The 144,179-nt window shown below is 39.1% G+C and overlaps 3 protein-coding genes and 1 long non-coding RNA gene across 6 annotated transcripts in view; 2 read left to right on the forward strand and 2 right to left on the reverse strand.

Annotated features, from left to right (window-relative positions):
• LOC128368301 (transcription elongation factor 1 homolog) overlaps positions 1–1,155 on the forward strand; it is a 2,925-nt gene extending 1,770 nt beyond the window's left edge. Inside the window, exon 4 of the mRNA XM_053329095.1 lies at positions 530–1,155. Coding sequence (XP_053185070.1) covers positions 530–594 — 65 coding nt within the window. The 3' untranslated portion in view covers positions 595–1,155. The remainder of the gene's footprint in view (positions 1–529) is intronic.
• Positions 1,156–15,552: 14,397 nt separating this feature from the next.
• Positions 15,553–64,937, reverse strand: LOC128368202 (phospholipid phosphatase-related protein type 5-like). Its single transcript, XM_053328979.1, has 8 exons — positions 64,703–64,937; positions 60,274–60,384; positions 43,079–43,267; positions 18,929–19,049; positions 18,232–18,482; positions 17,038–17,214; positions 16,051–16,197; positions 15,553–15,691 (listed from the first exon to the last, which is right to left on the reverse strand). The coding sequence occupies exons 2-8, from the start codon at positions 60,382–60,384 to the stop codon at positions 15,659–15,661; spliced, it is 1,029 nt and encodes a 342-aa protein (XP_053184954.1). The 5' UTR covers positions 64,703–64,937; the 3' UTR covers positions 15,553–15,658.
• Positions 64,938–72,182: 7,245 nt separating this feature from the next.
• palm3 (paralemmin 3) lies at positions 72,183–108,337 on the forward strand. 3 transcript variants are annotated; one of them, XM_053330938.1, is made up of 8 exons: positions 72,183–72,690; positions 94,042–94,077; positions 94,580–94,660; positions 101,670–101,782; positions 102,616–102,688; positions 104,428–104,458; positions 104,981–105,034; positions 106,163–108,337. In XM_053330938.1, exons 3-8 carry the CDS (start codon positions 94,625–94,627, stop codon positions 107,167–107,169), a joined length of 1,314 nt encoding a protein of 437 aa, XP_053186913.1. In that variant the 5' UTR covers positions 72,183–72,690; positions 94,042–94,077; positions 94,580–94,624; the 3' UTR covers positions 107,170–108,337. The 3 variants fall into 3 exon arrangements, with proteins under 3 accessions (XP_053186913.1, XP_053186911.1, XP_053186912.1); XM_053330936.1 differs by having other exon boundaries at positions 72,183–72,681; positions 94,032–94,077; XM_053330937.1 differs by lacking the exon at positions 72,183–72,690 and adding an exon at positions 91,663–91,934 and having other exon boundaries at positions 94,032–94,077.
• Positions 108,338–142,120: 33,783 nt separating this feature from the next.
• Positions 142,121–144,179, reverse strand: part of LOC128378773 (uncharacterized) — a 4,445-nt gene continuing 2,386 nt past the window's right edge. The window contains exon 4 of the long non-coding RNA XR_008323371.1: positions 142,121–142,186. This is a non-coding gene — a long non-coding RNA (uncharacterized LOC128378773). The remainder of the gene's footprint in view (positions 142,187–144,179) is intronic.

The following is a 144,179-nucleotide window of genomic DNA, read 5'->3' on the forward strand; positions in this document are numbered from 1 at the left end:
TCTTGGCAAGTCACCAAGGTAGTGTTCAGGTTTGGGAAAACCTAAAGTACATTGGCTAAGGAAAGATTACACACACCAAATACCATCCTTGAAACAGAGATGTTACAATCATTCCCCATTTACCATTACCACCCACTGTCAGTGTAAGTGGACCTTGAGTTAGGATACTTTTTTTCAAAACTACACCTCCCATGAGGATTTGGCATGCCTTCATTGTCAGAGACTCATGGGAGGTATCACTGTTTGATGCCAGCAAAATATCTAGTTGGTGTGATTCTAGTTTCAGCATTTTAAGAACAACAGATGAAGAAATGCATTGTTTTATGGAGGCTAGTAGTAGTATGGAAAGGGAGAAAGATTCTAAGTACAGTAATTGCCTGTTCTTTCTGCTCATATATGATGTATAGATTCAGAATGTGTTTACTGTATATATAATAACAAAGGATACTTCACAGAGAAGAGGTCTCATTTTATTTACCTTTCAGCCATGGCAACAAAATCTTTTTATCCTTAATCTGTTGCTCCTCAGATCTGTCAGAGCCAGTTGACGTGTACAGTGATTGGATAGACGCCTGTGAATCAGCCAATCAGTAGCCTTTGTGGAATGGATGCTTTTCAGGAAGAGGATGGGGATGTGTCTAGTGCAACTGAGCTCATTAGGAGCATCCTGGTTAGAGGACATTTGTGAAACTTTTTTTTTTTACTGGTTTCTTTATGGTCACTTGGAAATTACAGATGTGTAAGCAGCTGTCTCCCTTTCAATGTAAGGTTCTCAGCACCAATGGGCTCTCCTGTTGTCTTCTACCCTTTCTGTGTAAGGTTCTAATCACAATTCGTCTACCCCCACTTATCGTCATACATTGAGCAGAGCTTTCTGCTTTCCAATACATGTTTTGTTTTTTTAAATTTGTGATGGGTCTCAAAGATCCTTTAGATACAATTTAGACAAGCATTTAAATAGTTGTTTATTTTGAAGATTAGAAAATAAGTTCCTGATTTTTATTTTTGCTTTTAATGGATTGATATTGTTAGCTGAACAATGTAATTTTATACATCATGCTGTAGTGTGCGCAAATCCCATCCTGTCATTATAATGTGAAATCAACAAAAAATAAAACCTCTTTGGCTGTAGACATAAACAGCTTGAAAACAAAACCATCAGTAGGTGCATTTAAAGGTTGAAATAACTCTCTGACACTAGCATCAGTTTGAGAGGAAATGCTCCAGATTTGTTCCACTGCCAGATCTTCCCCACAAAGTGGGAATAAAGTTTCTTAACACAGCTCAGGCCAGCGGGAATGGTGTGATAATTTACTGTCACTAGACCTGAATGCAGCTTAAGTCTTTTTGTGTTTTGGATGTTTGCAGCACTAGATGTTGATCACCTTCAGTCAAGCATGATTCACAGTGATAATTACCCACAGCTCTCCTCATCCTCATAAAGACAAGTTTTGTCGCAGCACTAGGTCATTCCACTGGAGAGAGGAACGGAAATGTACATGGTTTTTGGTTAGCTGCTTAGTTCACACATTCAAGAATCGTTCTTTATGCATTGAGTTTTTCTGTTGATTGTTCATTTTTGGCTTACATGTTCACAAAATTTAAAATTTCATGAAATACAAATAATGTAATTAAGCACATCTGTACAGAACAGTGTAATCTAATCCTGGAATAAATCTGTAATATTGAGTGTTTATTTTCCTATGCAACAGCCAACTGTGTTGAATAGCATGAAAGCAAGCCTTTTTTACACATAAGGGTTTGATGAGTGCGTTCTTGGAAATAAAAGAGCAATAAGACTTGACATCACCAGTAAGTGTTGGTTGGTTTTCATTTTATTTTATAATTACATAGATGTACTTAATTCTATTAAATTGATGTAAGTATTGCTGTTTTTGTGATTAAGATGTTGTTATCCGACCTTGATTTGAATTAGCTAGTAGCTTATGATAGTTTATTTAGTTTCAAAGGAAATAGGTAACCTAATATGATTCAATCTTAAACAATGTGAACATCCTGTATGGTACCACCAGCTGGTAAAAAAAAATGTTTCCTCCTAGCAAAAACAGAACAGTTGAGCTTTAGATGGAGATAAGAAATCAGGGTAAAGACAATGGAACAGCACTCTTATTCACAGACACTTGAAATTCATAACTCAACAAATAAGCATGAATAACTGCTGTTTTGTTCACTGTAATACAGATTCAATAGTAAAAGGAAAAAGAACAGCTCAACTTTAGACTGGGGTTTTATTTGGCTCCATCTTAATAACATCAAAAAAGTGCTCCAGTTTTAATTTATCATTCTACACAGGTGTTGTCAACCCTGAACAGCATACTTTTTGACCATCAGAGAACCCACTACAATGGAATACCCTCAGCTAGTGGTTGCTTAGATAGCGAACCGCAAGAACATATTTATAGTTAAAATAAATAAAAATCACAGCACTTAAATTCCATGTTTAACAAAAAGTCAGCATAGCTTCAGATCTGCGCTCCTGTGGCATCAGTGACCGTGACACATTTCTGGGAGTCCAGTATCCATTCATCCCCACAGAGCACAGGATGTAGCAGATCACAAATGAAAGAAGACACAGTGTAGCGAGGCTGTGCACCAGGCAGGGCTGAGTGATAATAGATGAGATGTGGAGTGCCTGCCTGGGCTCTCCACCCAGAGAGAGTGTGTCCGTGCATGCGCGCACTGCACTGTGTATTGTGTTTGATGATGGACCTCAGCTGGAGAGGTATTGACGACGCCTTGTGAAACATGCTGGAGGATGATTACAATGGAGAATGATTATCACTTAGTCTCTCCTCTGTCTCTGCATGTCCCCTCCCACTCCCTGCCCTTCTCTTCTATTTCTCGCCATTTCTCTTGTCTCCTCTCCTATTCAGCACGTGAGGTCAAGTGTCGCTCCGTCTCCGTTGTCAAGGCTGCCAATCACCCACACAGTGAGTGCGAGGCAACTGTTGCCAAGGAAACAGAGCGATTCCGTTGCTAGGCACCTGGAGCTGTGCTCACAATAGTCATTTTGTTGCTTAGCACACACAAATACACACAACCACAGAAACGGCATTGCCCAATCAACAAGTTTACACAACGTCAGAGTGAAATTTGTATTAATTATAATTGCACACTGCTAATAAATAAGAGATTTGCTTACGCAGTGGTAAGAAATCAAGTAACAGTCAGTGATAAAAGTAGTGTAATTTATCATGCACATTTGCAAACAGATGCTAATATTTGCTGAATTTGCGATGAAATGTTGATTTTCTAATTTATAATACTTTACAATAATGCAAACGTACCAAAAATGTACTCCAGTGTGTTTTATTCCAACACCTTTTCTACCTGATTAATCAGCATGCCCCAACGTCCAAGAATTCTTCGGGCCCACACCTCAACTTGATCAATAAAAGACATAAACATCCATCAGTCTGACTAAAAGTAGTTACCCATAAAATAAATCAATCCCTTATTTCCCCACTGGCAAGTGGACTCAGTGAACCTAGCTGCAATCTGTGTGTACTCTTATACAGGGATGTATCTGTATGCTTGTTTTCATGAGCTCCATCAATCCCCTATATCCCTACTGGCATGTAGATCTTGTGAACTCTCATACAGTTTATGTGTGTGTGTGTGTATGTGTGTGTGTGTGTGTGTGTGTGTGTGTGTGTGTGTGTGTGTGTGTGTGTGTGTGTGTGTGTGTGTGTGTGTGTGTGTGTGTGTGTGTGTGTGTGTGTGTGGGTCTGAGTCTCCATCATGACAGCCAGTCAGCTGAGCCGCATGCTGAAATGTCAGCCACGGGTGCAAGCCTTGACATGTCCTCATGTGTTACTGTCTCCTGTTGCTGCTACAGGCATCAAACTTTCACACATTTTTAGCATGAGATGGGGAGTCAAAAATAGTGTGGAGTGCAAAAGTAGTGCAGTATAGGTGATGGCTATTCATTGGTATAATATACCATCCAATGGCATCACAGTCATTTACATCCCACAAAAGGCAATTTTTGGCACTAAATTTAGCAAATGTCAGACATCCGTTCAGTAAGAGGAAAACTTTCAGCGAAGAGTGTGAAGGGCTATGAAAGACACTCATCAATTGATAAGATTATAGGCTCACTTTTGTGCACGACTGACTGACAAGGGTATGTAATCAAGCAGGTTTGGAATTAATGTCTGAGTCTGAAGACTTTTGTGTTAAGCCCCCTGAACTAATGCCTGTGGGGTTTTAGGTTAGCGGTCTTCCTCACCAGCGCCTCTGCAGGAGATGCTGAATCTAGCCAGCCACACAAACTCATTTCCTCCACAGGTGTAAAGAGTGACATGGTTGATAAACCTGCGATGATAAAAACCTTTTCAGTGGCGGGATTTGATTTGGGCAACTGGCTAGCCCTGATTGCATTCTATTTAAAAACCTCTCTGATTGAACAAAATAAGCGTTTCCCATAAAAAGTCACCTCTGGGTGCTTAATTAAAAAATCTGCCCCCCCTTCGCCACCATGTCTGTGTCACTTCCTCAGTTTGGCTATACATTTATATCTGTCTGCCTAGTCTCTACAATTTGAATCTACTGAATAGAGTTCTGCTTTTGGTCCAGTGTAGATGATAAAGCTTCCACTCGACTACGCGTATTCTCAAGCAATAACATCCACATCTGTATTATCAACCCAAGAATACCCGTGGTCGAGACCGGAGCAAAGAGGCCCACCTCCTCCTCTTCATTCCTTTCTCTCTCCTCTTCTTAGCTCTGGAGCTCATTCTCCTCTTCTGTGTGCCTCCCTTCAGCTGAATAAGATTGCAGCGTGGAAGAACGAGGTCTGTATGGAAGGCAAACCTTTAAGGACAGCACCTAGGATAAGAGAGACAAAAGAGATCATATTTATCCTTGAAATACAATGCAGCAGTATTGCTCAGAGGCTACAATACATATTTTATGCAGGCTACAAGTCATATCTTGAGTACATTGTTAGACTAATAACCTGACTGTAATCTGTACGCAATAGCCACGCACATATGTATACACACACAAACGTACAAGCAGCCTGCTATGCATCTTTACCTGCACCAAGTAAACAGATTACACTGCCAACAGCTAGTCCCTTTGCTCTCCTTGGTATCAAGCAACCATTTAGCCAAGCGCTGAGGGAGAGGGCAGGCTCACCAATTATCAAATAGGTGTCAGTGTGTGTACACTGAGGGGAGAGACTGATTACCAAACAGATGTTCAGCCCTTGCCTCCATCCCTTCCTTCCTCGTTACTGCCTGCCCTCTTTCCATTTTCCACTCTTTTTTCCCATCTATCTCCTCTCCTCTCCTCTCCTCTCTTCTTTCACACTGTTGGAAGACTCCCTGGTATGCCCTCCCCCCTTCCATCTCCCCACACCTCCCTCACCACACACTCTTTCTCTCCTCCTTGTTCCATCCCATGGAGAATAAGCCTGACTCTTCCCTATATCCACACTTGCCAATTAGAGCCACAGTAGTTGTCAATCAACAGCCGAAGAGGAGAGAGTCATTGGGAAGGGGGGGGGGTGGGGTGGGGGGCTGCAACAGCACCACCGGCAGCTCCCCCAGGAAAACTTTGGCTAGTTTACAAACATGACTGTCTCTCTCTTTTTCTTAACTCAACTTTTCCCCTTAACCTATCCTCTCTAATCATTGTGATCCAGCTGTCTTTTTGCCCTCCCTTGCCCTGTGTTTACCCTTCGTCTTTTCCTACTTTTTCATCCTCAGATCAGCTTGTTTGTCCACTCAGGCACACACATAAACAAAACATCATCCTCTTCTGTGTATCCCTTCACCTATCAAAGCTGCACAACATGAAACCCGACACTCCCAGAAAGTGAAAGTGCCAAAAAGTAGTTCGAGCCATCACGTCGAGGAGATCTTGACACTTGTCTCCCTCATTACCTATACTCCTCTAGTCCTCTCTCTTCATCTCTCCCCGCCTCCCGCCTCTTCCTCCATCCCAACTGTCCATGTCTGGGCTGCTGCTGATGACAACTCAAGTGGACGTGTCTTCTGTTCTCACCAAGAGCTGTGAAGAGATGTACGTAGGTGTCAGAGATCTGGTGTAAAAATACACCCTGCTGCCCTCTTCACTACACAGGACCGGTCTGTGTCTGCTCTGTGTCACTGGAGTGTCTCTGTCTAATTTGAAGACACGCTTCGGTGTAGTTTTAGCTGTGTGTGTGTGGGAGCTAAGCTATGATAGCATGAGTCTCACATGCAATGGGTGTGCCTGCAGCAGCAGTTTTAAGGGCATGGACCATCTTAAGGCCTTTTTTCACCTCAGTTTCATTTTTTTTAAGAATCCTGCATCCACATATTTATGATAAAACTTTCATTCCCAATAATTCTTCTACTGACTGTGCAATTACTTTATTTCAGGACGAAAGACATCTGGTTTGTATTCATAAGAGAATCAATTTCCGGAATTGACTTGATTGAAAGTGAACTGGCTCCAGCTGGAGGACCTAATGAAAGAAAATCGGTCTGTGTTTCATATTTATGTCTGTCATATTTATGCAACAGACGTATCAATCCTTTAATGCACCTGCTATTTCAGAAAGGATGCAAAATCACAAGTGGCTGTGCCAGAGGCAAAGACAAGACAGGCTTGAGATGGAGACTGAGCGGACGCTGGGCCGCTGCTTGAACATTACTGCTTAATTGCTTGGAACTAAAGGCGCTGTTATGAGGATGTTTATGCTTATGCCTGCAACAGCAAATCTTTCCAGCCATTTTGGCTACACTGTAGAGTCGAATAGTCACTACCCAGACAAAAAATAAATGACCCAGGGATGGCTATTGCTACAAATTCAGCCTAGGGTGCAAAATAAGAGACTTTCTCATTGCCCAAACTTTCAGTGACAAACTTAAGTGAAACACTTTGGTTTTCTTCATCTTTCAGGGCCTTAATGGCACCAGTTGGCCTACTAGCCCAGATAACCAGACAACCACACACCACTGTAAAACTGTAGATAGCCAGCACCTGTCCTCTACGTGACAGGCTTGGATATTAAGCTTTCTTTGTTTGTAAATACATCTGCTTCCACTGACAAGGAGAACCCAGTTCACTTCAGAGTGGCAGGCATGGATTGAGTCTTTAACCCTTTCCGGGGTGTGTGAAAGAGATTTCTAATCATCTTTTGTCTTTTATCTACCGGCGCTATACAGAAAAAAGACACGCTGACACGCTGCTGTTGGTTAAATTTTAAGCTGCATACAGGTGCAATTCTCATCAAGTGATTTGATAGGCACTTGGGAGTGATGCTGATGGGACCAACCTGTTTAGTTATCAAATCATTAAGCGTACCAACGGGAAATGGGTTGGGCGTTAATTTTCTGCCTCGCAGAACAACAAATCCGGCTCCTAAAGCTTTATTGTACAAGTCTTTCTTTTCCTGTTGAATGATCAAGAAATATCTTTAAATATCAGGACAGTCTAAAGTGATGGGAACCGGAGCAACGCCGCGCTGTGAACTGTGTCCAATACGTTGTTTGTGGCAAATAACACCGGGAAAAAAAATATACATTTAACTTACCGTTATGCCCATCCTTTTGCCAGCTCCGTATGCCATATATTGTATCCATGCTGAAGTGTGTGAGAATAGGCAATGCTGTGCAGGGAAACGCCCCCCCTCCCTCCCTGCCATTCCTTTCTCTCTCGTGCGCTTCTCCTCCAGCTTGTGGGGAATCACAACCACTCCTTGTTTTTTCCCTTCTCTCCGAGGGAGTGATGGAGCGATGGAGCCTAATGCAGCAGCATCAGCATCCCATGCAACTCCGCTGCAACCTCTCATCTCTCCTCTCCGCTCCTCTCATTTCCTTTCCTCTCCTCTCCTCTCCTCCTCTTCTGCTCCTCTCCTCTTTCTCTCTTGCCCATGCCCATTCAGCCCCTGCCGCTGAGGAGCATGCCCCATAGTGCAGCGGTTCCTAAGCTGGGGTGCGGGGGCCTCAACGGGGCGATAGTGCTGTAACTGGGACTAATGACAAAAAAGAGAAACATAATAAAATTGAGTGTTGGCTTTGGAAAATTAATGCAGGTTTCGTGACTCAGTTTTATTTTCGTGACTAAGTTCTAATAGTGCACTTTCTGAGGGATGTTTTATTACTTATAATTTATTTCTAGCAGGAGAATTAATTGCATCTTTTCCACTATGTCTTTGTTTCTTTCCATAAAAAAACCTTAAGGTATAATGCTTTATGTTGCATTTATTGTGACTCTAAGGTATTTTGTGACTCCTGCAGTCTCTCTGCAATATTCCTAATAATGGGAGTGGACAGAACTGAAAAACAATGCAAGTACTGTATGTGCAATAGCCATGCAATAAATCCATAAATAACCAAAACCTGCAACCTTTAGGAGGCTTAATGTGGAAATAGTATAATATTGACTCAATACTGTGTTCATTTTCAAAGTCACTGTTTGGGGTGCGTTGAATTGTGTATGTATTTCACACAAAAAGGGCAAGTTAGATATTTGCTCTTTTGTTTACAGTGAAGTAGGCCTACAATACAATATCGCACTTAAATGGTAACAATATTTAAATTAGTTCATTAAATAAAAGGACACGCAATTAGAACAGATTCAAAATAGGCATTGCAATATACTGCAGTCCAAATGAACAACAAGGTACTTTTGCATGCCTTAACAAATGTAACACTGTAAGCCTAAATAGGCAAATTTATTGACAGGATGTTGCATTGGATTGCATTTTCATAGCTAATCATGTTGTCTTCATCCTCATATGTAGTTTTTTGTTATCATTAATATTTGTATATTACTCTAACTCTAAAATACATTATAAGACATTTCATTTTTTCCAAAACCACAATGGAAAATCACTTGGAGGTGAATCAGATCCAGAAAAAGAGAAACATGTTAGATAAAGCCACTGTCAGTTAGGGCTGAAATCAAAGGGGACCTATAATGCTCAATTCCACCTCTCTATTTTTAGCGTGGAACTCCACTTGTTTAGCTTTGCGTGATTCACTGTTCAAAAATCCCATACTAGCCCTTTATGCATCCCCTCCATTCAGCATCTGTCTCTTAACAGGCAGTCGTAGCTCCTGTCTCTTTAAGGCCCCCGTCCCCATGAGCTCACTCTATTCTGATTGACCAGCATCCCTGCAGGAGGGCAGCGCATAGTTTGAGAGTGTTAAGTCATCACTGATGCAAACCCAACATTTCATGCTTTACTACTTAATGTTAAAAGCCTACTGGAGAGCTGTATTATGAAGAATTTACAGGAAAGAAAATATCTTCCTCACAGAATTGGTGAAGCTTCATTAGCAGTGCTAAAACCTGGTCAACGCAACAAGATATTGGCATATGTGGAACTCTTTGTTAAGTGGATTAGTTAGAAATAATGTAGAGAGGAATAGTACAAGCAGTAACAACCACAATGATGATATTGTTTGATGAAAAGCTGCAGACAACCAGCAGACCTCCAACAGGTAATCTACTCATTTTACTTTGTCATGCTGTGCAATGGAGACATGACTCAGCATGACTATCCCCCGAAATAATGGAAAAATGCCATGATGTTAGCAGAGCAGAGCAGAGCAGTGAACTCATAGATCTGTCACAAGCTGATGTCAGCTTGGTTTGAAAGTAGAAAAAAAGGTAACCAAGCATCCAGAACAATCTGTAGCCAGTGCTTTTTACTCACAGGGATTACTTCTACATATGTTTACCTCATTATTTGACAGTTTGGCCCCATTTAACATGAACATCTGACATTGCAACATTATATTTAAGTATATACATATATGTATACATATACATATAATGTATATATGTATATATATATTATAAATAGTATATATGTCCAGACTATTGTTCCCTGCAGGGTCACAACAGAGGTTTCTACAAGGCCTGTGGTGAGCATGTGTGTGTGTTCCTCTTTCTAATCCAGTCACCTAGGACCTCTGTATCTGGTTGATGGTCTTCTTTAGCAGAGATGCTGGATGTGATTGGTTCCCCTTCATAATCCTATGCTCATCTGGTGGCCTGTAAAGTAGCTGCCCCTTGAAACCCAAAAACGGTAACCCGTATTTGTGTGTGAGTGCTGGATATTCAGTAATGATCGTCACAAGTTTCAATAGCTAAACTTGCTTTTGTCAACTTTCTTTGCTACAACTTATCTTAATTCCTCCCCCCTGTCTCTTTTTACTCTCTTTATGTCAGAAACAGAACAGCAGACAGACAGCAAACATGTAAATTTGCCGTTTGAGATGCAGTAAGGCACTGGAGCCTTCAAAGCCATAAAAAACTGATAGCACATTTTCTCAAATAAGCAGCCATAGAGTCTTTCTCTCTTTCTATCTCTCACTCACACTAACACACACACACAAATGCAAGTACACACACTCACACACAGTGTTAATGGCTTCATAATTGTCAGAGGCAGACCATTGAGCATAATCAGGAGACTGCAGCAAGGCGAAGACCAATATTTGTAATTTACTATGACAGATAGTACATTTTTATTACCCAGGGGCTGCTGGTTTGTTTTTGGATGCGATAAACCACTCATCCACACACTTTTTTTTATCTCTCAGTTCACATACTCACTTACACTCATTCTTTTTCTTTCTTTCTTTCTTTCTTTCTTTCTTCTTCTTATTTCCTGCTCTCTCTTTCTCTCTCTAACACACATGCACACAGTGGTTCAGCTCCAGACAGTGTGACCTCAAGGGTCAGGAGTATTGTGCCAAGTTGAGTCAGGGAGCAAAGTTCAGCTCATGACAGGGAAGCACAGGCAGACATGCACACAAACACTTATATATTACCGTATAACATTAAAATGCATTAGATTAGTTTGGTTTGGGGTTGATTTCCATGAGTGTTTCTTTGCCATCCTAACAAATATTCTTTCTTATCAAATATGTTATTTCACTTTGAAAAAAACTCAGAACACATAAGTAAGTACCATGTGTGGTATGTCTATACAGTCCATCATTCATTCATTGATGTATGGCAGCACTTAAACTAACTGATGTTTATATGTAAATGACCAAACCAAGAACAAATAAAAAAACTGCAAATGTATTATCAATTGACTATAATGAACATTATATCACTAGGGGAATATCATTTATAATCAAAAGCTCATTTGCACACTATGCTCAAATTTAGGCTGAATTGTATGAATCATCAAACATGACTTTCTCATTCATCTCTGATGAAGCAAATTCGGTCTGTTCACTTGTCTGACATGATATATTATGAAATGTCTTGTTTTCCCAGCATGTAGCTTTGAGAGCGAATTACTTGCATCCAAAACACTGATTTAACAGTCACAAGCCATTAGAATAACACACGTAAATTATTAAATTGAGTGGTTTTGCACTCTGAGGCAGAACTTTAAAATGTCAGTGATTCATACTTTAATTGGAGTGGAAGGCTGCTCAGCAGTCAGTTTGTACGATTGGGACCAGGGGAAGCAGGCAATAAGGATGGAGAAACTGTGTGTGTCAGTGTTAACAAGAGAGATGAATAGGACACACAAATAGGAACAGAGAGAGAGAGCGAGAGAGAGAGAGAGAGGGGGGGGGGTGTTGGGGTGGGTGATGGGGGGTGGGGGGAAGCAGGTGCATCACTAATGGCTTTTTAAAAAGGTTACAGCGTAGAGCTCTTCTTTTCTAATGGGGCTCCGGCTGTGCTTGAGAAGCAATTTCCGGAAAAGATAATGTTGTCGAGAGAGTGTAGAGAGTTCTCGTTCTCTCTCTTTCTCTCTCTCTCTTTCTCTGTGTGTGTGTGTGTGTGTGTGTATGTGTGTGTGTGTGTCTTGTCGTTAACAAGACTGACAAACACAAACGCAAAGGAACACAAAGAGGGGGCGGGGAGAGATAGGGGGCAATTGAGAGTGGAGAGGAAGAGAGAGAGAGAGAGAGAGAGAGAGAGAGAGAGAGAGAGAGAGAGAGAGAGAGAGAGAGAGAGAGAGAGCCTGTGTCTACATTTCAAAGTAATTGTACCATTACATTACATTTATTAGCTTGATGATGAATGCCTAATGTGGGCCAGTGCAGGTCTCCAGTGAAAATCACTTATAAATGCTCTTTTCTGTTTTAGCATAAGTTTACATTCCTAATGTGCCCTTTGATTTCACAAACATTAAAACTGCTGAATTCTGAAAGCTTCTCTCCTGGTTTGTCTTCACGTTAGCACAGTACACACTGCCATCCTGTGTTCACATCACCTCACTGCAGCTTTTTCAATTGGGCCGGTTCCCACACTGCTGCAGGTTTCCATGGAGCAAATCCACAATCCATCCTGTCATATGTTAAAAGCTGTAATTGTACATTTTACAGACCTTTCCATCACTGAATTCTTTGCAAATATGTTACCTTGATTATAGACTAAGACAAATTATACCAAATTTCGCATTTGTACATTACCTCTAAGCAGAAGCTAATGGGCACTGAGGGGCACTACTTTCTGACTAGTGTGTCCCGGTTAAATACTTCATGGTGATTTTGCTCTGTTTACATTGGACAAGTGACAAAGATGTAATCAAAATGTCAGTATGCATACTGCTTGATTTTTTTTAAATGAGGCTGATGGACACCATTTTCCTACAGTGCATTACAAAAATGAAATTGAGCAGCAGCTGAAAGGCATTAAAACTAATTTTTTGTGGATGTGGTGAAAGCTCAGACTTGTTTTTTGAAGGTTAATTGGCAGTGGTATCTCAAAAACTAATTTTGTCATTGTCCTTCATATACCTAATGGAAATACATTACAAAATTAATGACTGATAGTCTCAGAGAAAAAAGTATGCCTGGAAAAAGTACAGTTTGATTTAATTATCATAAAACAAGCAACAAGAGATTTATATAATTAGCTAAATTTAATATTGGCCAAATACTGTATCCAAATATTAAAAATACACAAATTCAAAACTGTTAATGACTAGTACATCTGAATAAATGTATTTTTGTTAATAGGCTGTGGTATTCAAAGATGAAAAATTAATTGACATCTGTTGGTGTCTGTCTTGATAATTTCCTGCAAGTATATAACATTGATGTGAATAAAGTTTATTGTAAACCAACTGCAAAAATAGTGTGCTATAAAAGTTAGTATGCAGTAAATGTGCTGTATTCTGTTATTATGTATTACACAATAGTATGAAACTGGGACCATGCACCAATATTTTAGCCTTATAAAGCCCATAAGTACATATTTTCCCCTGAAGATATCTTGTCATGTCGCAGCAGGAAAAACACAGGTGTAAATAATAAAATTAGAAATGACTGAATTCCATTTGGCTGCTTTAGTTTCAGGGTTCTTGTACAGTGCATGCTGGCTCGCTGTCACTCTTATGGCTTACTGAAACACCTGAATAGAACAGAGCCATCAGCCATCGTTAATGTTTTTAGCAACACCTGAGGTCTATTGGTCTTAGACTGTGAGGAATTCAAACAACTCAAGTAAAAATGTAATCCAGGCAGCAATGTGTGGTAATCACAGTTTATTTTGGTAAATAAATACAAAACAGAGACATTTTAACATGAAAATAACATTATTTGGACATTATGGTGCTCGTTACCTCTTCAGTTACAAAAATTCAGACTGAAAAGTTTCACTGTAGGTAATCTCAGAGCTATAATGAGCACCTACTGCTATAACAGGCATCGTTAGGACACCTTAGCAGGGGTCCTTTGAAGGCCTGGAGCTACACACAAGCGCAAGTGTGTAATTATAGCAGCTACTTTAAACAGTTTAACTTAAGAAAACAGATTGCCAAATTAACAGTTATGGTGCCATACAGTGTGCTCATTAAAAACATACACACAGATCCCAATAAACACACACACATACACCCATGTGCCCACACCCCCCCCTACACACACACACACACACACACACACACACACACACACACACACACACACACACACACACACACACACACACACACACACACACACACACACACACGCGCTTAATAAAACCACAGCAATGTTTTAAATAACTCATTGCTTTCTCCCCCTATAGGAAGATAGGTTATACTATAGTATAACCTGCCTTCAGTGTCCTTTTGAGCTGAGCAGAACCAAAACAATTGTGAGCCACACTGGCTGTACGCTGTCAGATATTACACACTTTACACACTCCACCACGCTACATTCCTGCTTTAGATCAGGCGACTACTCATGTTCCTACAAGACAGCTTCAGGTAGCTTCACATTGTTTACACAACTGAAACATAATAAAATGCAGTATATACTGTGTAAAGAATCCTATATACTGTACAAAACTATACAAAGCTCAGGTCTTATCTCTGTGTTACACACTGGTCTGTACCATTGGTTTTATAGGATCAGTATGTGGAAAATTACGGTAGACTGAAGCGGGGAAAACTGGGAAAAACTGGACAGGAAAGATGTGCAAACATCAACAACTGATGCCATCAACACTCATAAAACATTAATTTTCGAAACACCAGCTGCATGTGAGTAACATCAGATTAGTGTCATGTAAAGCAAAGGGACTAATAGTAATTTAAAGTTAAAAAAAGGAAAAAAAAGGTATGAAAATGTTAAAGGGGGTAAGGGAAAGAAGAGAAAGTGCAAACTAACACTGACAAAGAACTCCACATGAGAAAAGGCAGTAAGTCAAATTATGAAACTTTCCAAATATTTCACAGTATGGACGTAGAACCTACAGAGATTAATAAACACACACCTGAATAGTAAGTAGATAAAAGATATTTGGAAATGGTGGAAATCCAGTACAGTTCATTTCAAGGTTGAATTGACTGATGCCTGAAAACAAATGTGGTATCACAAGCACAGCTCTAGTGTGTATAAATCTCCCTTCTATCACTTCACACACAATACACAACAGGAGATCACACCCACTTCCCCTAAACAAATAGGATACAACACAGTTTACTGAACACTGAATTGGTTCATCTGTGCGATAATTTACAAAAGTGCTTTCCTCTTTGACAATGTCTCTTTTTAGTTTTGAGGACAGAAAAAAATCTGTACCATAGCATTCATCGGTACCTGCATTTTTATTATGTAAAGGTCTCTGTCGTCAAACTTTTCCTTTGTTTTTTTCCCCATTTTATTGTCCTGAGTGTTACAAAATGGTCTTTTTGAGGATGATCCACTGGTTATTGGGCTTTTCTTCCAGAAACTTTGCTGAGTTTCATGATTTGAACAAGTGTCTTTTTTTATCAAGTCATCACCAGCCAACAGTCTTGAGAACCACTGTTGAGTCTTTATGAAAAACAGCAGAACAAGGAAATAGGACACAGTATTGCTTCAACAGCTCTGGCTTTGGCGAGTCTTTCATCCGAGTCTTTCATACCCGAAAGAAAAGGGAGGCCAACTTGGAGGACAAACAGGACAGAACAGGACAGATAAAGGACATGTCTCCATCTCCTATTGGTCCTAAGCGGATGACAGCTTTCAGCTTGGCACGCCATGTGTGCGTGTTGTCTGTTCTGTCTCCTGTGATTGGTGGACCTTCAGACCTGGGTGGATTTGACTCGTCGGAGAGGATGTCGTCCTTCTGGGTGGGCAGGGCAGGGCTTGGGCAATTCAGAGGGCAGGTCTAGACTGCGCTGGTGAGGCAACGCCGTGAGGGGAGGAGCACATCGGGAGGGGTGGGGGACGGGATTGGCTGATGGTCATGTGATCTCAGAATACGGTAGCCCTGGAGCCTAACAGGAGGGAAGAGGACCAAGAGAAGATTAGGAGACACAGAGAGGGAGGAAAGTAAGAACATGGAATGATGGAGTTAAAATCTGAAAGAATAGAACCTATCATCTAAAATTTCATTGAGCCAGTGAGAAGTCAAAATGCAAAATGCCTTGACAAGAGAAAGGGTGTACACAACAGAGATATCAGACAGACAGAAGCATTTAGGAAACATCCATATGCAGTGAAGCAACCGAGGTTATCAATGAGGACATAAGGGTGAAAGACAGTACAATACACAATTAAAAAATAAGCTTTGGCCTATTGATTCTACTGTAATCGATTAATTTGTTCTTCTGTACGTCTGTATCCCACCCCTTACCTGAAGGCCACTTAACTTTTCGAGTGGACTCTCCACGCGGGGCAGGCTGAGCATAGGGATCCCGATGGGGGGCTCTGGGCGCTGTGGAGGTGGTAGAGTATGCCCTGCTAGTTGGGTCTGCTGGAAATTGTTGATCACACATGACACCTGATGGAGAGTGAGAGACGTAAGGTAAAAGAAAAAGAGGGGAAAGATTTGCTTCACTGCACATGCACACGCACAGATTATTCTTCTGGTGTGTGAAATGTTCCACATGAGCTTGGAAACAGATACTGAAGGGGACATTGAGATAAAAGACAGAGAATACAAGCATGAATAATAGATGGATCCATGGAAAGAAAGCTATAGTGTTAGGATGAAACACAGGCGTCACTTTCATCTTAATGGGAACATACAGTATGCATTTTCTCAGGTCACACAGGTTCACCTCATGGTTTTAGACATTTGACTATGTAATATTTCATTTTATTCAACATCAAAAGAGCAGAAAATCACAAACGGCACAGTATGTTTTCCTTTCAAAGTTAACACTGCTCCTAGAAGTGTTTTATGCGATGATGTGGTGGCAGTGAGTCATGTGAGTTTTAAGACCAAATGACACTGTTTGAATGTGCCTTCAGTTCTAAACATTAATATCATAGATGTAAAAGTGGGTGTAGGTCTCTGAGTGAGAGTGCATGTCACACACACAGGCAATAATGCTCTCTAGCCTCCACCTCCCCTTTATCATCAGTCCATCCTCCCACCATCTCACCTGCACCCACATTATGCCAACACCTCTCTCTCTCTTCATTCTTCCTTGATATAATCCTTCCATCCCTTTCTCTCTTCATTATTATAACATTTCTTCCTTTACCTCAACCCTCTTTAACCCTTCTACCACTACCTCCTCTTCTCTTTCCTCCTCCTCTATTGCCTCGGCTTTCCCTTCTTCCTTTTTTGATCCCTGAAATTCCACCTTCCTTCTTCTCCTCCTCTCCCTCTTACCAGAAAAGCAGCAATGGCGCCCCCGGCAACAAACCCAGCCAGGACGTCGTTCCAATGGTTTCTGTGTTCAGTCACCCTAACAACTCCCACCAGCACGGCCAGAGACAGTAGCACCAGGCACAGGGTGGGCTTGGTAAGACGGGTCCCCTTGGTCCGGAAAACCAGGGTCACGTACATCTGGAAAACAGAAATACACTTGAAATTACAAAATATGGCATGTTATTTGGTGAGCTGAACCAGGTGTTGAATCATGAAATATCCCAGCCAGCTTGGATATTTCAGGTCATACTGTAGCCTGGAAAGTTTAATAGGTTGTAAATAAACCACAAGAGGGCGCAATTTGCAAGGTTAGAGCAACAGTGTGTTTTGATGAGGCACAAAAGAGAACATCATAAAACACTCAAGTAAATAGATGGATGAATTTTCATATTTTATGCATTACTTAATTACTTTAGAGGTCCATACAGTAGCAGAGAAATTAAAAACTTTGTTAGTTATGTATATAGCCAAATGCAGCACTGACATTTGAAAGAATTGGCAGACATGGCATATGCGATGGACAATTGACAATTTTCAATCATATTTTGTGTGGTAAGTGTACATTGAATTGAATTCATTAAATAATAAAGGATTGTTTTGTCGTTAATAGTACATGACTTAATCAATTTACAACACAGACATAATTTAACAGTTTTGTCCTCTCATGGTTTTAGAATCCAGTAACACAACAAACATTTTTCTCTTTTCACAGACATGTTGGTACTAATTTCTAACAAGGCACCCTTTATAAAGCGTTAAGTTGTAACTTATTGTTTGAATAATGGTTAATACATAATTTACTAATGCTGTTATAAAACATCCATAAGAAAAATGTGTGAATTGCCAGGTTATGTGTTGTGCTCTAACCAGCCACGGGGACTTTGACCAAAATTAATTCTCGTTAATAGCTTATAACTGATCTATCTAAGTCATTAGTAAATGTTATTAACCATTCATAAATTAGTTAGAACTTTAAACCTTTTATAAACTTTTTTAAAATTCTAAATTAGTACTAAAACCTTTTATTCTGAGAGCATTAGGAATTATATATTAAAATTCTTCTGCCATGAACATCTAGCAAAGCAAAGGTATGTTGGATGGTATGTTTTCAGCGACAGAACAGCTATCCCATTGCCACCCAGAAAAGTTTCCTACCACTGTGTAGATGGCTGAGTAAAAGCTGAGCGCTGCATCTTTGGAGGGGAAAGATTTGCGAGCGGATGCCACCAGGTATGGGTTTCCTGTGCAGGCTCGGCGCTCTGTGATGTACTGCAACGGAGACTGGCATCCCAGAGCTGTGTAGTTTGGCTTGCAGGCAGACAAAAAATGAGGTGTCTGGTTTCCGGTCACCACTTGACCTGCATTGGCAAATATGGTGGTGGTGAAGAGGCCAAAGGAGTAGACACCTGTATGAAAAAGAAAGGTATAGAATGAGACAGGCAGTGTGTGCATACAATAAGTGACTCAATGAGACCAAATGAGTAAAAAAAAATCACTTAAATGGGAAATAAATGTTTGTGCCCACTTATAGCTGTGTGGGAGTGAAAGGCCTGACAGTCATAGCCTTTGCTTTTATGTTTAATAAATTCTGTCCATCACTTTAAAAGCTGAATAAATACAGGATGCAAAGATTATAAAAGGTTACAACAAATTAACATAGCAGGACAGGAAGAGAAGGACAAGGGAAATTGGTCCACAGGAGACTCAAAATAAGGACAAAGGCTCTTTCTACATATAGTTCACAGACTGTATGACAGAGGAGTACTAGTGTGAGTCTTAATGAGCCTCATTGGTAGTTCCAAGGCTGCTAGTCAAAGCTGATGAACCTCTGATCTTTATAACTATGTCTGACCTAGAAAGCGTACGATCCTACGGAGGAGAGGGTTGAAATAACAGCAGTCAGCGGTCACTATGGTCTTCTCCTGAGCTCCCTCTGTCTTGACAAAAAAGCTGGTAACTTCTCCGATCAGAATCTGGGACAAAAAGAGAGAAAGGGAGACAGACAGTGAACTTTTTTTTGTCAAACAGAAAGCTAAAACTTGAGGATTGATCAGCTTTACTGAATATTCTGTTTGTTAAATATGTCAGCCTTCTATCTTTCTATGTCTCCTTATTCTCTCAAATTTTACTGCAGCTCCATTAAACTTTGACTATACTTTGATTAAAGTTGTCACACAGGTTAACAACCTCAAAAAGTGAACACACGTGAGTTTGCCCAATAACATAAATTAAACACACCTCACACCATTTTAATTACATATTCAATGTATTAGCTAATGTTTTATGTTGTAAAACCTCCATTATAATTTTATTATTATAGTCCTCACACATATCTGAAAAAAACTGCACACATTATACTGTAGACCAATAGCAAGTATGAGCTTAAAAAAGAAGTCAAATCAGCAGGACATTGATCTCTTTTGACAGGGGAATTAATTGGACTAAACACCATGTAAAACATTCCTGGATACTGTTACACCCTGCATACTGAACCTGTCTGATCAGGGAAGATTTCAGCCTTCATCTGTCACACTGAGCGCTCACTGTGCTTAGTGATGAAGGCTGAAGTTTACACTGGCATTGATGTTATGGACTGAGAACCACCAATGGTAGGTTCAAAGAGAGTGGTTGGGCTTGTGTGTCAGCATAAATTATGTCTTCGGAGTATGACGTGACTTGAGTGCTGCAAGTAGCACTGAGGTCATGTATGTTGAGAAAAGAGGGTTCCTTAAAACATCATTTGAAGATATGATGACTGTGTTTCTGTCATGCTACTTTTGCAGAGTTTGACAAAGGCTTTTTTCACTCTCCCAACAGCGCTGATGTTTTGAACCTCACCTGTCAAGTCACTGACAGCAGACAGATATCGACAGTACTTCAAAATGGTGCTGCAGATTATGCCAGAATACTTGACATCCATGCCAGAGAAGCATGAAGTTGCAGTGAAATGAGAATCACTGGGAAAACTGGAAGTATGCAGCCCAGGACACACATAAAAGGTCATAAAAGGACAACCAGTCACATGACCATTGTTGATCAGTTGTAGGTGATGGTGTATTGGTTGAATAACCAAGGCCAACAGGTCAGGCTGTACAAACTGCAGAGCATGAGAGAAGCTATAAGGCAGCATGTAGTTTTTGTTGCAACCCTGTGAGTATGCCACATTTGATCCTGGAGTATAGTTCTGGTGGTAAAGTAGTTTCCATGAGCAAGTCTCGCATACAGTGAACTATTTTGAGTGTTTTGTTATGGACTGCTTTGTGATGAGAACAGATAGAAAATAAAGTGAGGAAAGGCTGATTTGTCTCACCTAGGTAAACTTTCAAAGAAAAAAAAAACAATGGTGAAAGACTTTGCACAAAAGATTAACATGTATCGCTTGAAGCTCTTACTGTACACGAACATGTACGAATGTTAAATTGGCCTGTAAAATAAGAATCAGCTCTTCTTATCTTGGTAATGCGTGAACATTTTCCTCACCAACCACAAACAAGTTTGACTTCTTATTTCTTTCTGCAGGGAGGTTTGTGCGGAAGGTCAGCCATAAATCATTATCCCTGGAGCTGGTAAAGGTTCAGTACCTTGCTGCAGGCGCTTTGGCAGAACTGGTGGGTGCCAAAGATTAGACATCTGGATTATGTGCAGCACATTTTTACCTTCAGGCTGCTCCAAAATCACATGGCTGCCCAGGATGAAAATCACTCCATCCTCCCACCAATGGTCCAAGTGAAAGCCTTAAGAATAACTAAGAATGGGTTCCAGGTTTGAGGTATGTTAATGGTACATAGTTAAAGCAGTGTTCATCATGACTGATTGTTGTGTGTAGGTATTGATACTGAAATTAGTCTATAACAATTAAAAAATGTACAACAGCGCTGCAAAAAAGGCAGAGATCCAGTTTATTGTTTGGGACCTTGGTGAATTTGGGTTTGAACCCTCAGTGCTTCACAAAAGCAAACATCTGTCTGCTGATTGTCTCTAACATAAAATTGATATTCAGTCTCATCTGTAAGGCAAGGACTCAGAGTGTTCCAGCACTAAGTTATACACAGATGTCCTCCTGCCATGTTAGTTTCAGGAACAGACTTGTGTTCATTCATCCTCTCCTGCAACGACTCCTGCCGAGAGTGAGGTGACACCACTCAGCCTCACAGTGCATGCTTCCTGTCATGATACAGAGATGGAAACGCTGTTATATGATGGCCTTACATAGTACAATATATAGCAGACATTGTAAAAAAAACAAACAAGCAAAAACAACTAGTCCTTATTCACCAAGTGCATGCATGTAAGTTTCAGCAGGCTGCTCAAACCTATAGAAATCTTTAAGACTATGTGCAACACTACACATGTATAAGTCTCAGTTGAGCTTGCTTTGAAACACGTGACTGCCACAAACCCTCAGATTTTCAAACAGGCTGTAGCAGAGCTCTGGGCTGCAGGAAATGAAAGCTATCTTCCCACAATTCTTTGAACTGAATTTAGGTGGGGTGTAAAAAATGTATCAGGGGATCTGTGGGTTGTGTTAGAACATATGTTTTGAGCATCTAATTTTAGAGTTTGTCTAGTGTACAAAACCATAAGATTCAAAAAGCAGTACTGTAGATATTATCTATATTATCTATGCAGTGTACAGCAGTGTACAACAGAAAAATATGTCGACTTACTTTGCCTACTCTCATTCTGACTCATGTTAAAACTCTGACAACTATAACAGTTCTAATGATTTTCTTGGAGATACTTGTGTGAAATGAGTGTGGAGGAGAAAAAGTAGGAGAAGAGTGGATGATGCAGCAGCCACCGATCCTCCACTCTTCTTCTGATGATAGTCAGCTGGCAGCCAAAAGGGCAGACAGAAGGCATGACAGACTTTTACATGATGTTGCTGGCAATTAATCACTGTGAAACTGAGATTATAGATGAAAGAAAGGAGGTTGATTCTAACATTACTATAAAAAACCCCAAAAACTAGCTAAACTTGGCAAGTTGGTTTCAACAGCTGTGTGTGCAATGTTGCCAAAACATTTTTACTCCAACCCTAAGGAGTTTTTTCACTTTAAGGTGTGTGCTTTACAAAAGGAGGACACATATAATACTAGAGTAGTTGCCGCCAGCATAACCTGAAAAAGAAGGACTTCTCTGCAGGGCAGCCAACACAGCTGCTGATGTACTAATTAGCTGCTACAAATGCACATACGTAATGCTCAAAATATAAATGTAGTGATGTGGAAAACAGGAAAAATAAATGGAATAGACAATGATATCTGAAACACCTGTGAAAGACAATTTTTAATACATCAACTAAACATAAGAAAAGCCAAGCAGTAACTACCACAGCTTGAGGCTGAAGCCAATGCAGGTACCTTGAAGTGCAATGCCACTTTTTTGCTGACTCCACAAAGTCCCTGGCTCCAGTTGTCTCTGATTCAAAAAGTTTCAACTTCTCTCTATAAATAATAAATCACTAATATATTTTTATTGTCTCAAAAAATTAGGCCCTAACCTGGTGGTAATTTTGGAAATTAAAACGCCTACAAAAATTCCTCTAATCTGACAAATGAATCATCCTACTTTTTTCTTACAGTATGTAAGATGCAACTGTTCAAATAATTATACTTTAAGTAAACTGCACATTTTATTAAGGAAAAATACAGAGATGAAAAAAAATCACTCCATGTAGACTAAAGGGGATCTGTAAGCACTCTCTACAATGGATTGTTACATTCTGGTGAGGACCCACCTCTATACTACTAGATTGCAGGTTGCCCAGTGACAATAACATTTATTCAAGAGCCAACTTTAATTCATTTCACACAATGTTTGGATTCAAAAGGATGAAGCTAAAGTTCCTCGATGATTCGCTCAAGGCAACATCAAACAAAAGCAATCAAACTATGAGAGACTAAAGGACGTGCTGGAACAGAGAGGAAGACGCTTTTGTGAAGTGCATATCGTCACGTGTTTGTTAATAATACAGAAGCTTCTGGTGTTGGAGATAACTTGTTAGAACATGCATTGGAGAGTTTAAAGTTAAATTAATTATTTATTTCTGATGTGACTGCAGCATTGTTCACTGCTTCAGAGAGTGTGTTGTTGTATCATATAAAGCAACAGCTGCAGATACTAACATTATACACTGATTGGTGTTGTTCCTTCTTCTCTGCCGTGTTCTCTCCCTGCTTCTCACTGTGATGGAAAATTAAGTCTACAGCTCTCTTAGCAAAGTGGTTGCCATGTCCATTCCTTTATCAATTGCTCAATTACGTTTTTTTCAGTTACTCCCAAGCTAATGTGACATTGACATTCCCTGGTGATGGGCTCCCACTGAGTTGTTACATGCTACATTTCTACATTTTCCCAAAGCAATGTATCCAAAAGCATCTTGTGTCGATAGTAATTCCTTTTCATGCCGAAAGGTTACTTCCTGCTGCTTCACTGAGCATCCACTTTAACCTCAATAAAAGCTATGTAAAAGAAAGAAATAGAAGATGTATTGATATCAATAGGCTTTGAGGTAACCATGAGCATGTATTAAGACGCCTCTCTACAGTAATCAATATTCATGCAAAGAATGCATAAAAGCTACAATCTCTTGAGCTTTTGCTAAATGCTGCTGCAGACTTGCAGATATTCTCTCTTCACTTTCTTCACCCATTACTAACATTTTTTAACCAAACACATGCCCTAAATCCATTCATGTTCATCCACAGCACTATGCGTGAACCTGAACCATCTTAGTAAATATGCTTAATAACATACACAGAATACGATTGCTGTGACTTTCACATTTGAACATAAATCATACTAGTGTGTCACTGGCAAGTTCTCCCTGATTTGGAGGCTGCATGCTGCGACACAGACACACATCTGTGTAATTAGAACATAACCAAATGTGTTTGACACTGTGAATTTAAAGCTGAACTAATCAATACGGTTATATTTGATCATGGATAGCATTGCTTTGTCTAATATTGAAAGGTGCCACATATAGTGACAAACCCACACAAACTCTGCAGTTCCTCTCAGCTCTATGAGGCACTTTAGCCTCTTTAAGCTCATTGTTCTGGCTTTCTTATCCACAGCTTTATTATTTGCAGTCTCTTCAACCTCATTTCCAAACACCGTAGGCAGATGTTTCTAGCAAAAAATGCTCTGAACAAGAAGACCAAACAGCAGACAGACAGAGCTAGTGCCTAACAGGGGAAGATAGTGGGGCATTTGAGCTGCCCCCAAGTGGCCAAAAAGTCCATTAAGGTGGCTTTAAATTAAAAGGACTGCATATAGCACTTTTCTACCTTAACAGACAGCAATGTTTTTGCCTTTCACAGAGCTGCATGCAAGGTGCTGGCCTGCCATGGGGAGGTTATGTATGTTTTAAGGCTTCATAAAACATTATGATGTTGGTGGATATTGTAGCCAGGGTGATTATATTAGGCAAGTAGATGTGATGTAATGTAGCAAACAAGCAGTTGTGAAAAGGAGCTAATGTATTGTGAATGTACCTAACACATTAAGTTTAAGGTGATTTGCCTCAATCAGCAGTATGGCTTTCTGTCTGCAGAGTCATAACATGCCTGTGATATTTACTGCTCAAATGTTACAATATAACAGTTGCAATTCATATATAATATCTTTTTGATTTCATTGTTTCTAAGCAACAACAAATACACAAGCACAAGGACCCACAGATACAGATGTGCACTTAAACAAAAGGAGCTGAAATTACACCAATTCAACGCCATCAAACAATATGAAAGCAGGCAAAGAAATGTGGAGCGAAGAAGAAAGTCTGACAAAACACAAAGGGTCACATGCATTGTAAGGGAAAGCGAATAAAAAACATAAGGAGGAAAAAAATAATGACTATGTTTATGTATGTTTGTGTGGAAACGAAAGGAATATCAGAGGAAACAACAAAAAGGAGGGTGTAGTGCCGCCACCCCGTATAAAGGGCAGACAATGTTATTTTGCACTGTAAACCTTTAAGGGACGTTAAAGAGGCATATAGGCTGAGTATGTGCAAAAAAAGGTGATGTTTATTAATAAAAATATGAAACAGGGGCATAAATGAATCCTGGGAAATTAAATGAAACTAACTTAAGCCAAAGCAAACAAACAATACAATCTGCAGCCTACTCTCTTCCCCACTCCATCTCAATCGACCAATCACTGGCCTTTTGATCTTAGCCTCACCTAACGTGACATACCAGAGGGTGACTATGCTGAGCTTTCAAAGCACATAGAACACTGATGTAGAATTTCTCCATTACTGCTGACAGTCACTATTTCCTGTCATCACACACAAGCACAGCCACAAATGCATCAAATTACACAGAATGTCAGAATGTCTACTAAACAAAAGTTTTATCCTTCCTACCTCAACTTGAGAGTGCCTAGTAACTGACCTCAGCACAGCTAATAATGCACACCATCACTGATTAAGCAGATGATCTGCCCTATGTTCACAAAATCCCCATCACAGCAGGACTGAAGCACTTTAAGAGAATATAACATTGTAAGACATAAGCCACATACTGCATACTACATACTTCTATACTACATACTTCCATCCTACACAGAAATCAGCAGGCTGAAGCGGATTTCATTTTAGGTCTAACTCTGTAAATATACCACTTTATTGACATTTCTAACCTTTTTAGGCAAGCATACCCTCACTGTAGCTAACTTGAAACCACCGAGGTGGTTTTTTTCAGAAGTCATCAAAAACAACTAAAACCAAGCATCATAACTGCAAACCAAGATGAACCAAGGACAAGACCTGGGAGAGGAAATAAAAGGGGAGAAGGTTAATAAAACAGGTCTGAGCTCTCACACAGCCCCAACATAGACTGGAACAGGAGTCATAGATATACTACAGGACCCAGGTGCCCTGAGTTACTGCAATCAACTCCTCACCTGCAAAAGAGAGGGAGGTTAACCACGCCCACACAAACCCCCAGGGGCATCACAATAGTGTGAGAGAAGATGAAATAGTCATAGAAAATGCATGCTTTCAATGTAACACGCTGCCTTTGATACAGGGGTGGACGGTGGGGTTTGAGGATCACTGTAGTGCAGTTTAAGGTGTCAGTTGCCATCCGTCTGAATGTCATTAGGCTAGAGGTGGATCTAAAAGGGCATTTTTAAGGTCACAAAGGGGTTCATGGGTCATAAATGTCTGTCTTAAAACAGTGGATGGTCTAACTTTTGTTTTAAAGGAAACACTTGTTACTTGTTTGTTGAAAGTTTCCTCTTAATACTTTTGCTACCAGTGTTATAAATACACTGCTGTCAGTGATAAGCGATGAACAACATGACTGGCAGTTTGGAGGATGATTTTCATGTCTCCAATGCTTCTCTCAGCTCTTCTAACCTAATTCAATGGACATATTTTGTCAGTTATATTGCTGGAAACTGGAATTTATAACTATAAATATTGCAGCAGCCGTCAAGTCTTCAAACCAGAACTTCAGATGAAATAGAAGTTCAAATTCAAAATAAGTCATGTAACCAGTTCTGTTTGAATTCCCTGATAAAAGTAGAAAATATGAGTCACCAGACTGTGAACTAAATCACTGAAAAGCCACAGTTGACAGATTCTGGTTGTTTTAAAACACTCCTCTCTTATTAAAACTTTACAATTAATTTAAATTGAGATGTTTTTTGTTTTTGGTTATGGAAATAAAAATGCATCCATTTAAAAAATGTTACAGTTTTGATAAGAAAAGTACACACTGGTTTAGATATAGGCCACAGCATACAGTGTCATTCTTCCCAATTAGAGGGGGTAACAAGCTTGGAGCTGAACAATAATTTACACTGTTGGAATTTTAAAATTAAAACGCACCTTTTGTCATGTTACAGGCTGCAGTATGACATACTGAGAAACAATCTGGCATCTGGGAAGAACTTATAGTAAGTATTTTTAACCATGAACTACTGAGTACAGTTTAACCATTACTGATCAACAACGATGAAAGGTCTCAGATTGTTCCCCTTTTTTTCCCCTAACTTCACATTTTGTTCTTGTACATTATTAATACAGAAATTATGCTGTAAATTAGGAATAATTACACCTTTGTTGCAGGCTTTAATCCAAAGTGTTACTGACAATGGGAACACAATACAATGTACTGTAATAGGCAAGGCAGCTTTATTTATACAGCGCATTTCATACCCAGGGCAACTCAATGTGCTTTACATAAAAACAATCATTTAGCAGTAAGAATTGGAAACAAAGAACATAAAAACATACAATTTAAAAAATAAAATAAAAATAAAACCCAAATAGTAAAAATTGGAAACATTCAAACACACAATTAAAAACAACATTAAAAAAATGTACAGAAAAATAGAAACAGAGAAAAATAAAAGAGAAACTAGACTAAATAGAGCATAAAATATCAGTTTGCAGAGTAAAATAATGATTTGCTTTAACATCATTAAAAGGACATACAATGTAAATGAATGATTAAAATGTAAAGTGCTTTAAAAGAGCTCAATCATAAGCACATGAAAAGAGAAATGTTTTTAACCTGGATTTAATAATGTTAAATCCAGGCTAAAACAATCTAATGGTAGCTTGTTCCAATTGTGTGCAGCATAACAGCTAAAAGCTGCTTCACCATGTCTGATAATAGTATGAACGTCACCAGATGCTATGAGAACACAAGGCAGATATGTGAGCACTGCTAATAAGTGTGAATTTGGAAACTTTATTATCTTTAAAAGTTTTATCCTCCACTGGAAATCCACTGGAACGAGGTGAAAATCAGACATGGCAGCCAATTAGTTTTGAGCAGATGTTGATTGTGTTCTGGAGGCAATCACTATGTTTGGGCCATATGTGTTTTATCCAAGGATAGTCAGAGGGATAAAGAAGGATCTCAACTAGTCAGGGAAGATGATATGATTAAAATAGACAGATGTTTATGTGTAAACACCTGGGAAGAAGAAGTGAGATAATGGAGAACAGATAATAGGGTAGGAAAGAGTACGGGGAAACGGAGAAGTTGAAGAAAAAGAAAAAGGGAATAAGAAAACAGTGATACGGAGAGATAATGAATGACTGACAGACACTCGTGCCACAAAGAGCAGAGATCACATGGCCTTTGTTGCAGTGAAAGCAGATGCACAACCGTCTGTATACTGCAGAACTCGCACAGAAATACTTTTTTTGTCAAGAGAGGAGCAGCACTGGAATTTTAAAAGAGCAGCCTCTCAAATCTGACAAAGATATCTGTGGGAACGGGGGGGGGCACAAGGAAGAGCTTATGAATGTATGGGAGATTGATGGGAGAAACTCCGCAGGTTGAGGTGGTCTTAATTGGCTTACTTTAAGGTCTTAACTTCTGTGACATGGTGACAGTCAATTGTGGGATGTTCTTTTGACTTTGTGAGCGTGACTCCAAACAGTGTATGTGTGTGTGTGTGTGTGTGTGTGTGTGTGTGTGACAGGAACTCTTGCTTGACAAAAGCTGACAATGAAGATCAAAAGCAGAATGTTAGAAAAGGGGAAGGAAGGACAGGGTGACAAGGTAAGCATTACATACAAGAAAACTTCAGAGAAAACCAGCCTGTTGAAAACTTAATTCCCCAAGAATATGTAGTGAGACAATAGAGCAGTCACACAGCATCTTATGGTGAGTTATGACAGTACAGAGACAAACTGTAAACTGGTGGATATCCTTTTTAACAGCAGATGTATCCTGGATGCTCAGTTAACGATCATGTTTGACTTACAGCTCATTCACACAGAAATACACAAGTGGTTCCAAGAAAGAAAGACTCAATTTCACCATACGTACAATGACACAGACCCATGTGCCCACACAGATACGCTTGCAAATGTGCATCAAATCAACACAGAGCTCTACACTTTCATCCTGTCTTAGAACAGCATAACATATCCACTGTGTACTATGAGTAATACTAAATAATACTATCAGAAATTAGAACAGGAACAAGTGACGCAGCATAAAATGCCGTTTTGACGTCACAACATAAAAAAAAAACACTTAAGCTTAAGAAGGAGTGTGGAAAATAATTTAAATATTTAGTGTGTGCGTTAATTCTTTCTTTTTTCTTTTTTTTTTGAACAGATTTGGAAATTTTTCTATAGCATTAACACCTTGGGGATATTTTTCAATAATGCTAAATTTAGCTACGCATTTACACCAGGAACTGCTACACAGTGAATCATATCAGGCTCAGTGTTGCTTAATGCCTAATCTATATGTTTATGCATATCTAATGTGTTTTTTTACACTTAGGCACCCTATAAAAATGACGAGATACTGACTGAAAGCCGCTTTTCTGTAGTTGTTGTGAAAAGGAACACAAAACCTTCATGAAGATTACACCAAGTCTACATAAAGCCTCTGCAAATATCACATGACATCTGTTGACATTGCAAGCCCAGTGCTCTAACAGACACACACACACACACACACACACACACACACACACACACACACACACACACACACACACACACACACACACACACACACACACACACACACACACACACACACACACATACACATTCACAGGAAGCCTTGTCACACACCAGTGATGGTAACCATGACAATTTAGCTGCTTCAGCTTCATCATCACCCACACTCTCTCCATCCATCTCCTCTCCGTCTCACCCTGCTTTTATTCTCCTGTTTCATTTGCGGCCGGGCAGCTTTCCAAGGTCTTTGTGGAGGAGAAACTAGGCTACCGAAAACATCTCCCTTCTTTCTATGTTTATTTCTCTTTTTTTTTCTCCGTGATACAAATATAAATTGTCCTTTCTTGCCATCCTTTCCCTCCGCCTCTCACAGTTCAAATCCTGTTTATACTCAGTAAGGTTTAACCACGGTTTGAGGTATGACCCCGTTCTTTCTCACTTCTCTTTGCTTTCTCCCTTTCTTTTCTTGTCTCTTTGCATTTGCCTCTTTTTCCTTGAGTTGTCTCCCTCTCTGTCCTTATCCTGCTTATTCTCTGTCTCTATCTCCACCTCCTCATTTTCTCCTTTTCTTCCCATAGTTTTTGTTTCTGTCGATCTACTTCCTTTTAAAAAAAAAACAGAGGGGTCCTGGATCAGTGCTGGAAGAGACGTTGCAGCTAATCTACCAGCATTACTTTGTGAGTGTATTGCAGGATTAGGGGCTCTCATCTATGGGTTAGAGCATTTCTTACAGGCTATCACAGTGGGAGCAGATAGCTGGTCAGGCGTGTCGACATGGGGCTACATGGCCTGCAGTCTTCATCTCTCAATCCTCTATCCAGTGTGATTGGCAGTGACAGGATAAAGCAGCGATTATCCCTTATTATCCCTGCTCTTTTTTCACTGCTTCATCTCATAAGCACAACTGCTGACGCACTTTTCTGTCTGTCTGTCTCTTCTCTCTGCTACATTACACATGCAGACGTTTTACCTCACTTCAGAGGACATTTACATTGATTTACATTCATTTAATTCATCGGAGCCTAAAACTGACCACTACCTATTTTACCATACCCTAAATACCATATCCAAATACTGGTAGAAGCAGTGTGGGGACATAATGTTACATAATCTGTGTATAGTTTTGGGAATGTGTTTATTCTTGTTTAATTGATGCACCTCTGAGATCTAACATTGGGAAATAGACTATAAGATTTTCAAAAAGGCAAGTCCACCTTGCTTTATTTATTAATTGTGATAAGTTAAAAAGACTCAATCCTGAAGCTTCATCTGTGTGTGATATTATATGTTTGGGTGTGCACTCTTTTTGTACTTTACAGAATAAGTTCACAGTTATTTACTTTATACAATAGTCAGGTGCCCAAATGAATACTGTTCTTTTATGCTGTAATCATTCCTCCTGTTCATAGGGGTCATTGAGGGATCCTTTCATTATGCACTTTCAATGTAATGGGGGACAAAATCCACAGCTCTTCTCCCACAAACATTTATTTGAGGTTACCATTAAACTTCAGCCATCCAAATTAGTCAAATCAATTCAACATGTTTCAAAGTTACTGTCTTTTTAGTGTAAAATGTATTCTTTTTGTTATGATCCTTCCACTGCAGCTAACCAGAAAAACTGTTGAGACTGAAACTCAAGACTCTAAACTCTACTTTATTTGACTAACTCAGGCTGCTGAAGTCACATACTGTATTATCTTCAGATAAACTTTTTAATACATTTTGCCCAAAATTGTGGGCTGTGGATTTTGTCATCCATCACTTACTTTGTAAACACATTTGGATGAGATCTTTCAATGGCCATTATGAACAGGAGAAATAACTACAGCAAGAAAAATATGTTTCAATGTACCTGGAAAAATTGTGAACCCATTAAAGGCTGCAACAAATGGAGGGATAGTCATAAAATATATGTACTGTTGTCATGCAGTGCACTTCATTAGTCCACGTCATCTATAAGATATTGCAATTGTCATCTGTCTTATGATGAATCTCACATAATCACTGCCTAAGAGTAAAGGAAGGCAAAATGTGTTGAAATGAAGTAATTATAGTTTCCACATTGAAAAACTGCTTGTCACAGCAGCAAACACATTTCACGTCAAAATCACTATTGTCTCGCCTATATCCTTCCTGATGAGGAAATCATCAGTGGAAATGATCTTCTCACAGTCCATTCTATGGGACAGGGAACCATGAAAGAGTTTCAGTGTGACACTCATATCTTGTCTCTCTCTATGGTTCTTCCCAATCCTCCTCTGTCTGTCATATGTGACTCCATTATTCATGAGAGATTGTCCCGAGGCTTAACAGTATGCAAACTTCTGGCCAATTTGCATATGGGCATTGGGCCGATGTGTGTGTAAGGGTCTGTACTTGTGTGCCTCCCCAGCATGTGTGATAAAATACAAGGCCATTACAGTTGTAATCAGCTCAAAAATGTCAGAATAGAAGGTTGATTACATGCATGAACTGCACAATCTCCACTACTTCACAATCTATGAAGACGCTTATTTTGGCCTTACTCGTGTGTGTGTACATGTGTGCGTGTGTGTGTGTGAGAGAGAGAGAGAGAGAGAGAGAGAGAGAGGAGAGAGAGAGAGAGAGAGAGAGAGAGAGAGAGAGAGAGAGAGAGAGAGAGAGAGAGAGAGAGAGAGATGGAGCATATTTAGGTTGCCTTCTCAAAGATGACAACTCTGATTACAATAACAATAGAGGGTAAATACAGAACGGAGAAAAGCGAAAAACGAGAACAGGAACAGCCCGGATTTTCTGAACATCATAATTTGCCAAACATTAGCATGACAATGGCGGAGTCAGGGGGCATGATGGGAGCCATCTCAACACAGGGGTAATGCTGTAGCACGGCTCACCTACTGTACAGCCTGTTTAAATCATATGTGTCTACATCTAAGCAGGGAGTAGTGAAGGAAACCAATTAACACGTCATGTTCATGACAGAGAGAAACAATGTATTTCTGGTTACAGTTAGAGTTCAGTTAGGCACTTCAATATTAATATTACTGCTGATATCTAATCAGGAAAGAATTTGTAATATTTCAGGATGTTACCAGCAGGCAGGGTGGCCTTTTGGTTAGAGGGGATGTGTATTTAAAACAAAATCGAAATTTTGGTTAGTTTTAGCACATTATTGTTTAAACGTGATACAGTTTGGGGGTTGATTTGTGTGCCACCTTACTGATTGATGGAGGGTTGATATCAGTTTTAGTGTTTGAACCATAGAGAGAGTGAGAGAGAGAGAGAGAGAGAGAGAGAGAGAGAGAGAGAGAGAGACTGGTCTGGTATGTGCTAGCTTGGGGCTGGAGGTGTGGGGATGTGATTAGGTGCCACTAAAAGAGGAGAAACATGTCTCCAGGTTGCTCTTATCTTTAGTTATCTTCTTTACATGTTGTGTCTTCTGAACTGGTTTGCAAAAGCTGCCCACTGAAAAGGCTACAGTCACACCTTGTTTGGTTGAGAGTATGGCGGTATGAGAACAATGCAGCTTTACTGCAAGGGCATGACGTGCAGTTTCTGAGGCCAATGTTAAGCCAGCTGTTGAGGGTCAGTAAAAACATCCAAACTGTAGTCTGACTGCTTGTTAAACCACGTTTCCTTAACTAAGTTGTTTCAAAAAACCCTTTTACAGAGCTGGGTTGAGTCATGAAAGAAACGTAAGAGTGATGTAACTTATGTAAACTTTTGCTGTTTGGTAATTAAAGTAATGTAATGACTTTTTAATTAGTATAAATGAGGAAAATAATTTCAAGTAATTTGCACAAAATTGCTCTCAGCATTAATTTATACCAGCTGCATAATAAAATCAACAGTAACATTTTTGATTGAAATAAATGCAGTTAAATTGAAATGCTACAAACAATGGATTCGCTTGTAGAGATGGAGTCCATTTGTACTGTAGTTCAGATCTGAGGAACATGACAAGTGAATCTGTGCCACTGACCAATAGCAATGGTGCTGACCTTTGAGGGAATGGGGGAGAAGACTTATCATGTCATACCATTGAGTTTTAAATAATTCTGCACTGCTGAATGAGAAGCAATTTCCCTTTCCTCTTCATTTCCATTTTGCCATGAATGAATCACAACCAATGGTGGCTGTTGCACAAGTATTCATTATATTACCAAGCTTCTGGCACCATCTTTTCTGGTGGAGATATCACATGCAAATGAATTTCACTGCACCACATTATAGTGTGACCAAGCCGTTATGGTTCTGCTCCAGTCTGGCTCTATGTTCCTGAGCTGCTGCCAGTCCATCAGAGACCTTCGGCTTTTCTTCACTGTGATGTTAAGTCTGGACTGAATGGGAGATGAACAGATACTTTTGATAATTAAGTGTTTAATCCTGTGTTGTGCCCTTGCATTGCCATAGATTCCCTTTGTGTTTATTGATCTGTTGTCTATCGATATTCATGGATAGATTAGGGGGTCTGTAGGTGGAAAGAAGGTGGATATTCTACATTCTAAAATGATTCAACAGCATCAGTCAGATTTTTGTTGATGCTTATGCTGGTTTTACTTGTACATTTGAAAGTTTAAAATATGAGCATGACATATTGGAGAGAGGATTTTGCTTCTAGGTTTTTGGTTCTATCTGTATTTTTCCTCCTGTGTCCCCAGGGGTCCGTTCCATAAAGCAAACTCAGAAAAGCGTTGCTTATTGTTGAACACCTGACTTGAATGAGCCTAACAAATGAGATCAGGCTAAAGCGGTTCCATAAAGGCCAATCCACGCTCATGCAATAAAACTAATTCAAGACAGGCTCAAGTATTGAGAATAATTGTGTGTGCACGCTATTCACAAGCAGCCCATGATGTCGAACACAGATCAAACTGATTCACAATGACGAAATCCACTACAAAAGGCCCACAGAGCAGCAGCATTCTCTAGCACACACTTCTACTGGAGACATATGAAGAATTTAAACATATACCGTATATGGTTTGTTCCACGTGTGACATTACATATTGGACTAAATACATGGACATATTGAGGAAAGTATTTCGGTTAGAAGGAAATGGATTTCATATTTCACAAGAATGGATACTTGGCGTCGAGCTGTACAAAAAGTCCTGTGTCTTAAGATGGTCGTTGTGGATAAAGGGAAGACTTTGAAATTTTGTAGGCATTATCGCTGTTCTTACTTTAGTTGAGTGGCTAGCCGAGCTAATCGCTAATGCTATTACGGCTGTGAGCAACCATATAATTCGTGAATGGTCTTGAATGAATCAGGGCAATCTAAGCTTTCTAAGAATGTACAGCATGAATATATATATGTTTAATGGTTGGTGTTTAAAACATTCAGAGGAACTTGTCGCTACCTCCCAACTTCCGACCCACCCCGTGGGCGGAACAGCGTGTTTTATGAGGTCAACTAGCCTATATATAGCCTATGTATTTTGTGTATATATATACATATATGTGTGTGTGTGTGTATATATATACGTGTGTGTATATATATATATTATTAACTCAACTTCATTTGAACTGATTTTCTTTTTAAATGATGATGATTAATGAAGCCACATAATATATTAAAACATCTCTTTTCTTTCAGGCTAAGCAGCAACTCAAGCTAAGCCTGACAATTAGCCTGTTCCACAGTTAGTTAGTTTGCCAGCATAAGTTGCTATGGTAACTGAGCTTGAACTATGCTGAGTTTGCTTTATGGAACCGAATCTGCTGGGAAATGAGCCAGACTAACGAAATAAGCCTGGTTTATTTGGTAATCCTGCTTTATGGAACAGGGCCCAGCTTATTTCTGCATTAGCCTCATCATTCTTGCCCTTTGTTTTTCCTGTTGCACCCTCCTACCACCTTGTTACCTAATCAACATGCTCCCTCCTTATTCTAGTCCCTGCTCACCCAAGCTGTGATTGTTTTGTGATTAGTCCCTTGTGTATATACACCTGCCTGTTCTCATATTTGATGTAAGATTGTCATCTATGTTTCTGGTGGTCCAACTTCCTTGTTTCATGTCAGCCTGTTATATGACTCTTCTGTTACTAGACTGTTGAAGTAAAGATCTTTAAACTGTAATTCTACCTTGGTCTCTAGGTCCTACTCGGCTACCTGTAACATGAGCCATTAATAATGTGTGAATGTGTTAAATACATTCCATGACTTATTTTGTGAAGACATGTAATATATTTATCACCATTTTCTATTAATTTACTTTGTCTATTTCACTTTATGAGCTCCTGTCCCAAAACTCCTTTCAACATGTCTCGGAACTTGTAAGATTGAGAGATGTACAGCAACATCAATAGTGATAGTGCTGTAATAATGATCAATTCAGACAAAGACATTTTCAATCATTATTTTAGATACTTACACCATTTCTACCGCTACCAAACTCAACTGTAACAGTTCCAGCAGTATCTCACAGTATCACATAATATACTATATGCTTAACCAGTTAGCTGCAGGAATACCCACCAAAAGACAATTTAAACATTTCCAAAAACAGAAACCTAAGTTCCTAAAAAGTGTGTGGCATGCTGTTCTTTAGATAACTCTGACCTCTGTAGAAAGAGTGGGCAACAATTGCCCTCCTTAACATCCTAGCATCATTTATTTAAATCTGCATCTTCAACTATTTCCCATCTTCATATCTTCACACTGCATAAAGACTATTAAAACGTCAGAATCCTAGGAGGTTTCTTCCCCATCCGGCTTCTGTTTTCAAAGATGACCAGAGCACAAAGCAGTTTTCATGCATCCATTGCTCTCACTTAGTAAACTCTGGCATGGCTAGATGTTATGGTCTACCTTCGTGATTCACCCCCATCTTTCTGTCACATGGAGCTGCATTATGCTTTAAGGCTCTTCCCAAGGTTTAACAGACAGCAGCAAACAAACTTGGAACAGAGCAGCGTGCAGCTACTGAATGGCATCCTCCCCTCTCTATAGCTGCTCTGCTATGTTTTCTTTTGAGGTTTTGTTTTCCCTTGTCTTCTCTCTGGCACTTATGTTTCTTGTGATCCTCATTCTCCCTCCTTCTCTCATTGTGTTGTGTTTGCTGCATTTTGAACTCGCACTGTCTGTCCTTTCAAAGAGCGCCTTCGTTTTGCCTTCCCATACTGTTTGAGAGGCTTATATTTAGCAGCATTAGAACTGAGCTCTCCAGGGCAAAAGTATTTAGCATTATGTGTCTGACCCACATAAGAAAAAGGTAGAGAAATAAACTGATACATTCAAAACTTCATTCATTCACAAAGTCATACCCTCTTGCTTGTACTTACAAGTGTGTGTGTTTGTATTTGTCTCCATGTGTTGTGAGGGCTCACACTGTGTCACATGCATCTTAAGCCTACAATTACCATTTGATCCTGTGATTGGTCACAGCTTAACCATCAATTGATGGTTTGGGTCTTAGTGTGCAATCAGCACACACATACGGCCTCCATTACATAATACACATCCTCACGCTCAAAAAGCACTTTACCCTGGTCTTTCAGTTAGCATGCCATTATAATTGGTGCTGAAATGTCTGTATGTATGAATGTCTGTTTGTGTCTGAAATATGTGTATTGTATGTTGGCTATGTACTGTGCGTGTGTGTGTGTGTAATTGTGTGTGTACTTTAAGCAAATGGAATTAGCTACACTTGTGGAGAGTCATAGAGATTGCCTGTAGCCACAGCACTAGTCCGACATACAGACACTAATATATGTCAGATCATGTGCACTCAAACACGCTTGTACAAAACACACATATCTCCCACCTACACACACACAGAAACCATTCTCAGTAGCTGTGGAGATGTGTGCCATCATCCACCCACACACTTACCTTCACTGATGCACTGAAACTTACAGCATTTTTTTCCAAGTACCACACAAGTGCCTCTATTTCACTCACCCTCTCACTTCCTCTCTCTTCCGCAAGCACGCACGCAGTCTACTTTTAATAGTTACCATGTCAATTCTAAACTGGTGTTTCATGTATTGTTGAAATCATATGGGTTCAATCTCACATAAAAGCTTCCTGCAGCTCTACATTATTGTCAGTTTGAAGACAGCCTTTTGACAAAGCCAATCAAATTTAATGTACCCTATCACTAATTAAAACCCACATTTTCATAAAGACCTGCCAGTGTCAAATGCGGTTTGTTCCTCTCTCCAGGTCTCAATGGTGAGAGGAGATGGTGTGGCTATCAGATTATCTATAATTTTGTCATCCCGTTTTTCCATAATGTAATTCTGCTATTTTGGTATGTTCTGAACTGATAACATCTACTGCATGTCTGTCCATCCTGGAAGATTCATCCCTTCTCAGTTGCGTTCTGCCATTTCATTCCCAGTAAAAGCATTTTTATGGGTGCAGATTTTTCTTCTTATTTAAGGATAGATGATTTGTTCCTGTGCGGACTGCAAAGCTCCCTGAAGCTAGTTTTGTTATGTGATATACAAATAAACACTGACTTGACTTGTTTCAGAATCATTTTTAAAGGGGTAAAATTTGCAATTGCCCTGGGTGGCAAAAGGCTGTGCTATATAGCTGAGTTCACCAGAGAGTGTTGGCTCCCTGCTAAAAGTGTTGACATTAATCTGAAGCATAAATTCAGCGGAAAGCCTATTTATTCGAGTTAGAGAACCATTGTATAAGTTATGTAAGTATAATGTAATATTTATAAGTGTATTTTGATTAGTATATAATCACCTGAAAGTAAGAATCGTTATGCTTTTGTTAGCTTAGAATGAACCCTACAGAGGGAGCAGGTCCCCTTTCATGGAGCCTGCTATGTTGCACCTGCCATGTTTCTACTGTAGCCCAGAATGGACAAACCAAACACTGGCTCCAGAGAGGGACTTTTTCATTTTTCTAGATTTTCTTGGCCAGAATGTGTTCTCCTACATGTTTGTAAGGGGAGGGGTATTCATTTGGTTGCAATCTGCAACCTCACCTCCAGATACCACTAAATCCTACACACTGGTCCTTCAAAGGTGTACTTGTGCAATATTAACTGTCACGATGAGTACTCAGCCTGTCTAAACAGTTGTATGTCTTGTGCACTAGCCTGTTGTGGCCGTGGATTTCTATGATACAATCCAAGATGGATTCATTATTACAAAACTGTTGAAAAATATCTACAAGAAATTGCTGTGCTCCAGGTCAAGATTTTTTACATTGGAGGCTGAGAGAGGACTGCATGAGTCACTCCCAACTACAATCTATGGTAAGACTGCTAAGTCTGTGGCTAACCAGAATCTTATCACTTATTAAAGCAATGCACTAACAGTACTAGCTCCTAAGGATCTGAACAGCACAAGAATGGCTGCTATCAGTGGCAACTAGAACACCCTGGGCCTCTGCTGTTCCAGAGCTGTTATTCATAAATGATCCTATAGCAAGCTGAGGCCCTGGGAGTGTCCTAAATACAATAGCCATAGCATCAAGACAAACAGGAAATAAGCAGGTCACATTAAAATCTTCCGATCCTACAAACCCGATCACATTCCCTGTAAGCCAAATATCTCAGACCCTGCTCCAACAAACCTAAAATTATGTTACTGTGTAACAAGCCACTTTTAATCAATGACAAAGAGAAAGTGAATGCTATTCTTACTGAATGAATCCACCAAATTTAATATTTGAGTCTGAAACACGACAGAACAAAAAAGAAGGGGGTGTTTGTGCCTTTTTTAGTGAGAGGTTGCTTTGTAAGAAGTTATCATTTATAGAATTCTCATGCTTTGAATATGTGCAGTTCACTATTCTATATATAGTTATAAACAGGCCACCAGAATACTCTCCATATTGCTTTGATGATTTTACTGAGATGCTTTCAATTATCTGCACTGAATTTGACTGTGTAGTCAGTACAGTTGATTTACTATGCACATAGATAATGTCAGTGACAAAAATGGCGTAGAAATATCTGCCAAACTTGACACTTTTGATCAGTCTCTAACACTCTTTATTACTAAGGGTGTTAACATTCAAATGTCCCTGTGCTTGATGTCAGATCATTTCTGTTTATTCTTTGATCTTTCTATGACACCAAAAAGTAACTAGTTACATTACAGCATTACCTTCTGAGAAAAGTAACTCGTTAGAGTACTTTTGCGTTACCGAAAATGAAAATTCCTTTGTAATTCCTTGTGCATGTTGTTTTAGTTAACACCTCCTATAAATATAATTTCTCTACCATCATCACACAGCCAAGTCTGGCCCATAATCTGTAAATCTTTCCACTTATAACAGGAATAACAGACACAATGTCTTATTTACAGCTCTTTATTGTATTAAAGTGGCTCCCAAAACATATGCCCACATACAAGTTATAAAACTACATCGGCTATAGGCTTTTCAAACACATCCCCACATCACTGCAACAGGGCAACAGGCTCTTGTGACCCGGGCACAACTTTCATGTCACTGTAATGTTCTTGCCCTTATTTCCTCCCATAAATTCAAAATAATGTGAATATTTCACCGAAATGAACACTGTCACATCTTGCTCGCTGAGCTGCCGTACACACGCAGAGCACGTAGCTGGGTGCCTGCCTGCCAAAAAAGTAGTAATGTTGCAAATTTGTGTCTTTTCTTGTGGCAAAAGTTACAGGAGTAGTTGGTTAAAAAATAATAGATTACCCTTTTGAAAATGTAACTAAACAACTGAGTCTTAAACTGCAGACCTAATGTGTTAGATTACTCATTACATCAAAAAAGTAATCCAAGTATGCGTTACTTTGTACTTTGTAACACATTACCCCCAACACTGGATCTTGAAGTGTTAAAAAATAAGGTACATTAATGAGAATACCAGAACAACTGCCCAAGCTTCAAAACATGTCGATGAATAACTTCAATTCTAAAATTTCGAATGTAATTGATACAGCAACAAGAACAGTCACAACACATCTTACTCAGATTTAAATTTCAATAGCCACATCAAATTGGTAACTTCATCAGTTTCTTCCATCTAAAGAGTCAGAGGAATAATGTCCAACAATACCTAGTGAGGTTTACCCACACCTTTATTTCATGCATATTGGATTATTACAATGGTCTGTTTAGAAGAAATTATTAGATTATCACAGTGCTTCCAAAAAAGGCTCTTCAGCAACTCTATTTATTCAGAAGGCCACTGCCAGGGTACTGACAAAAACTGGGGAATGCGGCCACATTAAAGCTGACACAGGCAAATACAGATTTTCACTGGTCCAGGTAATGGTTACTTGCACAAGTGAACACTATATGTAGGACAGAACTTTACCCCATATGATTCCCATCCCTCAGTGGATGGTGAGGTTTTTGACTGAGGCAGAGGGATCTGACATAAAGTACATCAGATCAGATCCGATCAAGGGTAGAATCAGGAATGATGGGGGATACGAAAATTCAAGAAAAACGTATTCTTGAAATGTTTGTGTTCTTTTATCTTTCTATTTCACTTGATTTGAACTGCACTAGTTTACATTTTAAGTAATTTATCTGTTGTATTTCAGTCTGTACTTTTGCACTTTTTAATTGTAAATCTTTTACCTTGACTGTATTGTTATTACTCTGTGACTTTTAATAGCCCCAGTGTATAACATGTGCTGCTGTGCCTTGCCTTGTGCAGCTCTTAGAGAGATTTCTAAAGTTTGAGAAAATGACAGTGTTGATGAAGTCAGGGTTATGTCGGGTTGAGAACTCCAAATTTGCAGATTGCATTATGAACCAGGGACTTTTGAGTCAGGCACAGGTGGTATAATGAAAGAAGCTTTACAGTTGCATTATGGTCAAGTGTTTTTGAGCCATAGAGACTAAAAGTTAGGTTATCTTAGATGCAGCATCAACTTTGACCATTGTTTTAGAGCCTGTGTATCTGAGGCCCCATAATGAAAATACAAACATTAACTTATTTCAGTACCCCTTTAAATGCTTCAACAAGTGCAAAAAGTTGTGGTTGTCCTGAGTTGTATGCCTCGACTTTATCATACACTGTGAGAAAGAGAGATGGTCTGGAGGAAAAACCAGAAAAAACCTGTGGAACTCCTGGTGAGTTTGGAATCACACAAGCACGCACACACGCACACACACACACACACTTTGTGTTGTTATAAAGCCAACATCAGTACTGTCAGTCGAGGAACTTACATTTGTTGTTTGTGTGTTAAAGTCTGAGAGAAAAGTGAGATAAATATCTGCTTCTCTTCTTTATTGTCTCTGAACAGAGTCTCGAGGGATGGAGTGGTATCTTGGAGCGAAAGAGAACACAGATGCTCTGACTTTCAAAAACGCCGCTTCCCACTCCAGGCAAAATCACGCCACTCCGCTCCCACTCTGCGAAGCTCATATACTCTGATGCATGCAGCCCCCATCTATTCTCTACTGCATGTTAGACTCACAAAAGCACACATACACACCTAGATGCACCAATGCACACTGTAAAGTCATGTGAGTGCTAGAAATTTAAGCCAAAATTGCCCTTGAACATGTAAACAAAAGGATGCTACAACTGCGTTGTCCTGCAAGACAGGATTGCATCTACTTATCATTTCATATTGACAGATAAGTTTCGGAATAATGCAAAGGAAAACATCTTTATGTTAGTTTCACCATGATGTTAAAGGTATGTTTAAATTAGCAATCTTTGCAGCCTATATAGCAGCAAATGACCTGTACTGTCAGTGCTTATATATGTGCATGATAATGTGCATCTGCTTGTACTTGTGCATGTATTTGTGTTTGTGTGTGTGTGTGTGTGTGTGTGTGCTGCCCTGATATGTGGCTCAGAGGCAGCCATGTCGTAATGCCACTTACGACTGTAGGACATCAAAGAAACAATCCCTGGGGGACAAGACAGACAGTCATGGAGAAAGAGCTTTGATGAGGACATGAAGCTATGTTTCATTATTAATAACATCCCACTGTACTGACAAGAAAGTGTGGCCACCGTAACTGAATTTGGTATATTGCAGAATAATAACGGTAATTACTGTTCCTTATATTGTATATTTCAAATTGATTTAATGCTATAGTGAGGGGAAAATAAGGCAGTATTGACATTGGATTTGCTGCTGCCACGAATTCATGACCTGCAAATTGCAATTCTGTGTAGATGTTTAATTATTAAAGATGCTTCAATGTGCATGTGTTAGTCTCAGATGAAGACTGCCTGGTGAAAATAATGAAATTAACTGTGCATGTTCTTCTGCCATTTAGAGTGTCAGTTTCATTCTGCTTTAATATTGTGCAGTCTTGAAATAAGGACAGGCTCTCTCTGTAGATCTCTGACTGCTCTATGGAGGACAAATATAGTGCCCGTTGCCATGGTTATGGCAGAGAATGCATACACACAAACAGAGCAGAGAGACCACGAGGATACACACCTACACACCATTCCCCTCTTTCAATCCACAAACACCACGTGTAGATGAGGAGGGACTATCAGTGTGTGTCGATTGTGTGCGAATGTATGTATATATATTGTCATGTCTATTGATGTGTCATGTGTTTTTGCATGATGAGCACCTGTGGAAGGATTTTTTTTTTTTTTTTTTTTTTACAACTTGAACACAGACTCACCGTCACAGTGGGGATGGCGGTGACGAGGGAGTAGACGAGGACGGGCGGTGCCTTGCTGTTGTCCTCTGGTCCTGGGTACGGCTTGGAGTAGGTTTTATCGAAACAGAAGAAGCCCTGGATGTGCACGGGGAATGTGTCCGTGTACTCAAAGTAGTATGCCAACAAAACGGTCCCTGCCATGATGACCAGCTGAAAATAAAACATATTGGTTCCAGCTTTAGGATTGGATCCACAAGAGTAGAAGTGTAGGAGTTGTGGAAAGAAAAGACAGCCGGAAAGAGAGAAGTGGAAAATGTTGTGACGGATAAAAAAAAAGGAGATTTTCCCTTCACAGAGCAAAATGATGGATGCTTCCGTAATGTGTAAAATGAATCAAGTGTTCATGGAGAGATAGTGAGAGAAGAGGATGAGAGGGAGAGGGAGGTGAGAGAGAGAGGGAGGGAGAGAGGTAGAGATAGAGACGGAGGGAGACAAATAAGGAGAAAGACACATAGAGAGGGGGAATGAGAGAGGAATGGCAGAGATACGGAATGAGAGAGATATCCCTTCAGCAGTGTCAGTATGCAGAGTGGGAGGGTAAAAGAACAAATGCAGACCGATCAAAGAAAACAAACGCTGTAAGGAGGAAGAGAAGAACTGAACAAGGACGTGAGGGAAAGAGGGGGTTGACAACACAGATGGGGTGAATTAGAGCAGAGCGGTGAAGAGAAGACAAGAGGAGGCAAGAAAGAGACAAAAAAACCTCACTGGGAAGAGCAAAGGGTAGGACAAGAAATGTGTGTGCATAACTTAAGTGGTTAACACACCACCATCCTGCTACTTATAATACCAGCTGTATGCAAAATGCAATCCATGAAACATAAAATATGACCTTCATAAGTATGTAAAAAAAATAATGACATATTAGCAATTCATGAAGGATTGTTTGTGCATGAGACAAACAGAGCATAAAGGAGGGAGAGAGTATGATAAGCATAGAAAACATCAGAAAGTAGCATGCTATTGAGACAGATGCACAAGTACTAGTAACTCCTTTGACCAATTTGTTAAAGGAAGAAAAAGCTTCTGTAAATCTGCGACTGAAGGGTTGTGTGCCCTGCGGTGAAAGGCCTGAAACTAAAACGCTAAAAAGTTCAAAACAGAATGTGAGTTTAAATATGGAGGGCTGCTGATGAGTCTTTTCATAATCTGCAGCCTAAATGTTTGCTAAATGAACTTGTTATTGTATTTGAAGGACACATTTATCAGCGCTAAAACATAAGGCGGCTCAACTGGCAGGCTGAGCTGGTTTATAGCTGTAGAGACGTTGAGGAAAGGAAGATACAGCAGTTTGGGCGGTTGGTGGTGACAGTTTGTTCTTTTACCTTAGAGGCATTATAGTATGCAGCATTTCAAAGGTTAATAAAATATTGCTAGGCTATTCTAAATTACCATATTAATAACAGTTATCAGTTCTTATTCACAGAATAAACTTTAACAGGGGTGAAAGACATGCTGTATGTTTCTTAACCACAAAAGGATTGGGTGCTACATAATTAGTCATAACTAGACCTCAAGCAAGGAGGAGACCTCGAGGAAATGAAAGTACATAATTTAGTTGGTTGTTTGGGACATTTGTGGAGACACAGTGGGATGTGTCATCATACATTCAACAAATCAACTTACACAACTTTGGTTTACCAAACTTCTCAAACAGAAAACCAACCAGAGGTGCCAAATTCCAGATATGGTTGCTCAAACATCTCAAACACCAGCGTCATTAAGGCTGCAACTAGATTTGTCTTTAAGGTAATGTGATAAATCTGTTTCCTAAAGCCCAAGATGATGTCCTAAAATGTCTTCTTTTGTCCTGCCCAAAGTCCACATCACAAAAATATTCATTTTGCTATCACAAGAAGAAGCTGGAATCAGAAAATCTGGGCATTTTTTATTTAAAAGTATTTATTTTGTGTTCAATCCCCAAGTCACGCCAAGTGATATCCATTGTAAGTGAAGCTTTACTTACAGCTTTTAATGTAATTAAACTGGCAACATCTTTGGTGGTGAGCATAACTTAAGTTGTTGGGATGGATGCTGGGCTTAAGGCAGCAAAAGCACTAAAGAAGAGTTAGAAATCTTTCTAAAGAGTAACCAAGTGCCAAACATGACTAAAATCATGCTTTATCTGCTACACGTGGACATGTGGCAATTGGCTATGAATATTTTGTGGCTTGGCAGATAAGTTCAATAAAAACATTTCCATTATGTTGTTTCTAGTTGGCACTAAACATTGGCACTAAACACAAAGTGCACCTGAGACTGATGGAAATCTAAATAGTTTTGCAAGTACTTGTTGAACAAAGTGTTATTTTGGCCAATTTTTGTGTCAAACAATCCAGTAAATGTTGAGATATTTCACAGGATAAGTAAAAACTTTGACCTGCTGCTGGTACTTGAGGAAAACCAAACACAAAGGTGAGACATATGGTTCATCCAATCAACTGTCAAGTATTTTTTGAAAGTGCCTGACGTTTTGCAAACTGTTTCCAATAATGCCTTGTCAAATGGCTCTGTGTAATAAATCATCTGGTGCATCAAGTGACGATGGTGCTAGCATGGTTAAAAATGTAATTTGGGCTGCATTATGTTTCTACGGAACACATTGTTTCAAATTAGTAGCATATAAATGTAATTTCTATGTGACAGAATTGGTATTTACATCATGTTATCTGTGTTCACACGTTGTAATTTTTATTTATTCATTTAAATTTTGATTTGAGGGGATTTGATGAAACATCGGCTTTGTGCTTTAAAGCACCAAATAGGGAACATTAACTGTGGCAGATGGCTGAAACAAGTGACAAACCTCTGAATATTACTGCCTTCAACATGTTTATCCTCTTCAGTATAGTGGCAGACTACCCATTTGGACTAATGCAACAGGGAGGGAAAGGGGAGACTCACTACATGTAATATTGTTCAGCTTTATTACACAGTGAGGAGTGACAATGAACATGTGACAGAGAGGGTGACCTAATTCAAACTCCCATATGCTCTGCTGTCAGATCTGTTGATCTGCAAGATCCCTTTTCCTGTTTACTTTACAGGCATTGAAATTTGATGGATGATGACATATATGTATTGCAAAATCAAATAATGAATCTGTACTTTCCTGCAGTAATGTGAGAACTGAATCTAGTTCAATCTTTTTGTGAGAGACGTCTTCGTCTTTACACTGAGGGTCCCCAGTGAGGAGACAGTCATATTGGAGGGACGATCTATTCAGTGACAAAAAACACACCCTGAGGGCCATAAAAGCAGAATCATGAGCGACACAGAAACACACATGCACATAAACATATCCACACATGCTGGCACACCATAAATACGCCCCCAGCCCGTAGTTTATATATAGGCCAAGAATATCAAGTAGCTCGATCCTCCATGTTTTTCCATGTTTGTTTCCATCTACATGAGCTTTGCATGTATAAGCGCGTGGGTGCGTGAGAGTGAGTTTCCATGTGCAGCGTGTGTGTGTTTGTGAGTATGTCTGTAGGCATGTGGGTGCATTCCCATGTCTGATGTGGAACTCTTGACACAGGCACGCTGTGTTGAACATTTCTTACCATCATCAGTTCCTCTCTACTCACAGAACTACAAAAGGTTTGAGGGAGGGAGCGAGGGAGGAAGGTGTAGAAAGGTGGAAGGAGGAGCATGAGGGAGGTCTACGAACACCTATCAAAGTTTAAACAAACATTTGAAGACAACTCCAGGAAAACCACCCTGGGAGATAATGCATGTCATTTTGCATCTGCTTTTGCACACATTAAAACTGACTGAGCTTATGACAATACTGTCAGTCTGAGAGCTCCGACAACCATGTATGCCGAATAATACATGAATAGACATGAGTTATAATTTTTTATATTATTCTGGGACAACATTATCACATGACTAGAATACAAAGGTTTCAGTAAATGGAGTCATCTGACTTCTCATTAAAAGATAAGGCTTTTCTTATTGTCAACAAATCTCAAGTGCAGAGCCAAACCAACAAAGAACGCATCCCTCTTTCTTTCAAAGTTTTTTTAACTGAGTTTTTCTTGAAAGCACATCAACATCAAATTAACAAAGCACAATGGTGAAGCATCCATAGTACAAGTAAATAGAGAGATAAGATGTGCTCTAATATATGAAAAAGTTGAAATATTTATTATAATAATCAGTCTAATTGTAGCCCATCTATTGGACAAAAGTGTCCATATCAGACACAAAAGTTAAATATTTTAGAGAATAAATCAAAGGAGGATCAGAATTGATCCAATTTAGAACATCCCCAAAACATATGATAAAGGGTTGCAGGCACTGTTTGGCATCTAATACATAAGGGGTCTGTATCAGGGTATATTCTTGCCAAGGTAGCTTTACAATAATGCAGGCGATGCAATACTAGTTTGAATTGAATGAGACTGTGACATGCACATATTGACGAGGAGTGTATGTAATCAAGGGCCACGTCCCAAATATCTGTGATGTCAAAACCAAGCTCATCCTCCCAGCGTTGTTTTATGTTGTCTGGAGAAGGTACATTGATTGAAACCATACAGTATATTCATATACCCTGGCAAGCTTCCCCCTTTGAAACCGCAAAAGCATGGTTGCAATGTGATCCAAGTGGGTTTTAGGTGGGCTAGATGTGAAATCGGGAAATTTCTTTCTAGCAAAATCCCTCACCAGTAAATAGTGAAAAAATGGCGATGTGGTAAGTTAAATTTGAACGCATCCTTCTAGTAGAGTATTGTGTGTGTATCAAAAGCCTGATATATCTTATCCCTTTGTGCTGTAGACCTCTGTTGTTGTCCAAAAACTATTAAAACTCGTCAGTGAGCCACACTGCTGCACTGGATGAGATGTTCCTTTGACCTTACAATGGCTACGGTAGTTTGTTTAGAAATAGCTGCACAGTAATAACAGCAATCACATTTTCAGTCTCAGGAGAGCCCTGTAAGGCAGATGTGTTACTGTGCTTGCACACAGTTCCATTTATAGTGTTTCACTAGCTTGTTGTGACACATACAGTATCACAACCTCTTGACTTTGTGCTATAGTACATTTCTCAAAGAACTTCAGTACAAAATCAAGAGGTTGTAATAAGCAGCATGAGTTGGCAAGCCAACACAAAACTGTTCTCCTGAGACTGAAAATGTGATCAGTGTCATTGGTTTTTGGAGCTGTTTCTAAACAAACCACAGAGCCCAAACTCTTCCAAGTGAAGGAACATGTCACCTAGTGCTACAGGGTGGACAACAGTGGATACACACACAGTACTTGTAAAAATTATCAGTTCATTGCTAGTTTGCTTCTGCACATGAGATTTGTTAACTATTGACTACATTCAGAGCTCATACATGTCATTTTATATCCATCCCCCTCTACTTGAACACATAACCATCCATCTCCCTGTATACAGTGCAGCCACAGTCAGTTTGTCTAAATATTCATAAAGGTCAGGGGTTAAAATGAGGCTAAATGATAAGTGTTCAAGCACCTTCAGTTGATGAGTAAATACATCTGATTGGCAGTTTCATACATTATAATGTCAAGTGAATTCATTGTGCAACAACCTGGCATTCTTCCAGTTGATGCCATTGAGATACTCAGAATCAGAAAGGACAAATCAATTTGGGAGTAATTTTGAGGTGATTAATTTTTCCCTGCTACATCGCTACACTGGATCTTCGAGTTACCCCACCTGCCAAATCCAACTTTAACCCCTGATAAAGGTCAAAGCAACTTCAAGTTGATGCCTTCTAATTAGCAGAGACACATCCCACAAAGGTTACCTTGGGCTGTTCATTTGCATACAAAACTATGCCACATACCATATGAAACTACTGACAAATTTGCGTAACATACAGCCAAGTCATAGAGGGTCAAGACAGGCAACATCATTCTGTCATGATGAGTCATCTCCACAGACTGTTTACCCTGGGTTGTCACATGGCAGCTGCCTTAAGGTGTTTGTCATGGTAGATGTCAGAGAAGGTACTCCAAATTCTTGTTCACAAATCAGCATCAAACTCTCCTAAAAAACCCTGGATATATATAAAGTCCAGCAATCATGGCCGTAGCTACCATTGAGGACACCGAGGTCATGTCCTCTGTATTTTTTTCTTGAAGTTTTGTTTCATTGTGAAGTGAAAATAGCCGACGAGACAATTATCCTTGCATCAACGGACCATCACGTGACACGTACTTGCAGATACCACGGCCCCAGTGTTATGTCCCAACTGGTTTCCAACTTAACTGGTTTAACAGCTCCAGCTGTGCTGTGCTTCCGTCAGCAGATTTGTCACAAATTCACAAATATACACAGCATATTACTGGAGATTTTTAAGTCACAGTTATATAGTGCTCACTTCCAGAAAAAATATTCGCTGCAGTAGATGTGAACTGCAACTTGAAAATTGCCAGAAATATGTCTACATTTGTGAATTGGACTTGACCTGATTTTGCAAATTGTTCATTCATTGGATGAGCCCTTTTCTCCCTTTCCCAGCAGGCCGTGCTCCATTCCAAATTTTAAGAACAAACTAAGCAAATAATATATTGCAGTTTTACATTTTAAATATACAACCATAGAAGTTGTAGAATACTGAAATAGGAGTTGATTTAAGTTGCAAAATTGGAAGTGATAAGAAAGAACTAGACCACAAGAGTGACCATGACAGAGAAATGCACAGCAAGAAAGTGATATAAATACATCATGGATTACTTGCAAATAAGTTGTGGTCTTCTTTTTGACCTTGGTATTTGAAAAATCCTGGCTACGGCCTTGCCAGCAATAGGTTATTTTTGGGTAATGATGTTGAACCGCATTTCAACGTTCTTGAATGATATGGTATGATACTGCTGACTCAACTAAGAAACCTCAATCTGAACTCTGCAACTTTTGACCACTGTCTGCATATTGTTTCATTCTCCAGTCTACATACATGTAGATGAGTAGTTCTGGTTCTCAGCGTCCACAATATAAAATTATAGATAGTTGCTCCTGGCACACAAGCCCACACAAGCCCTTTTGTACGAAGATTAATGAACCTGGGCTGATTGATTATCATCGGCTATTAAAGGGGTCTCTAGTCTCTATTGCTCTTGCTCCATCACATTCATTCTTGTGCTTGTACTGTATATGTGTACTGGGCACCAGCGATCGAACATATTGAAGCTGGGATGATCTGAAAATATATCAAAAGCTTGTAACTGCTCAACAGAAAATGGTGGAGAGACACGACAAACAAGACTGGTTTCTTAAATAAAAATCTGTAGTGAGCTAAACACTCGGATACCTATAGCCTTTGTCAAGAGGCCAAAGAGGAATCTAGTGGGATTTTTTTTGTCAAAGGTTCAAAGGCAACATTTTAATCAAGTTTTTGGACATTTGCTGTCAGCTCTGAATGTGAAAATGATCAGCTTAGTTCAGTGGTTCCATGATATGAGCAAATGACCAAAAAAGGCCATATTTATTATTCTCTTATTATTTTATTATCACAAAAGGCTTTCCCCCTCCACTTTCTCTCTCTCTGTTTCATCTCAACAGATTTGGCAGTTTGAGATTAACCTCACAGAGAATTTCAGACACCAACCCAGTCTACTGTATATCCCCATCTTTCAGCAAATCAGACCTTTAGAAGTACTTTTTACAAGAATAAAGAAAAGAAAGCCAGTACAGTATGCATTTCGGAAGAACAGCGCATAATGAGGTTTCAAAAGCTCATGGATCACAAACTCCCACTCGAACAAAGACTCTTGTAAACACTCAACTAAGGAATGAAAAATGAGACACATTTATTATCATCTAACATTGTTCTTTGGCTGGATGAAAGAAAGGTACGTCATACTGACTATAATAATAAAATTTACAGTACAGTCAGTATGATGTTTACAGTTTTACTGTACTTAACTGCACCTTTTCCAGAATCAGATCCTGCTTATATCACAGCGTAGGTAGGAATAGGTTTTTTTTAAATGAATGACGAATGAGGGATTACACTGCTAATGCTGTAAAACCCAACTTAATTTACCTGCTGAAATCTGTCAGCATAAATTTAGCAACAAGATGAAACCAAAGTGTATAAAATAAAGCAGATTTAAGAAGATGACCATTTTTCTGGATGACCCAGTAACCTAAAGGGACTTGTCATGGCGTGTAATTATGGCTTAATGCTCATACCTCTGAACTTCAAAAGGGAGCAAAAGCAAGAAATTCAAAGAGACTAACATGGCACTGATGTGACAGAAACAGAGGAAAATCTACTGCCCTTAAAAGCGCTTTTACTCAAAATGAGAAAATAACATGTGACAATAATAATGTGTTATGTAGGGAAAAAGGGAAAAGGAAAGAGATGTGGGCAATACTAATGTCTCCTGGGGCAAAACTGTGAGCTTGCACATAAGTGGCGCATGTTCACCCTTGGCCTGTGTGGAGTGGCCAGATGGAGAAAAGTCAACTGATAAAGTCAAACATGTTTACAGAGGGTGAGAATGTGTGGACGGGGGCTGTTGTGGAGATGACAGCACCCTGCAGAGAGAAAAACGAATGTCACACAGCTCAGGATGAACTGGAGGCATGCTGCTTTATCTTGCTGTCTAAATGTCTGATGTGTTTAAGAACGAGTGGAATCTATAATATAAATGAGTCCTAATGAGCAGGAAGATGAGCAATGTGTCCTCTTTTACACTTTGGTGAGGCTCGTCACTGAACACAGCAGTAGAGACACATCACGTAGACCTATATTTCAGTTTCCTTGGTAGTCAGTTATAGTAGTTATAATACATAACATGCATCCTCTGGTAACACATACACAGAAGCCCCCCAAAACATCATTGACCCATCATTAAAATATAACTTCCTTCCATGTTCTTTCAAATATTTTGAAAAAAAAAAATCTAATAAATTGTTCACAGAATAGCAGAAGAAAGATGTCTATCATGATAAAGGTTTTAGTCTAATTTTACCAAGTAACTGGCTAACTTGAAGTTTTTCTTCTTGTTATATAACACCTGTAACCAAAAACCTGGCAGCAAAGCTTTTTATATTATTGTCAGGTTGGTTTCAGATGGCTTCAAAGAGTTACTACCCTCATAATCTTCAGCACAAAAAAGCTCCCCAAATTAGCGTGAGATGAGGTTGTAACACCGCTCCTATTTTGTGTGATTTGGTTTCCTGATGAGTTCACTTAATAACTTGGTCACATGATTAGAGCTGATGCAGCAGCAGCAGAGGTTTAAGGATTTTTGGCCACACACACACACACACACACACACACACACCATCAAACATACTCATCTGCATAAATCTCATAGAAATGTTTGAGAGAAAGAAAAGAAAAAATACTCACTAAGACATCTGATGGTTAACAAGCAAATGAATGGGTTGACTGCCTCCTGGTGTCACCAGATTGTATTACAACACATTGCACAAGACAAGTGCAAGATAGCTGAGCTGAATTAGAGAAAACAGTGGACAAGCCAGGGGGACAGATTCTTAAAGAGAGGATAGGGAGCAGCAGAGAGAAAGTGGGAGAAGATAAACAGACGGATAAAACGTTTAATGAGACATTAGGATATCACAAAAATGCGCCAGGGCAAAGCCAAGCATGCCACTGGGAAATAAAACTGAGGGAGGCAGCAGAGAGAAGAGAAAACAAAAAGGGGAGAGGATGTGTAAGAGAGTAAATGAGGATGTATGAGAGAGCAAAATAGGGTGAAGTAGAGAGAAAGGTAAAATACAAAGAGGAAACAAGGGAAAGAAAGAAGATCAAAGCAGGCATTCATTTTTTTCCACATGCCCCCCCCCCCTCCTCTACCTCTATTGTTCATCCGATTGCTGGACGTATTTTATCACCATGCCATGTTTATCTTAAGCCCAATCTGTCGAAAATAATCTTTCCTAAATCATTTTAAACCCACACTCTCCACATCTCCCCTTTTCTTGTTTTATCTCCTCCCATGTCCCTCAATCAGCCTTGCTGTCAAAAGTCTGTACATCAGCTCTTACTCACACACACACTTTGTCTCTCTGCATCTACAGCCTCACTCCTTCATTCCATTCTTCCTTCGTCCTCCTTCCTTCCCCCTTCTGCTTTATAACAGAGAGACACAGGCAAAGTTTGCTTGTGCCAGTGGACCATGCGAGAGCACTACATTTCTATGAATTTCCATTGAAACGTACAATGCTACACACCAAAGAACAATCTCATAATTTAAAAAAAATCACCAGTCCTCAAGCACACATGCCCCCGCATCTTGCAAACAGGGGAGAATAAAAGCAGATGCAGGCTCATTCATACAAGGTCCTTCATGGATAAAACCATACAATGTATGGTTGTTGTTTTTTAATCATTCTAAAACTCTCTATTTAAATATATAAATACAATGAATATGTATTTTTTTAACATATGATTTCCGTTTGACTGATACAGATATTTTAAATGTCATTCTTTGGAAGCAAAGGCAAAGGAAATTATTTCAGTTTGACTTCGATGCAATCTGTCCTTGAGCCAGAAATGGTGCCAGTTTCATAATGAATCTTGATTTTGGAATTAGGCTCTTTAAGCATTTAGCTGACCTCATTCGGAGCAACATGCAGCTTCGGCAGCAGTGACAATCAGTACGCATTTCATAGTCCTATAATTGCATGTAGCTCTGGAAGAAGCAAAAGCAAGGGACAAGATTATATATTACATAAGAAATCCAGCAAGGATCTTACATTTCTATTTCTGATAAGATAATTTGGCCTCGGTGCTGTAGCCTAGATAGTCTACTCTACTCAGTATACTGCAATGATATGAAACTATATTGTGATATACAGGGTGTCTCATCCCTGCCTACCTAAAGTGATAACAGGTGGGAAGCAGCCAGCTAACAAGTGTTTCAAGCATCCACCCAGACTGCAGAGAAATCCCAGCTGAGCAGAAAGGCTGGCAGGTGCTATTCATGGAGTCTGAGAGATAATGAGGGGAGAACTTGGGGGGAATAATGTGAGAATGAGTGTGTGTGTGTGTGTGTGTGTGTGTGTGTGTGTGTGTGTGTGTGTGTGTGTGTGTGTGTGTAAACCGAAGAAGGAGGGGGGACACAAAACAATCTGTGCAAAAGAGCATGACAAATAACACCAAAGAATTCATCAATAAGATACTCTTTTTTTCTGTCATATCATCCTTGTCTCTCTTATGTGGTAATAAAAGAGTCGATAGTGTTTAAATTGCCAATAAAGAGGTTAGAGAGGAAAGATTATCATTTGTTGAGTGTAAGAAAATAAGGGCTGTGAAAGAAGTTGAGCTGCTTCTACACTAGCAGTCTAGTATAACAGAGGATTGATGCAAGTATGAAAAAGAACACTAATAGATTAGTTCAGTAAGTATATTTGGTGCTTAGATATAGAGAAACTGTGCGTACAGTACAGTTTGGTTGGGAGGTCTCGGTCTTGGCACAAGTAAAGCTATGTGCTTCATCTTTAGAAAAGAATAAACAGGAACAACAAATGTGTTGCCTGGAGGTAGACGATGTACTGAGGCAGTGTCAAACCCAGCAGGGAGTATGGATGAAGTACATGCAGAGAGGAGGAGGCTTTGTTGTAATGTACTGTGGGCCTGATGCATTTAGGATTCATTTTTGGAGCAACCTATTCAGTGCTGCCTAGTTCACACCAAATCCAAAACAGTGAAAGGTGCCAGAGGACCTCTGTGTTCAGACTGCAACACATATCCTGTCAAAATGCAAGGTAACTGCTTCTTGATACTGATGCTCTTGGCAGCAAAAACAAGCACTGAAAAGCCTGTGATCAGCAACAAGACAGATGTAACAAAAAGTTTGATTGGTAAACTTCAGGAAGAAATACTGTAAGATTTATGAATCAGTAATTATGTCAAATGCATTCTGTAGGAAATGTAAGTACCATGAAGGATTATGTTTAGTGGTAAAGGATTGGTATGGGGGGAAAGAACTGTCAAAATGGAAGCTGCAGGGGCTGAGAGATCATATTTTAATTTCAAGATGTGTCAATCTCCAAAAACAGTGGATCCTATTATTCCCATGCATCTAAAGAGCATCAATCACAAGTCGCAACTACCATAACTTGAGGCTTAAACCAACACAGAAGTACCTTAACATGCAATGCCACCAACGGCCACACTTTGCTACACCCATCTTTATGTAATAGAGACAATAATAATACTACATTAAATTTGTATTCACATTTACTTTAATTAATACATTTAATTTGCTCTACAACTATGATACAGCAAAGCAGAAGGCTTAATCCCCCACAGTGCGGAGATTTGTACCGGAGGGCCATCGCAGGTTTAAGGGTGCTGGTGGAAGCTTGTGGTATGATTAGTTCCTATATGTGTGCAGGTGCATGTCCGTCGATGTATTTGTATGAGAGCAGCAGGACTTTGTAGTCAATCCCAAAAGAGACAGCGAGCCAGCGCAATGAAAACAGAATTGGTGTTAAATGTTCGCATTTTTGCACTTTCATGAGGATCTGGCAGCAGTGTTCTGAATGTACTGGAGCTTCTGGATGCCGCCCCCCCCCCCCCCCCCCCCACCAAAAAAAAAACAACCTGTAAATGTATCATAATTTTACTATAATAAAGCTAATTTACTAAACAGATAAACTGCCTGTGATGTCTTAAGAAAAATTAGTGCAATTTCAACAATATTATGTCTCAGTCCTTTACAGATTATGCAATATAAATTCAATATATGAATGGTTTAAATATGACCACAATATGAATGTATTATTATTTTCTATAGTAGTCAGGGTGGAAAAAAAACCTGAATCAGCAGAAAAATTGGAATGACTTTTCAGCAATTTAACATGATCGTCAAAAGTCAGATGAGGATCAAACCTAACACCTATATTAGGGACTGAGGAGGAGAGGGGGATGTCTAAGCCATCTAGTGTGGAGTACCAATAAGGAGAGCTTCAGTTTTGCTGCTGTTTAACTGGAGGAAATGTGTGCTCATCCAGGCCTTTATCTCCTTAAACACAATGGAGGTGTAACATGGCTGTAGAAGTGCTTGGGTCAGTTTAGATGTACAGCTGGGTATCATCAGCATAGTAATGAAAGCTATAAGTCTATAGTCTTTCATTATGCCCCCTACCTCCTAAATGCCCTCTTCCTTCAAACCCTTACCCTCCAGTGTGGAATGCAGGTGTCATCTAAAGCCTGATGACATCATCATTTAGTCCCTTTACTAAATATTCATAAAGAAAACATGTCTTTTATTGTGCTTACAAGTCACTTCTGACATTTTCAGTATTTAACCAAGACTATGACCTTTCCCTAACCTTAACCAATAAATGCTTACACATAATGATAAAAACTATCAATCATGGTTTAGTTGCTGTAAACAGATATTGTTTTGCAAGAATTAATATATTGGGGAAAACAAAATATCTTATCAAAGAAAGTTTACATTATCCTGCTGTTGGATGAACCCCTGACCAACTACGTGCATACCAGAGGGTACTGCATTGCGCTGCAGAATGCTGTGGTAGCTGACCCTGGATCCAGAAAAACAGCCCCAGACCATCATGCTTCCTCCTCCATATTTGACACTTAATGTCACACACTGAGGAACCATCCTTTCGTCTACTCGACGGCGTACAAAACTCCTGTGTGATGAACAGAATATTTAAAATTTTGATTCATCAGTCCATAACACCTTCTTCCAGTCTTCAGTAGTCCATTGGTGGTGTTTCATGGCCCAGGCAAGCTTCTTCTTCTTATTCTGACATCTTAGCAATGGCTTTCTTGCTGCAACTCAACCTGCAACTCGAAGTCTTCTCTTCACAGTTGAAACTGAACTTGCTTACTACGACCACTATTAAGCTAGACCTAAAATATGATGTGATCCGATGCTCAGCAGTCTGTTTACTTTACAGAAGGAGGATGTCACCATACAACATGTGGATGGAGCAAAGAGGAGAAAGCTCTGCCACTCTGAGCTGGCAGTCAAGGCTGAACAGCAAAGCTGGAAGCAAGGACACATTCTGCTAAGGCTGCGGGCCATGAATTTGTAGTTACAGTACATCCACGCTCAGTTAACAGTAAGGATTATCATATCTTACTGTGATTACAACTAATATCACGCTACGACTCACTGGCTACAAGTTGTATGCTCAGTAAGATCCACTCAAAGAGTCGACTTGCATTCACTCTGAGCACTTTGTAACTCATCTTCAGTACAGATTTACATAGTAGGTCTGCCCGGCCTACAATAGATCCCACCGACTCACAACCCTCCTCCCACCCACCAGTATCAAAAGCGAGTCTGGAATCAGTTGTATCAAAATGACTTTTTAAAGAGGGCCCTTTGAAGCAGTGCCTCTGTTAGGCCTCGGACCAGTCTCTTGTGTGGCTTCACAGCATGACAGCAGCAATGATAGCAGCATGGAGCTAAAACATGAGAGAGGAGTAAAAGACAGAGAGAGAGAGACAGAGAGAGTGAGGGACAACTGATCTGCTTTCCATTACGTTGTTTTCTCCCCATGCTACTAAAAGAGAAATCGAGTATAATCTACCTTGTTTATATAAGAAACTGATTAGGCTAGTTCTCACAATTTAAAAGAAGAATAAAAGGGGATGAGAAATAATGACTATGAGAGAAAAAAGATGAAGAGAGTAGAGATGGTGGAAACTGTGAACAGAGACAGAGATATAGACAGACAGAGATATAGTAATCAAAGTTAGATACAAGCCTTAAGACAAGAAGCAATGATCTGACTGAGGCTGACTGAGAGAGAGGAAAAAGGCCATCGTCATACAGATAAACTGATAGTGAGAAAAAGAGGGAAAGAGAGAGAGAGAAGAAGCGGAATAATACTGTGCTTTTGAATTAAAACAGAAACGGGTAATGAGATGCTAATGTAACAACAAAGGAGTGAGTGCCCTCCGGGGGGAGCTATGCTACAGCAAGTGGCTCCAATATGAACACAGTAGATAGGGGAATTGAATTTAAAAATGCCCTTTATTAAACTACTGACATGCACGCATATTCATTCAGGTGCGATTGAAGTCAAACCTGATTCATATGTTCCCACCTCTGGCTGTGTGCGAGCAAATAAAAAACAATAGAGGCATCCCTGGAGAGAGGGAGCGATTAAGGTGACAAAATGGGAAGAAACTGTGAAAAGTGGAGACACTTCTAGCTTCATCTAACAACCCTTTTCCCAACCATGAGGATGTCTGCGATATGAGGTTAACATGAGGACAAGGTTCATTGAGGCCCTGAGAAGGAGCAAAAGGAAAACGTGATGGACAGAGACAAGAAGAAAATGAAAAAGTCATAGACACCCCAGAGAATACAGCTGGAGTAAAAAGCATTGAGGAGAGAAGAGGAGACTGGAGGTCTTTGCAATGGCAGACAGGCTTTTGACTGGGAGGTGGAGATGAAGCTTTACAAGTAAAGGGGAATAATGGAGAGATCCTTGGTACAAAAGATGTAATTACTCAAGGGAATGAGTGCTGGAGAGTAGTGATACACGGGATTTGTATAAAAAGAGTGACTGGGCAGTACTCAAGAGACTGTCAAAGAGAATACTGGGGGAGGGGAGGAGCACTCCTGACAGATAAGCCTGCAGATATTATAGACACACTATGAAAAAATTGGAAAGCTGGAAAATCATCATAACAAGTCCTCAAGAGGATGCTGTGAACGAGCCAATACCAAAGCACAATGCAAGAAAATAAAAGCAAGCTTAAGACCGTGCGTATAACCTGCAGGGATTGTGGGATATTTGCGCTATATAGAGATGCAGAGGTGTGTTGGGAAACATTGTTATGTAGAAAGAGTGCAGGATTGATGCGTTGGATGTAGCACAAAGAGCAGATGAAAAAGCTATAGTAGTTCTCAAGAGGATGTTGTGAATGAGTGAATGAGTGCAATGAAAGAGAAGAAGAGCAGAAGGTTGAAGAAAATCCTCCAGGAGATTCAGTTGGATGCTGTTGCAGGGGGACTAAATAAAGATGCTACTTACTAAATTTAGTTTACACCAAAAACTTTTTTGCAAAGTCAAAATAAGGCCAACTTTAAGTTGTTCTCACATGGCAGAAAGAAATAAAAACAACAAACGTCCATATCTATCCTCAACTCACTTGTTTGCCAGTTAGCTCCACCTACTGCAAAACTTGAACTTTTGACTTTTCCAGTCAACTTTTCTTAGCACTGTTTGACTCAACAGTTTTCCCCAACCTTAAATTTTAATATTATAACCCCCATAAGATCACATTGTGAGGCTGAATTCAAAAGAAGAGACTGAATGTTAATGTTATGAAAAATAATAAAAACTGCTCATTCAGCTCATTCAGATATTGTTGCTGTAGCTCGGAGGACCTGCAGGCTTGGTGCGTGTTACCAGTGGCACGGGCTAATTGGGTTTCCGTTCTTAATTAGGCCAATTAATTAGGAAATGCAGCTGAGGCCATGAGCACTCCACCAGGTCATTTATGGATTACATGGAGAGAAGAAGAGTCGTGGGAAGATTGCAGGAGTAGAGGAAAGGAATCGAGGAGCTTATGAGCAAAAAGGTCACTCAAAATGGCTTTTTTTGGGAGAATACCTCAACAGGTCCCAACACCTTCACTCCTACTGAATGTTATCACTAGGTGATTCTTGAACTGTGGGTAATTACCCTATTGACAATTTAATCAAATCAATCACTTATTTTGGGAGTCAGTGAATTGAAAACAGAGACTGCTAATTCATCTGATTTCCCAACTGACACCCACTGTTTTTAATAAGCCATGAGAAACATGTGAAATGATGAAAGAGAGAGATGTGAAATGAAGTGGGTGAAACAGGGAAAATGAAAAGAACATTCATATGCAAAAGGCAGTACAATGTGCAGTCATTTGTCCGTCAGGTTGCTCTGTTTGTCTCCAACTTCCAAGACTTCCACTGCCTTCAGGGCAAAAACAGTAACCTCTTCATTTCTAACCCCTTTCATGCACAGCCACGTGGCATTCACACCATTTGCACACTGTAGGCTATGATATCAGTGCATGAAAGCTTAATATTGTAGAATAGAATCATGTTATGTTAGTACAAATATGACAGATATCGCCTTCAGTTGTAGGCTTATTACTACAAAAATATGGAACAAGACTTAAATATTCAAATATGCGGCATATATCTGTTTTAACACTCACCTCCACAAAGAGGAAGCAGGGCACAATGTAGGTACTTGTCTTATGCTGGCATCTGTCTGCGGGTAGGCTCCTCATCTCCCTCCTCTGTGCTGACAGCCGACTGTCAATCATCTGTAAGGTCAAATGTCATTGTAAAGTTTCAGTGTACCTGATTTGTTTCTGGTTGTGTCAAATGAATGAATTGTGCCTCATGTAAAGTTACGATGCAGTAAGATGAGGAACTACTTGATATTTTGTAGAAGCTAAAACTGTAAATGGTGAACTTATGATAACAAAGACATGTAAAGGTAATACAGATGTGGATCAGTGTTTATAATGCTAAACAGTAACTGCAGTGTTCACACTGAGAGCAACCTAGATTATATCAAGGTGTAACAATAACTAAGAAATAAGGGTGAGGCAATAACATTTCTGGCCATTTAGATGATATGACACTGAATTTCAAACTTGTCCAAAGTCAACCTGTAAGTTTGGCTGCGGATAAAAGTTATGTTGACTTATATGCAAGGGAAGAGATCTGACTGGAACCCCAATTTATTCTTTTTGTTAGCGTTAGACTCTGTGACTATAATGAGTCACTGAACAGCCCTTTGAGTTCCAGGCGATACAAGCGTGTAAATAGTAGTCTATTTATATTCAGTTCCTGCATGGCTTAGAGTAAATCTTAGGGTGTGAATTTCACACTCTGTAGAGTCACAGCAAAGAGGCAAATAACAATATGTGGAATCATTTGGTGTTTAACCTAGAAAGTTGAGGATCTGTGATCATTTTCAATATTTGTCTCAAAATGTGTCATTATACTATTCAGACAAAATTAAGTAAAAACCGTTTTCACCACCATGTATTTAATTCACATTCACATTTTTTCCCCCTAACATTTACCAGATGCCACCTAGACTTAACCATATCTCAACAATGTTACAGTGCTATGCATAGATATTGTAGGGAAACATAATTAAAAAAAAAAAAAAATGGTGGCGCGCAGGTGGTCGAGTGGTTAGAGTGCATGCCATATACGCAGCTGACCCCGGTTTGAATCCCGGTCGGAGGTTCTTTGCTGCATGTCACACCCCCCTCTCTTTCCTATGTTTCCTGTCTGTCTACTGCTAAATAAAGATGTCTATACCAGACAATGTGACTATTTAAGATCTAAAATCATAGTAAGTACACTTGCTGGACAATTTGCATATGGAGTATTTATCTGGTAGCTATTGTGCTACATGTGAATTTTACAGATAATCAAGTCTGAACACAAAGAGAACCCTTTTACCATCTATCATGTGAAAGAAAGACATCTATTTATACACAAATGCACACCTATACACGCACGCAGACATACCCAGTTACACATATGTAGAGATGCCCACAAAGATGCATCAACCACACACACACACACACACACACATACACACACACACACACACACACACACACATACACATACACATACACATACACATACACATACACACACACACACACACACACACACACACACACACACACACCACGGGTAGGCAATCAAAAGAATTGGGGGGGAAATGAGGTTGAAAGGAGGAGAAGTAGAGTGGAAACAGAGGAGCAATGATCAAAAACAAAAGCCTGACAGAGATGAGAGAGAGACAACGTCATGATGCAGACGTTTGGAGACTCTTCAGAAGTAAGGAGGGTGGGGTGGAAGCCAGCAGACTCAGCAGTGGGAAATAATAGCGATTGGGGAAAACAGGTAGAAGTTGAGGAAAAACAGCTCCAGTCCCCCAAAGTACTGTAAGCATAACAGGAAATGGAGAAAGACATGGTGAGGACATTTTGGTAAAAAAGGAAGCCCAGCTCTGAGTTAATAAGGGGTTTCCAACAGAGCACTTTTTTATATTTAAGCCAATCTCAAAAGTCATTTCACCCAACAAGGATTTAGGTTTGAGTTCAGGGTTATTTGAATCAAACAGCAAATGCTTTTCCCCCAAGGACTGTGAATTTTGAAATCATGATTCTATCAATATTTCAGAATTCAATATAATTTTATTCATTCAAACACCCATTTGTTCTCTCAGATGTGGAGCCTTTTCCCTGATCTCCTTGACAACAATTATCTCACTGACGTTATGGCTGGGAGCACTCACTGTATTTGAAGTGATTTGATTGTGTATAGTTCCTGTCACTGTTTATTTAAAGTTTTGATTTGCTCAATGCCTCTTAATTGTTTTTTTCACCCTACTGGTAGAGCATGATTATTTAATCCCCATCAGATATGTTACTGAGGTGTGGCCTAAATAACATTCCAGTGCTTTTGTCCTACTATGATTGTTGATCATATCTATGTCATCTAAATAAAAGAGGAATGCATATGGAGCCAGAGTGTGTGACACTTTTTCCTACTCTCAAGTTTACCTCCAGTGATCAGCACCTCACTACAATCCTTGGTGTGCATTACTTTTCAATTATGTATGAGGGCAAAGCTCTGCCGCCATGTCAGCCCTTTCCCCAATCAGTTGGTTGTTATGGATGAGAGGGGAGGCAGACACAGTATTCATAATGTTCAGGTGCACTAAGAAGAAATGGACATGTGACAAAGAAAATGTAAACTGTATTATTTCTGCTACATGTTTGAAAGAGCACCACAGTATATGCATTAATAACTAAAGAATTAATGATGCAATACTCTCCCAAACCTCAATATACTTACATCTTCTCTCATATTGAACAGTTTAACAGACAATTTTAGCTCATAGCATGTTATCGAAGATTAACAGCACATTCAACAGCGTTCAGACTAAGAGAGATCCATTCTAAGCCATGTATGCTTTTGTAGAGAAGTTCATAACCCACACACCAGGCTTGTGACTGTTAAAGACACCGGGTAATGGTCTCTTCAGTTTAAACATGCAAGATTTTGGGATTATAAATCATATTTTCTGAAAAATCACCTCCGGCACTGTCACAATGTCCACATACTTGAACTTAAATTATCTGGCAGTGAAGTCCCTCATTGCAGTTTCTGTTCCACGTCATAGATTTATCATCGAGGCTCTCTATTAATAGCATTGCATGAGGCATGTTTATGGCTGCAAATATTCTAAATATCGAAGAATTCAATTCAGAAATTTTCATGTCATACATGGTTTACACTACATGCATATGCATTTTCTGTAGGTGAGAGACTGGATTTATGTCTATGCACTGTGCAATGATTAGCTGAGTGATAACAGACACACATATATATATATACATTCACAAAGCAGTGCAGAAGTGTTCACTGTGTTTAAGTGTGTTAATTATTCATGCGGCAGATGATATACGTGTTTTCACCCTCATTTCCCCCACTACTGCCTGTCTGTCTCATGGGAGATACTATCCCACTATTAACCCACTATTCTAATATGAGCACAAGCCTCTACTATAGTCAAGCCTCTGCTACTGCTTCAAGTGGTTTGATTAATAAAACAGTGTTCATTGATTCTAAGAAAAGAGAGAACATGTTGTACATGTTCGTCAGAAGATAAAAAGATGCGTACACACACGCGCATATATATATATATATATATATATATATATATATATATATATATAGATGCATACACATACAGCAGGTTATCTGCTGTAAATACAGTATTTGGGTCTCCCTTTATGTACTCATCTTCCAAAGCAGTGAGAAGCAATCAGACATAAGGCTGGCGTGACTGATTGTCTCTTGTGCTGCTGTCCATGTCGTTCACAATGATTTGCATCCTTAAGCTTCACTCTGGCACCACAGCAACAAAAGACCCACTCACTATCTGGCTGGCACACACACACACTTACGCACGCTCGCACACAGGCACAGGTGCACAAAAATATACAAAGACTGATATCCACACACCTGTATGCACAGGCTCATTTACACATACACACATAGTCACTTTTGGGGAAATTACATTTCACAACATTAAATTGGAGACACAGCTTTTGTCTCCAATTAATAGGTCTTAAATCTGAAATTTGTCCCCAAAAGTAGTCTATGACAGACCCACACATACACACAGTATCACATATGGCTCATATGGACATATATTCTAGTATTCATCACGTCAACTTGAATGTCTGTCCAACAAGTGGTGCAGCACAAGTGTGTGTGTGTGTGTGTGTGTGTGTGTGTGTGTGTGTGTGTGTGTGTTTGTGTGTGTGTGTGTGTGTGCGTGTAAGACAGGAAGGGACAGACAGAGAGAGATAGAAAGAGAGAGAGAGAGAGAGAGAGAGAGACAGAGAGAGAGAGGGGGGGGAGAGAGTGAGAGATCATCCTGCACAGAATTCCTGCTGTGCTGCACCTCAGGTTCAACAATGTGGGTCAGAGACATGCACAATCACATTCTCACACTCTATAAGCACACACATATTCAGGGACAAGCCATTTCCAAAAAGAACGACAAGAAAAAACATGGATTTAAAAACTCACCTTAGATCTCTGTATGTTGATGAACAGTGTTGCTGTACAGTGGCCACTGCTTCCTCTGTCTCTAGGAGGATTTGCTCTTGCAGCAGACTCCCATTCTGTGGTTTTCGTTGTGGTCTCTCCTCTTTTCCCTTCTTGCCTCTTTCAAAGCAAAACCACCTCTCACTTCCACCGCTCCGCCACTGAGAAGCCTTCAGCACTGAGTGTGAATAGAGAGAGATAGAGAGCTTGCCCACTGCCAGGCACCCTGCCTCCAGCCAGCCTAGTCTATATCTGTCTGCACTCTGCCGCTAGGTCGCTAAGCTAAATATGATGATCTTCAACAGCACTTCAAGGCTAATTAGTCAAGTGAAAGGATCCACAGGCTTGGTGAGGGAGGCTGCTGCTCAGCGCAGTTGCCGGTGGATACGAGGAGAGGAGGAGAGAGAGCGTGTGTGTGTGTATGTGTGTGTGTGTGTGTGTGTGTGTGTGTGTGCATCTGTATACTTGTGTGTAAGAGGAAGAGGAGAGGCAACGAGGAGGAGGAAAAAACAGAGTGGGAAGAGGGAATGAGAAAGTGAGAGCAGAAAGCAGCAAGCATGTGAGATGCTGAGCTAGAGACAGGGGGAGCAATAGAGAGAGAGAGAAAGAGAGAGAGAGAGAGAGAAAGAAAGAGGGAGGGTCTGTATGAGTGTCAGAGGCTGAGGCAACCCAGTGGCTAAAACGGTAGATACTGTGCACTTTAATACCCCATGAAACCACTTTGATACTGGCAGACACCATGGGCTTTGTGTTTGTGTGTGTTTCTATGGTATTGTGTGTGTGTGTGTGTGTGTGTGTGTGTGTGTGTGTTATGCGAAAATGGAAAGTCTAAGCAGTAAAAGAAAAAGCCATGAGCATTCATAAAGTATTGTGTTGGTATTGTTGTGTGCATCTGTGTCTGTGAGCAGTGTAGCTCTTTACTCATTATGAATGACAATGTGAGCTCAGGTGAGCAGGGGATCGCAATCCATCTCATCCCATCATACACTACACAGTGGGTTAATTTTGCATTGTCAAGAGGAAAAGTGGGACGCATCCTGCGTATGGCTCTATGTGGGTCAGAGGCCCACAAGTGCAAGCTCACCTGCAGCTTTTGGCTATTTTTGTGTGTGTATGCACTTGACTATACCTGCATAACAGCATGTATGTGTCCTCTGCTTCTTTCAAGGCTAAAACAGAGACAGAGTGTGTGTTTCTGTGCATGTGCTTACATGTGTGTGTTGATACATGTTCAAGCCTGCTGTACTGGCACTGGTGGACTGCTGGACACTAGGAAATTCCCTTAAGCCATTGTCATACAGATTGGTAGAGTTCTTTGCCTTCAATATTAGATTGTGTGAAATGTATTCAGATCTAAAGGCAGGAGGATAGCTTGACATTTTGGTTTATTTGCTAATTTTCACTGAGAGTTAATTGAGAAGATTGATACAGTGAGTAGGCCCTGGACTATTTCTTGGTCAGACACATTAACTTGCCTGAGTTCCTCATGGTTACCTGGCAACCTCACGTGATAGCAAGAGTCAGTCAGAAAGTAGTGTTAACAAGATAACATGTTTAGAGGTTTTGGTAGGAGGATATTATTACCTAGCTAGCAAACATTAGTGGTGTTAAACTTTTCATCTTCTGACTTTAGCTTAAGAAAGTGAACATGGCTGGTGCACAGGTGGTCGAGTGGTTAGAGCGCATGCCATACATATATGCAGCCGACCCCGGTTCGAATCCCAATTGGAGGTCCTTTGTTGCATGTCACACCCCCTCTCTCTCCCATGTTTCCTGTTGGTCTATTGATGAATAAAGGTGTCTATGCCAAAAAAAAAGAAAGTGAATATGGATATTTTTCAAAAGGTCAAACTAATCTTTTAACATTTTAGGAAAGTAAATATTATCTCCTCTTATATTTAGCCATATGTATTACAAATTAACAACTGTCTTGAAATCTCTTTGAAATCCAGTTTGAATGGAACAATTATGGTTAAGTGTGCAGTCAGAGTATGGCATTAAAAGGAATTAAATCTCAGGGGAATATAAAAGTAAGGCATACCTATTACCAGTACAAATTTCCAAATATACGCAGATTTCTTACAGAAGACTTTTCAGACAAATGTGTAAAGAAACAGCATCATAAATTCTGCCAACCCTCTTTCTGCACTCAAACAAATCACTCACAGCTGGAGAGGGACTGTGGACTACTCACAGTGAAGTGTATTTTTTTCTTTTCTTCCTGAGAATGAGGGATCAAATCACGTGGTGTCACAGATATCATAGTTCCCATGGTAACTCACTGCATTCATAGAGTATAATGACAAGCCAGGAAAAGCGCATACACAGAAATTTTAATTTGAAAAACATTTAAATGTGCCCATTAAATGTAGATGAAACAAATGGCACTTAAAAATGGCCTTGCCCATGAACAATTGAATTCCCATACCTACAGTACATGATCTCCCTCTCACAAGCTGCCACAAAAGCACACCTAATGCAACCAGCCTGACTAAATGCCGTCTGCAGGGACTAAACATTTAGTGTGCAGAAGTTGAGGATGTAAACGAAAATATGTTCACGCACATTCTGATAAAATGTCAAAACTCACATAAGAACAAACAAACAAGTTAAGTTACTCCTTTTTAGGTACTCACACTACCATAGTTGTACTTCCACTTGAATAAACTCTAATAGTCCAAAACTGCTAACCCCTATTTTATGGTATCAATAATGTTGTGGCAAAAGCAACACTGTTAAAACCGCATGAGAGGTAGACATTTTCCAAAGATGCAACACTTTTGTGTCATAACACCACCTGGTCCTTATAAGGATGTAGAAACAACTGCAGTATATTTTAGTGTCTACATTAATATCTGTCTTTTACAGCCTCCCAAAGGACATCTACTGTATATTATCTGCCCAGTCATTTTAACTCATACTCTGCAGGTATGCAGTTTTCAGTCTCTTTCATGATGGTTGAGGCCTTTAGATACACCTGTCTGGTCTTATAGAGTGATGTATGTGATACAATAACTCAAGTGGCATCATACATTACAGCGATGTAAAGAGTGAGAGGAGTTGTCTAAGTCAAGGACAAACGGGGAAGGTAAGACACCATAGGACTCTGTAAATAGAGCAAGTACACACGGGTGGACGTGTGTGGCCTACAAACAGTTATACACACACAAGTGCAACAGAAATGCCCATACATACACATGCACACTTGCAGCTCACCTGTCCTCTCTTGACCTTCTTCCAGCCCAGTATCCTGGAAATTACAGCAATGTGAGACAATTCCGCACCTCACAATTTCCACCCGGCACCCAGAGCAGGTAGCTCTATATGCAGCGAGGTGAAATGTAAGTGAGAGAAGGTCTGGTGGTGTATGGGTGGGCAGCACATCCGATTTTCATCCAGAACACCAGAGTTTGTTTCCCATCACAAACCTTCTTAATCACAACCTTTCCCTAACCTTATCCAAGATGCCTAACACTAACACTAAAGAAACCTTAAAGTGGCTATAATCAATATTTTTATATCAGTAATGGATCATGAGACTACTTGTATGTGAAAGAGGTCATATGAGACAAAACCACAGAGAATTATGACCTGACTCAGCAGTTCCCCTCACCTCTTTGGAGCTTTATAGTGTCTGATTTGTTTTACCAGCAACTTAGCAACTATGTAGTTCCCTACTGCTCCATCGTTTACAGCTGCAGTTGTTTTCAACAGAGAAGTTTGAAAAACCCACTGTATGTCACCTACCAATCACCAAACAACAGTGAACAGGTGCTCCATGTTTGCTGATACGTAAAAAAGGGAACTGCTTACTAACTAGTAAATCCTTTTGTTAACCAAACTAAACCATAACCTAACCTTAAAGTAATAATACTTGATATTTCACTTCTGGTTAATTTAGCAAAATACAAGTCCCAGAATACCAAACGACATGTTTATTGATAACTGAAGGCAGAAAAATGCTCTTTGAGCAGTTAATCTGTAGGAGACACAACAGAAGAAGACAAGTGATATATTCATACTGTAAATCATTGTAGCTATATGCCTGGAAACAGTTATTTTACCCTCCAGGTTACATCATAACGTGACACAGAGTATGTATATGTGCCCAAATTGTCCTCTGAATTTTGTCCAGTATGCCTACAGATTTCCTGTGAATCCCTTATGTATGACCATGGCATTTGAATCCAGGGTGGACATGGCAGACTCTGCCACTCACTATACAAACAACAGTATTATACGCTAGCTATAAATAGTTATCAGCTGTGTTTGATATGGTGAAAATCATAACGATTGTATCTTTAACAATTTAGTAAAATCAACCATTTCAAATACGCTGGCACATACAAAAAAAAGGGCATTGTTGTAGAATCAACTAATAGTGACATTCTTGTCTCAGGAGGGTTGCAGCTGTCCTTTACACATGTGCACAAACATACAAATTCAAGTCTGCATTCACATTAAGTGTTCTCACAGTCACTTATATGGCACCAGGGTGGCTGAGTGGTGAAACAGACAGTCCTTCAGCTAGTCAACACAAGCTTGTGGCTTTTTCTCAACAAGCATGTGCCCTGTTAATGGTTTCCCTGACATTCTTTGTTCACAATATCTCATTGAAAAATATACACAACCTAAGCGGAATCTGACAGAGATAACTCTATCTCTTAAAAAAATACCACATAGCACTTGACGCAATCTGCTTCAAAGTAGAAACACATTGGTCTCGCTCCCTCTTTACATGTGTATTGTATGCGCACAAATGCACAAGCAGAGCTCTTTCAGTACACTACAAAGGCAGATACAAGCGCATACACGGGCTAACAAAGAGCAGTATTTAGAAGGTGCTGGCACTTGTATGCATGAATACAGGTACAAAAGCACACGCACACAGTATTGTTAAGGAAAGGTTGCTATACTAACAAATCCTCCCACAAACACACGCACACATGCACAAAAGACAGTGAGAGATTGTTAAGGGAAAGCTGTGTGATATGAGCCTGCGTGCTTGGACTGTCTGGCTGTTCATGTGAAGACTCTCTTGTCTTGGGGAATCAGAAGTAGGCCGAGTCAGTGAATGTGCTCATTTCATACACTATCACTGTGGATCACAGCCAAGGACATTCTCGTTTCAAATTGCCATGCTAGGGAATTTCAGCTATAAAGAATTAATCAGATTTTTAGCAAAATGGGATTATAAAAAAGATACAGCGCAGGTCAGCTAAATTGTAATTTATGAGGCTAAAATTCTGTCCATCACTGAAGATGATGTTAAGATAGTTCTTCAGGGGTTCATACCCTAGATTTAGACAAATTAAAAAAGCAATTAATCGCAAGAAAATGAGCTTCAAGTATATTGTGGTATAAATGAAATATGAGTAAGTTATAATGAAATATACATAAAAATAACTTGGCCTAGTTTTATTTCATGGTGCTATACAGTAGTTGAATGGTGCCTGTGATCTGTCCTTGCTGTCACTCATGAATTAAAACCTAAGTATTATGTGACTTGAAGTAATATAGAACCCTTAAGGGAAATATCTTTTGTTTTTTGGGTCTGAATGGTATAAAATTGAGAGGCAGCTGGATTAGCGAGATCACAACATCATGCGAGAATCCAGAATCCCGCCAAGGGAAAACCATCTCAAGTCAATATCTAACAATTATTAAAACATTAAAACAAAAAGATACATCTCGAAGAGTAGGGTTACAAAGATGAAAATATCAGTTTTGAACAAGAGCAAAAGGGGACTTTTAAAAGTTTTAAATTCTTGAGAATATTTGGTGCTGAATAGCCTAAAGCCAGTATGGTTACAATTATATGCAAAATCTGCTCACAATAAACCCCTTTTGAATAAATATTGCAAATGATCTCTTTGTCTATAAAATAGATGAAGGTGTAATCAGATATCAGGTCATGCTGAATCACTGCATAATTTTAAACTACCAAGCATAAAAGGTCTTGACTGACAACATACCTGCCTGCAGTCTATCTAACTAAAGCCTTTTAACTCACAAAACAAAGTGTAATAATATGCAAATAAAACACTAAGAATGAAACAAAACCAAGCATGAGACATAACATAGCCTCTCAGAAAACCAGAGCTGGAACTTAAATCCTTCATCTTAGCAGTTCTAGGTGGATGTGTGTATTATTTATGGAAAAATATTTCAAAATACAAAAATACCCAACAAAACTAGTTTGTTAAGAACAATGAAACACTCATCCCCTAGTAAGCCCAAAAGGTCCTCATTTGCAGAGAATGGCAGAATCCAGCTTCACAACAGTTCATAGAAACTTTTCAAATGCTCATTCATGATATCAGTATTTTTCAACTCATATTTTCTTCAAAATATAGTACTCAGTGCAATGCTTTCAGACAGCTGTTTATATCTAACACTCACTATCAATGTCAGTTACTGTATAACTGGTGATAAAAAAACTAACAGACAGTAAACCAAGGCCGAGGTATTTGCTTCTCTCTAGCTGGTGAGCAAATTCAGAATAAAAACACCAGTGGTCTTGGCTTCAGCAGTTTTAGCATGTTAGCAGGACATCATAAACTAGTGTCATTCTGCTCCACTTCATGATCAAAAACTGCTTAATCCAGTTTAACTGTTACAACAAGCAAAATGTTACATTTACCTCCAAAAACCTTTAGTTTTTGCTTTCAGACTGTTGAAATTTTGATAGAGTATAATTTTTTTTAATAATCAAGAATCCACCTTTAAATATGTAAGAGAGAATTTCTCAAAGGCACAAACATTGAATATTAGCATAACACAATTAAGATATATTCATTTGAGACCCATATTTTCATTTTCCCATTAAAAAGGCAGATGTGGAATCATTTATCTGGGTTGAAAAGTGATAATACTTTTGAGGCACCCTTTCATACAGAGAAAAGTGTATAGAACATGTTATGGTTTAAAAGACATAATGCTAGGTATTGCATATTTAGTATAACATGCCCCTTTACCCCGAAGCATACAGTACAAATATTAGCTGTCACTGCACAGATACCACTCAGATCATATCTGATAACATGACCTGAACTGAGCCCTTGTTATTCAAACCACATACTGAGACTAGAGATGTGTTTTGTGGTTAAGTAGCTGCACCTAAACTTGCACTGATATGATTGCATTCAATACAATACTGAGATTAAGATTCAATTTACAATTTTATGCTTTGATGGCCATCATCATCTGATATAAGAGCAGGGGATTATACCATGTTGACTCTATACTATTTGATCTTCTGACCTTTTACAGCCTGACTCTAACCAGCCAAACAGAAAAGTGAATATTGGTTTAAACAGTTGTTCTATACCCTTTCGTTTTTCTCTGCTGCATTATTCTCAATATGCAGATAGCAGGTCATGCTGGTGGTTAAAGCAGAAAACAACCTGTTGCTTACTTGCTGTTGAGGAAAGCTGTTTTATCTGCTTAGTTCATTAAAGCATAACAGGAAACATGAAGCTGCTGTTGTGGGTGCTGGGCGGAGGGCTGGCCTCACTAATGACTGGAGTCAGGTAACCACCGGCGGCCAGACCCGACTCTTTTCCTCCTCGGAGACGGGTTTAGACACGAAGGGATGTGGTGAGCCCGGCTCTAAGGGAAGGTTTACTCCTCGTGTTTTATCGATATCGCGACCTCCTCTCTGAAAGCAACTTTATAGACGCGTAAAAGTTTGGCAAATCCAACGCTGTTCTCGTGGGCAGCGTCGCGTTTCGGAGTGTGAGTGCAGAGGCTACTCAGGTGTTCACCCACACAGGCAACTTCGTGTCGTTTTTCTACCTCTTCTCGCCGCATAATTCATTGAGCTGGAGGGAGGATTTATCTCCTTTTTACGCATTTTTCTGACGCGTGTCCATCGTATGTCCATTTTTTAATCAGGCTTACTTTCGTTTTCTTACTTCACATTGTTGGACTTAAAATACCAAGTGGCCAAGTTTGAACAGGTAAGTTTTGTTTAAAAAAACAACTTATTTTAATGAACTTTTTTCTTCTTCTTTTTTTTTTTTTTTTTTTTTTTTTTTTTACAAGTTTGGTGTACGTGGTCGGTTGACACCTTTTGAAACTTGTCCAGCTGGTGGAAGTGAGCCCAGCCAGAGCTGGACAGCCCCAGCAGCTGTTGACTTGTCTGACCTCTGTTAACTATTGCAAAAAGCTTATTGATTAAGCCTCTGAAATATAATTTGGCTGTTCAAAAGTCACATCTTCTGATATGCTCTGACACTCTGACACTTCAATTTCTTTAATCCTGACCCAACCTCACTTTTCTGGCACATGTACTGCATGTCATTGTGAACAGTTGTGAGTTTACAGACACCACTGCATTGTAGTTATTGTAGTCTTATCTTAAATATGCTGCTATATGTGTACAGTAGTTTCTTGCACTTCTCTGTCTATAAAATACCAACTGTTGCTCCCTTCTGCAAAGTTTTGTTTGTCTGTGGTGAGTTTTATGAGTAATTAAATCCTCACCTCCAAGTCTGCAGGACATTTACAACAGTTTTATCATGCAGTAGTTAAGACAGTGGGGCAATCTTGTACACCTTTCTAACTGCTGTTGCAGCTGCATTTCACACCCAACACACCCAACACACACATACGCCCACACACACACTCTCACTGACAAAACACACATCAAGCAGCATTAACCACACATGTTTTTTCAGATTCTCATATACATGACTCACTTACCTACTTTATGGAAACATTCTGCCATATCATCACTTTTCAACCACAGCTATGTAACCTTGTGAATGTAAGCTTTATTTTAAAAAAAAAGAAAAAGAGCCCATTTCTGACTTACAACCCGTCAAACAGGCCCTGCTTAGCATGCAGCTGAGCATACTGATTTACAAGCAGGGATCCCAGCAGGAGCTCCTGACAACAGGGCTCCTCGTGTGTCAGCCTGAAGAGTGGAGGGCCTTGAAGCTATATCCAAGGGGTGTTAGTCACCTCTGGCTTTATTTGACTCTCAGAAAAGACTTACTTTCTCAAAGGTTTATTAACAAACATGCTTATGCGTGTGGTTTCAAAGAGAAGTTGCACAGAAGGGATCAATGTGCAGGACACATGAAAATATGTGACAGCAGCAAAAGAAGCAAGCTGATTACGGGCCGTCACTGCTGTTTTGTGACACAATAAATAGGAATCCTCAAGACACATGATGACAAGGCCTCCTGTTCTAAGAATGTTTCAGAAAACTTGGCAAAACTCATTTAATACTGTAAATTATACAGAGATCCCTAATTAATTTGATCAGCTTTGCAGGAACCTTGCAGGTTGTTATACAACAGCTTAATGTCCATATGTCACTGTCTTTTAAATTCTCTCTTAAAGTGGATTGAGATTCAGAATAAGAGGGGACTGAAACCAAGTTTTACTTTATCACACTGCTGCCTTGTTCTTATCTGTTCGCCTCTACTGAATGTTGTGTCGACTGTGGTTGCCTTTCATCTTTGCATGCTGAGAGTTACTGTTTGGTAATGATTACTCATTAAGCTCACAAATGTCTCCTGTTAAAAGCTAGATTGAAAATCTCTTAACTCCAAAATTTAAATATCCCACATTATGCTAGAAACACCTCATAGATATTATGTTAAAATTGAACCAGAGTTCTTGTTTGATGAGAATGTACTATTGGCAGTAGTATTTTAGTTGGCATTGTGACTATCAGAACAATGTTATCTTGAATCCATTGTAGCCCTGAAGTGGTTGAGGTCATGTCTGTCTAAGCAATAATCAAGTAAGATATTCAATGTGTAAGTAAATCCTCCTGGTGCACATGTAACAAAGCCAAATTCAAGGCAACAAAAAGTAGTGTCTTTGACTTATCTGCTGGCCTGTTTGTTGCTATTCAGCGGAAAAGTTTTATCTTTCTTGCATCCAAAATATAGCGTGGAACCCAAGTCAGTATACTAGTTACTTGCAAAGCAGTTTGGTTTTGATATGAATCTGCAGAAATCTACCCAAATGTGCAAAGAAGAAAAAGGAGAATAGGGGGGGATAGAGTGGGTGAGATAGCTGTTAAAGGCAGATAAAAGGGCTGGAGAAACTGTGTGGTCGTCAGCACCACCAATCAGCACGGTTTTATCTTTTCAAATCTTGTTGAAGGGAGAGAGTCAGACTCTGACAAGGCAGAGGGGGAGATTAAAAAACAGAAAGATAAAGGGGAGGAGACAAAGAAGAAGCTAGGAGTGATGAAATCCACCACTTCTTTGCTTGGCAAACTGGGTGATGGATGAATTTTCAGCAGGAGGGAAATTCCTCACTGCCACATCTCTTGCAGCTCTCCATGTCTTTCGGTCTCTCTGTCCTCAGTCTAACTGATATTGGAATTTCTCATCTCTCCCCATTACAAACTGAAGCATGGTCATCAGAAACCTAACTCCTCTGTGACTATTAGCACATTTTTATATTTGTATTAAAGCTGTTTTACATGGGTTGAACTATCTGTATAGTAAGTATATTCTGGTTAATGAAGCCCCCCTCCTCATGAGGTTACAATTTCACAGTTTCACAGATCTACCTCAAGCTCTCTCTTTATGTCACGCAGCCACTGTTCTGACTGTCTGTTTGCAGATTGCACAAAAAACACTCAGGGCTGTTATTATTATGGCTATGCAGGAGATTAGACTCAGCAGGCAGAGCATAAACAAAGTTGTTTCACCTGCAAACAACAAATCTCTGAGACCCCTGACATACAAATGTCTTTTCTTTACAGGTAAAGAGATGTGAGAAGTGAAGAGACAATGCTGTCACAGGAACAACTTTGTACAAATGCTGAGATAACACCAACAAACAATTTATTCAGTTGATATGTTGAGTGTTCATCATTTGGTCTAGAAAATATGAGAAAATTACCTTTACAATTTCCTAAAGCCCATTATGACACCATCATATTTTTTCAAAGAGCGACAGTCAAAGAAAGTGCTCCACTATAGTCATGATTTGATAAAAATATATTAACTCTGATTATTCTAAATGTGAGAATATTGTCAGGGTTCATGTCAGTGTAATGTGTTTGTTAATATTAATGTGTGTGTTTTAATCTTATGCCAAATGACTCCATCATGAGCTCATCTAACCTGCAGTGGGTTTCTGCATTATGTCATTCTGTTAGTCTCAGCATACCTGACATGCCAGCCACGCCCCAACGTTCAAGTGTGAACTATAGTCTCAATATCACAGACTCCCCCTTTTTTCTGTCCTCTTTCTCTTGCGTTATGTATAGGTGTAGAAAGTGGTGTTGATACAGTCACTTTGCTTGTGTGTCTGTGTGTGGTATTCTTTTCATTTGCAATAATCTGTTTACTCAAAGTCCTGTCTGACAGAGGAGGACCGAAAGAAAAACATTTACCATCTTCAGTATGTTGTACACACACTTTTGACACAACCAACAATGTATTAATCAAACAAGGCAAGACAAGGATTAGACAGTTAAGTAATGTGTTATGGTTATGAAGGTAATGGTTTGAGGAGATAACTATAACAAAGACCTAAGCAGTCTCTGGCAGGATCATATTTCAGCTTCCACACATTTTCTGACTTCTTTCTCACAAATTCCTTTTTAAAGTCTAATCTAATATTTGCAGTCCCCATTGAGGAAGCAGTTCCCTGTACCCTGTAGTCGAGTAGTGCTAGAACTGTATAGTGAGAAAGTGTCATTAGTGGCCCTTGCATAATATGAGTCAGTTTCTAACACTAAAGGAAACTGAGACTGAATAATCTTAATATTTTATATATAAATTGTATTGTATTCTATCTGCTATAAAAAACAGAAAAATAGGAGTTTAGTCTGGTTTTCTGATGGACATCCACATGTAACAATGGTTAGGTATTCATATACTATATATGTGCAAATGAAACCAAGAGGACAACATAAATGATGCAACCTCAAGACACCACACAAAAATAACACCACATGCATGTGGTTACTAGGTTACAGTGTCTGGTTAGACATGGTGCTCAGCATGCAGGTGACAGAAAACCCCCACAACTGTACAGTTACCTGAATGATGTCTGTTTACTGTGTGGGTAAGTGTGGGGATGTATTTTAAATGCTGGCAGAGCACATTCAAAATTGGATATGCATTAGCTTTATATGCACTGAATTGATTCAACATAACAAAACATTAATGAAAGAATCGGCCCACGTTTTGTGCTGCGTGGTGTCTTGGTGGAAGTGTTGTTAATGTAGCGGTGCTAGCAAGTTGCCTTATGTTGCACATCTTGTGTGATGTGTGATGGTTTTGTCTAGTCAGTTAAATGGTGAAAAATGTGCCCAACTCACAACTAATTTGGAAGAAGCTCACCTGTTGCCCAATGTTCATCCTGACTGAAATGCAAACCAGGTATACAGTATTGTATAAATATCCTTTTTGCTCTCAAAGAGGCTTGGAATTAGTTTCATTTTCCGCTTACAGACGTTCCTCTCATCTGACGTTCAGTGAAACAATATATTCCAGCTTTTGTTGTGCTGCTTCACTTGACAGCTTTATCAGCACAAGCTGCCATTCTCTCAAGTTCGACTGTCTAATTAATGAGTTTGTCAATCACACAGTATCCAGGGAGGAGCAGTAGTCCATATTTGGTAGCCTTCCCACACTGTGATGTGGCCTTGTTAGCCCTCTTTTGCTCTAGTTATGAGTACTGTAATGGCTTGAGTTCCTGTAATTAGTTTTTTATGGATACTGCTGTTCATGATGTATTGATTTTTAACAAAGGTGAATTAACCTTTTGTCCCGTGTAGTTTAAGAAGCGTGTGCCTCATGTCTGCTGTTATCTTGACATGTTTATTGTAATGTGTTTACACTCACTCTCTGGTTTTGTTTGATTTCCATTAATCAGCATTTGCAGCATTATAATCAAATCCAGTGTTCTCTAGCTGTAGATCAGCCTTACAGGATAAAAAAACATGTCTTCCATTCAGCCTTATAATGAGTTTGTAATCAGCGGTTGTGATGTTGTGGAGTCAGTGGTGAACAACTGATATTATTGATTGCCCAGGTCAAGTGAGTATATCTTGTCTCTCCTAGATGTGTTGATGACCTTAGCGTAAACTTGAAGAACATAATGTTGCCAAAGAGAGAGAGGGAGCATTCCTCTTTACCAGCCCATTGAACCTGGTTCAGCCATGGTGGTGGTGTGAAGTGCTGTTGTTATTGAAACCCCACAGTGTTTGATCCTTCATTGCCTTCATAAATGCATGATCAGGAAATAGCTCTGGACTGAATGATGAGTGTATTGACTCTAATTTCTTTATAGGTAGGCTGGAATTTCAGCTGGTTTGTCCACACTGATAATGATGAGGGAGGACTAAGGTTAAACATTAGATTGTCTGAGTAGATGTTCACAAGGTGACTGGACACTTTCTGTAGAATAGATTTGAACAACCTTTTGGCTTGACATTATAAGGTCTTTAGGGATAGAGAGTTTGTTACGGCATCTTAAAGGTTTTGTTTGCAATGTTGTGCTGTGTTGTCCTGATGGTAGTTGAATTCTCATACAGGGTGCAGTGGTCCTTGGAACCACCCAGGACTGTTAACCCTGATATTGATGACTTGTAAAGCAAGGGTGGGTTAAAAAATGTACATAGGTTTAATTATTTTTAACCTGATCATTTCAGCCTTTTTAAACCTCAGACACTTCAGCAACATTAAAGATTTACATGGAAGAGCAGATGTATGTAAGTTGTCCATTAGAAGAAGTTCTGTTTCTCCAAATGTTACAGTATAGTGTTCCATTATTTCAGGAATCATGTGTATTATAAATGAATTCTGCTTTGTAAATAATTTGTGAAATGTTGGATTAACTGTCAGACATGAATTTCCTGAGTTTTAAAGAACTTTTAGTCACGATGGAGCAGCACTGTCGATTAATTTGGAATGAAACAGGCCAGCATTAGCCTACTTAGCACTTGAGGTTTGTAAAAAATGTATTTAACTCAACAGAAAAACTGAAAGATGGAAACATACACCATTAAAAGATACAGTTTCTGTGTGTATATTACAATTGAAAAAGAGGTAAGGAGAGAAGTGATGAGAGGAGATGTAAGTGAGAGAGAAATGAAAGACAGTTAAGAGTAGAGGAGGACTGAAATAAAAACCCATTTTGACTATTTTCAGCCTTATCTCTAGCTATCTGAATTAGGGAAATAGTGTGAAAAACAACCTGCAGTTATTGTTGTTGATGATGATGTTGTCAGTGTCTCAAGAACAGTTTTTGTTTTTGCACAAGCGCTGTCATTTGATGTGTACAGTGATGTAGTTAAGGACAAGAAAGAAATATATAGGCTGTTTCAGCTTGGATTGCTAGTTCAGAAATAAAACTTATTTGTTCTCTTCGCTTCTTTCACAAACTAGCTACGTTTCCGACATGAATTTCCAAATGAAATATGAGTGCAGGCGATGTTATGGACGAGGGTACATTTTACATTGTTTTAGCTGACTCAGATGTTCAGCCGTATTTATTTGAGCCAGAGTGGGTTTGTTGGTCGGACATCAGAAGCTCTGTGAGTGGGAAACTCAATTGTCTCAGTCAGTATTGCACACACTGAGGAATTTATTGCTTCAGTTGACTGCATTTACCATCAATGCTGATTGGACATCCACATATAACGTGGCAAGATTTCCCTTTTCAATACCTTAATAAAAACTGACTATAAAGCAAGGGTTATGTCTCTTGAAATGGAACATGACTCTGTCGGAAATTGTTCAGTTCAATGTTTCAAAGTACTTCTGTGAGATATTAAACAGAAACAGCAGCAGTCATGATTCCTTTCATAGCCTTGAGCTTGTTGAGCAATATACCTTATTTAAGAAATAGACAAGAAATTGTTGGATGTTTTAAATTCTCATTTATGTTTGGAAATATGAAATCTGGGTTCGCTATCTTGGGGAGAGCCCCACTGACATTGAACTAATCACAGACCTGAGGTAAAATCATGGCACAGCTGAGATGTTGTCAGTTTACTGCTACAAATAGGAGGGCTCATGGTTCCTCAATCAATACTGCCCAGTTCCATCAGTGCTTCAAAGAATATTTATTACATTTATGTTTCACTTAACACATCATGCCATTTTGATGTGAATTCATCCTTCATTGCCTTCATAAATGCATGATTGGGAAATAGCTCTGGACTGAATGATGAGTGTATTGACTAGAATTTCTTTAAAAGTGGGCTGGAATTTCAGCTGGTTTGTCCACACTGATAATGATGAGGGAGGACTAAGGTTAAACATTAGATTGCCTGAGTAGATGTTCACTAGGTGACTGGACACTTTCTGTAGAATAGATTTGAACAACCTTTTGGCTTGTCATTGTAAGGGTCTTTAGGGATAGAGAGTTTGTTACGGCATCTTAAAGGTTTTATCTGCAATGTTGTGCTGTGTTGTCCTGATGGTAGTTGAATTCTCATACAGGGTGCAGTGTGTTGTGTGAGGTAATGTGTTCAATGGAGCTACGAGGCCCCGCGGCAGTAGCACACAGGCCTGCAGGCTTTTGATGCTATGACAATAGCGAAAATGAACCGAGACCGGATTACACCAGTCCTGCATTCCTCTCCAAACCTGTTTGACACACACATACTAATCCTGTGCACACAGACAGACAAATCACTGAAGCAAGCCAATACATGTCTTACACACGCTCCAAGTGCTAAGAGAACACTATAACCAACAAGAATAGTGGGGAGTCAGAAAAATCGTTAGTAGAAAATCCCAAAAGTGAAGTTATCATTTCCTTGTGTGTGTTTTTTTCTTATCTATCTGCATGATGAGTATCACTGAATGTGGCATTTTTTTTAGAAATTGATTAGTCTTTCAGCCAGACTCAATTTACACCTTTTGTTTCTTGTAATCCATTGCACTATGGGAACGCCACCTGTCAAAACCTGCTTTCTATTAACACAATTAAACCTCCTCAAGGGTATGTTGTAGTGCACAACATGGTGAGTGATTAAACCACATAGCAGCATGAACAAATAACCAGCAGCCAGTAATTTCAATGAAGATCCACACTGACAGCGTGTGTCAGTGAGCAGAGCCAGTTCAGGTTAAAAAAAGGTCACTTTGCCTTCATTTCAGCAATATTTTGAGGGTGCACTATGCCTCTGAAGTGCTGCTGTTGGTTGAAAATTGCACTTCAACGTCCATATTTTGTTGATGGAGGAAATTATGTAATAACCTTCCTGCTGCAGTGGCTCCACAGTCCCTCCTATCCTCACTAAAGGCATAAAGCATGTTAAGGGTTAGGACAGCATCACAATGTTTTGCTTGCTGTAATCATTCCTTCTCTTCACACTGACTGTTAGAAAGTCCCTTCCAATTGTGCTTTCAATATTAGTGATTCGGAAACAAAATTCACATCCCTAGTTTTTGTTTTTCTGTTTAGCTGCAGTGGAAGGATTGAAACAAACAAAAAAAACAACCCTAGAAAGAGTCACTTTGGGAGATATCGCCTTGATTTGAGTAATTTGGACGGCTGACGTTTCATATTAGCTTTAAATAGCTCTTAAATACACTTCTGCACAGGAGTGCTGTAGATTTTCTTCCCCCATCACTTATATTTAAAGTATATTATAAATGGTTCTTAATGGCCAGTATGAACAGGAGGAATGATTAAAAAAACATTTGGGCACCTGACTGTTTTAGGACAGACTTGAAAAACTGTGAACCTATCCTTAAAGATGACAGATTTTTACCAGTTTTAAGATGTACTTATTTTAAACTAAGGATGTGAGGTGCAGCTAAATTATTTAGAACAGTAGGAATCACTCTTTTAGATTGAGACAAGCAGATGCAAAAACACAAACTATGAATATCACCTTTTTTTCTTATTTTTTAAAGAAATTGCACTTACAAGGTTGTAACTGCATTGTAGCTTCACCACTGCAGTTAAAGTAACTCTCACACATTTGTTCTTGTGAAATCCTTGTGCATGTGTCTGCGTGTAAGATACTGACAAGACGGAGGCTGGCACATATTGTATGGTGTCTCTGTGTGAACTTGACATGTGTCATCAAGCTCGGTTTGAGGGAGAAAACATGACACAATGTTTATACTGTGTCACATCCTCACATGTCTTGTCAGGACTTGTCAGAACAGGTGTCTGTGATTCCCCCTTTGCGCATCACTCCCTCTACATGCTCTCTCATTCGCTTTAACCTCTCTGGTTCCTTGCAGGAGTTTCCATTTATATGATGTCTCTCTGTCTTATCTCTCTTTTGTTCATTACCTCCGTTCTTCCTTTACATTTTCTTATTTCTGAAGCTTTTTGCCTGCCGGCTTCTTCCGACTTATCATCTGTGACGCAGGTCATGCAGGCAGCTCACTCAATCTTGTGGCCGTCCATGTTCTTGTGCTTTGTTTGAACAAAGACTCTGAAAAGTGTTGACCTTTTACTTCTGTTTCAGTTTGTATTTTTTCTCTCCTCCTCTCTCTTATTTCATTGGAATTTTACACCATTACACAAACACTTGATGAATTCCACTCTTGTTTTATGAAATTGCTATGATTACAGCTACACTGTCTACATTGATTACACAGCATACCATTCATCACACTTACTGTTCAGTAAACTCCCAGACAAGCGGGTGTAATGATCATCAGTCAGGATATCTTTGCCCTGTCACGTTGTCTCTGTTTCCCATGAAACTTATAATCTTGAGAACAATACTCACAACACTCACACATACACACATATGTTGGACTTCAAGGTTAAAAAATGTTGTTTCCCCTCTTATCATGATGACTAATACGTGACTGTTTATGCACAATGTTTTTGGAGATAAAGCAGGAAGATAAGAGGGAGAGGAGAGATATTGGGAACCACACAGAGGGCAATAAGAAGCAGCATACAGCCTGTTACAGTTTTTATCTCGATGTCAACCAACTGTGGCTGACAATATAATGGCTGCACAAACTGTGTTCACAAACAGTGAAGAAATTGTCAGTGGGCCACAGTAAGACAAACCTAGTAGATAAAGGTAATTTATAATCTTTGTCTTTCAAACAAACTCTTTTAGGTTTGTTCAACCCATTTGGTTTGTTTAGGCTGGTGTGAATGCTGTCAATCCAGACCATTTAAAAAGGAGGTGTTGTTCATCTTAATCTGGATATGTTTTTGATGTGAAAACAAAGTGGAGCATTAAATATTACGTCCATTGATGCATGACAACATTTGAGAAAGTAATCTTTATGACCATGCTGTTTAATTATGTTACTTTAAATTATTATTTGGTTATCTTAGTAACACCATGTGAGTGCTGATCTCTCAGAAAGTGAAAAATAGTTACGATATAAGTTTCCACTTTGTCATTATTCATGACATTATGGCTTATTTTCACAATTGATTCATCTGCCAATTTCTTTCTTGATTAATTGGTAAGCTAATCGATTAGATTGGCTTTTATAACATCACAAAATCAAAGGTTTTGGTTTTTTTTAAAGACCATTGCGATTTCCTGGAGTGATCACATCACCATCAGATGTCTTCTTCTGATCTAACCAGCAGTCTACAACCAAAACATATTTGATATACTACAGTGCTAAGATAAGAAAAAGCAGCATGTTTGAGAGAGATTGTTTGGACTTTTTATTCAAAAATGGATGAATTGATTATCATAATTACATTTTAAATTAAATTAAAGTTCTGCCTATTGACTAATCATTGCAGCTGGCGTATTTGCATGATTGACTTGTACTGCTTTTAATCAGTGATTACGTTGTGAGATCTTTGCTACACCTGAGAAGGTAAATAAACACAAAAGCTGCTGTAACATGCTGCTCGACTTGATGTCAGCCACATGGAGCTATATGGGGTTGATGATGCAGGATGACAGTCGCAACAAACTGTCCAGTGAACCTGTCAATCTGTGTAACTTTATGTTTACACCTCTTGGTTAATCTGCAAAAAAGAGAGCTTCTAGAGCTCTGACAGTTGAAACTAGAAATGTTCATTTTACATAACTTTCTGGATAAGCCCAAACAGAAATCAGATGGAGCACTGTGGGTGTGTGTTTTGTGTGTACATAAGTGTTGCTTTACCGCACTTGGATACTGAGAGCAGAGCCAGGCGAAGGCTAAGGCCAGTCTATCTACTGCTACACAGAGACTCTATTGTGTGTGTGCGTGTGAGTGAGTGAATGTGTGTGTGTGGTACCTGACAGAACACCATTGATCCCCCTTGATACATTTTATGGCTGTACAACATAGAGACAAAAAGAGAATGAAGGAATTTGCTCCTTTTTGAGCAACACGGTTTAGTCACATTGTTAGTGCATTAAACTTGCTTTAGTTCTAACCACTGAACACTGAGACCTGTAGGAAGATTTCTTTTGATATTCCCTTACATTGATGCCTCTGATGCTCTCCGACGTGTGTGTTCCATTGTGATAATGTGTGCAAGCTTACTATCTCCAGAGTTAATATGCTGATAAATACGGGATTGGTGGGGTGATAGCGTCTTTGATGCTTTGAAGTACACATATTATTTCAGCCTGTGTGTTACTTCAGAGAGAAGGAAGCAGGCAGACTGTCACGCCTGTGAAGTGAAGAGGTGATAAATGACTTGGCGTAAACCTGTGATGTACGTTGTTGACTTTGATAATCCTCAGCATACTCCACAGTCAACTACACTGTGAGCACTGTGACGTTTGACGAGCATACATACCACTGTCCATATTTTACTGATCCGCACACACTCACACAGAGGTGGAATTCAGTGTTTTCATTTGCCCAATCTGGGATGTCAATCAAAGGTACTTGGCTGTGTGCTGCTGCTATTGCAGCAGCACCATCCAGGCCATACAAATTTCACCAATACCAGCCACCCACACACATGTACAGGACCGTGCACACGCATATACACACAAACACATACCCTCCCACTGTGTTTCAGATTTATTTCTATAGAGATCAGCTGGATATCGGCCTCCAATGATGCAATTTCTGCTGCAGAGTCTGTAAAGCAACTGAAAATCTATAGCTGATGAAAAAGTACTTTATAGCAATTCCCTCTGTCCTTCCTGCAAGCTAGAGAGCGATTTGATTCCTCTGTCTCTGATTGAAGTTCTTTCTAGAAAATGGTTTTACAGTTAGTTGGCTGACTGTTTAAGTCAGGTTCATCCTGAGCAATGGCCAGTGACGACAGGAGAGGATGCGTAAGTTCAGAGATCAGGGTCACTGCGATTACATGTTCTGTCTCTAATCGTCTGGAGGACAGCAGTGTTTGTGTTCTTCCTGTTCCCATACACACAGGTGGAAGGATATTTTCACTTTACAGTGGCCTTGGAATCCTATCTCTCTCTCTCCCACTATCTCTTTTTCAGAGGCCTCAAAATGTGAACATTGAAACTTGAAAACTTTTAGGGCTCTAATTTCATAGTTGTATAATGATCAGCACAATCTCAGTGGTTTGGTTTTTTCCTGTTCTTGATTTTGATTTTGTCTGTCTATGTGGTATTTTGATACCCAGCAGACACATGTGGACCGATGGGAGAGATGACGGGTGCAAACATGTAGGAGGTTCATTCAGATGAAGCAGCCCAAAGCCAGTTGTTGCTACTTTGATGGAAATTTAGTCTTAGAAGTTGCGCTGAGAATAAACATCTCCATCTGTTTATGGTGCTGAGTCACCCTGCTGGCAAGTAAGCACTTAAAGAAATTGCTCATATCAAAAGAATTCTTAAAATATATTAAATTGTCTTAATTCAACAACCTTCATTCAGCAGATGTGTAATTAAATCATCAAAAATAACTTCCCAGACAGCAGGATAAATGTATTGATAAATCTTCAGCCACCTATTTAAGATATTCACATAAGTCGCTTTTCTGCCTGTTTATGCAGAAGTTAGATAACTGGACTTCATTGATTCCGTGCATTGCAGTGCCAACATTGCTGTATCACATTTTACAATTGGTTGTGAAGTAGAGTAGAATTAGGACTGAAATGGCATTAGATTGAGTCCATGAATTATATACACTGCTTTCATTTTTTGTCAACTGTTGATAAACCAGCACCATCTATGATTTCTTAGAGAAATTGATTGATGTGTTGAGCTGTTGTTGTCATGCTTCACTGTGACTGTCACAGCTGTGCAACCAATTATATGAATGTATTTATAAATCACTATAACGTCCAGTCTATATTCCACTTTACCCAACCGTTTTTGTACTTTGCCTTGCAACACATAATGTTATACAGACCGCTAATAAGACCTACTGCTTTGTGCTTGTCGTTAGGATCCCACAAATCAAATAGGAGCCTTCATCCCAGTCTAAAAAGCTTTGCATTTTTCAAAACTGTACTTCTCTGGCCTTTTCTATTCCACTCATTCTTCATGAGTTGAAAATCCATCAATGTTGAATGGAAGCCGGATAATAAGACATGTGGAAGCAGCACCATAAATGAGCCTCTAGCAGATGAACTACACTTCAAAGCAGGAATTAGTCCAGTGTAGCATCACTAATACAGGTATTAGAAATTAATGAAACTACTAATGTACTGTAAGTACTCGTATGGGTTTTTGTGATTGAGGGCACAGAATCTGACCCAACTCTACGTCTGCTTCCTTCTCTCCCTCTTCTGTTTTTATCATAATCATCCCCACCTCCACCCCCCATATTTCTCCAAGAAATGGAGCAGAAGCTTCAAAGTGCAGAGAAGGATGGCCAGCAGCCCAACGGCAGTGTAATTGCATCATCACACAAAAACAAAATGTCACTGGGTGGCCTTTTAATGACTCCTTCCACCCCCTCCACCACCTGACCTGAAGTTATTTTTAGAGACTCTGTATGTTGTGTTCAATAGCCAGTATTTACAGAATCAGCCCTTTCAGAGTACTGCTGCTCTTTGATCCTTCTCTTTGCCCTCCCAACATTAAGCACATGTTAATTTGTTAGCAAATCAGTGTTGAAAATTTCAGTACAGATGTTACACAATAACTTTTCTACAGTCCTTCACCCTTTTAAATTTGATTATGTCTCTCCACCAGCGATGGCCATGGCCGCAGGCATTATGTTTTTTGGTTGTCCCTTCATCCATACCTCATTCCCTCTGTCTGTCCCATTCTTGTGAACGTGATATATCAGGAACACCTTCAGGGAATTTCTTCAAATTTGGCACAAATATTCACTTGGACTCAAGAATGAATGGATTAGATTTTGATGGTCAAAATCCAAAGGTCAAGGTCACTGTGTTCTCATGTCTGTCCCTCTCTAGTCAGTGCTATATCTCAGGAACACAAAGGAATTTCATTATATCTGGCACAAACATCCACTTGGATGTAAGGATGAACTGAATAGATTAGAATTTGTTGTTCAAAAACAAGGCCAAAATGGCCAGAAAAACATTTTTTCTGACTGGTTATTATTAAAGGATCAACAGGACAGGTTGTCACAATGGAAAACTTGTGCTTCACTTACTAATTAGATACTGAATTCTGCATGAATAAGGCAAGGCGTTTTTCAGAGAATATTTACATGAACAGAAATTTGTCAAATAGCTCTTCTGAAACTGAATAGCCTACTGAATTACACATGAATAGAACATAAAAATAAATAACCTGCCAGTGTGCCTACACACATGGAATGGTAGATTATGTTCGACAATGAAAGATGTGATATACACCTCGGCTGAAGTAACCTTCTCAATGAGACCATTTTTTCTGATGAAAGAACTGAGATATATTTGAGCCGCCGTCCCTGCACTTAGCCTCCCTCATATGTTGTGGTCCCTAAAACATAGGGCTATATGTAATACTTTGTTGAGTAACTTTCTCTTTTCTGTAAACCAAGGCCTATAGTTAAAATGTGGCAATAAAATATGTAGACTACTTGTACTATTGATCTAACCTGCTTATTACTATTATTTAACTTGTGTATATTTTGATATTCTAGTGCAACTTTAAGCAAGTCTTCTATTAGGCAGGTGTACACTTTTGTGTAGTCTGATGTAAAGTGGGTTTTGTAGTGTTTTTCTTTTTTTGGGGCACTCTGCCATGACGCTAGATACACTGAACTGATTGTCTCTTGGTCAAAATCAAAGACCATGTGCTGTTACTTCTCTGCTGCACTGCAGTTCAGTAAGCTACTTCCTGAATCAGTATTGTGAAACAGGCCTCAAATTCCTGAAACATGTGCTTTGCATAGACAGCTTATCTACATCTAAATTGTTGAAGCTATAGGCCACCACTGAAGTTACAGGTTGGCCTCCTGAGTGTCAGGAGGCATTGGAAATAAGTAAATGCTACCTGTTAGCAAACAGTGTTTGTGCTGATTGCCTCGCCCACAGTCTTTTCAGAGTTCTTTTTTTAAGGCCTCAGAAAATGAATTGCTAATACTTTGGGTTTTGTGGTATTTGACTCAGTTTGAAAATATAACAAAGGCTTTACTTAACATAGACTCTGACTTTGTTTTAGCTGAACACCAAAAACTGTTTGTTAAGAGTCTTTTAGTGATTTGATCAAAACAAATTCTGCAGCTTGTTGCCTTGTTTGAATAGTGCTGCTTAAGATTTTCATTCTGAAACACTATGGATTGTGCACTGCCTTTGTGTGTGTCAGAGAAAGCCACAAGCAGTGAGCTGTGAAACAAAATGATTCTGAAAGTTTTTCATTCCAGACACCCTACTGTTCTTACATCTGTTCCCACAGAGCTAATGTCACTACACTAGCACTCAGCATATAGACTTCATGGCACCCCACTAGGCAAATATACATTGTAACATAAACATGCACACATACACTGAAGGCAAATATACGTTCTCTTGAACTAGGGCAGGAGGAATGTTTGCAATGCAGTCATGCTGACTGAATGACTGAGAAGCAGCTGGACTTTGTAGAAACTTTCTGGGCCTTCCTAAACACACTATTAAGCTCTCGTAATTTACAGTTGGACAGCCAATTATGACTATTTTCAGGATTTTATCAATGAATTTAGAGCCAAAACTATTAGTTGATTGATCGATTCATCAATTGACAAACTGATAACTGTTCAAGCCAAAATGCCAAACAACTTATCCTGTTTGGACAAAAAGTTAATTTTAAAGGCTGCAGAATTGCATACAAAAGTCAATACAAAAATGTGAATAGGCACGAATTTACCCAAGGAGCATGAATGGACATAGATATACATCCATGTGAATAAAAAATGTTTCACTTTGAGGGGTAAGTCTGTGTGTATCCCAGAGCTTTCTCAATATACTTGTTTAAACATAAAGAGAGGATGGAAAAAAGGAGGGAAATAACAAAAGGTTTTAAAATCTCTGATGTGGCAGAAATTCACTTCATGTTCTGTCTTTGATTATTGGTCACACAAAAAAAGTTAATTGAAGTTTTGGACTCTACAGACAGTTTTTGTTGTTTTCTGATATTTTGTCTATTGATAAATCAGAAAGGAATCAGCAGGTAATTAGTTGATAATGGAACTAAGCCTCAGTTGCAGCCCTAAGTCAATTTATGATTCGGTCTATAAAATACCCGAAAATAGTGAAAACACACACAGCTGTTTTTTTTGTTTTTTTTATTTAGTCCAACCAATAATTCAAAGCTCAAAGGCATTCAGTTTACAATGTGACAAAAAGCAAATTTAGAAGCTAAAAAGCTATTATTTGACATTTTTGTTTCATAGAGAATTTAAAATTAAAACATTTATTGTGTTTTTTAAAGGATCTACTATTTGTTTCAGCAGTAAAAAGGTACTTTCTCTCTGCGTTAGAGTATCATTTCTCATCTGTCTACTTTTCTTTTTCACCTTTGACCTGAGCTGCTTCAGTCCTCTGTGTGACTAAGCGTGCGTGGGATATTAAGGAAGAGAGTGACTGTGAGATGTAAACCGGGAGAGACTCTGTGTGTGGGAGGTCATACCACTGAGGTCAGACTGCCTATGACTTGCTCAACTGGAAAGTGTTTGTGAAGGACACAAATCATTGCCTTGACAACCAAAAAAGCTGTCTGTTTTAATGGAATTGAGGCTTCAGTCGTTTTAGTCATCTGGCTTGGCATGTAACAGGTGTTGCAGGTGAACAAATGTGTAATTATGTACTGTAGCAGTCGAGCTGTGTGTCATGGCCATGTGCCACATTGGTGCTTTACTACTGCTGTTTGGTTCTGAGTTGTATTGGATATAGTGTGAAATAATAGAGGGTACAGTGAAAAAGTACAGTTTTTGTTCAGTCCCACAGCACATTTATGGGTTGCTACACTTTCTGAATGGCATGAGGGGATTGTGGGAGTTGTGTGAAAATTCACAGTTAAGGTGCAAAGTTTCATAGTTAAAGATTTTAATTGGCTTTGTAATGTGTCCAATAAAGAACAGGAAAGATTTGCAGTAAAATTAATTTAAATATGCTTGATGCCAGTGGTTCCCAACCTGAGAGTTGATAGATGATTAAAAAAATGTTTTGTTACAAAGATGCATTTTTCTGACTTTTCTCCAAGGTTTGCCTTTTCTTCCTCTCTGACTTATGACAATCCTGTCATTGAAACAGTCCAAGAATGCAAAATCAGGCTGTGGTTCAGCAACACACCTCCAGCCAAGACCATTAACTTCCACTTTAGCCCTCCGGCTAACTTGAATTGGGATAAAACGATTCAATCATGTGGCTTTTAGACTTTCAAAATGTTATTGGACCAAATGGATCAAACTTTGATAGTGAAACAATACATTTCATGGGGGTTGTGACACTCAAAAAATTGTATCGACTGATTTACTTCCCTTCCACAATGTAAGTCTATAGGAAAAGGTCTCCTAGTGCCCTATAGCATTTCAAGACCTTGTAATTACACGATTTGGCCACTATGTCATATTGGTTTCAAAGCCTGGCGCTCTTCCTGGGGGCTTGACATGATCTAATTAGATTTAGCTAATAATGTCATCACCAGAAGTTAAAACCAGTCTAACTTCGATGATTTCATCATTGTAGGTCTGATCATCATTGAAGAAGGCTTTAAACTAGCGATTGAGACCATAACCACATTTTGAAAACATTTACTGAGGTTAGAAATCAAGTGACGAGTTGGTCAATTCCCCATTGGCTTGTATAGAGATGGAAGTCCTTTTGACACCAAAACGGTCGCCTCCTGGTGGCCTTTTGATATAATGCAGTTCTAAGTTACTTCCGCGTTGGCCTCATTTCAGAGGACCGGAACTCCCCGCTTGTTGCTGGCCTGTGTCAGGCTTCGCCGCAGGTGGGCCGCCCTTTCAACCTACCACCAGGCTTAGCAAGTTTTCTGGGGGAAACCCTGCACATCAAAATGCATGCTTGTTTGGTGTTGATTAACTTAATATTCTTTAAGCTGTTTCCTTCCTTTTAGCAAAGTTGTGATTAGCCTTTAGGTGTCCAAAGCTATATTTGGGTGGTTGAGCTCTGCATGCTTTACTGTAGTGGAGAGTTGTCTTATTCACCTCTCCAATACAAAGCCAGTCTATTTCTCATTTTTTTAATGGTAGAAGCGACAGCTTTCTTTGTCATCTTATTTACTGGGGGTGGTGTTACGGCCTATGTTTTGGGTTGATTTCTTAGATAACAGTTGGAGATTTTATAATGTGGTACCAGTTCATCGCCGCAGCCAACTTCACTGTGCAGAATTGCATGACCTCTGTTAGGTATCTTAACAGCAACATAGTGTGAACAACAGTGCTGTTTGTGTGAGTATTTGTTAGATATGGAAATTAAGTGAACTGACTGAAAATACAATGATGGCTTTCTCTGCATTCTGAGGTTTCTTGGGACATTTTTGCCCTTTCATTTCTGACACTGGAGCAGATTGACCTGTTTGCTTGAGAATGATCAGGGAAACAGAGACTTCTCTGTTCTTCTTGATCAACCTCTTGTTTTATGTCTGCCCTGTATAAGATTTTTTTTTTATATTAAAGACCATCCCCTTTTTTGTGGACATTTTGAGGATTTGAATCCCAAACCAGTCGCCACATTTTCTATCACCTCATTCCCCTCATGTCTTGTCCCCAACCATCTTGACTTTATCTGCCACTTAACTTTTTGACTTTGTCAGCCTTCCCTTCTCTACCCTCCTGTATCATGTCTAATTATCAAAGTCAGTGTGTGTCTACGGGGAGCTCCTCAATACCTCCTCATCAAAGCCTGTGTTTGTGTTTGCTTGTTTATCTCTGGCTGCTATTCTAGGCGCTCTCCTGGAGCCCTGATGAGACACAAGCCTCCACTCCCCACGGAGGCTTATACTGTAAGCTGTCACTGCACCTCCAGTCATTCAAAACACTGCCAAAATGAGATTTTGTCTCTTGCTACCTCTGTTGCTCTTGGAGGGTGCCTTCTCTCTTGTCTCCCAATCTTTCTCTATATAAATGTATTTTTATATATGTATATTATCATACATCTGCTGATCCTTACCTCCATCTCATCACCTCAGTTTGAGAGAAGTCTGGTGTAACGAAAGGCATGCCAGAGGTTGTTTCCTCCTCCCTTCCTTCTTATTTTTTGTTCTCTGCTTTCCCCTTTATACACAGTACAGTTGTGTTTGTCTTTTATGTGGGCCCTTTTCCCCTGTGACCACGCCACCTACCCCATACCTAAAGGGTGCTGAAGGAATCCTTCAGGTGTTGGTAAGGAGATGCTTCTCAATATGACAACAAGCAAACCCTGAGGACCTGAAAGATCTGCCATATTGAAGGAGCAACAATAGTATCTGGCTTACTTGCCTTGCGGGGAGAAATGAGAAATGTCATTTGTGGAATGTCTGGGAGTTGGCTGGGGAGGGGGTAAAAATGAGAAATGTGGCTTTGGGTAGGTGTGTCAAAGCTTATTTGGTGGGTTTGCATGTGAAGTGAAAATAACTTTGTAATTGAAGTGTCTGTGTGCAGTTATATTTTTAATGCAAAAGCTAGAGTCACCACTTGGATTTGATCTTCTTATTGGTGTTCCCAAACATTAGCTTGTTTATGGGGTTTTCTTATGTTATGTATCTGGAAAGTGTTTGGTGCGTGTGTGCATGCATTGGTAAAGCACATGTTTTGTGCTTCAAAAGCTCTGTGATGGCGATTAGCGACACAAGTTTTGACAGTGTGGCATTTGTTACAGAAATAGGGCCTTGTATTACCCAATTCTCCCCCAGTATGAATTCCCAGCCGCTGTCATGGCTTACAGTAATATGTTTTTGTGTAGGACTGAACTGTTTACACACCACAGGGGATTGTCAGTGACTGGAACAGTATTGCGGTCATCGCATTAAAAACTTCCAATTTCCAATAACTGTGTTTTCATTAAAATTATTCTTATCACATAATGACTTTTTAATGGAACCCACCGAGTGCAGAATTACATGTGGGCCAAAACTAAGTGTTGTTCCTCTCCTGAGAAGTTTTATAAGAAGGAATGTTTTCTGAAAGTAGAATCAAGACTTGTGATGGCGGTGACTTGCTAATGACTTTCAACCCAACCAGTCAAAGCAGATGGCCACACAGCTAGAGCCCAGTTGTCCTCAAGGTTTCTTCCTTAAAGAGGAATTTTTCCGTGACACTGTCGCTGTGCTTGGTCATGGGGGGATGGTGGGTCTTTGTAAATTAAAGGGTAACGTTTAGACCTGCTCTATCTTAAAAGAGCACTGGGATAACTTATGTTGTGATTTGGCACTCGCTATATAAATAAAATGTACTTTACTTGTCTTGACTTGACTGTGTTGCTGTTGAGTTGCCATCTATGACTCCAGACAGTGCTCTCTCATGTACCTCTGGGTTTTGGGGCACTTGAATATTGTCCCATTTAGTGTCAGCTGCAGGGAAAACAAATATTGCCTATGCTTATTTTCTTGAGGATGCCTGAGGCTGTGTCATGATGGAAACAAAAGGCTGAATGGAGTGTGGGGAAGGTGTTTTTGGTGAGGTTGTGAATGAAGTAGGGGATTGTGGGTCAAGGTGGCTCTGCAGACAAAGGTGACCAAGATATGTGTCCAATTACAGTCTTCACACTTAAGGTCTTGCCACTGATCTTCTGTTGCCACTCCTCAGTTACTGCCTTGCAGGGATGGGACTCTTGAGTTTTGGGAATTTGTATCTCTTCTCTACATACTCTTCAGACCAGATCTACATACTCTTCTAAATGTTTTTTCTACATTTAGAAAAACAAAGAAAAGAGACCATGCAGTCCAAAAACATCTGAACATAATTTAAAAAACTGTAAATGATTCTGGTAGCCAGCAAGGATTCAGTCTCTCAGACCAGTGAAGGGCAATATGCTTAGAGAATAAGTGGATTCACTTGTCTTATATTTTTTTAACCTCTGATCTCTAACCTTCAACCATGTCTTCTTGTGTCACTGGTACTAGGATGGATGAGGCGGAGCAGTACAAACAGCGACTGGAGGCCATTGCTGTGAGTCCACACACACACAAAACACGCACACGCACATACATTTCACTGTGTATACATAAGAAGAGACATTAAGGAGACTTAGCTGTGCTCTCTGAGCTTCTTGTAACTCCTAAATAATTAAGTGTGCAGTGTGGTGAGCCAGGGTGTCCCTGGTCCTACAAAAATAACACCAGGTTGTCATGGGGAAATTTCCTCTGAGGGCTATGGGATGTAGAGTATACTAGATTACTGCGGTGATGGTGTCCTTGTGACAGATGGCTGACCAGGTGCCCCTGTTTTATTCACTGTCCTCTCTTCCTTTTCTTTGTTTCTGTTATTAATTTAAGTCAGCTTGTTTGTAGTCTAGATGTTGATCTGAGTTTCTCTGTCCACATTTCTTTTTTAATAGAATACAATCTTACCCTTATTTTTACTCTCACTCCCTTTCTAGCAAACATTCAATTTGCTTATATTCATTTTCGGTCTTTCACTTTTCTCTCCTTCACTCCTCCTTCTCTTTCAGGAGAAGCGTCGGCTGCAGGAGGAACAGGACAAAGCTAGAAGAGAGATGGAGGATGAGAAACTGAGACTACAACAGCTCAAGGTCTGACACACATACAATGATAATCTAACCTGTCTCATTCATTCACACACACACACACACGCACGCACACATACACATACATACTGTACACATACTGTACACACATGCAGCCTTAATTCCAGTCTCTGTAGACTCATTCAAGCTTGTTAATGAGCAAATAGCCTCCAAACCTATTTCCCTTTCACACACACAAATGAACTGTTCAACCTTTCGCACTTCCTGGTTTTTGCCGTCTCTCACAAGGTTAGAAGCAAGCCTTCCTTTGCTGAAATCAGTTTTTATATGAGTGTTTACACACTCTGCAAGTCACAGAGCTGCTCTATTGTTTTCACATCATTTCCAGACTGGCGTTCCCACTTCCTACTCCACTGTGTTACTCTGCCCCCGGGGTACATTCCTCAAATTGTGTGTAATCTATGCAGTGTGTGTTTGTCTGTATTCAGGTATGCATGTGTGTGCTTCACTTGATACAAAAGAAGTATTTTAAAAACGCTTACCATATATGAGTATGTGGACAGCACTTGCCTTGAGGGAATTTCTTCAAATGTGGTACAAACCTTGGACTCAAGGATAGACTGACTGATTTTGGTGGTCAAAGGTCAAGGTCATTGTGACCTCAATTCCATCCCATTCTCATGAACATGATATTATTTCAGGAACATCTGGAGGAAGTTCATTACAGGTCACTGTGGCCTCACAAAACACATTTTTGGCCATATTTCAAGAATGTATGCACTAATTATGACAAAGGTTTACACAAATATCTCGTATGGATAGATTAATGAAGGTATGAAATTTTATATCTAAAAGGTCAAAGGTCACCTTCACTGTGATGCAAAAATACTTTTTTGGCCATTATATAATGCCATAACTCATGAACAGAGGGGATATTGTGAGCATATTTCACATTTGGTTGGACACCGAGTTGGTGACAGTAATCTCGGCTGCCTATCTTGGAACTGTGGCGATTGTGCAGATCTTCTGTGCTGCCGGGTTTAAGATGTGTGTGAAGCATCCACATTTAAGAATTTGTGGCTTCTTTGCATTTTGCTTTCCCAAGGTACCTGTATGAGTCCACCTTAGACAGCAACCAGGACAGGGGGTCTCCTGTTCCTCTGGTAGTCTACCACAAAGTTATTTGTTTTGTTGATATTGAGCTTCAGGTGATTCTCTGCACCACATGATGAAGCTCTTTAACAGTCCTATGTACCCCTCTGTAAAAATATTCTCTTAATTGATTTCTCACTTGAAGTTATTCACTGGAATCATTATGTCATGTCAGTATAATGATAACTTACATGTCGGCCAAAAATACTCTTAATACCATTCATTAAATTCCTTAAGAGTCTTTATTACAAACATTTTGAGTCTGCATGAAAACTACAACTTGACTCTTGTCAGAAGCATACAACCACAAGGCAGTATTTCTAGTTTATGATTATTCCAATACTCACTCTCACAGGAAATGAAATTCTCATGGCTTTTAGTACATTCATTAGCTTTGACATTGATTCTAACCCCAGTGTATATATGAGGATGTGATAGGAGGGAGCAGTCGCTTGTTCACTGCTCCAGACGTGCAGGAAAGTATAGCAAGATTTGTGTTCAGCCAGCCAAAGGCACAGGGAAGGGAACAGAGCGGGGCTTGTTCTATGCTGCAAGAGAAAACACAGAGATGGTTTTGTGACGCTTACATTTAAGTAGGTAGCTACTGACTAACAGTTGCCAGATTTTGGAAACATGGGGCCATATAGGCTTGAGGGGAGTGTGGGTTTTCAGAAACTTTCACCTCAGCAGAAAAGCTAAAAGACATCAAGTAGCTTTACACAGTAGGAGTATGGCTTCTGAGAGCGCTAGTAGTAGATTTTAGAGCATATATAATTACGATTCAAAATTACAATTCTGGATATTTTGCTGGATGAAATTTAATACTTGAAAATTCCCTGCAGATAGACTCTTTACAGCCACTGGTCGCGACACGAAAACGCAACGATATTTCTCGTTGAAGTTAATTTTGTCTCGCGAAGCTATAGTTAAAAAAAAAAAGAAAAGACGATCGGTTTTCTATCGCTCATGCGCTCGTTATGTCTTCTTTTTTTTCAGAGTTGAGGGTGTTTGACAGCTGTAGCAACTAAGGACGTCCACAGAATGATGATGATGAAGCTGTGAAAACTAGACTTTATTTAATAGAATCTTATACTTAAAAAGTTGTCTGCTTGCTGTTGTTGCCTGTTATGTACTTATAAAGGTCTAGAAGATGACACAGAGAGAATTCAGCTCTAGACAAGAGAGAATTGAGTTCTTGTTTTTGTAAAAGTTTAAAGTACTTGGTTTAGTGTACTGTTAAGAGGCATGGTAAGTAGCCTCAGGCAACTTTCTTTTGCTGGGTTATCTCTATTTACTAGAGAGTGTGTTAGGAATAATTCAGGAAGAAGTCCACACACACGCTGTATTTCATGTTTGCTTTCAGTGCATTTGATAGCTCAGAAGAAACCTGTTTAAATGGACTCACAGATGTTTCTCTCTTTTTTTTCTTCTCTTCTCACCTTCACAATCTTCAAATAAACACATTTCACTTCACTTTCCACAAGTCAATTTCTCACTCTGGTCAGCATATCATTCCTCCATCCATCTTTCTCCTCCTCTCTCGCCAATCTTAATTTTTTTGCCTTGGCTTTTTATGAAAGCCTGGAGGCAAGGACCCTATTGTTATTGTATCGTTTTTTAATATTCTATCGACACTTTGAGCCTCAATTTGACCCCCCCAAACCTGCTTAAAAACTCACCAAATTTGGCAGGCACATCAGGGGGGTATTCCAGAAAGCAGGTTATATGGAAAACTCAGAGTAAGTTAACCCTGAGATGAGGGAAACTCCATGTTATCCGTTCCAGAAAGAGAGGTAACTGAAACTCTGAGTCAGTCACCATGGTAACTGACTCTGTGAACATAACCTGCTTACTGGCAGGTTTTCTTTAAGAAACCGTGAGTTTCTACCTGTCTCCTCTTACCTGAAGCAAGCTGCCAGACATGGATGGTCCGTTTCTTCGCAATCCGATAGATATCGAGGCAGAATTAATTTGCAATGCCTTATGTCGGGAGATGTATTCAGGGCTCAACGGTCACATTTTAGTCTTAAAATCAATGACTCCAATATGTATAATAAGTAAAATTATGTAAAATGTTAATCTACTAAGTAGGATATTAGATGAGAGGACATATGTATTAGATAGCTTTCTCTAGCTTTTTCTCGGTTTAAATTACGGCATGTTGAAATAGCCACTGAATTAATATTTACTTTATTTAATAGCCTACGTCAACTATGAATAAAATCAAAGCAAAGTACAATCATAGCCCAGCAAAATGTGGCTTACTTTTCTGAATTATTTTTTTATTTCACTTTTAGCTGCTTCCAAATACGTTACACCACTTTTTCACCTGTACGCCACAATTTTAAGTGAGATAAGTTAAGTCAGTGGAGTGGTGCATTAAAACTAAAACATTGACTTAGGCAGCAATTTTCTCCCATGCAGCTTCACTCTTCACTGCAGCGGTGTTACTTTTTGTGAAATATATGATCATATTCGCCACAGGCCTGCAGGGGGAGCTCCAGTTCCAGTGAGGTGATGTAATACAAGCTTTTTTTCTCAATAGTTGCCATGGTGAATCAAGGTATCGGGGCTCCATTGAAAATGGCTTTTTATAGTGGTCGCGCATTCACCAAACTCAAGGTGAGCATACTCAGAGTTGATTGAACTAATTCAGATCAGCTGTTTTGGAACCGGAACTTACTCAAGAGTTTCCCATCTCAGAGTAAGTCAACTCAGAGTTCAGGGATAGACTCAGAGTTTGTTGAACCTCCTACCTGGAATATTCCCCTGGTCTGGCAAAAAATTTGATTAAATGGAAAAACAAACAACATCATACTCTCTAGCACCACCTAGAAACACTAAAACGGCCACTACACCTGATAAGAATGTCGTAGAAAGATCAAACCAAAACAAACATTTTTGTCTTATCAAGACCTACAAATCACGCACCGACACCCCTGACCTAAATCCAACAGGAAGTGCACATTTTGTTAGCCGCCAAGCTAGAAGCTGAGTTAGCAGCAGAAAACTCTCAGACGTAGCGTCCATGTTTTGGGTAGAGGTGGTGACTTTGATTGACAGGTGATACTTGGTAGGGGGGTTTCAGCGAACTCGGCGGGCACTCCCACAGCGTTTGGGAGAAGAGAAAGAGCTTTTTACGTAACTTTGAAGCCTAATTTCATATATTTGGCAATTTTTTTAATCATTCAAATTTGGCAGGGTGGTTAACAACACACTTTTCTGTGGTATGTCAAACTCAGAACATATATTTATTCTTACTTACCATGGACTTTAACTACCATGTTTTTAACTGTGTGTGTGTGTGTGTGTGTGTGTGTGTGTGTGTGTGTGTGTGTGTGTGTGTGTGTGTGTGCGCAGCTGGCACAAGTTGAAGCACTGAATTCTTTTGTCACTATTTGTAACCTATAGAATATATTTGTGTTTCTAATTTTGACCATGTTTACTTCTATACCTATTTCTGTGTCATCTTGATGACTAGTTTGTTCTAACAAGTTACAGTTTCAGAGGATTGCAGTAGATAATGAAGTCAAGCAGTCAATCCAGATTCATTTGTGGTCTTAGTGTGCCACCCAGTGGAGAAAACTTGTATAGATTCATGATACAGTACCTGATAAGGAAAAGGTGCCTCAGTTTTCTGTTTCTAGTTCAAGTTTATTGACTGTATTATTATGCTTTTAGATATCTGTGCAGTCTGTCAACTATTTCACTGACATTGCTGTCAAAGTCTGGTCTAGATCAAACACATATTACAAGAGCATGACCTACAAACATATCTACAGGTTTCAGTGGAAATATGTTCCTCTCCTGTTTGACTCATCAAAGTGTTGGCAGTTCAGAGAAAGAGAGAGAGAGTGTGTGTGTGCTTGTGTGAATGTGCGTGTGTATATGTGTGTAAGTGTGTGTGTGTGTGTGTGTGTGTGTGTATGTGTAATGTATATCTACTTATTGCAGTGTCCGATAAATGCCTGAGTCTGAAGGCATCTAAATGCCCCTAACAGAAACCTTTCCATTTTGCCACGGCCCAACGTGCACAAGGGTGCGAGGTCCTGCCCAACGCTGCTTGCTAACTAATTTTGCATTGCAACTGATACTTAGTGTCTCTAACAATATTTTGCATCTATGCAAAACACATTGTATTGTGGGATGTGAGTTATGTATTCAGTGGCTGTTTCTAAAAACACTCAATTTTTACTTGTAAGTCAAGGCAAGGAACATTTATTTATACAGCACATGTTATACCAGAGGCAACCCAAAGTGCTTCGCAGAGTACACAGGCAAAAGCACAAAAAAACAAACAAACAAGAAAACTCACACACAATAAAAACAATAAAAATATACAAACACCAAAATTTATAGCATCAATTTATACAGTATAAGCAGGTCGAATCATAAGGACAATAATAAAAAGTTGGTGTGTAATCAGCTGTACACCTATATAAAATTGTAGATCTGACTACATATAATATAGAGCATTTCACAATTTAATCAAAAACCATGGCAACAGGTAGATTTTTAGATTGGATTTGAAAGTAGTCTGCATTGTCTCAAGTCGTAGCTCTTCATCAGTTTTTTACACATTTGAGCAGCATAGAAGCTAAGGGTTGCTTCAGCTATAGAATTTTGAAGTCGATTCTCTGAGAAACTGTTTGCCAACATTCTGAGTGTGTAAATGTATCCACTAAATGGTGCCTTCAAAAAATGTCTGAGCCAGGCAAGCTGTGTCAAAAATCACTTGTTTGTTCACTCCATAGTTTACTCAATAGTAAGCAGTAAACTGAAATGATGGTCACTTATTCATCATTATCATTTTGAGTCTACAACAATTATTGTCACATTGCAGTGTGGTATATGTTAGCAGAGTTGCAATGGTTGCAATCTGCAGCCTCACCACTAGATGACACTAAATCCTACACACTGGTCATTTAAGTCATTGTAGATTTTGGTGTTAACCAGGTTTGCAATTCTTATGTTGCTAGCTGTCTGTCCATTGCTAATTATTAGCATTACACTCTGTGGGTCACTGTTGGGCTACTGTTGATGGTTTGTAACATTTAGCTATTTCTCTTGTGGACTAATTTGACAGTTAGTATTAGCCTGTGTTTTTGTGATTCCAGTCGCTAAATGAACATTACAAATTTGGTTAATCTTTTCTCCATTGTATTGTATTTTTTCACAATTTGTAACTAGAGCCTGGTCTTTGTATCAACAGGTAGATATTATTGGCCGATTTTTTTATCACAGATATATTGGTATTTGTATATGTTGGCCAATAGTAATAAGAAATTGGCATACAAATGCCAAAGAGCAACAAGCAACAATGGAAAAAACTAATCTAATACTGGTCAAGCTTTGTTTGTAATTTAAACGGAATGACTGAATCCAAATACTTAGTCTTGTAATCTAAACAGAATTTGTTTTTGTTTTTTAATTCCTGCTTTTACAGTTTCCCAATTGAACCAAATAAAAACTGTGAGATGGTTGAAATCAATTTCAAGATATGAACATATCTTACATATCTATACATAATATGCATATACAATACAGTTTTGCAAATAAAGTCACAAACAAAATAGTCAAATTGATGTTCTACTCATAGATTTGTGTACCACTGGAGTGGCCAATGAGGATACAATCCTTTATTGTGTATAATTTTATATTTATATATTAATATTTATCATAATATATATGATGCTAAAAACATAATAATCCAATAAGCTCTTCTGCTCATTGATTGTCAGTGTTGTTCACAATGGCCCCATAAAACCTGAGATGCCAGGAGAATAGTTTAGCAAAACCTGTGATCGTTGAGAAATCTATATCAACTTGCTAATTGATAATACAACATAATCTAACAGAAAGTTGACCATCTCTCTTTCCTCCTCTCTCTGTCTCTGTCCAGAGAAAGTCTCTGAGGGACCAGTGGTTGATGGAGGGACCACCTTTGTCCCCAACATCCCTGAACAGCCAGAGCCCTCACTCCCAGGCCCAGGAGATCGAGAAGCGCATTGACAAGTAATGCTACAGTTTGTTTGTGTGTTTGTGTGTGTGTGTGTGTGTGTGTGTGTGTTTGTGTGTGTATGTGTGTGTTTGTGTGTGTGTGTGTGTGTGTGTGTGTGTGTGTGTGTGTGTGTGTGTGTGTGTGTGTGTGTGTGTGTGTGTGTGTGTGTGTGTGTGTGTTTGTTCGTCGTCTGTCATAGTCTATTTTTGGGGGGAAATTTAGATTTAGGACCAGTTAATTTGAGACAGCTCAGCTTATAATGAAATGAATGTACTTCTATGTAATGTACCCCAAAGTTACCATGATCTGATATGTGTGTGTTTTTGTGCAACTTAGACCAGGAGACCATTAGTAGAGCAGACAGATCATGAGAGAACTGTCACATTTTTGTTGTATTTGTAGAGTTGATACTTCATGTATAATTGATAGTTGCAGTGCTCCCTTTTCTATTTTTTGTTTTTTCATTTTGTTTGGCATTACAGCTGTTATTGTACATTATGTAGGCTTTTCCTTATTGCAGTGGACAATGTTGTCAAGTCCATGAAAATGTCACTCATAGATTATTATTGCAAAGGTCCACAACTCTGCCTTGCTCTCCAACAAGACTCCTCACACACACTGTGTACACGTCCTCTGCGAGGTTTTAAACACACTGTCTTAGCAAAGACATGTGTCTACAATAGTGTCACTTAGATTGGGGTCATAAATGAATCATATCTGACATCACATTTGAGTGTATGTACACCATAATATTTAAAAGCATCATAAACTAAGAGTGCATGGTTAATATAAATTTGATGTGTTTATTTTGTGTGTGTGTGTGTGTCTGTCTGTCTGTCTGTCTTAGGTTGCAGGCAGAGAGTCAGCAGCTGGCAGAGGAGGAAGAGAAGTTGAAGGAACAGATGCAGGATGTCCAAATGGTGAGGAACTTGCACGCATACCCGCACATATACACTCACATTCACACTTACCTACTCCCTCTGTGGACACAATGGGGGGTTGGTATATGTCAAACAAGCTTGCACCGTCATCAGAAAGATTTCCCACAATTTGTATCTATGACTTTTTTTTAATGAATAATGCGTTTCCTCTCTTAATGTACTAATGATGTAGCACCTCTTGTACAAAATCAGAAACTTTATGAATGTAAGCTGTCCTATTACACAAACAATTCAGCATTTGATCCACTCTGGAATTTGCATTTCACCTCAATCAAGCACAAATTGGTTCTCTTTGGTAGAACAAGAGTTGCCTCTCCTTTTTCTGCCATAAGGTTTTTCATAGTTATCGTATAGTAATCTTAACTTTGGCGTTTGGAGTTTCGATACATTAACAGTGGACTCCATTTTTAATAGCTATTACAGTTGATTGGCTACAGTGCCGTGCACAGACTTTTTGAAGGGCAGGGGCAAAAAGAAAAAAAAGGGCACATACAGCGCGTTCTCAGCACTGAAGAGGGCACTTTAGTGCTTGTGTTTTGCCAACCAGGAGGACACCTTAGCACACGTTTTGGCTCCCAAGAGGGCACCTTAGCACGCGTTCTGGCTCCCGAGGGGGCACCTTAGCGCGCGTTCTGGCTCCCAAGAAGGCACCCTAGCACGTGTTCTGGCTACCAGGAGGGCACCTTAGCATGCGTTCTGGCTATCAGGAGGGCACCTTAGCACGCGTTTTGGCTCCCAAGAGGGTACCTTAGCACGTGTTCTGGCTCCCAAGAGGGCACTTTAGTGTGCGTTTTTTCAACAATTGGGCCACGAGGGGGGGCGACTGCCCCCCCTCCCCCTGTGCACACCACTGATTGGCCATGCTGGCTATGATGGATCCAACTTTTAATGTGTGACTTTACCCTCAATTTAAAAATACAGCACATCCAACAGGCCATGCCAGAAAATCTTTGGTTTGATGGGCAGCCTGAGAGTGACTGACAGCTAATATCTGGCAGCTCAAACAAGCATGTGAAGATTTCTGTATAGAATTTTGTTTGTTTAATGCTGTCTTATGAGCCTAGGAATGTGATTATGTGTTGAGGTTCTTTAAAGTGGGCTTTTATTTGTAACAAGTGCATAAACCCACATATACAGAATAGCTTTCCATTACAGTACATTTATTTATGCAGTATTTGGCCCGTATTTATTAAGTTTCTCAGAATCAGTCCCTGGAATCACACTGAAAGTTAACCTAGGGCTAAAAGTCCTACCTCAGAGTTGGATTTGAGACTAATTTATGTAGCATCCTACTTACCATCAGTAATGAAATAAATATTCCTAGGAAGGGTTGCAATGTTGTTTCATGACACACTGATAAGTAGAAATTTTGATGGCATTGTTGTAGTTCTCTAAAAGTCTTGTCTTGAAATATTAGTATGATAAAGAGCACCACTTTAGTTAAGTGTAGATTTAATGTGTATACTGTAGGTAAATGTATAAATATTATTCCAAAATTAGATGATAAAATGATATGTCATTTAGCTTACATAGGAGTAAACAGCAGCATTCACGTGGCTTAAAAAATAAATGTAGTAAATTAAGTAGGTATAAATGAAGGTAATCAGACTTTTTTTCATATCCCCTTCAAAATACACCATCGGTTCAGGTATAACATCACAGTTTTATTATTCCAATGGCTGTATGTTTGATTCCACCCTTTTCCCTTTCACCAACAGGAGGCAGTGAAAGTGGCAGTGGCTGGAGTAGGTAAGTGGGATCAAATATATGCTTGAGTACAGATAAATATTAAGATTACAGTGGGTATGTTAGAAAATTACAATTCTGCTAGCTTCTTGCCAGACAAAGTGATAAATTGATGCAGAATTTCACTCTGTAGAAGAAGCATTTTTAAGTGATTTGACAATCTCTCATATCCACAATATGTAACAAAGTGCAGAGCAAAGCTTTGCTGGCATCCATCTCCCTGCCTTTTTCAACACTCACTGTTTTCTATCTAATACCTCTCAGCCCTTTGACACATTATCATTATGAAATCACCCTGTGCAGACACATTGTTTTTTCTGGCTGCCACCTCCTGTTAGCCAACTGTGCACTTCTAATGCTACTCTTGGTTAAATATGCCAGTATATATTATTGTCTGTTTGTGTGTCATTTCCTGAAAACAGTGTCCTTCTTCATGTCGTAATACATGTATTCCATACTGCATGTGTAACTGAAAAACATTGCTACTTGCAAAACTTCACAATAAGTACATCTTTTCTTTCTCAGAAATAGTCCAAGATGCTATTGTGCAGAATGGAGAGAGCAATGCTACAGGATCAGGTGGGTACAGAGTTGTCTTGTGTGTTATAAAATGCACACAGACATGGACTACACCTGCATACGTTAAATCACAAATAAAGGCTCATTAATGTCAACATCTTTCTTCTCCACTCTTTCTCTGTTAATACTGATATACTATCTGATCACCATCTCACATTAACTCCTTATAGACCAAGAAATCCCCAATAGATTTACTCTTCAGTATACGTATGAAATTTGCATTCTAAAGAAATTAGTGGCACAGGCATAGCTATGGTTCACAAAAAGTTCATACATGCTGTGATGAATATTTACACATATTGAATATGGTTTTGCATATTTGTGCTAATAGGGGCTGAAGTGTTGTATTTTTAGAGGACAGTATGTACATGGACATGTCAGCGGGATGCTGCTCAAGCTACAGATGAGAACGTTCTCAAAATGAAATATAACCATCCATTTGTATTGAAATCATCCAGAGTCTATAAGTTTCTTGCTCAGGCTACAAAATTTAAATTAGCATGCACTGCACACTGTTTATTCTTTTCTATTCTAGTTTAGCTGCCACTCACTTATCTTATTGTGTCTATTACAACCCACTTCTTTCTCTCATGACTGAGCCGTACAGTGTTCAGTATATTTTACTAATGTGTTTTGTAGCTATTTTTTCCATGATAATACAATTATATCCACTTTTGATGATTGTTGTTACATTCTGCTTTGGAGAAGCCTCCATTTTTGTTCAGTATACATTTTATGGCACATAAATGAAACAGTATCATCCATCATTAGTTTCTACATGTCATATTAGGACATAGGTGAATAACTTTTCCATGTTTTTCATTCAAACCATACTTTGGACAGTATGGTAGATCTTTTGTTAACAGCATAACAATACATAAATTAGCTGTATTGAACAGTGACAGTTGCAAAGCAACCTCTAATTGCAATCAAGTACAGTAATGGTGTATCTACAGCAACTACAATGAAAGCTAATAATCAGTGTTAATGAGAGTGTGATATATGGATTGCAAATTCACTCAACATCATAGAGATAAATGAACATCTCTAGCTTTTCTAATAAATCCACTTTCATAGACCATTCACTCATTTAATAACAGTGATATTAATTTAATGTTTTATATTCAGAAACCACTGCAGATGAAGTGATGACAAACCAAACCCCACTACTGGAAGAAGCAGCAACTGTGCTAACCAATGGCAGAGAGGACACAGAGGCAAATATAAATCATAATACTGCAGAGCATGTAATTCAGTCCACCACCAACGGGCCTGTCGGAGCAACTGAGGGTGTTGTTAGCGTTAAGTTGGAACCTGGGATGAGTCTGGAGGTCTCAGAGGCAGAGATTGGTCAGGCTCCAAATTTCAGCATTGATGAGGGGGAAGAAGGGACTCTGGTAATGAGAGCAGAATGTGTGATCATCACAGATGAAGGGGATGATGCACCTGAGGGTCTTACACCCCAGGAAGATCAGCAGGAGACCATTCAACCAGAGGAAATCCCTCTACCAAATTCAGAAGCAGGCACAGTGGGAAGGGTTGCTGAGGAGGTGGTGATACAAACAGAGGCAGCTCCAGAAACTTTGACAGAATCAGAAAAGAGACAGACTCCAGAGGCACAACCAGAAAATGGAGATGTGCACATGGAGAACAAAAATGGAGATGGAGAGACAAAAGCTGAGGCAGAGGACAACCAATTGGAAGCTCCAGCCTCTGTGCAATTGCAGTCCCCAGCCAATGCTCTAGAGAGCACTACAGTGGCTTTGGTGCCAGTCTATTCTGAGGAGCAACCCAGCACTCTCACCCCAGAGCTAGGGGCAGAGGGTAAAGTTGCAAGAGCATCAGAGGGGGCTGAGGCTTCTTTAGTCCAGGACCTTGTCCAAGACCCTGCCATTGTCCCTGGTCAGTTCCAGGAGGTTCCCCTGGCTGATCCCCAGGAGAAGCAGAGGACAGAGGCAGAGCTGGGGGAGCAGGAACCTCTTCTGTCCCAGACCAAAGCCCCCAACACCCAGGCAGAGCCAGCAGCATCCAGCAGCCCAGCCAGCATGGAGACAACTGGCCCAACCAGGGCTAATCAGGGAGAGGAGACTGAAACACCCAAACACAAAAGCTGCCAGTGCTGCTCTGTCATGTAAATGCCCACACTGTACATTAATTTCCTCTCTCTCTCTTCAGTCTGCCAGTATCCTTTAGTCTGTCTCTCTGCTGTTAAATTCATAACACACTGCTTCCCTTGTCTCCTAATTTTTTTAACCCATCCTTTTTCCAAAAAAATACACCCACAAGCTACTTCCCATTCCTTTCTTTTTACCCTCTGCCCTCATTCTTGTATAAATCTTGAGACTTCCTCATGCTGTTCTTAAGCTTTCTCCTTCTCTCCAAGAGGAAGTGAGCTCTCTCCAACATGAAGAGAGACGAGGTATGGACTGTATTTGTCTGTGTTTAAGTGCCTTTTGGAACTCACTACCCATGACTGCACTTTTAAATTTAATTCACACAATGTGGACTAAAACATGGGGCATTTTTTTACACAGTTTGAGTTTGATTTAATTTTCCTGGATAGCAGACAATCTAGCCAAAGTACATAGGATCAAAATCCACATTTTAGATGCAGTTAAGCAGAAAACAGAAAACAGACTAAAGATGTTTTATTGTAAACTGTTGTATCTACGTGTATAATTAATTGGGTAGGTTTCATAATGTAAATATGAGAGTAAACTGGAAAAGATGTGTAGAGGTTCAGAGAGGATATTCTAATTTAATAGCTTTGAAGCTGAATTATTTTTATTGATTTTGGTCTTTTATTAGAGATATGTTTAATCCAAGTATACAGCCTGAACCTTTTATCCACTCTGCAATACAGTTACATGTACTTAGTAGTATGAGATGGTCTCATTTATAAACTGAATATTCTGTGGGCCGTCATCAGTTTTACAAGAGAGATTATTTTTAAAATACCTAAAATGAATGAAATTAATTTTGTATTTTTACCAGATTTCTTTTGATGAGAGGCTACAGAGCTCCTGACACAGCTCTGTGCACGGATGTATATACTGTCGGCAGACAGCATGTGGAATTGGGATTGTCTGAAATGTCAGTTTTGAAATGATTAATGAATGGTTTAATGATTAAACTGACCTTTGATACATTACGTGATTTATTTGTTGTTCTTTTGGGAAATTCACAAATAGCTTATACAGTATGTTTAATCATTTTTATCTTTGTCATCAGCGTGATCTCCTGCAAAAATTCCATGTTGTGTGTCCGTTAACATGTTCAGTGTCAGAACCGTGACCAGACGTGTCAGTGACCACCTGCACTCTACATCACCCGGTTGTGTTGAGTTCAATTGCTAAATAAGAAATTACTTTTTTTTGGTCTGTTTTTTTTCCGCAAGCACACTTAAGAATATATGAGTGGGAGTTTGCAGCCTACCTTAGATAACTGGTATTTCTCAGTAATTGCAGCATTAATAGTGGCAACCGTTCCCCTGAAGGAAACTAACAAGGATCTAGAGATTCAGCAGAAAGAGCAAGATCACTAGGACTGAGTTTATGACATGATGTAGATGGTGTTCCCTGCAACTTGTCTCAAAAATCTTTCACATATGAGTATATTGAGTTAGTCAAAACTGCCTGAGGTCTGAGCAGTGTCTCCAGTTCTTGTTCCATGACTAACAGCGGGATTCACTAAAAGCACCAGACCATAGCTTGACTACCTGGGGAAAGGGATGCAGCAATGCACACTGTAGCTTTGAAAGTAGGTCCTGCTGAGCTGAGAGCTCCCAGGGGTCCCATCCAACAATAATGAGACTTCAAAGGACTAACGTATGAAGAGCCCATACCTCTCCAAAGTAGGCAGGAAGTCATTAACCTGCTCTCTTAAAAAAAGAAAATGAGTAGTGTGTGTATTTAATGCATAGTTGAGCCACTTCTCAGTATATCTTCCTCTACACTCAGTAACACATGAAATACTGTACATAATTAAAGGGGTTGTCATGAAGACGTGGTCGTCTAAGATGTGTACCAGGTAACCACAATATCCATAGTTCAAATCTGGCAGGGATCAACCTCTATCCTCCCACATTTTCTGTCTGCCTCTTGACTGTATACTGTTGCAAGGCATGAATTCCAAAAAGAAAAAATATGATATTGATACAGTGGTTTAACCAAATAGATAAATGTGTACTTTTCTTCAGTGTGTCCTATTGCTAGCATGAAGCAATAAATCTAATTGAGCAGATTGTGAGTACTGTTGACGTAATGATACAGGTGTTCTGGCTGTTGAGTTGGTAAAAGCTGCGCATTGACTTTGGTTTAGAGCCCAGATTCACTGAATTCACTACAAACTAAAAAGTTGTCTTTTTTTTCAACAAGACAAAAACTTATCTGTACAGTTTTTACCATTAAACCAAACATCTGTCACAGAAATTATTTCAGTTCAAAACTATTGTATGAGACTTCATATTGATTTTGACCAAGATGGTACAGTGCATGATGTTAGTTTTGACAAAAGATTAAAATGTACTGTTTACAAAATTTCTGTGACAATGAACTCACTACATTATATATATGACTGTAAGTAAGAAAATCACTCATTTTAAAAAATTGTCATAAAAAAAGAAATCGTTCTTTATTGCACGCCACTGTCCCATCTAGTAGCTGCTGGGTTATATTCAATAAAAAGTCAGTGCACTCTGTTAATAATTTAACCATGTCAGTTTGCTTATGGTTGTGAAAGAATTTCTCGTATTTGCAAATAAATCTCCAGTAGATCACACAAAGTAAGACCATTTGCTTGATATTTTGGAAAATGCCGTTATTGGCTCTCTTGCAGAGAGATAAATGAGATGACACACTCTTACATCAGCATTAAGTACAGAGTTGGGGCAAGGAACTCATTAGCCTAGCTTAGCACAATCGACCGGTAGCAAATAGCCTGGCTGTCTCCAAAGTTCAAAAATACACTTCTGAGGCCGAATCAAAATAATTTCAAATTTATTTCATTTGTTGTTTCATTGTTTTCTTTTTAAGTGTAATTGGGTGGATTTTATTTCTCATCATACTTGGATGTGTAGCCTCTTTATCACAGTAAATTATCTAAAATAACAATACAAAATACAACTTCTTGAACACAACTTAGAACTAAAATTAAAATTAAAATAAAAGCAGGAAAAATACAATCAGCAAAATTGTAATAATATTAGATTTAATTAACAATATGTGAATAAGCATTAACCGACAATGTTAGAGTCGACCAGTAGACCTTCGGTGTAAACAATTAACCCTAACCCAATATTTAAATTGTCAATCACACAATCCACATGTGACAAAGGGACTCTGCACTCAGTATTGTGAAACTGAAGTTTTCTGAAACTATAAAACCAGGAAAGCCTCTTTAACAGGCACATTTTCAGTCAGACTCTGCAGTGCAACTGAAGTGATAAATATCCCAACAACAGTATGTTTGCTGTGTTTGCTACCGTTCTCTGCTTGATATCTGTGAGCCATTCGGCTCCTGTGGACTGTGAAAACACAGCTCGGCCTTTGGATCAACTGGATGCTAAACAACTGGATGGAAGATGGGCTTTAATTGCTGGGAGTTTGACTGACAGCAATAATGAAAACATCTTAAAAGCAAAACAAAGTGTAACTATTGATTTTGAGGGCTCTGCATACACCCAATCTGACCGTCATGGTGAGATGTGCCAGTACTATCCCCACAACATCACAGTGGAAAGTCCGAACTTCACCTATCACGTGGGCGCCTTTAAATTCAGTGGAACCCTCTACCATACGTCCTGTGCAGACTGCTTGGTGTTTCGCTTGGACTACGAGTCACCAGATTATGCATCTAAGGACTTCTATCTGGTCAGCAGGAGGAGGGAGCTGGAGCAGAGTGAGTTGGATGAGTTCAAGGCTCAGGTTGAGTGTCTGAGCATGCCTACACCCATCATGATGGATCCTACCAAGGCACTCTGTGCAGAACTGGCCGCCGGTACCAGAGCAGCTGCCACTGAATCATAATCAAGAGGACAAGATGCTAAATTTAAATAATAAATACATTTAAATAAAATTTAAAAAATGTTACGTGAGTTTATTTTTCTTTGACTCATATCAGAAAATAAATGATATAAAACATTATATGTCTCATTGCTGATTTCTTGTTGTCCTGGGTAATCAAGATAAAAATAATTATAGATATAATCAAGAAGATGAAAGATACAAATTAGATGTGTCCTAAATTTTGTTAGCAGTAAATCATTTTGACTATGTTTTTAATAGTGTCCATATGGGCACCAAGACATAAGCATGTACATAAAATAACAGTACATAGTCTATAACAGCAAAATTGAATGACAAAATAAAAGAATATCTGCAAATAAAATACATGACACCCCAGCAACAAAACAAAAAACTGACAAAACCAGTAAAAATCACTCCTTTTCCCATTTGAAATGTTAATCAGAAGCTGCAGAACTTCTCAAGAATGAGGGGGAAATGAGTTTCCTGTTGTAGTTTAAAAATTAAGGGTACAAAATTAGAACAACAAAAATATATATATAAACATATAATCTTCTTATCCTCGTTCACCATGTTCTGATCATTTATCCTGACTCAAAATATCCCACCCACATACAAAAATGAGCTTTTGTTCTTTATTCTTCCTAATATCTTTTAGGAGGATATTCAGGAACATTTTATTACATTTTGTTAAATTGTATTCTAGTGGCTTCAAATGTATGCGTTACATAAATATAATAATGATGATGTTGTTGATATTTTCCCCTCTTTATTTTTATAGGAAAATGACAGCTTAAAACATTTGAATAATATACAAAAATCATGTCATCTTGATCCAAAATATGGTGTCTTCCTTAAAATACCAAAGCAAATGAAAATCTGACTCTTTGTCCTCCTAACAAAATCTACATGAACCACATTTTTAATTTCCAATTTTCTAAGCAATTTAAATAGATTCAATAGTTACTGGTGCAACTGATACTTTATTTAGGTAAATTTATATGTAATTGCTTTTTATATATTTCAAAGGACTAATGTATGAGGAGCCAGTACCTCTTCAACCTAGGCGGGAGGTCATTTACCTGTTCTCTTAAAAAAAGGAAATGAGTGTGTGTATTCAATACATACTTTCTTGCAGTATACTGTGCAGAGCTTTCTTTTTCCAGTTAATACATTAGATCAACACCCTCTTACAGACTTATAGTAATCCAGCCTTGATGTGATCAATGCAGTGTTGGGGTCATCACTCAAAAAATGTAATGTATTACACATTTATAGTTTTACTTTTGACCGGGAACATTTTATTGTGTACAAAGGAAATTATCCCAAAACTACACTTGACAATTTCACAATATTCCAAGACCAATGTCTTAATACATTCAAGAACAACTAACAAGAATATTACCATGTTCATCAGTGTGTCAGGTGTGTTTTTGCCTGATAACAGAAAACAACTGAAAAGTGATAACAAAACCAGGCTTCTAAACTTGGCGGAGTGGGTTTACTCAAACTTCAATGGTGTTTTTTCTCATGCACATATTGGGCAATATGTGCAGGTTGTTGCATGTGCCTTGCAAACATATGCATTGCATTTATGGCACATTATGTTTGTTTTCACATCTCTTGGCACACACAGACTGCACCTCTTCCTTTTGTCACCTCTCTTGCAGCAAGTGATCTTGCTTCTTCCGACCAGACCCTGCATCCCATAAATTGTTGGTAGATTAGTTTCTGTACACACCAGCCAAAATCAAAACACCCATGTATGCTTTCATGTCTGTCTGGGTTACCTCCTTGCAATTGTCTTTGTAAATCTGTTTCCCCTCCAAGTTGGTCATGTTTACACCATGGTTTCGATGGACTCAGTCAGGAACAGTTCAAAGCAGGATTTGATGTAATCAATCCAGGATACGGCATATTTTGTAGGTCCTGGGGTCATCCTGATGACATTTTCAGCTGAAAGCCTACCTTGATTCTCAGGTGGGGATGAAGACCAGGATCATCACTGGATCCCCCCTCCTCACCAGTGTGGTGATCAAATATATAAACAAGCGCCTCACTTACGGTATATCGATCTGCCGTGGTGCTGCCACACAAATTACTGTGAGCAAGGCCTCAAAAAACATTATATAGGCTACCAAAGCTAAGAGAAAAGTTCGATATTATTGAAACAATGTTGCAACTGTCTGCCAACAGGTCTTGTTCCCGCAAGAGAGACTCTACCAGGCAAAGGTTCCCGTAGTGGTTGCCAGGGAACCCAATGTGTGTGTGTGTGTGTGTGTGTGTGTGTGTGTGTGTGTGTGTGTGTGTGTCCAGCTGACAAATGAGGATGTACCTGAGCTCATTTTTTACACTAATTGTAGTCTCCCACATTCATTTCTAATGACCGGTCATTTTTGACCGGGAACACTAGGAGTGTACAAAAGTTGAATAAAACACACAAAATTGTATGCAAATGAATACAGTCATGGAATCTTAGGTCAGTCTGATCAAATTAACTATATTTTTCAGAGATAACACTTTTAAATCGGTCAGATTTGACTGGAACACAACATAAGGGAAATGGATCCCAAGTGCAGTACATACGTAGATAAGAGATTGGGGCCCAAAATGGAGCCTTGAGGGACCCCACTAGAATGATGGGCTATGGAAGAAGATTTACTGATAAACTTCTGTAACTTCACAATACGCCTTTGATGACAGCAGAAAAACACCGGGGTTATTATTTAAATTATTGATGGTTTCTCGCTTATGGTATTGTTTATGTTGCCTTACTGTCATACTGTCAAGACATACTGGGACACATCAGTAATGTAGAGCCAACATTAATACAACACCAGTGCTTTTCTTGCTATGACGAGTTGTAATGATGTGTCTGAATTGTATCATAAAGCTTTGATTTTCTTGCAGTTTGAGTAATTGGGTGGATTTTATACCTTGTCAGATTCAGATGTGTAGTTATCACAGTAAATCATTTACAATAACAATACACAATACAACTTCTTCAGAGCAATTATGATTCAAATCTGCCATTTAGTAAACTGGTGTTCCTGTAAAAACACTATGCAGAACTTCAATCAAGGATTATATTGCATTTGATCAACGATATGTCACTAATCATGAACCAACAACTGAAGAGGTACCACAGGGACAATGAGCTTTAGAAACTCTATTACATGATTTATGTTCCCAATAAATAAAAATTTATGTTACGTGAGTTTTATTTTCTTTTACTCAAATCAGAAAATAAATGATATAAAACATGAGATGTCTCATTGTTGGTTTCTTGTTGTCCTGGGTAATCAAGATTAAAAAAACAATAAATATGAGAAGGTGAAAGATGCAAATTAGTTGTCACCTAAATTTTGTTAGCAGTAAATATCTTTAACTATGTTTTAATATTGACCATATGGGCACCAAGATATGAGCACATATATAAAATAATACATATCCTATAACAAAATTGAATGGCAAAATAACAGGAGGTCATTAACCTGGAATAACTCTGTTATGTCTCTAGTCTAGAGGGAAAACCTGGACACAACATGCTTAGAGCCCCCGCTATTCCCAATCCCAAGAATGGGCTACCCAACAGCAATCAAAGTTCACAATGTAGCAGTTTATTTGCAAAAGTTTTGGAGTTGAGCAATACCTAAATCTAGTAACAAAAGTCCACTAATCCCAACCCGAAACTTCCCTTACGAAAAAATAATTTAATATAGTTGAAACAAAAAAGAAAAAAACAAGGCCCTAATCTAACTTCTAATTGAAAAACAAGAAATGGTTTGCAAAAAGTAAAAGGCTTCTCACTCCTACTGACTGACTGCCTCACAAAGTACTGATACATTTTCAATGCATACTTCTCAGACTCAGGTATATATTCATAACAATAAAATATCCCATTATAAATACTATTATTTACTAAATTAAATTTCAAAATAAAATAGTAGTGTGGTTTTATTGCACTTAATCAAAAATACATGACCATTGCCAACAATCAATAGTCACGGACAACAAGCAACAAGTTCAATTTCACAATCCCAGAATCCACAGGTGAAAAAGGGACTCTGCTGTCTGGAGAATTTTGATTAATTCACGTATTGTGAAATTGGATGCTGACTCCATTAAAACCAGAGCTCTCTCTCTCTCTCTCTCTCTCTCTCTCTCTCTCTCTCTCTCTCTCTACACCAACACATTTTTTAAAGATACATTAATCAAAATTCTTTAGTTATGAGTTGACTTATGTCAGGTGAGTGTTTTTCTACGATACAAGAGGTAATTTTGACTGAATTTACAATATAATACAAGAGTTTACCCTAATCATTTTTTGTTGTCAGATGTTCCTTTTTCTAAACTGAAATAACATGAAAAACCAAGTTCCCTGAACCTTGTTGACTGTCATATTTCACTTTCAGTGTCCATTTCTTCAGCATACAATAGCGTTTTGACATGGTCAGGCAGTGATTTTCAAAAGCTATAGTTTAATGATGTGCTTTGCATAGTAATAACATATTGTGAAAAATGTCATTGCTTTGCACAAATAATTAACTACAGCATTGGGGTGGATGGTGCATTAAAGAATACAAGAGAAAATGCATGAGTTTGTTCAATCATTTAGTCAATAATGGAGATATAGAATAGAAGATTCTACCTACAAGTTACACTAGTTTTATTTTGGTATATTAATGAACAATACATTTTTAGACTGGATTATATGCACATCTTAAACAGTAGTTATTCATTCTGCATGAGGGAGGTAGTGGCTCAGGAGGCAGAGGGTGGCATCCATTAATCACACGGTTGGTGCCAGTTTGAGTCCCAGCTCTTCCTATCAATGTGTTTTGCCATTTATTAAACCTCTAGTATTTCAGTTAAAGCACTGAAGAAAAGTAAAAATAGCAAAATAGTGGCTTTATTGCATTTGATTACCACAGTGAAACCATAAATGTTATTACTGGAACTGGAGACAAGACAGCCAACAAGTACACCTCCAGTGTAAACAATCAAAAGGCACAGACCTCAAAACATGAATTTGTTTCACAATCACAGAATCAAGTGCCAAAGGGACTCTGCTCTCTGGTGTTTACAGTATTGTGAAATTGAAGGTTTCTGAAACAACTATAAAACCAGAAAACCAGCCTAATTAGGTAGGCGTTAAAGTGCAACTGGGACTTTGTATAATTATCTCAACATAAGACATAAGAGTCTGATTGATGAGCTTTGATGTGGAATCAGGAAAGCGGCAACATTTTTACCTGTTCAGCAGGAGGAGGGAGCTGGAGCAAGAAAGAGGTGGAGGAGTTCAGAGCTCAGGTGGAGTGTCTGAACATGCCTCTACCTGCTGTGATTTATCCTACCAGGGAGCTTTGTACAGAAGAGATGACCAGTGATCCAGCAGCTCAAACTGAAGAGAAAACAGAGGGGCAAAAGGACTGAGAGGATAATAAGTAACGTGCTTTTGATAAATTGTAACTAAGCTACAACTAACATAGTGGATGAGGTCATTCCTGTTTCTTGGAGGCCACTGGGGCATTTTGCAGACATCACTTCCCCTATCCAAACATCCCAATCTGCCACCAATCTCCCACACTACACCACTGCTTTCCCCAGCCATCTCTTCATATCTGTCATCTATTCTATAAATATTTTCTGTAAGAGTTGGATTTTTGGGTGCGCAGGCGGTCAATTGGTTGGAGCACATGACGCATGACGCATCTAAAATACACCCCTATCGAAAGTCATTATCTCAGCTCATCCAAACATTTCTCCTACCTGGGGGAAAACAAAACCTTTGAGTGTTACTAACAGAATCACAGAGTTTACAGCCTGAAGTGACATGCATGAACTCTGAAACTAGGTAACAATTATAGGTAATTCATTGATTACTTGATTTCTCAATTACACACAATCAACATAAAAGCTTTATCAATAGTTTATCAATGGCTTATGTCATTTTTCAAGTACAAATTTTCCCAAATTCACTGGATTGAGCTTTTAAGTGGAAATAGTTTCTTTCATATTTTTCTATAATAATTAATTCCAAGTCTGACCAACAGACAAAAAGGCAATTTGAAGATATACCCAGATATACCAAAAGAATATCCCTAATACACTCACTATTTTCAGACTTTCAATTACCATATTATTATTCAAGGCAATAATTATCAGTTACACATTAATCAGTAATGAAGAGAATTAATAGTCACATCCCTTAACCTGATTATTCACAACTACTATATATTTTGTTGCTCTCTGTATATAATGACTGTGGGATGACATGTGTGCAGATTCAAGTCAGATGGAGCTCTCTAATTCAAACAGTGATCATTCCCAGAATAAACAAACCCCCTTTCATTGCACAAATAATGGAGTGTACAGCTGGTCAATAAATAATGAAAGTGTACTGTGCTGCAAAACTCCCTAACCCTAACCCTTCTTGATGCAAGTTGTACTTGGGGGAGATGAGGACGAAATATTTATGATTTCAACATACAGAGACATAGTTGTTGTTGGACTCTAGCATGCAATAATGGAATCTCATTTGTTTGACTGCACTATTACAATCCTTTGTCCTAATTATACTGAACAGACAACTAGTCATTTCGAGGTTGGTTAGATGCCAAACTTTTTCTTGGCTTGGACCAGTTGACAGGCTACCAGCAGAGACTCCAGGAAGTTACTTATCCAAGCCAAACAACAGTCCATTGTGAAACTGTCATAAAATGTTCTGATAAAACTGTCTATTGTACACTTTGTTTTTTGTATGGATGACACAAACAAGAAACAAATGTGTGTGCTTTAGAGGTGCTGGTTGTCTGATTCTGTATAGTGTTTGACAGAGAAGCTCAGATAACAACACACACAGTTGAGTGAGTGTGACTTCGATTTCTGTCAGGTCATCATTAGTTGAGTATATCTTTACTTGGCAAATAATTGTTTGCTGACATCTAGTGGGGCTGAATGTCATATATTGTGTCTTTAAAACAACACTAGGTTTATTGGTCATAGTTAATTACATTTTGGATAGGCATGTCACAGTAAAAAGGACAGGTGTAAATAATAAAATGATGACTGAATTCCATTTAGTTGCTTCAGTTTCAGGGTCCTGCATTTGTGCATGCTGGGTCACTATCACACTGTCATGACTTATACTGGCACACGTGAGTAGAATATAGCCATCATTTATGTTTTTAGTGACATCTGCACTTTTCCTACTATGAATGTCTGTTGTGAAGAAGGGCTAATATAACAAAAATAAACATACCATATATGTAGATATCTGTAAGTAATTGATGCCTACATGTGATTCTCCCATGTAAGTTGACTAAATTAAAGCACACAGTGATATTACTTGCACTTGATAAACATACAGTACATGGTACAGTAACACTCTTTAAGATTCTTCATGTCTTAAAAATGACTTACATTTAATTACATACAAATAGCCAATACTGTCAGAAACTATTTTCATTTACTGGATTCAGTCTCTCAACATGTGATTAGAAATGAAAAAGATCAATTCCCCAAATATTCACATACTGTTGGGTAATTTTACAGGTATTTACTCTTTTAAAATTAAGTCCATTTCATAATTAATAGATTTAACATGAAACAAACTATAAAGGTTTAAAATCCTGCGACTGATTTGAATGAAATCAATCCTGGAACTACTACTATATCTTTCTGTATTTGTTTTTATAGGTTGGCAAGTAATGAGTTAAGACAGTAAATGATTTTTTATTAAAGTTCTGAAATGTCAAATAATATAACTGCTTAAATCATTTGAGTACTATTTAAAGCCTTTCTGTTAGAGGACAATTTTTTCAAATATCAGTAGTTAATGATGCTAATTTTGTTAGATAAAAGTGGTCTATGGTGCTAATTAAAGATGTATCATAAAAAAACCTAATATGAACATTCAGTTTTGCTTTAAAATACCCAAAAATCCAATAATAACTCTGCCAACACACAATTTTTCTTTAATTGTTCAATTAATCTTTAATTGTTGCTGGGTAAAGTTAACCCAATGTTGTATTGGTACTATATTGATCCAAACTGGGAACATTGTAATCCAGTGATTTATAGTGTGAGAAGAAAAACATGAAGCAGAATATGTATTGTGAAAAATGTTATGTAATCTCAGAGACAAACTCACATAGTTTTTACCCAGATGTAAGTGGACAAAAAGCGTGCAACGAAATAATCACCACCTTATCCCTCTGGTCCTTTCATTCACTTGCATGGTGTAATAATTAACGTGTGTTGCTCACTAATTGGATTAGTACTATACATTCTTTAATCCACAACAATAGGGTAAGCCTCTAGCACACGTGTTTGTGCATGCACACATGCTCATTCTTGTGTATGTGTTTATGAATGTTTGCTAGTGATCTTGATATGCAAACGCAGGCGTGCACAGCCGTGTGCTGAAGGGTGTTAGTGTGCACAAGGGGGAGACGTAGGCAGCAAGGCAATAGGGCTGCGAGCAAAGAGGTTCCTCTAGTGACCTGAAACAAGAAAAGTGTATTCTCAGAAATGGGTATATGGTATTTGGAGGGCATCAAAGCATTTTCTAAACAGGTACGTGCAACTGTATATTCTTGTATTATGTGAAGTGCTCTGTGTTTGTTGAACTTATACAAATGTTTTAATACATATATAAATTAAATATCTAGTCAAGTCAATCCATATTACAAGAGAAAACAACAGTGTTACAGAAAGTATTCTAAACAGTCTTGCCTGTAGAGACCAGATTTTTCTGATACAACTTTTTGCCACAGTGACTAAAGCATATCTAAGTAAGTGACTGTAAAATGTGAAAATAACTATGTCAGCATCTATTAGATAGCAACAGAGCTTATTCTAATTAGGGATGAAGTTGGCTGCATTTATTTAAATTAATTTGCATTTTTGTCAAATGCCCTCAGATCTCAAACTACCTTAGGACACTGCCCACCCCAAAAAGGAGGGCAAGTTTATTTGTAAGGCCCGTCGCAAATATATTTTTAATGATGATCATGATTTTGCTGTTCTTTTGATTAAGTGAGCCCCTTTGTAGATAATGAGCAGAACATGAGCATGTTATGTAACAGAGTTTTAGCCCGCAATCTCTTGCAACCTTACTCACCCAACCAGAGAGTTGGAGAAACTTTGGTTAAATTCTGCCAGCTATCTCTATGCATGTTAGAAAATTAAACAAGATGCCATGTCATATTAGATATATAATACCATTAGTTTATTGAGGCAAACTAATGGCATTAGGGCATGCTAGAGTTTACCTTCAGAATAACCAGATTGCATTACTGCATTACAATATAAATTGGAGTTTTGTTTCACTGTAGTGCTGCTGGATCATTGTACTAATTGATTTAAGCGTGTTTGTTTTCAGCAGGATTTCTGACAGACTCAGCAGGTGTGAGTGAATAAAACTGTTTAATCAGAGATTTTCAATAGATTTCTTACCAGAGTTTTAACCATTACAACAATCGCCCTCTCACTGGGACAAAATGCTTCTTTTCATGGCCCATTTCACAGTGAAAACTTAATGCTGAGAACTTGGTCAATGATTGCTACCATTGTGAACTACGTAAGATTGACTGATTCTGTCAAGATGTGATCTGGTTTCTGGACTTATTGCTCAGCGGGACTGATAGGCCTTTAATCCTCTCCAGATGTTTTTTGTGTCTGGAATATGTAAAGGTGCAGTTTTCACAAACTCAGCCAATGAGCTAACCTGCAGTTTCATTTGTACACAGCGATAACTTTTTGGAAAGTATTACATTCTCTTTCCCACTCATTACCCATGAGAAAACAGCCAGTATGACAGCAGTCACAGTACATTTTATAATGGGCACTGAATGGAGTCAATGACAATTTGTGAGTGCACTCTGAAAAGCTTTTGTGGAACAGCTAAATTACTACCCAAGTAAATACATTCATCATGTAGAAATACCACAGGAAACAACCTGTTTTATTTGAATATACATACCCAAATAAATACATTCATCATGTAGAAATACCACAGGAAACAACCTGTTTTATTTAAACATACATCCATTAAAAAAAAAAGAAAACAACCTTGAAATGCAGTAATGGAAATTTACTGCCACAGTGACAGGTGGAGTGCTCTATTTGACCAATAACAGCCCAAATACCATGGTGGTATGCAGCTAGTGAGTTTCCCAAACCAGCCATTGTTGATTGTAAACAGTGCCTGTGATATCTCTTGTGACTCACTGTTCCCTCACTGTTCTCATCCTAATTTACCCATATTACGCTACATTGTTTTGCCATGGTGCTAACATGTTCTACCATAATTATTACCACAGTGTACCACATTCTTCCTGCCAAGTCATGTTGTCACTCCTTATTATATCTACATGCAGGGAGGAGTTGGGGTGAAGGGGGGTGGTGTGTGTGTGTGTGTGTGTGTGTGTGTGTGTGTGTGTGTGTGTGTGTGTGTGTGTGTGAGTGTGTGTGTGTGTGTGTGTGTGTGTATGTGTGTGTGGTGGGGGGGGGCACTACGACTATTTATCTATTCTGTGTCTGACTGTCCATAGTTCCATCCATCCAAATTCATCAGAGAATAGTCATCCCCATTGCTGTGATCTATATTCCTCTTAATGATCTGTCAAAGTGTTGGATTCCAGCCTAGTCAGAGTAGCTTGGCAAGAATCATATTGAATGGGAATAGGAGTTTGTCAGGGTCCAGGCTGAACACAAAGCTCAGAGACTATTGAGAGTATGTGTGCATCAGAGAAATGGAGAGGGCAACAATATTTTAAATGGAGAAGTGTGTGTATCAAACAATAAAAGAGATAGTGGTGGAGTTGGACTCCCTTTTAGTCGGTATACCCTGTGGACAATCCTATTGTTATTTCAGATTATGTGTGTATGTGTGTGTGTGTGTGTGTGTGTGTGTGTGTGTGTGTGTGTGTGTGTGTGTGTGTGTGTGTGTGTGTAATACTGAGCCATTCCCCAGCCTGTAAGCTGATTAAAGAAAGGTGTGTTCAGCAGAAGACTTTATACGTTGCACAGTGGAGTAGAGTGGTGGTACAGTATGTGTGGGTGCTACTTTACAGCTAACAACCACAATGGTACTAGAGGGTCTGCCATACCATAAGAACAGCACTCAGTGTCTACCTTTAAATGATAGGACACAGATGCAGTAGTAGTCATCACAGATGACAACAGCATCTTTACTGCTCCAATCGTGTACCAGTTACCATATACATCTTCATATAAATACACAGGTGGGTAACAAATTAAAGTAAAAGCCAATATTAAGTGTGACAGTAAGGTGTTGGGCCACCTCAAGCCTCCAGAACAACTCCAATACCCCTTTGTATGTTTCATGTCTCCACAGTATTCCTCCAAAAGATAACCATTATTTGTTGTTTTGTTGATAGTGAAGGCCATATCATATGAGTCACATTCTTAAGAAACCATAAAGCGAGCCATACTTACTCTTATGTGTTCAGATTTTTTTCTTCAGTATTTGGGTGATTCTAACGTTTGCAAATTAAAGGAAATTAAAGTTGAAATCATAATTCCAAAAACAAAGCTATTCTTGTCATAGATGGGACCAATGCACTTGGCTAATGGTACTTTGTCTTTTTAAATGTGTTTTTTGTTCTTCTTACCATGGAACTGTGACACAAGTTAAATGAGTATGAAAACACAAATGAAAACATGTCAACAAAGCCCACATTTCAAAACTATTCCCCAAGTAAATGTCACAGTAAATAGAGTCTGATGATTAATTCCCTTGGCAATGCTGTAACACATAATTTCATCTATGCTAAAATAATGATGTTTGTTGTTGAACTCTGTTAATCACTCTGTTATTCCCTTCTGCCCTCTGTGTCCCTCTACTTTTACTCAGACTGACTGACTGGCTGGAGGCCGAACATCCTGGCTGTTCTGAACAGTATTACATCAGCAGACTTGTCACCATGGAAACAAAGCCCGTGGCCTGGCAGGAACAGGGTCCTGCCAACTTGGTTGATGAGTGGGTCAATGAGTCCAGGGTGCAGGGTGAAGTGGGTGCAAGCCATAATTCCCCAGTGCAAGAAAAAAGGGCTCCCAGAGCTGAACCTGAAGAGGACATAGACATCCTGGAGGCTGGAGCCCAAGATGAAACTGGAGAAATGGTGACAGAACTAGTTCCCCAACAATCAGAAACAACAAAGACTCATGAGGAGTCAGAAAAGCTCATGAATCTAACAGGTGAAGATGCTTTGCCACCGCTGCCTCCCCTCAGTGCCTTATCAACAGAGGAATGCCTTGAGAAAAAGGGCTTTTTCAGCCTAGAGGGTGGGGTTACTGAGTGGATCGATGATGTTGAGATAATATCTAATCCAACAGAAGTCCATATGTCTGCTGATAGTCGGACTAGTCAAGAATGGCCACAGACACCTCAGTTCACTAAGCCAGTTCATAAAAAAGTAGATTCAACATCTAAGGAGATGACAGAAGATGACATTACAACAGAGGAGAATAATGCACAGCTAAACTCATCACTACATGCTTTTAACAACAGTGAACCTGAAAATAATACATCAGGTGCTGCTGCTAGTGAAACAAATTCAACTGTTCATCATTTACCTCCTGACAGGAACAGGTCAGACAATATATATACAGTTGGTTCGCCTCCTTTTGCTGATGAAAGTGAAGAGGAGGAGGAAATGAGCATTGATGTTACATCTTACCAGCAGCAATGGGGTATAATAGATATCAGAAGCAAGCCTTTCCAAACCTCATATTTTGCCAATGTCTCAGTTTCCACTGAACAAGACCAAACCTCAGCCCTGACTGCAGTAATCTTAGCCAAACAGCAGGAGGAGCTATTGTCCCAAGGCCAATGTGAACCTGCCCCCAAGGGAACAAACCAGGAAGCTGCACAACAGGTGTTCGGCCAGAGCTCTGCACCTTTGTCGACCGTTGCCATGGAGTCATCCAATCGGGGCACGGCAGCTTCTCAAGGCTCTGGTTGTGTTGTCATTGTGAGAGAAAAGCACAGTAGGGCGGGGGAAAGGACAGAGGGAGAAAGCGAAACAGGTGGAGAGGAAGGGCAGAAGGAGAGTGGACTTGAAAGGAACAAGGCAGTTGGCCAACAACATGGTGGAGGACTGTTAAGATATTCAAAAACAGCCCAAATACAAGAGCAGAAGACAGAAAAATACAACTGTGGTGTGTCTTATAAACACACCAGACACACCAGGATGGAGAGCGACTCCTGTGATGATAGCCAGAGTGACAGTGGAGTATCAGCGGACTTCTCCCCTTGCAGCACTATGGAGGGAAGCACCACTATCTCTACAGGATCCCCTGCAACTCTACCCAAAGAAACCCCCATTGAGAGGGAGATCAGACGGGCAATAGAGCGTGAACAAAGTCTGAGAAGGTCAAGAGGGCTTCCAAATACACCCACTTCCCCAGAATATGTAGACGTTCCTCCAAGGAAAACTGTTCTCAGTCAGTCACTCCCTGCCAAGTCGGAGAGGTGTCAAGGCAAAGACAGGGAGTTTGCAGGCAAAAAGATGCAGCATGAGATCCACGAAGAGGCCCAGAGGGAGCATGATCTGGTCAAGCTTGGGAAAGTTCCAGGTTTCTATGACAAAGGTACGGTTCGCCAACTAAAAGAGAAGAAACAGCTTTTTGAGGCCTTTCAGAAACCCAATAACTCAACCATGACTATCTCAGGCAGGAGTAAGCCCACGTCCTGGTCCTCAGCCAGTGACATTTCAACCCTGGGGAACCAGGAAGACATGTCATCACAGGCATCCGCAATAGGAGGCTCAGATGTGGAGAGAAGATGGAGTGTCGACCTTCTGAGTCCCACAAAGAACCCTAACTCTGCCAAAAGAGGAGGTTCCACTTCTTCGACTGCCCGAGGACCAGGCTTCTCTGAGGGGACGAGCTGCCAGGTAATCATCCTAGAGAATAACTTGAGTGTCCCAGCACAGAGGCTCTACCACACTAAACCAGAGGCAGAGACTGTCACAGCTGTCAACTCTGGAGCTCCTTGTGTCCCATCTGGTGGGAACTTAGAGAGAGAACAGGAAAAGGAGGAGGACGAGGAGATGGCACCCAAGGAGAATCCCTTTTTCAAGTTGCGCTCCTCCACGAATCTAGTTAAAGTGGAGCGAGATATCCGGGAGGCTCAAGAGAGGGAGAAAGAGCTACGGAAGCAGAGGAGCAGCCTGTATGGGAGTACAGGGGGTGCAAAAGAAGGGTCGGGAGGAGGAGGAGGTAGTGGAAGGCCGTCCAGCATAGACGCAAAGAGTCCAAGGTTGTCTTCCTCTTCTTTGAATGGACTGCCTGTTCCTGACTTACCTGGCTCATCATCCCGGGGGGGGACTGGATCCCCATCAGGTTAGTGTAGCACGGGTGCTGCTGGCCATGCTAAAAGTGTGTTTGTGTGCGGGGTGTAATTGATTCTGCTTGTGCCTATAAGCTCACACAGACAACGTGTCTGTGTGTGTGGATGCTTGTGGGAGTGTTTGTAATTTTTATATCAGCAGTGAGATGATGGAAACCCCCTAAAACAGCACAGCAAGCACATTATTTCATTACTCAGAACAGCTATCGAGTGTTAGCTACCAGTGTTAGCTATTGGCAACAATCATTTTGCACCGGAGAGCACAGGCTGGCCAATGGGTAAATACATCTGTAACGCCACAATAAATGTAGCATCTGGCCTGTCATATTAACTGCAAAAACCAAGGTGAAAGAGAGTCCTTATTGTGTCAGCAAAAAAACAACACAATAGAAGAATCAATTTTGGCATGAAGTCCTAATCCAGCATTCAAAAAGTGCATACAACTTTTTTTCAGCTTTTATGAAGTGTTAGCCTAGACATTGTTGACAACAAAAAGTTATTAAAATCAATCTCAATTATGTGTGATTCAATAATGTTTGAGTATAAATGTCTGTTTTGTTGGCGGGGAAAGTTCCCCATGTGTTTTTGTGCGTCTCCAAATGGATAAAACTGTCACCAGTCATCATAGTCTTAACAACTAGGTGACAAACTGACTGGGATGTGCCAATACAGGACTGTGAATGACTCATTTATTGGTTTATAGACAGTCAGTTTTATAATCTTTTTCATTCTTTCTTTCATTTCCAGTGCCTTCCTTCTGTTTCTACTTCACTATGTTAATTTCCAATCAAACACATTTCCTACCTTTGATTCCCTTTTCATTCCTCTCTTCCTCCTCTCATGTCTCTCTGCTGACTTACAACATTTACTCTTAATTTGATTCAAGAGGATTTATTGCTCACAGTGTGAAGCAAAAACAAAATCAGATAAAGAAATACCTTTCCCACATTTCGCTTATTTTGCTTATCCACATTCATTCTTTCTCTCTCTCCATGTATTCCAGCACGTCAATCCATTGGCAAGTTCAGCGTGTGGCCCCCAGCCCAGACTGAGGAAGAAAAAATTAACCGGTCAGAGGTGAGTCAGTGTTGCCAGTCGCTCCCCTACGAAGAAATTTCAACATGACAGTTTCCTGCACACTGCTACTTGCCACAATTTCTTGAATGTTTAACCATGTGGAATAATACTAGACCTAACAATGACAATCTGTTAAGAATATGTGGTTCTATAAATTATCACATCAACCCTACCTATCTGGCGCACTTGGTATAGGACATGGAAATGTAGGCAAATTACCTCCCTGAGTCTCTGTCGAAAGTTAAGAAGATATCAGGTTTCACCACCAACAAGCCTCTACGAGTCTATATAAACTGTAGTGTTGGTGGGGGGGGGATCTCAATCAGTCTCACAGTGGCAGGAATATGAACGCATGTTTAAAACTGCACTGGATTGTAAAGCGTCCAATGAAGAAAGTCTCTTGGGAGGATGTTAGTATCTCTTTTGCTCCAAATATGGGCCACAAACATCTGATAACATACTGAACAAGGAGCTTATCTTCATAGATATGGGAAGGAGGCAAACAGCCCTGAGAGAGAGAGAGAGAGAGAGAGCGATAAGAGAGAGAGTGAAAGAGAGAGAGAGAGAGAGAGCAAGAGAGAGAGCAAGAGAGAGAGAGAAAGAGAATGTGTGTGTCTGTGTCTGTGAGTCTGTGTCTGTGTGTTTGCAGTCAATAGCAGAGAAAGTCGATCCCACTGATTTCCGTTACCTGCCTTGCATCTCTTTGAAGCTGTGGTATCTCTGATTAAGGTTGAGTGCTACCATAGTGTTAGCTCTTTAATTCAGTTTAACATTGATATCCGGAGTTTTATTTGCTCAGTTCAGTTTGATGGTAGCATTAGCAACGTTGCCCCCCCCCCCCCCGTCTCAGCTTTCTGCACACTACCTGGTTCCTGATTACAGTTCAAGAGTAAATGAAGGATTGTGAGAGAATTAGGCCTCAGTTGTTGACTTAGTCATACTGAACATGGCCATGGATCACAGTTGCATTAACCTCTCTCTGACTTACAGAGCTAATGATGCTCATCTAAAGTGCTCTGGACTTCTTTCTCTTTTTATCTTTTATCTTTTTTTTCCTGTGTTGGCTTATTGGTCCCATCTCTTGCTCCCACACATCTGACATTTCTACTTGTTTATTCTCTTTCTTTCCCTCTCTCCCTACCCCCCTTTGACATGCCTCCCTCCTCTTTTACTATGCAACATTATCACTACTCACTCTTACTGTCCTTTTTCCCCTTTGTTTTACCCAGGTCCCCCAGAGTCCCCGGACCCCCAGACAGAAGACTCCTCTTGTGCAGCGCTGGGAGTCAGGCCTGGTCAATACACACAAGGAGGACGACGACGACTGAGAAGTCACTGACAGAGCAAACTAAGGAAACTAAGGAAGGAAGGTTTACCAAGACTCTCATTTTTGAAGCGGAGGGCGGCTGAGAGACTGTGAAATAAAATGGCATGCAGTGTAAGAGAAAAAGGAGGGAGCATTTATGAAGAAGAGGAATGTTAAGTGAGAAAGAGGTCAGGGATTGAGGCTAGAAAGGGGGTCAGGTGTATTGGGAGAAAAGGGAAAAGACTGGTGGTGGACTGAAAACCCTGAAGAGTGCTTCAACAAGGAAGAGAGAAAACAGAGGAGGAGGGGGGGCACCCATTAGTGGATAAGCACTTGGCTTGCTTCTGGTGCTATTGGGTAACACAAGAAAAAAAACTAAGAAATGGAAAAGGGCAAATATAATAATAACACATTGCACTGGAGAAGAGACAAACATACATTTAGTAAATGCACTTATTTACTATTGATTTTTTTCTTTTAATAATGAATTAAATTTGTTGATGAGAATAGTTTCAGTGATATTTTATACTCTATCTAATACTGAAAAAAGTCAACACCAGTTTTATGTTTTTACTAGTTTATTACACCTGTACAAGCGTATGCAATCTGTTACAATAGCCATGCAATATATCCTACCTTTGTTTGCTCATACTATTCAGTTTTTTATTAACATTGTGTCAAAGAGTTGCGATTCAGTGGTTGTAACTGGTGGTGGGGTTGTATTTGACTGCATCAAAAACTAGAACTTTTGTCACTTTATTTACCTACATTATAACAGAGACCGTAGTGAAACATTCAACACTCACTACAGCCCCAAAATGACCAGTATTCACAAACAACTGGTAATTCAATGTATATAGGCCACTAAATTATAGGACCTGTCTCAATCCATGAATAGATACTTCTTTTGGTTTGTTCATCACTACTAAGAGATGGATTATAGTGCTACAAAGTACCTTCTTGAAATCTGGATATCAGAACTGAATGATGATTAATATTAATGCTTCAATAAAAGGTGCTCTGTTTTAAGACTTATAATATTTTAATTGATGTAGTAGTTGTATTTTGGAATGAAACTTGATATGCATATTATCCCAATTATCCAATTCAATCAGACATGACATATTATAAAATATTCAGTATACTCAAGACCATATTGTCCTTATATTCTTATCCCATAGTGCTGTGTTGACATGCTTATTATTAAAAAACAAACAAATAAATAAAAATGACTGTAATTGGAAAATAGCAACAAAAAAATGTTAAATTTTTTTCTTGATTTTTTAAAATCTTTTTTTTAAAGCTACTGCAATGAAGTTGTAATCCTTTCGTTTGTCACAGCTTGAGCACACGCATATCCACATCTTAGGAAAGCATTATTATTAAATCAAATAAGGAAATGTTTCATGTTCTATACATTATATTATATTCATCAACACATGTATACTTATATTGGTTTGACAAAATGGGCAGTATGTTATCCTACACAGCAACTTATGTTTGGGATCAGAGAGGTCTCTCTTAGTCCTCATAATAGGGAGTTAAGAGTTTTCAAATTCCAATAACAGAAATCCAAATAAAGCTATTTGGGAGTTTGGATGTGATGTGATTTGTAAAAAGTGCTGTCAACACTAATCATACATATATGTATATATATATATAAATATATATATATATATATATATAAATATACATACATATATATATATAAATATACATACATATATATATATAAATATACATACATATATATATAAATATACATACATATATATATATATATATATATATATATATATACATAAATTGCCAATGGTTCTCAAAGTGGGGGCAGGGGACCCTCAGTGGTCATTGATGTCCTCAGCAAAAAGGGCATTATTTATTTCCACTATAATTTCATCCATAAGTAACACAATGACAGAATATATGAGACTTATATTCATGGATTTCATACATTATCTGTCATAACACATCTAAAAGTAAAAGTATTATCAGATGGGGAACACTGGTGCAAAATGTTGGTGGTCCGTCTAATATGTGTCAGTTGAAGGGTCTTTGACATGAAAAAGTTTGAGAACCACTGGTATATGCAAGGACATTCTATTTAGCCATGGTTTACAGCTGGCAACCCAAACAAAATTAATGCATATTTTTCTTTTATCAGTATAAAATCAATCAAGTGATTCTCTATAAGAGTCATGAAATATCAAGCTAAGAAAGAAATGTTAAAGCTACCCTTACCGTTGTTACATTTTTACATTGTTTAGGTTAAAATGCTATAAATAAGGTAATGGCACTCTCAAATGTTAGAGAGATCCACAAGGCATAGAAACTAATCATTATTCCATTTTCATAATATTCTGTGAAAACTCTGACCAATCATGTTGTTCGGTTTGAATGATATGATTGGCCGAGTGACCTGCCTGTTTTCCCCTTGCGCATTATGTAATCGCGCGCGCACCACCATCCGGAAGAGAGTCTGTTGTGGATCCACACAGAGATGGGCAGTATTTCTAACACATGTATTTCAAATACGTATTTCAAATACAAAATACTATTTTGTAATTTGTGTTTTATTGAGATTATGAAAATGCCATCGTATTTTGTATCAAAATACTTAAGTGTTGTGTATTTTTGTATTTTCGAAATACTGTAAAATACTTTCTGTGAAACACCGATGACATCTATCTATCTATCTATCTATCTATCTATCTATCTATCTATCTATCTATCTATCTATCAAGCACGAAATCTCTGTCTGTCTGTGGCACCCTCGCATGGTCAAACCGCTGTGATACCGCTCTCAGCCACTGGGAATTTTTGGCGCTGTTTCACATTTGCTATGGGCATGCACATTGCACCCGCTACAGGCGGGCGTTTATTTTCTTTTGCTGGACTGATTAACAGGCCCCATAGGCGTCGTCTGAATGCAACACTGTTTGAGAAGTTAGTTGTGCTTAAAGGCATCAACTGAGGAGACACCACTAGCTAAGGTGGCTAAGGTTACACATTCTTCTTTGCTCACACAATGACAGCACAAGGACTTGAGTTCACAGGCTTTGATAGCAACACTTGAGTTTGCTATTTTTCAGTGCTATGGTGACTTGACAAGATCATTTCCTACCTCAAACAAGGACATTTCCAACCTCTTGCACATTTCAAATAAGAAATGATTGATAATGTCATAATTATTGGCTTCTAATTGGCTTAACTGATTGGATGGTATTATTGTGACCAGATTTTTTTTTGTATCGACATTGATAGAGGTTGTGCACACACCAGTTTCAGGTGTATACAAAATTATTCAATTGTGATGAAACTCACCATAAGTGTGGTAGTGATGGTTAAATAACTGAAAAGGTTAAAATGCTACTTTAAATTTCTAAATAAATCATCAATTTAGGTTGTTTGTCTTTGAGTTATTGTCACTGATTCATAGTGGGCAATCTATTACACCAAGAGAGTAAATAAGTATACTTAAGGAAGGGTTCCTTGAGTTACCGAACATTTCTCAGGGCAGAGGTTTATATTGGGATGTCTCTAACATGAGAGGTCAGCATATCTAATCTGTTGACTGATTATGGGAGTCTCATGCTTTCAGATGTTTTTCCAGGTAGTGTACAAGTGAAGTGATAGGCCTTGGGGAAAGAAGTATTTTGTAGTATTTTGAAAATACAAAAATACAGTATTTTATTTTGATACATTTTTTGGCTGCCGTATTTTGTAGCTTATTTTGATACACTTTTATGGTGGGTATCTGGTATTTTATTTGGAAATACATTTTGATGTATTTGTGCCCATCCCTGGATCCACAGCATTATAATACATCCATTATCCACGGAGATAGCCGTAAACAGACATTAGCGACTGACAATGACCGACAAAAGCGGGCCGTGGCTTCCACCTCTAGCCGCTCCCACGGGGAAAAAGAAAACTATATCAGACAACTATTGTAGTGCACGTTCACGGAGGCAGACGGGGGCAGGGTGGTGGTGGAGGGGAAGTGAGTGCGGGGGTGGGACATAGGAGGGAGGAGGGGTTGTTGGAAGTTTTTTCAAAGTGCTGTGATGCAAGATAGATAAGAGTCGCTGTAAGTGTCTTTTTTGAGCTGTTCAATAGGGTCCATGGTTCTCCAGGACCCTAATCACAGCACTCAGGTTAAGCTGCATGTTTATCTCCCTCATTGCCTGACCTGACCTTTTAGAACTGACACTATTTATGTTATGGCCAGAATAATGATCTGTTTATGTGGTGTCCTTATATGGGCCTCTAGTTAGTGGTCAAAGAGAAATATGTCACCATGGATACAGCTTTTAAAGAAGAACTGTGTGTGTGTGCGTGTGTGTGCGTGTGTGTGTGTGTGTGTGTGTGTGCGCGCGCGCGTGCGCACCATGTATTGGGACATGTGAATTATTCATTTAGGGTGAAGACTTGGTTTAAAGTTAGGTAAGTTCAGGGTGATATTAACTTTAGGTTAGGGTAAGTCTCCAGGAAATTAATGTAAGTCAATGTAATGTCCGCTGTGTGTGTGTGTGTGTGTGTGTGTGTGTGTGTGTGTGTACATAGTTGAGATCAGCAGACCACGCTTTAATGACCTCCCAATCTTCTGTGAATAATTTATCACCTCATTCTGACTGGACGCAGCCCAGTGACATTGCCAGTACAATATCATGGTGGAGCCCCGGCAACTTAAGTTCTCAAAATTATTAATAAGCTCTATTCTTCAGTAGGCAACTTCTGAAGCCACATTGCCAGGTTTGATAGCATAACACCAAAGGCCTCAATATAAAGCCAAGAATAATGTCAGAGTCAAAGATTATTTTATAATGCACACACCATCAAACATGACAGTATGGCCCAGCTAGACAAGCAAACTGTGATCCCAAGTTATCTCTCACACTGATATATAATCTAGCTGATTTTTCAGATCTGGTGACCCAAACATACGCCTTGTGCACCTGTTTATCACCTGCTTAGCTTTGGACTCATTTCCATGATATTTCATTATCACTGTATTCTGAAGTCCTGCTGGCACGAAGTCATCAAGGCAGCATTGTGTGAGACAGTAAGTGGATTACCTGCTGCTCTTGTAATGGCTCTTTGTCAAGAGAACGGAAGTATAAGAGGATGTCAAGGGGATGTGGGTGTGTGAGTGTGTGTGTGTATGCATGCGTCATACGTGTGTGTGCGTGCATACGTGCACAAGTGCATGCATGTGTTTTTGTGTGCAATTGTGTAATTTTTAAGTTTACTGTAATATAAGTGTGTGTGTGTGTGTGTGTGTGTGTGTGTGTGTGTGTGATTAGTGAGTGCATAACATATACTGTGTACTCAAATGAGTGTGTTTGTTGTGTGTATGAACACTCCCTGTAGCGTGAATGTGACTACAGTGGGTGCATTCACTCTTCAAGTAAAGTATAATTTGAGGGTACTTGTGTGTACTTGAGTACTTCATTTTTATGCAACTTCAGCTTTTCATGGATATATATTGGTTGAGCTTTATCTTATAGGCTTTTAGGTTTAATGTATTTACTAAGAAATTTCCTGTAAATGAATAATTAATTTGGTACTCATTAGAGGATGAAAATGAATTTCCTTGAAAGAAAGTTACAATTATTATTATTCATTCATTATATATTCATAATTAATAACGTTTCATATATTTTGAATTGTATGCCTGATCTGTATACCCTGACTGACAGACTCTTGGTTTCATTCGGAATAATTGGAATTGATTAATAGGAGGTGTACCAATTGAACATTGTCTATAATTTTACAGATAATTAGCAATGAATTACATTTAAACCTTCCAGTAAACTACACCCCCCTTAAAATAAAACAGTAGATACTATAGGCTTTTTTTCAGAGTTTTTTACAACGTGTTCAGTTTATAGAAGATGAAACATTGTTATAGATAAAACCCAACCCGAAACAAAAAGATTGAAATTAGCCCTGCCTCATGAAAGCAACATTTTAAAAGGGATAGATGAAATCTGTGTGTCATTACATTAGAGTTCTGCAGAATTTGACCCAAAGGCAGCATATATAGACTGAACAGAAGGGGTCCAAGAACTGACCCCTGAGGAACTCCATAGGTCATAGCCACTCGATCAGATTCATAAATTCCAATGGTCACAAAATAACTCCGCTCTTCCAAGTATGACCTGAACCAGTCTAGGACTGTTCCGCTGAGTCCTGCCCAAGTTTCCAACCTGTTCAACAGTATACTGTGATCCACAGTGTCAAACGCAGCACTGAGATCCAACAGGACCAGAACTGACACCTTGCCTGAGTCAGTGTTCAACCTTATGTCATTTAACACTCTAATAAAAGCTGTTTCTGTACTGTGGTGAGGTCGGAAGCCTGATTGAAATTTGTCCACTGGAGTTCAAGAAATTGCTGAGCTGATTAAAAACCACTTTCTCAACTATCTTGGCTATAAAAGGAAGATTTGAGATAGGTCTGTAGTTGGGTTTGTAAGCTTATCAACCATAGCAATTTCAGAAGTGTTGCTGTCTAGCCTTGAGTAATTCATAATTAAAATTACAAAGACTTTGTTTGTAGAGGTCATGATGAATTTGAAGTTTAGTTTTTCTCCACTTACGCTCTGCTTTCCTGCATTCTGTTTTTAAAGCCTTTATCATCATAGTGTTCCTCCATGGTGTTCTTTGTCTGTTCAAGGTCGTCTTAGTTTTAATTCTGTAGGTGCAACAGCATCCATGGCATTTGAGATTTTCCAGTTAAATGTATCCAGGAGTTCATCAACTGACTCTGCACTCACAGTTGGTGACATAGCTATAGCCTCCATAAACTTTGCACTGGTTTTCTCATTTATGTACCTTCTCCTAACAGACACAGAGGTTAACTGAACATTTGGAATGATTTGTAAGTCAAAGAACACACAGAAATGATCAGAAAGAGCCAAGTCTTTAACATCAACAGAAGAAATGTCAACACCTTTAGAGATAACCAGATCCAGAGTGTGGCCTGTGTGGGCCCTTTCACATGTTGCAAGACACAAAAGTGTCAGAGCAGAGAGTTCTTTGGCATTACTGTCCATGTTATTGTCTGCGTGAATGTTAAAATCCCCTGTTTTAATAAGTACACGCCTATGGGCCAATTTTGCACATAGCTACACTGTAGTATATGTTTGATGCTATCCACACAGACCTTTATACATGTCTGTACTGACAGCAGACAAAAGATATTTTCTTTTGATTTAGTCACATATGGGCCTTTTGCATAGTGTAATGCTTAGTGTGGGTGGGTGTTCTGCGGCTTTTATGTTAAAGAGAAGGCGGAATAAAATGATGGCAGAGCTGAGTCACAGAGAATCAACATAAACTCATGACAGCAAATTTCATGCCATCGCCTGTTTATTGTATAGAGAGGAGATTATAAAAAGATCTTGTACTGCAAACACTCATCTCCATCTTAATTGTGTTTATTGAGTAGTTTTTCTGCCAATATATGAGTCCTAAAATTATATTTTGGAAAAGATGCGATGAAGACTTTGTATAGGGAGAGTTTTCTTTTTAATCTTCTCCAAATCAGCTTTCTTTAAGACTCCTGGAAATTATTATCAGTATATTTAAATAAGACCTATTATACCTTAAAGGAAAATAAGAAATTGCTTAAACCCAATTGGGACAATTGGATTCACTATCTGACAAAATCATTTCTTGACATAGAGCTTGATGCAGAAACCGTCATGGATTGCTTGTGTTTGAAACAGGAAGCAGTCAAACGATCACCGATGAGGTTGAGGATTGAGGTTCTCCCCATACTGTAACTTTCAGAAAATCTAAATTAGTTTAGTGTTAAATCAAACTAAAGTACACATTGTGTTTGGTTCAGAAGGTTCTTGCAAACCATCAGTTAATTAGACCATTTTAAAAAGAGTGAAACTCTTAAGACAAATTTCCAGTGGTCAAAAATCAGGCTACTTTTGTTTTTCCATATACAGTATGCCAGTGCTGCAGTTAGTGCAGAGTGAAAGAAAGGTTAGTAGTTTTTTTAAATGTTCTCACATTTCATATCTTGATTATGTCGGCCCAGCTGAAAATGATTAAACTCAATAATTTACATTTGCTCTTGCCCTTGTAATATGAATTATTCCACAAGGCTGCCTGATTCATATTACTGAGAGTTCCTGTGAAGCCACTGACAAAGAGGGCTGAACTGTCAGTAGACAAAAAGCCTTGAGCTATAATGTCTGAAGTAGTCAGAAAAATGGATACAACATCAGGATTTTTCTTTGTCATAAGCGATTGAAGAGAATCACCTGGGATGTATTGCTACCAACCTAAATCCTCACTTTAGTCACGCCATGTCGTGCCACGATGACTTTAATTAACTTACTAAATACATAATGTGCATTGCATCATATTAAATTAAATTGTGAAACCAAACCAGCTGCCAAAACGTCCAGGGTGTAGATGAAATGCCAACACCTCCCACAGTTTTAGATTTCAGCACACACCTTCCTGCTCAGTCTCTCCTTTAGCTAATACATGAGCAACACAGCATGGGGCGGCATTAAAAGAGCAATTATGAATATCAAGATTGCAAATGCCATTTGATATCAACCTGACTCATAATTCAGTGTGTCACATATGCACAAAAAGATACGCGCAGGGTGAGGCTGCCACATGCCAGTGGGGCGTGGGTGCACATCAAACTCACATTGCTCAGGCTTCTTATCGTTATTCTGCCTCTTATTCTGCCTAATGTCATTATCTACCACTAAATACCTCTGTGTGTGCATGGGTTTGCGTGTGACTTCACAGGAAGAGATGACTCAGACATGAATATGAACAAGACAAATCATACACTTTTGCAACACTTAAATCTAAATAAGTTTTCTCTTCTCTCAAATACCATTTCCCCCTGTGTGTATGAAGAGATATTCATAAATGCTTAATTGTGTGTGTGTGTGTGTGTGTGTGTGTGTCTGCCACTGCACTGCTGCTATGGAGGACTGTAAAATGTAATAAAACCTGAGTAATAATACAGAGTTGGTTTTCTGTCGCTTCGTGAAGTACAATGATAGCCACTCTCTGCTGAGTTATTGTACACCATAAAAAACACATAAACAGGTGGGAGGTGTACCTCCCTCCTGAATCCTTTTACTTTCTTACTTTCACTCAGCACTGAAGTCTGAGCACACTCATTTATTATATAGTAGAAAATGTATAACAGAGCTCAAGTATAATTTTCTTACAGGTAAAGCTTGTCCCGTCATCACACAGTAACAAGTAACTTCAATACTTTTCAATTGCTTTAGTAATACTGTGGATACACCAGGACTGCTTGGTTTCATGCACATCAGAGCGACATTGTTCCACTGAACACAAAACCTGTTTTGTCATTATAAAGGATTTCAGCACGATAAAGAAACTCTTTATGTTGTCCTGTCCTGTGGTTGTTTTTGACATCCATATGATATATAAATGGTGCCCTCTGCAGAATACTTAGCAAAACTACAGCAGACTAATTTCAGTGTGTGCTGTGCCTTTTCCATTTTCTATCTTTGTCCTATGCGTGTGCCAGACATAGCACTAAAATTTGTGAAAAATATTATTATGTCCATGCATGACCCCAGATTGTATCTCTGCAGTCTGCAAACTGTCCATAGTCCTCAGGTGAGAGCCTGTTATGGTGCTTTTCCACTACCCAGTTCCAGCATGACTCGGCTCGACTCGGCACAGTTTTTTTTGCGTTTCCACTAGGGATAGTACCTGGTACCTAGTACTTTTTTAGTACCTGCTCTGGTGAGGTTCCAAGCGACTGCCGGCCACTGATTGGTCAGAAGAGTTGTCGCTGGAAGAGTCATGAGCCGTCCCACACAAGAATCAAACCCGGCATTTTTTAAATACCGGCAACAGTGTTACAGCCATACAGCAGCAAGTACACAGGGATGGACACAAATACATCAAAATGTATTTCCAAATAAAATACTAGATACCCACCTTAAAAATGTATCAAAATAAGCTACAAAATACAGCAACCAAAAAATGTATCAAAATAAAATACTGTATTTTTGTATTTTCAAAATACTACAAACTACTTCTTTCCCCAAGGCAGTTTTTTAAACAACCTTTCTCTAATAGCCTTTTTCATCTATCCCTTCACTAGTACACGACCTGGAAAAACATCTGAAAGCACAAGACTCCCATAATCAGTCAACAGATTAGATATGCTGACCTCTCATGTTAGAGACATCCCAATATAAACCTCTGCCCTGAGAAATGTTCGGTAACTCAAGGAACCCTTCCTTAAGTATGCTTATTTACTCTCTTGGTGTAATAGATTGCCCACTATGAATCAGTGACAATAACTCAAAGACAAACAACCTAAATTGATGATTTATTTAGAAATTTAAAGTAGCATTTTAACCTTTTCAGTTATTTAACACCATCACTACCAAACTTATGGTGAGTTTCATCACAATTGAATAATTTTGTATACACCTGAAACTGGTGTGTGCACAACCTCTATCAATGTCAATACAAAATAAATAAATAAATAAATCTGGTTGTCACATTAATACCATCATGTGAGCAAAGAAGAATGTGTAACCTTAGCCACCTTAGCTAGTGGTGTCTCCTCAGTTGATGCCTTTAAGCACAACTAACTTCTCAAAAAGTGTTGCGTTCAGACGACACCTATGGGGCCTGTTCGGATCAGTCCAGCAAAGGAAAATAAACGCCTGCCCGTAGCGTGTGCAATGTGCATGCCCATAGCAAGTGTGAAACAGCGCCTCCCAGTGGCTGAGAGCGATATCACAGGGGTTTGCCCATGGGAGGGTGCCACAGACAGACAGAGATTTCGTGCTTTATAGGTAGATAGATAGATAGTCATCACGGTGTTTCACAGAAAGTATTTTGAAAATACAAAAATACACAACACTTAAGTATTAAGTATTAAGGCATTTTCATAATCTCAATAAAATACAAATTACAAAATAGTATTTTGTATTTGAAATACGTATTTTAAATACATGTATTAGAAATACTGCCCATCCCTGCAAGTACACGATCGCCTCCATGTCCTCCATTGTTTATGTGTTTGTGTCGCTTATAAAATGAAGTCACAGCAGTTTCGCGGAGCTGTGCTATGACAGCCCCGCCCACGAGTAGGTACCTTTTTGTAATGGAAAAGGTCCTTCCTGGAACCGTGTCGAGTCGAGTCGAGTCGAGTAGTGCTGGAACTGTGTAGTGGAAAAGTGCCATTAGCTGGTCACGTTTCAAGGTGTAAGGCTAAAGCCGACCAAACTAACAAGCTCAGATTTGCAAAATCACTATCCAACACTTCACTTCTGCAAATGAACTTTTAGCAAATGTTTTATAATTTTATTCAATTTGGGTATTTTGTTTGCATGTCTGTATTCAAGTGTGTATGCAGGTTAATATAGTTACATTACGTATGTAATACATACAGCACCACTCAATAATTTGGACAGATCTACTCATTGAAGGGTTTTTCTTTATCTTTACCATTTCTACATTGTAGAACAATACTGAAGACACCAAAACTATTAAATGACACATATGTAATAATAAAGTAAAATATGTTCAATTTTTTAGATTTTTCAAAGTAGACATTATTTTTAGCAATGACAGTTTTGCACACAATTGGCAATATCTTAACCAGCTTCATAGGGTAGTCAGCTGGATGTTTTTCAACAAACAGGTGTGCCTTGTTAAAAGCTGACTGGTGGAATATCTTGTCTTCTTTTGATAATCCATATAATAACTAACTTCCACAATTACTTTCACGATTTTCAGTCAATCCGGAAAATTTCAAGAAGTTTCTCAAAGAGCAGTTGAAAAAACCATCAAACGCTACAATGAATCTAGCTCTCAGGAGGACTGATTAACGCCACCTCAGATTACAGCTGAAGCAGAGAAGGTGAACGGATGATATCTGCATGTATGGTTCCCAATGTGAAGTATGGAGGAGGAGATGTAATGTTCAAGAGAAAGAGGAAAAAAGTGATGGTAGAGTTGAGTCACAGAGAGTCAACAACATTAACACATAACAGAACATATTTATGCTGTCTGTGTTTTTTGTGCGAAGAACAGAATCATTGTAAAGAGTCATTCTGTCAATTTATGAGTCCTTACAGGAGAAATATGTAATACTGACAGCAAGAGTTTAAAATGGGTACTGCAGTCCAAATTCAAAATATTGTGAGAGTTTTCTCACTCGTCTCTTCCTCCCCAGACTCATAGCTCACATGGGTTTTTAGGGTGTGAAGAATCTATCTCAGTTGATCAAATGTGTTTACTTGCTTCCATGAATGCAGCACGCTGTGTTTGTGTGCCAATATTTCATATCTGACAACCTGGGGTGTTAAAAAGGGCGTCAACCTGATCTTATAGAAATAAGTGAAATGACCACGGCCTCTTAACATCACATTACGTGGTGGTGGCGGCACATAATGTGTTAAAATTACATACCAGCACCACAATCAGGTTGAATGGAAGTGGGTGTAATCACACTGGCGAAAACAAAAACAGACGTTTCACACCAGAATGGAAATTTCAAAGGAGAACATGCTCACTGTAGTATTATAGTCAGAGAAGTCAGTATTTCAACTTTGCACCTTTCTTTAATCTCAGAAAACATATTATGGTCATTTCAAGAGAGAGTACAGTAAATATACACTACCTGGCCAAAAAAAGTCGCCACCAAAAAAAAAAAAGGTCACACACTCTAATATTTTGTTGGATCGCCTTTAGCTTTGATTACTGCATTCACTGTGGCATTGTTTCAATAAGCTTCTGCAATGTCACAAGATTTACTTCCGTCCAGTGTTGCATTAATTTTTCACCAAGATCTAGTATTGATGATGGGAGAGGTGTGTGTGTGTGTGTGTGTGTGTGTGTGTGTGTGTGTGTGTGAGTGTCTGTGTAAATGGTTGAGTGAATGTAAATAGTTCCTAATTGATATTATAACTGACAGCAGCTTTTTGGACCATGCAGTATTTCACAGTTTTGCATCGTTTCAATAATAATAAACATATATTTACATAAAGCAAGCATATGCATCCATTCCCATGTTATTAAGAGTATTAAAAACTTGAAAAGTACATTTAGAAAAAATAAAAAATGTGCGATTAATTTAAAAATAATAGACATTATTGCATGTTAACTCATGACAATTATGCTATTTGTAATGGAAAATTTATGTAAACTCTAACTTCATCAAAAAGAGAATCAAGATACTTTCTATTTGTCATGAAAATTGTTTTTCTAACTCTGTGTGCACCCAAACTGTTCTATCTCTGCAACCTGCTTTCATTGCCAGTAACTTGTGTTTTAGTGTTTGCTAACGAAGCTATCCATTCCGTTAGCTTGAGGTGATCATGCGCTGTTCTTGAGCGCTGATTAAGTTGACGGCTCCCTGTCATGCACAAGACGAACAAAGAACAATGGGATGATACTTAGAGCGGGAAAGGGGGGTAGCCCGAATGTGAACTACTGAAGCCGTTACTGAACTCATGCTTTTCCTCTCTTACCATTAATTAAGGAAATCTCAAGCAATCGCCATTAAATATTTTAATCAACTGACAGTCCTAATTTATATGTATGAATTGATCTAATTTTTTCATGGTAACCTTCACATTTTACGTATATTGTATGTGTCTGTATGTTTCTCTGTTACTTTTTTTCTTGGTAAAGAATTGCAACCTGTTGTTTGTTAGTGCTATTGTAGATAAGTTCATACAGTTAAAACGTGTGTAATAGACTGTGTTTACATACAACATAATCTGAAAGAAAATCTGACACTGTGAAATAATTAGTAAAATTAGTTAAGCTTAAACAGACCGGTGCATTATGTGACTAAACAATCTCACCTCAAGGTCCAATTTAGCAGCTGTTACTAAATTCCAACATCTGGGCAAACTGCTGTTGCAGATGCTCCAGAGCAGCTCAAAGGATGCTGAGATGAGATTATTTTGTCAGCTGCTGTTTCTAAGGTCAAGAATAAGCCTTACATCAAGGTTAGTTATTAATAAAACACACCTCCCACAAGAGAACTTAATTAAAAAAACAATCTGTATTTAGACATGGTGGCTCAACAACATGTAAGATCAAACAAACAGTACATCCTGTTAAACTGTACAATTGCAATGCTGCACATGAAATAGGAAATGAGGAAATAGCTTTCCCTGTCGTGCTGTGCATCTCCAACTGATGCTACATTGCTAAGCTAGAATAAAGTGTAAACACACGTACACACCTGCATAGGGAGAGAGAGAGAAAGAGAGAGAGAGAGATACAGAGACATTTCTAACTGAATGTGGAGGGAAATCTGAAGGCTGTCTCAGTCGTTGTGTCCCTGCAGGCCCATTCCTACACACAATCACACACAAACACAAGTACAAGCTGTTAAAGCTCTCAGCGTGATGTAATTGCCTGTACCATGATTCATACTTTACCACCGCTTTAAAGGATATACGGCTGGTAATTTTCTAGCCTACAGTATATATTTCTTACTGTTAACAAATCTCATGTGCAGAATGCATCCTACTTACAAGTATTACCCTTGTATCCAAAGCCTGATATAATGTATTCCACTGTGCCCTCAACCTCTGTTATTTTCCAAAACGTTTTAATAGCACGTCAGTGAGCAACACTATTGCACTGGAAGACATGTTCCTTCACCACAAAGATTATTGACATCACATTAGTTTGAAACAGCCCCAAAGACTAATAGCGGTGATCACCTAGCACAACAGTACAGCTAATTGTTGTGTTTTTAATCGTTTTTGGACAATAAAGCAAGTCTACAGCACAGAGGAATAGGATACACATGCAATATTGTAAGTAGGAGCCAATTCATTGTTTCATTGGCAGAGATTAGTTTCTCTGTGTCATGGTGCCTAAATCACTGCCCATACATTTTCTGACATGCCCAGAATACATGAGTTTATTCTTCTTTCCATACAACCTGCAGAATGATGGTTTGTAAATGAAAATATACTTCTGGTCTTTATAGTGATGTAGAATTACTAGTAGTTTGTTGGATAAATTTCCAAGATTATTAACAATCACCAAATTAAAAATTGAGATACTAAATGAAAACATCACATCTCCTTGCTGTGCAGCTGAAGTAGAATGTGTACTATGCAAAAACAAATTAAATTGTAAATGATTAAATTATTGCTCTTTAAGCAGAAGACAAGGACACTTCAGATCACTGCTGAGACTGAGAGACACATCTAATATTAAATACACATCTGTTCTGCAGTTCTCTCAGTTCCTGTTGAGGCTGTTGCATGAGAGCTTGCTTTGTGTCAGCTGGTGATGACAGCCTGTCTGGCTGTTTAGTAGCAGCGCACAGCCTGGAGAGAGCCTTTAGTATAATAAGAGCCCTTCACAAGGTAATTAATGAAAGTGATTACAGCTAATGAGAGGCAGGCCCAAACCCTGTACGACAGCACTAATGAGGATTATGTGTGGGCTTGAGGTTGACAGTGTGTTTGTGATAGGGGGTGTATGTTTGGTGATTGGCAGCTTCAAAGTGTGTGTGTGTGCGTGCGTGTGTGTGTGTGTGTGTGTGTGTGTACATATATGCACTGTATATATGTGTGTGTGTGTGTTTGTTTATAGCAAGGGGATAAGCTAAGTTTACAGATGTTTGTCATAGTGAGTCAACTGAAGAAACTCAAGGGCCCGGAAATACCAAAAGTACCAAAACAAAGAGGGAAACTGATGTCAGAGAATTCTACATTATTAGCCCAATTTCTGTGTTAAACTCACATAAAGTTTGATTTGTTAAGATGAAGATGCCTAAAATATAAATCTGTGTGGGTGAGTCTATGTTTTTCTTTTTGTCAACAAATCCTTTGAAAAGAGCAAACTGATCTAACTACAGTACAAGTGTTGTCTGTGTAGCCAAAGTCTGATTCCTCTGTGCCATAGACTTCCATTGTTGTCCAAACACCATAAATAATAAATCTACATCAAGGAGGAACCACACTGGCACACTGGATGACATTTTATTTCACAGTGATGAACAATGCTGTTTTTTTTTCCAATCCAACACACACTATCATAAATACCCACTTGAATGCCAGAGCTGAAAATAGTTCCTAACTAATAAATTATTAAAGGTTGAATATGTAGAATATTTATTAAAAGCTATATTTAAAAAAAAAATAATAATACAGCCACGGGGCGTTTTGAGGGGTACAGAATGAAAGTATTGCTTTTCCATAAAAAAAAAATATTTAGTCTGAATTAATATTTGTAAAATTTTTTGACGGGTTGACAATGACGTTCTGACACGTTCTGTGTACATTGTACCAGCCAATTAACGGCCAGAATTGCGGGTTGCCAGGGT

This window comes from Scomber japonicus, chromosome 2 (assembly GCF_027409825.1).
Source record: "Scomber japonicus isolate fScoJap1 chromosome 2, fScoJap1.pri, whole genome shotgun sequence".
Classification (NCBI taxonomy): domain Eukaryota; kingdom Metazoa; phylum Chordata; class Actinopteri; order Scombriformes; family Scombridae; genus Scomber; species Scomber japonicus.

Coding starts and splice junctions, on each gene's coding strand:
- LOC128368202 (XM_053328979.1), bottom strand. CDS start 60,384: ATGATTGACAGTCGGCTGTCAGCACAGAGGAGGGAGATGAGGAGCCTA. Junction 17,215..18,231: donor ACTCAGCCATCTACACAGTG/GTAGGAAACTTT, acceptor TCTGTTTTCCAG/ATGTACGTGACCCTGGTTTT. Junction 15,692..16,050: donor AAAAGTTAAGTGGCCTTCAG/GTAAGGGGTGGG, acceptor CCCTCCTGTTAG/GCTCCAGGGCTACCGTATTC.
- palm3 (XM_053330936.1), top strand. CDS start 94,033: ATGGATGAGGCGGAGCAGTACAAACAGCGACTGGAGGCCATTGCT. Junction 94,078..94,579: donor AGCGACTGGAGGCCATTGCT/GTGAGTCCACAC, acceptor CTTCTCTTTCAG/GAGAAGCGTCGGCTGCAGGA. Junction 94,661..101,669: donor TGAGACTACAACAGCTCAAG/GTCTGACACACA, acceptor GTCTCTGTCCAG/AGAAAGTCTCTGAGGGACCA.